We start from the raw sequence: 108,344 nt of genomic DNA on the forward strand, positions 1-108,344 counted from the left end.
CATCGCAGGATACAGCTCTTATGAATAAGATGGTTTTGCATGGACTTGGAAAGAACACTCAATATGCTTCTGTGATAACAATTTTATTCTAACAAACACGTGACATTCTATCATGCAGGTCAAACATGCGTCAATAATTCATGGGCAAGATTATGCAATTAACTAAATTGAATGACTAAAAATACTTCTTCATTGGCGAAATTATGCAGTTAACGAAAATGAATGACTAAAACATTTCTTATTCATGCAACTCGACGGTGTCGCTCGTTGTCGCTCGATGGCGCGCGGTGGCGCACGGAGGCGCACGGTGGCGCAAGGTGGCGCACGGTGGCGCAAGGTGGCGCACGGTCAGCGCTCGTTCAGCGATCTCCGCCTTTCTTGCGGGTTGTTCGCTGGTCGTCACTCTGACGAGGAGCGATGCTTCGTTCGTGGCAGGGTGGACGTTGGCGTCTTTGTTGGCTTCACTCGCAGCTCTGCGACTCAGGGTAGCGATTCTTCTCAGGTGGTGCAGACCTCGGCTTGTAGCTACGCGTCGCTACTCCGCAAACCTCGTCATTCTGAATGACAGGAGCTTCTTCGTTGGCGGCGACGAGGAGAGATGGAGCCACAGCCCTGGAGATCTGTGATGGGGGCCAGAGCCCCTGTCGATCTGAGTTGTATGGATTTTCCTTCGGTTTATATCGGAAAATTCCACTCGGCTTCCCGAGTTGTTCAAAAGCTGTGTCATAAAACCTTCCTGTGGGGGTGGACCATCTGCGTCCGTGTGTGTGTCCGTCCGTGTGTTTCGCGTGCGTGTTTGTCCGTGTGTTTATTAGCTTTGAAGACACAGCTGTGTGTGTCGTTCTGGAAGAAAGGGGGTGGGGGTGGGGGCCTCGTGTCGGCTGCTTCAGAAGTTATCCATTAGCCAGACCGATGATTCGCGTTGAGTTAAAAAAAAACATTCGAATCCATGTTTTGTTACTGAATAATATTTGTCGCGAAAACCTACGCGTTAAGCGAGCTTAACTATTCACTCCCTTGCTCTGGGATCACATCCATTGTCTCACACAGCTTAAGTTGGTTTGGTTTGGAAGTTGAAATGCGACTTATTTGCTGCTTGGTTATGCCGAAACCGTGTTCACGATGTTTCATCGTGACCCGATCTCCCATGGAAATGTCATTTCCTGGCTTGTGCAATTTTTGTTGTCCGTGTTGTGGGAAGACAAAGGCGGTTGTTTCCACGGTGGGAGCACCCGGCGTATGCTTATTTATTCGAAGGCGTGTGTTAATTTCCTTTGAGCCCTTGCCCCAACTTTTATGGATGTCATTTCCTGGCTTGGTGCCTGTGTGTCGTGATCCTCTCGGAAAGACAAAGGCGGCCGTGTTGCTCGCTTCCCATGGGTGTTGTGTTTGGTTAATTTTGAGAGCCTTCTCCGCCCTTGATTTCTCTTCTACTTTAATTCCGTACTTATTATTTGACTTCTTGTGATTATTTGATCTGATATCCCGGCTAGGAATTTTGTTTTGGAGCGAAATCGATGCCATAATTATTCTTTGATGCTTCGGCCCGGCCGTGTAGATATTCTTTAAAGGTAAATAATGTCAGTATTTATTAACAATGATGGGTCGCGATTCTGGTTCAGATTGTCGTCTGGTTTTCAATTGGAGTGAGGATGGATACTGTTTGCTTAATCTTTATGGTTAAGTTGGTAACTTGTGTATTTAACATGGTTCAAAGACCCATCTGTGCTTTTTGTCGTCGATGCTGTTTCTTTGTTAAGAATATAATTATCTCTTCCTCCGTGTCTCCTGGTTCTGCAACCCCCCGCCTGCAATTCCCCCCCTCCCTTGTTCCTCTTGTGTGAATTTAGGGGAGTTTTTTTTTATTACCTTATTGCCCCCCCTTTCATGTCCTCTTTCCTTTGAAATGAGGTATGCGCGCATCTGTGGAAGTGTGGGGGCCTCTGTGGAAGTGTGGGGGCGTGTTCGTTCCCAAGTGGCCCCGTGTCTATTAAAAAAACAATATTATATATGATGGCAGAATAATCCTTAAAAAAAATAATATAAAAAAAAATAAAAAGGGGGTACATACACAACAAGTGTATCGATGTTGAACTTCTCTCACGCCGTACGTGGCCAACCGTACTAATCAGAGTTGCGGGGGAAGGGCAAAAAAAACTAAAAACTAAAAGCAGTTCTAAAGCAATGCATTTTCATTCTCGATTTTAAAAGTGCAGAGCTCCAGTAGTTTCCTAATATCGGAAGGAAGAACGTTCCAGACGGCCGCAGAAGCACGTCTACCCCACATCTACCCCCCCCCCAATAGTTCATAACTGGGGGGGGGGGGTATTTGATGGGGGGGGGAAGAAGTGGAGAAGTGGTGGCGTAATGGTCCGTACGGCGTCATCGGACACCGGCGGTGTGGGTTTGACCATCTTTGTTCGATATGTCGCCAAAATCCGCTGCAAGGATGACCGTAGTTCTCCCTGCTTTTCTGCAACGCCGTCTCTCCTCGTCCCGCTCAGCGTGCGATGTCACTTCATTTGGGTCCATCGTCGAAGTCCTTCCCGTCTCTAACGTCGTCACTGCCCGCCGCATTCGCAGTCGCGACGCAGTCAGCTCCATCTCCTCCTGCCGACTTCGCCTGTTTCGTCTGGTTCGTCTCTTGCCGGCTGGTAGTCAGGATTTTCCAATTTATTGTCGAAGTATGTAAAGATGGACTGAAGCGCACACCAAGAGGTCATGCCGTGCTTCGTTGTGCCTGCGGTGATAAGATACATTTTGAGTTGAAATAAGATGATGTGCAATTACAATTTTATTGGGGGGGGGGATTCATAATGACCATATCAGAGTCCCTAGGCTGGCACTGCTGAGATCCTTTGCTCAATACCTCGGTCTGGGTCTCTCTTACTCTTAAGGCGTTCAAAATGGCTTTGTCATATTCACCAATGGCCGTGTCAGCCCCCCATAATTAAACTTGTTTCTCGAGTGTAGCGAGTTGATGGTACCGACCCAGTCCAGCTCACGGGTCGGCAATCCAAAATGACAAGAAGAGACTTTTTTTTCGAATTTGGTAAAACACTGAGCATTTCAAGAGCCGCAATACACATGAATACATGACGGTTCTTCATAAATAACATCACGAAGCAGTTGTTAAAGAACCACATACGGCTCTGGAGCTACAGGTTGCAGACCCCCGATCTAGCTTGAGTGAATAATTATACTGGTAGGAACGAAGTGAACCAGCCTACAATAGATTATATCGTCCGTCCGTCCGTCCGTCCGTGTAGCAACATCGCCCCCTACTGCAAACACTTGGCAGGACCCTACAAAAAACCTTTAGACTCAGTGACGCTTTCCTGGCTAAACAAGTGTAACATTCCCTTATAATTCCCTGAGATAGCTTTTAATTAAAACATTTTTCCTGGCTAAATAAGTGTAACATTCCCTTATAATTCCCTGAGATAGCTTTTAATTAAAACATTTAAATAAAAAATTAACTCACAGCGGCCTAAAGCCTACAGCTAGGCCTAAAGCCTAGAACTAGGCCTCAAACTCTCCCTTCGTATTTTACCCCCACGTGTGTGAAAGGGAGTTAATGTTTAACAATGTTACATTCCCTGATGTTTTTAAATAGAAACATTTTAATTTAAAGCTTTTACATAAATAATTTAAACATTTAAATTATAAATTAACTCACAGCGGCCTAAAGCCTACAGCTAGGCCTGAAGCCTAGAACTAGGCCTCAGACTCTCCCTTCGTATCGTCCGATTAGGTGTAGCAACATCGCCCCCTACTGCAAACACTTGGCAGGACCCTAAAAAACCTTTAGACTCAGTGAGGCTTTCCTGGCTAAACAATTGTAATAATACATTGTTTATATTCTTTGGTTATTCGTTCCTACCAGCCCACCCCGCAGGGTCCTGTTCACACGCGGATGACTGTACGATATTTCGATCTTACGATGGCGACAGCGATACGACAAAATTGTAAAATATTAACTAAGTTAATGTAGCAATCAACAATCTAACATCGTTCAAGTATGCAGATGACGAACAGAATCTTGGTGAGTACAGAACAATATGATACGTTACGATACGTTCAATGCATGTGTGATACGTAGCTTTAGCGATTTCATTTTAGGGTTACCACGATACGATACGTTCAATGCATGTAAAAAGTTTTTTTTTTATAGCAGATAGGATTGTTTTCTGAAAAAACTTTTTTTTAAATTGCAGTTCATATAGGTAGGCTAAGAATTTACCTTGGTTTTTTTTACTTTAAATTTTACTGTGCAATACAGTATTGTAATTAATAAATACATACAGTATATAGTTTATACACTACGGTACTGTAAATTGCTCTGTTTTGATAAATTATCACCATTCTTTAAGACTCCTGGGTAGGCTAGGCCATCTTCGCGATATTTTCGACTTACGATGGGGTCGTCGTAACACATCTCCGTCGTAAGTAGAGGACTACCTGTAATTGCCAATCATCATCCTATTTAATAAATCCGTGTACGTAAGTAGATTGTGTCGATTACTGACCAGCGGAGAGCTCGACATAGGCATCTCCATGCCCATGAATTCTGGTGTCCAAAGCTTCTGAACTAGTCACCCAGTTGACACTGTTCTGTACACACACACAAGCACACTTGAATTAAGCACAGACGCAAACAGCCACGCACATACATCCACACATACCACAGCAACATGTTAGCTAAGAAACAGTGGGAAGGTGCAACTCCCATCATGCCTTGCGTGTGTGTCATATGACCACGTTGCTCCTATAATGTTCGCATGCCCATATCGTTTAGAACGCCAACATAGAAGAGTTGCAAGCGTGGCTGTCCCTTCGGGCATCGGTGAAATAAAGAAACAACTGTAGGCTAATTTTGATTTAAAGCTTTCATGACTGGAGGGATTCATATTCTTGGTTCTTGGTTCTTTCGATAAAGTCACGTAGAAGGGAAATAATAAAATGTTTAATATTTTTTATTATTTTATTATTTCCCTTCTACGTAACTGTAGACCAGTTTCATTCTCATTAGGACTCATCAATGTTGTACAGCCATCGATCTTCACTGCTGGCTTTACACCCCTGGGAGCCCAAATATTGAGAGGGCTGTAACGTTTACACTTTCAGAACACTCATTCGCACTTGCCAAATCAGCCAAAGTCCAAACACAACACTCTAAATGTACATACTCTTAGGTTTTTTCGGTAAAGTCACGCAGGTAAAAAATAAAATTAATAAAAGTAAAATAAAAATGAAATAAAAATCGTGCTGTGATGGTTCTACCTGAAGACGGAAGCTTGTGTTGTCTCCGAAACGTCGTGATTTTTATTTTACTTTCATTAATATTAATTTTTTTTTTACCTACGTGACTTTACTGAAAAAACCTAAGAGTATGAATCCTTGCAGTCACGAAAGCTTCAAATCTCTAAATGTGCGTTGTTAACAGGATTGGCAGAAGCATTGCTATCAAGCCGTGAGTGTCATTCCCACCTTTTGAAACCATTCCAACATTGGTTTGTTCTTCTGAGGAAGACGGTGGGAGGAGGCAGTCAACGCCACGGCTGACAACCTGCCCAGCACAGCGGGACAACTGCTGGCCTGTTGCTCACACAAAGCGTACGCGTTATCATTAAACACTTGTGTTGAGGAGTTCCCACGGACGCACTCGGAGACGCAGGTAAGTTGAGAGGCTTCCGCCAAACGTTTATCAAGGATATAACAATAACACACACCAGGGTATACAACTTCCCAGGGGCTAGGGGTCCTACTCTGAGTCCGGGTCCCTGCCAGCTAGCTCCGGTCTCTCTCTCTCGTGTCGGATCGTGGACTCTGCCGACTCCACCGACCGGAGAGAGAAGCACCTCTACGGCTACCACCGGCTTCTCCCCAGACTCCCTATTCGATCCCTCTCTCTACCCCCTGGTTCCTTCTTCACCCTGCTTACTCTACCCGTTCCCACAGTGACCCCGCTTTCGTCACGGGGTCTCCCTTAAGTACTCTAGGAGACGTGACGTCATCACACTGTACGGCACACCTGACGTCACGTCCCCATTTCACTCCTCTACACATGCACAACCCCTTTGTCAAAACCACTGCCGGATAAGGGCCTCCCAATGCCGTGTGGGTAGCGAGGTGTTATTTGACCATACTTCACCATGCTGGTCAGTGTTGGTTGTGAAGGCCCGGGAGCGTCATTGCGGTACGGTATGAATGTGAGCGCATCTTTCTTAAGGCGGCTCACCTGACCATCGATTAACCTCACCACATTCGTTGGGCCGTTCGGTAAAGTCACGCAGATAGGTTTCTCTGAACTGATCTACTTTACCGACCCAAAGAATATGAATTCCTGCGGTCACGAAAGCTTCAAGTCAAGATTTGACCTCACCACGTTCACGAAGTCTTGGCCACCGCAGCTATGAGCCACCAGGAAGACTCTTGTTGCCCTGGACTGTTCCACGAAGTGCTGCCACACGTACTCGATGTGCTTCTCGGGGCTTTCGTTGTCCTGGGAGGGAAGACAACGGGAAGAGGACGCGTCGACGGGAAACCTCCGTTGCCATTGAACGCGGTGCGTCAGTTTGGACAACTTTACGTCAAAAGTATCTCGCTGCTCAGAGAAAGCTGAGTATTTCACGCGGGCAATGATGTCGATGACAACGATTATGATCAAGGACATCATTTGAGTCAATGTGACAAAAACTACTATCTTCTTGGTTCTTTCGGTAAAGTCACGTAGAAGGAAAAAAAATAATAAAATAATACAATTCTCACGACGTTTCGGCCACAACGCAAGCAGCCGTCCTGCGTTGTGGCCGAAACGTCGTGAGTTTTTTTTCTTTTTCCCTTCTACGTGACTTTACCGAAAGAACCAAGAAGATGAATCCCTGCAGTCACGACAGCTTTAAATCGAAAAACTATTACAAAGATGACAATTTTGCTGCTGATGTGGATAATAATCATGACAATCGTGCCAAAAAAAATCAGTGATCCGACAAATGCATTGCTCATTGCTTCTCACCCTGATGTAGTGATATCTCTGATGCCTCCTTCTCCCCCTCATCCTCAAACCGCTTGCAGCGTCGGCGTCCGTAGAATTGGGCTGCGGACCCTGAAATCGTGAACGACGGAACGACACGATCAGGGGGACTGCGTAATGTCAACTCCGTGGTAGTTGTAGAAGTAGTTGCGGTGATGGTAGAAGTTGTTGTCAGTGGCGGATCGTGACATGTCCACGATTTGGGGCTGTTGTGAGTGACCTTTGAAAATTTGGCGTTCTAATTATGAAACACCTCGTCGTGTTACTGTCCATCCCGTGAAAGTGGTATAACTGTATCATCTACCAACGGTAGGCATTTATAAAACAATACCAAACAAATCTACAAAGCACTCCAATGCTGTCCCCATGACCTTCAAGCTCCACAAGTCCACAACCCCTTTGACGCTGCCAAGAGCCGCGGGGCGCTCTGTTTGCGCGGCGCGACCTCGCGTCGTGACTTCGTCTCGTCACAGCCACGGGCACCTTCTTCGCCGCCCTCGATGGATGGGTCTCGGACGACGATGGCGACAACGCCAGAAGCTGATCGTGGCGAACGAAGAAGGGAAATCTCTCGCTCGGAGGACGCCTTCACAGCCGCCCCGAAGACCTCCCCGAGGCACAAATCAGACTGCGGTGATGCTGCATCGGTTTCTAATGCGAACAACTTAAAATGTTATCTTCATTCGGCAATTCACGTTGAACGAATCATTTCTATATTCTTAAAACACAACTAAACAATTTATAGAAAAAAATTTCATCTGAAAAATAATTTCTCATCTCGATGCGGCAGTGGCAGTGGTTGGTGATGGCAGTGGTGGTGATGGCGGTGATGGTAGTGGTGGTGGTGGTGGCGTTGGCGGTGGTGGCGTTGGCGGTGGTGGCGATGACGGTGGTGGCAGTTGTGGCGATGGCGGTTGTGGTGTTGGCGGTGGTGGTGATGGCGGTGATGGCGATGGTAGTGGTGGTGATGGTAGTGGTGGTGATGGCGGTGGTGGTGATGGCGGTGGTGGTGATGGCAGTGGTGGCGATGGCGGCGTTGGCGATGGTGGTGATGACGGTGGTGGCGTTGGCGATGGTGGCGATGACGGTGGTGGTGATGGCAGTGGTTGTCGTCTCTCTGCCGTAACGAGCAGGAGCGTCGTGCGGGTGAGACTCCGTGAGGGTTCCAGCTTCGCGAGCATCGCCCGTTGGCTCCAGGTCACACAGCCCACACCTTCTTGGAGGCCTCCATCCTCGTTCTCTCCCGCTCCAGTCTCTCTCCGTCAACGCGGTTGTCGTTGGGGTTCAGAACCACGACACCGTACCCTTCCTGCGGAAGGCAAGTCAAGTCGTCGCGCTATGTTACGGACGATCGCGAGCTGTGATCTCTACCCATTGATGGACGAAGGGCTGACCAAGTGGTCACCAACCCGCATTGTGTTGTGATGTGCCAATGCATCGAGGACCTGCACACGAGCTGATTTCATCGCTCCATCTCCGCAATGGGCGTTACATCTCAAAAGCGTTAACTCATTTGGCTGCTAGTCGCTCAGTAGTCTTGGTCACAAATGTGTTTCTTCACATCACGAAAGACCTCCGTGCATCCAAGAGATGGACCTTGACACAGGAACTTGGAAAAGAGGCTTCTGGCTGATGAGCAGTTGCATTCCGAGCATGCTCGGAATTTGATCGCAGGATTGGGTTAAAGCAGCTTGCAAGTTCTCAACGGAATGTGGCAGGAAGATGTAGGAGATATAATCAGGAAGAGGAGGTTGTGAAAGGTGGGACGGTGGTTGCGGGGTTGAGGAGGGCAGGTCACCGAGACAGGCATTTATCTGTTAATCTTGACTTAAAGCTTTCGTGACTGCAGGAATTAATATTCTTTTGGTCTTTCGACGTTTCGATCGCAACACAAGCGTTCGTCATCCGTGTGTTGCGATCGAAACGTCGCAAGTTTTTTTTGTTCTTTTCTTTGAACCTATCGACGTGACTTTACCGAAAGACCCAAAGAATATCTGTTAATCATCATCACGGCTGAAGTGCGCAACGGTCCCGGCTGCAGTTACCTCCATGGCTTGCTTGATGTAGGGGATCTGAGTGCCGGAGTCGAGGCAGTCGTTGATGATGAGTCTCCGAGCCCACTGGCCGGCTCGAACCACTCCGCTCCCCTGAACGAGCAGCAGCAGCCTCTCCTTCTGCAGCGCCCCGGGGCTCATGAAGATGAAGCTGAAGGGTTCATTCCTTTTGATGGCTTCGACCTGCAAACCCCGAGCACCCGCCGGAGAAATGTCCGTCTATTGTTTGTATACGCCAATAGAAACTAGCCTGTCTCTCTACTTGTCCAGAGACCCCCCCCCCCATCAGAGACCAGCCTGTTGGGCTATTGTCCAGGACTGATCTAACGACTCGACAGCAATTTAACAATGAATCAGAACCAAGAATATTGATGTATACTTGAGGATTCCGATAAGCTATGAAGGTCTTTTTCACGGATGTCCAATGAAGCAGAAGATACAGTGGTACATTACGCATCAATGTAGAGGATACATAAACTGTGTGTCTTTTACACTCACAGGGACGTAATGCTTTTCCAGTCCACATTCGTTCACCAGAAGTTCGTACACGTACTCGGTTATAACCTAGAAAAATGGCGCAAGACAACATCACAAGAGTGTTGGGCAGTGCTCAACTCCACTGTGGTTCCAAGAAACAGGTGGGAATTCCACATTACCATGGCGGATGCCAGTCTATTCTTAATGTAACCACCACTGTTGGCTTCCCTGTACATGTCGAGCTCACTGTCGTGTTAAAACAATTTAAAGCTTTTTGTCAATCCACTTCTGGATGACGGCCTGCCCACACCCCGTCAGCCTGGAGGTTGTTTGACCATACTTCACCACGCTGGTCAGTGCGGGTTGGTGAAGAGGGGTGCCCAGGACCAGTGGCGGCTCCTGCAAAATCTCTCAGGGGGGGCAAATGTCTGGATGATTGATAAGGATAAGGTCCACCCATGCCATGGATAAATTAACAGCTTAAGCATGTAAAGGCAACTTCACTTCTTTAATATTAATGAAAAATAAAGTGACTCTTACAATACATCTTGTTTGTTTCTATACTCACTATTAAAACAAACCACTCAAGTTTATTTTATTAAAGATTCCACTAGGTAGCGATAAATTATATTGTTGGATGAAACGTGCTTACGTATGATGACGTTAGCACGTATGATGACGTAAGCACGTTAGGGCTTGCCCTCCCAGAAGCCATAGAGAATGCATTGGAGCGCCCCCGTTCGAAAAAAAACATCTTTGAATGTAAGTCTATGGGGCCACTCGGGGCGATTCTCAGCCGGAGTGAAATCGCCCAAAAAGAGGCGGTACTCCACAGAACGTGACATGATGCTGATTGGACTATATCGAGAGGCTGACAGTGACGGCTAGCGTGACTCTGTGGTTCAATGACATTGGTGGTGCGTCGCCCAATCGCCCTAATGAAGAAACCGCCCCTGCCCAGGACGGGTTCAGAGATCACTCCCCAATGATGTTGGGCGCAGACCGGAATGGAACTCGTGTCGCCGGGTTCAGAGCACGGCGCAAACTCCTCGACCGCCGCTCCACCATCAATGCATTGTTCATCGTCACTCACGATGAATCTACTGCTGGATGTAGCCAGTGTTATGGCAGTCTACTTTGGCTCGAGATCAGTTATTTGTTTTTGTAAAATCGGTGAAGATTCCATCCCCGGTTCGCGTCTAACCTCTCCCAGTGCCTCGTAACGCCGCTGGTCACGAGCCTTGTTGTTATAGAAGTTGAACTGGAAGCGTTTCCCATCCTCAATGTTTCTGAGCTGCCCATCTAGAGACACGCACACACACAGACACGCAGACACACACAGACACGCAGACACACACAGACACGCAGACACACAGACACACAGACGCACAGACACACAGACACACAGACACGCAGACACACACAAACACGCAGACACACAGACACGCAGACACGCAGACACACAGACACACAGACACGCAGACACACACACACGCAGACACACAGGCACGCAGACACACACAAACACGCAGACACACAGACACACACAAACACGCACACACACAGACACGCAGACACACACAAACACGCAGACACACACAGACACGCAGACACACACAGACACGCAGACACACACAGACACGCAGACACGCAGACACACAGACACGCAGACGCACACAGAGCGCTGTTCAGTGACTTTTACGCAGAGACTTCATCCTTCTTCTGAACCCATTTGACATGCAGGTGAATATCATTGCATGGCCTGAGTCAGAGAGTGCAATGTCAGGTCTCTTCAGCAATGAAGAGCTGATAATCCTGCACACACTTGCAGTCACGTCCACTTTCATGGATGTGCTGCAGCACGATGTGTCACGTTACAACACGACACCAGTTTTCACGATGTCACATTTACTGTGATATCAGTTTCCCGTAACTTTGTAATTGTATTTGTAGTTTCACTGTTTTGTTTCCTTTGCTGTACTGCAGCGATATTTAAAAATTACTTCAAAGTTCTACACCTGCCATAGCGTCTTTTAACTATTGCAACTTTGCAATACAGTATATCATGCTTAGAATGCACAAGCTGTCATCTCCATGGCTTGCCAATTATGTTAACCGTGGTTGGAGAATGAAACTCAGGTCGCTGAGTGCGTAGTGCAGTGTGCTCACGACTGCGCCACCATTCCCCGAATAACAAACACATCACGTGTATTCTACAAACACCTCCGATTATCACAGTTGGTGCAAAAGAAGTTCAACATACATACAAACACATGTTGTGACACAGCACTGAATGTTGTACAGCAGCTGCAACTGCAGGTAGACACTTAGCGCACACGCCGTTGAGCATGTACACGGCTGTGTGTGTGTGCCGGCAGGGCGGAGGAACTGGGGCAAGGGTCACGGTAGACCTCGTGGGGAGGCCCCTGGAACCAGAGGTCGCAACCGGGTAACCGATACCCGTACCCTACCCGATACCCGGCTACCCGTACCCGGCCGGGTACGGGTACCCGTTTGCGACCCTGGTGCGGCCGGGTACGGGTACGGGTAGGCCGTGAGTCACTGGTGAGTCACCGTTTGTCACTCATTTCCCAACGTCTTGTCACTTCTCACAATTCAAGTTCCTAGAATCAACCCACCCACGCCTGCAACATGGCTTCATCCCAGAGGTCACAATCGGGTACCCGTACCCTACCCGATACCCGGCCGGGTACGGGTAGCCGGGTATCGGGTAGGGTATGGGTACCCGTTTGCGACCCTGGTGCGGCCCGGTATGGGTACGGGTAAGGAATCAAAACCCGTTTGCGACCTCTGCCTGGAACCCTCTGGAGGGTTCGAGAAGGGAGGCGTGGCCAGGGCGGAGCCAGGGGTGGAGCCAAGCCGCGCCGAAGGGAATAAAAGCGGCGGAGAGCGAGAGCTCTGGGCTACCGGTTCTGGGAGTGGAGTCGTCTCGTCGTCGCTGTCGTCGCTGTCGTCGCTGCCGACTTCGCCCGATGATTGTGCGGCCGGACAGTTGTTGGCGGTCTCGGTCGACGCCGTGGGTGCAACGCGGACAGGGTCGTGTCTGGGCCGGGTCGTGCGGCAGCGTGGTCGTGAGAGAGGGGGCCGGAGTTGGTGGCGTGATCACAACAATAAAAGGCGAGGACGGTTCCTCCTGCGACTACCTCGTCTCCGACTGAGTGTGTGCACGCCGCCCGCACACACACACAAGCCTCGAGTAGAAGGAAGAAGAGACCTACGACACTACACATACATAGTACGTGATATACATGACCCAGTTCTTACCTTTATTGAATTCGTATCCAAATTCCGTTGTGGTCCGATAATTCTCAAACTCATCATCCGTCCAGCCTGGAGAGCGGGAGTGATAACAACACACAGAAACAACAACAACAGTTTTAATTAATAGTATATAAATACCACCGCATCTAAAGACGCTTCATGATTAGATCAGCGATAGTCTATCCACTGCTAAATGAATGTCACCCAACACTGACGTCAAGCCTCAGTAGTCCGACAATCCCACGACTCATCTTGCTCCTGCACATGAAACTTTTTCATGAAATACGAGATTTTTTTTCTTTTACCAGGTAAGGTCCACTGAGCTATCTCGCTCTTTTTCAGAAGCGATCTGGCCGCAAATGAAAGCTTAATGAAGTGGCTTATCATGTGGAAATGTATAGTGGCAACCAAATACCCTAAAGGCATATTTCTAAATGTGGAGGGAAACCCCGGAGGACCCTGAGAAAAATCCAGGCGACCACGAAAAAAAACCCCCTGCAAATCCAAATATACAGCAGGGGTCAAGGGTGGGGTCAAACCCACGACCTCCTGTATACCAGGTTGAGAAAAAATCGGAACTAAATTGTGTAAAGTCAACTCTGTTTGATCTCTGCGGGACAAAGCCCTGGCCGTCGGAATTTGGAATTTCCACCACAGGGTGGAAACGCGCCTGCCCGCTCATTTGAGCAGGGTGGCGCATTGCCTTGGATGCAGTAAACCGTGATAGGAAAATATGTACCCAATAACCTCCAGACAAAGTTTGCAAAAGCCATGAAATCGATGTTCTTGGTCTCTTCTTCCACTGCAAAATAAACACACACACACACCAAAGGTCACGCTCCGTTTTTAAATGAACAGTTGTGTTTATTCCGTGGAAATCCGTCACGCGTACTCCGACCAGAAGTCGCGGCCTCACGCGGAATATATTTGATACGGTGTTCAATAACTCACCTTAAGTTTTCAAAACGTGTCTCCCTGTTCAAACAAAGTGCTGGGTGAACCTCGGGTCGGGGGCAGAAATTCCACATTCCTCTGATGGTAACCAGTCTATCTATATTCTTAGGTTTTTTCGGTAAAGTCACGTAGGTAAAAAAAATTAAATTAATAAAAGTAAAATAAAAATAAAATAAAAATCACGACGTTTCGGAGACAACACAAGCTTCCGAAACGGCGTCATGATACTGAGAAAAAGAGACGCAAACTTCAAATATACAGCAGGCGTCAGGTCGGATCGAACCTACAACCTCCTGTATATCAGGCGAGGTAGTTAACATCTCCTAAGCCACCGTGATGATTAGAGAGAGAGAGACGCAAACTCCAAATATACAGCAGGCGTCAAGGTCGGGATCGAACCCACAACCCTCCTGTATACCTGGCGAGGTAGTTAACATCTCCTAGTCACCGGTGGCGCCCATTAACATCGCCCATCCGTCCCCGACTGTGAATAACCTGGCAAGACAACTCTTGATAAAGAGTTTGGAGACCTGTCTTGGTAAATAATAATAATACTCCTCTTCTTGGTTCTTTCGGTAAAGTCACGTAGAAGGGAAATAATAAAATAATAAAGATAAAACATAATAAAATACAATTCTCACGACGTTTCGGCCACAACGCAAGCAGCCGTCCTCAGGTGAAGAAAACAGAGCTGTCGGAAAGACAGCGTCTTTAAATCGAAATAATAATACTGTACCGCAGTATGTGCAAGCCTCCTCTACTCCATTGCAGAGGACACGTGGCAGAGTCTGGTTACCATTGCCCTAACAACGTTTTAATTTTATTTTTAAATAAAGTTTTATTCCGATAAAGTGATGATAATTAAAACATGTACTGCACGTATAGTGCGCGTGTGCATGCGCGAGCCAGTGTTGTCGCTCCACTGCTAGATGCGTCAGTCTGTGTGCCGTGTGGCACCGCGGGGCTATTCAAGTTCAAGTTCATGTATTTGGTATGGCCTTGTGAGCCATTCGGCTCTTGAATCGGGTGCAACCGCAACAAACAAAAAAGATGAACAAAAAAATCTTAAAGTGAATATGTGACTAAGTGCAAACAGAAATCCAAGACAGCAAAATATTGCAGAAAAAAATCACCGATCATACTTCACCACATGGGTTCTCCCCATACGGCGCTGTAATCCCCACGTAAAACAGCTAAGCAACAAAGTCGTCCACAGTTCAACTTCACAACGGATAAGTTCAACTTTCACGGGACACTTTAAAGTCAGCAACTCCATTGTAAAGTATATTTTATATATCTACTGCACTGCGGCGGCTTTAAATAACAATTTTTTTTTAAACAACGTGGAACACATTTTTTACCTGCAACGGCAGGGTCTTCTTCTCGTGGAGAAATCTGGACTTGTGTTCAGAAGAGTTCCACTGCAAACTCTTTGGTTTTGTCGGTGAAGTCACGTAGGTTAAAAAATAAAAAATAAATTAAATCACGACGTTTCGGAGGCAACACTGTTATTTTGCTGTGACGGTTCCACCTGAAGACGGAAGCTTGTGTTGCCTCCGAAACGTCGTGATTTAATTTAGTTGTTTTCTTTTTTTCACCTACGTGACTTTACCGAAAAAACGAAAAGAGTATGGACCATTGCAGTCACGAAAACTTCAAATCTAAAGTTTTACTGCACTTTATTATCACGTTACTGAACCCGATAGTTTAGTAGTGTGTGTGTGTGGGTTATGTGCGTGTGTGTGTGTATATATAGATCAGAATCCCCCTTGCCTGGTCACAAGACACAACCGAAACTCAAAATGTGGATGTGACCTCAACGACATTTTTTCTGTCAAGTTTGCGCACATTCCAGAGGGAAACGTAGGCCAATGCTCTTTCAGCCTTATCCGGACTAAGAACATCAACTGCCATACCTACAACCGGACCTACCACCAGATCTACTGCCGTACCGATAGCTATGGGGCCGTCCATAAATGACGTCACGCGATTTTGGACGATTTTTGACCCCCCCCCCTTCGTCACACGGTGTCACAAAAAGTCAGACCCCCCCTCAAAAATGACGTCACAAAGCTCTGCCCCCCCCACCAAATAAAGCATGCTTCAAATCGCTTTAAACTATTGTCATTGTAGTGCGTGTTTAATGTGGCGCTCCACTCTGATGTTGTAGGATACTTTTTATTATTTAAAAGTCTATTTAATTAAGTAGAACGTGTTGTCTATATTTATTTAAAGTAGCGCATTTTGATGTGACGTCAAATTTCTCAACCCTCCCCCGTCACACATCGTCACAAATGTCTGACTCCCCCTAGATGCGTGACGTCATTTATGGACGGCCCCTTAGAGCTACCACCAGATCCACTGCCATACCTACAACCGGACCTGCCACCAGATCTACAGTTACGCCTGCAGACAGTAGCCTGCTCGATTTGAATGTTTCACTGAAGCAGACTGCGTGCGTCCCGTATTTAATACACTCGAAGTGTTAACCAGTGTCAAAGCCACACGCTACTACGAGTTGATGGGCGAATTGGCTTCGCGAAGGATGCGTTTAGAGCTGTTTGTCTGCTATAAATGTCCACTCGATGACGTTTAGCCGCTTTGTTGAGCTATAATTTGTGATTGCCAGGTCGCTCCTGCAAAAATGAGATATCCAGCTCAGTGGACCTTACCTGGTGAGATGAAGAACAGTAATCGTAGGCAGGGGATTGGCAACACATTCCTGCGGAGGGAGCTGGTAGGAACGTTGGGTTGCTCGGTCAATGCCTGCAGGGTCAACGGCGGCGTGGTGTATTCCGCAAATATGCCCGACTGTGAGGGCGGGCACAAGCAGGCGTGAGTAGGTTAAACGTTGAGTTTTATAAGGGCACCACGGGGTGACCAGCCCCTCCCCACCCAGCCCCACCCCTCCCACCCCCACCCAGCCCCTCCCCACTCAGTCCCTCCCCACCCAGCCCCTCCCCACCCTTCCCGCCCAGCCCCTCCCCACCCTCCCCTCCCCACCCAGCCCCTCCCTCCCCACCCAGCCCCTCCCTGCACGACGGACGGACGGACACAATAATCCCCTGTGGGCTGGTGGAACCAGTGGGTTCCTACCAGTATAACATCACGTTCGTTAGTGAGGTTACCTTCGATAAAAACACAAACTAATATGGGTCGATAGTGTAATAAATACGTTATCCTTTGTGCGGAGAGACAGATATTCTAGATTTGAAGTTTTCGTGACTGCAAGGATTCATACTCTATGGTTTTTTCGGTAAAGTCACGTAGGGAAAAATAAATAAATAAAATCACGACGTTTCGGGCGCAACACAAGCGCCCTTCTTCAGGTGGGGACAACTTAGCGAAAGGACAACCACTTAAGTGTGTGTTGCGCCCGAAACGTCGTGATTTAATTTATTTTAATATTTTACCTACGTGACTTTACCGAACCAAAAAGAGTATGAGAGACAGATACTGTATATGAATGAAACATTGTTGTATGCATTGTGCTACCGTTGACAATGTTTGAGTGGAATGTTTTATTTGAAACAATAAACTCAATTTAATGACAAACTTTAAAATAAAACATGAAAACGCACATTTAGAAATAACATGAATGTCAAAACATTATACAGCTGAATCAATGTGTATATTACGAATCCAACACTCACGAAATACCAAACATATTTATCAAGCAATAAAAACAAATCTATGTCAAACTGAAAACATTAAAACTCAGAAATTCCAAAACCAAACATGACTCGCTCATCAAAGAGCACACCATTGTATAACCACGTCGCTTGCATACGGATGACATGCATCATACACACAACTAGGCCTCGGCAAGATAAGGTAATTTACCCTTTTTAAATCCTTTATATTAAGTTCGCTTGCTTGCTTACGACCATGCAAATATTTCGGTCGTTTTTTAACCCACTTCCCGTGATCCAATCGAGCTGACATTTTCCACATAATTAATGTTCGTGAAATTTTTTTTCCAAAATTTTACACTTTTTAGGACAAAAATATTATATTTAATTACCAATTTCTTAATGGTGCAATGCAATCATCTGACCCATAGGTGGCAGCCATCTCAAGCCAGATGACGAGAGGACTCTAGCCGCCACGCATATAAAGGATTTATAGTGAAAAACTTTGTTTTTACGGGTTATACTTGTTACCGGGTAAAAGGGTAAAGGTAAAGGTGTCGACATGCCGAGGGGTAAGGGTAAAGGGTAGGGTAAAGGTAGGCTCGTTGCTTTTTACTTTTTACCTTACCTGCTAAAGGGTAAAAGGTAGGGTAGAGTGATTGTATTGTGGTAAGGTGAAAGGTAGGGTAAATGTAGGCTCGTTGTTTTTACACTTTTACCTTACCTTGCTGAGACCTAAACACAACCTTGTTCAGTCCACTGCGGGGTGGGTGGAGATCACACCGGTCAATCCGGGGTTGCTGAAACTGTTGGTGCTATTGGTGAGCACCTATCAAGAAGGCTGGAACTCCTGCACGAGTTGGGAGTGGTGGTGAGGCCATCACAGCACGCCCGCCCGCCCGGCTGATCTTTGTCTGCCCAACACTTGGGATCGCCAAAGCAAAATAATACTGGTAGGAACCTCCTGGTTACACCAGCCCACAGGGGATTATTGTGTCAGTCGTGCAGGGAGGGGCTGGGTGGGGAGGGAGGGGCTGGGTGGGGAGGGGAGGGTGGAGAGGGGCTGGATGGGGAGGGTGGGGAGGGGAGGGTGGGGAGGGGCTGGGTGGGGAGGGTGGGGAAGGGCTGGGTGGGGAGGGTGGGGCTGGGTGGGGAGGGGAGGGTGGGGAGGGGCTGGGTGAGGAGGGTGGGGAGGGGAGGGTGGGGAGGGGCTGGGTGGGGAGGGTGGGGAAGGGCTGGGTGGGGAGGGTGGGGAGGAGCTGGGTGGGGAGGGTGGGGCTGGGTGGGGGGTGGAGGGGAGGGGCTGGGTGGGGAAGGGGCTGGTCACCCCGTGGTGCCCTTATAAAACTCAACGTTAAACCTACTCACGCCGGCTTGTGCCCACCCTCACAGTCGGCCATATTTGCGGAATACACCACGCCGCCGTTGACCCTGGCCATTGACCGAGCAACCGAACGTTCCTACCAGCTCCCTCCGCAGGAATGTGTTAAGAAGAGGCATTTTTTTTGTTCGGTAAAAAGCTCAAGAGGTGCAAGGCACGTGATTGCGAGACGGTCATTAATAAATAACGTCACGAAGGCAGCCCTTACAGAGCCAACCCCACGTACACACCGCAAGGCACTCGTTTTAAGGCTGAGTCGACCTTGGTGAGGCCCAGGACCGGTTTATATATTCACCACTGAGCAGTGCACTAACCACAACTGCATCCCCATTATAAACACACACACTCTCTCTACCAAAGAAAGACAAAGATTCCCCGTCTAGCCTGAACAGGCTGTTGGGGCAAGTGCTGTTAGCGAGAAGCACCTATGAATGCCCGCCTGGCACACGAGGGGGTGGGTGGCCAACATCACGCCCGGCCGCCTTTGTCACCCCAGTGGGGATGTTTACATCACCGCACCAGGAACTAATTTGAGGCCGAGTCGACCTAGAGTAGGCCCAGGACCGGTTCATATAATCGTCGCTGGTGTTTAGCCGTGAGCGGGAATCGAACTCGGGTCGCCGGGTTCGTAGCGCAGTGCCCTAAGTGTTGCACTATCGCTCCCCGCCACACACACACACACACTTTTGAAGACGCAAGCAGTACAAGTATGTAGTTGTAGGGTAAATTTGATGCCATTATATATTTACCCTCCAGGACCAACCCCAGCCACTAATGAAGACATCACGAAAGCAGAGCTCCGTCTAAAATAGGCAGCAGCATCGGCGCCAGAAAAGCCCCATCCATTATTCAGCAGCCCTGACAAGGGAGAGAGTGGAGAGATGAGATCAGAGCGGAGGGTTAGAGAGACACGGGAGGAGAGGCAATGTTTGAAGTCTCAGCCCAGTGAGATGCAATGCAGTAGGGAAATGTGGTTTGACTTTAGGCCATTAATATAATTAAGGAAACCCGCTATGAAATAATAGCAATTGCCGATTTCGTCAACTCCCAATGCAGACTCCATTCCCAGTGCGTTTGTTTGACTGTTATAGGATTAGATGAAATATACAAGTATTCCTGTATATGCGCGTGAGTATGCATAGGCCGATATAAATTTTGAATGAGCGTCTGAGCTGTATGTAAATATTGCATACACCATGACTTTAAATGATATGCTGCACATGCAGAATGCATATTTATTTACCAGTAGCCGGCAGCAGCATATTCTTCTGGCTTTCGAACTCTCGTCTTCGTCATTTGCCATGACCCATCCACTGCTGGATGAAGGCAAATTTAGCAGTAACCGGTAGCATATTATTCTGGCTTTCGACTCTCATCTTCATCATCAGCCATGATCCATCCACTGCTGGATGAAGGCCTCCACAAACCGCCGCCACCTGTCACGGCCCTGCGATGTAGCGACACATCAGGGCACACAAACATTCAAATGACAAGAAACTCCATCACAATGACAAGAAACTCATCACAACAGAGAAAAAAATCATCAGTGCACACCGGAAAACCGTACGTTTCAAACAACAAGCGGAAACGTGTGTATGCTGAACTTCTTTCGCACCGTACGTAGCCAACCGCGCTAATCGGAGGTGCCAGACCAGAGAGGAAACGACCACTTAAGCCTTTCAGCATCATGCCAAAAAAATAAATAACTCATCAACATATTCTTGGTTCTTTCGGTAAAGTAAAATAAAATAAAAAAATGTTATTTTCAACTTAGAATTTAAAATTTTATTTCATTTATTTTTCTTATTTTATATTTCATATTCTATCTACGTGACTTTACCGAAAGAACCAATAATATTAATTCCTGCAGTCACGAAACTTTTAAGTCAAAACCCATCAACAGTTCCTGAATATCTTCTTGGTTCTTTCGTTAAAGTCACGTAGAAGGGAAGTAATAAAATAATAAAAATTAAACATAATTAAAAATAAAACATAATTTAAAACATAATTTATTATTTTATTACTTCCCTTCTACGTGACTTTACCGAAAGAACCAAGAAGATGAATCCCTGCAGTCACGAAAGCTTTAAACGAAAGTTCCTGAAGAACTTTTCACTTGCCCCGCCGTTCCTCCATCTCGTGTCGTTCGGACCCCAATGAGCGGTTCGTTCCCCCTTCTTCGTGTGTCTCGATGTCACGTTCAGTCGTCCACCTCGCATCGCTCCACCCTCTCGCTTGTCCACAGAGTGCCTGCGATGTCACAGGCGCCGTCCATAAATGACGTCACGCGATTTTGGACGATTTTTGACCCCCCCTCCCTTCGTCACAAAAAGTCAGACCCCCCATAAAAAATGACGTCACAAAGCTCTGCCCCCCCCCCCAAAATAAAACATGCTTCAAATCGCTTTAAACTTTGTCATTGTCGTGCGTATTTAATGTGGCGCTGCACTCTGATGTTGTAGGAGAAAACATTTACTAAAAAGTCTATTTAATTAAGTAGAACGTGTTGTCTATATTCATTTAAAGTTGCGCATTTTGATGTGACGTCATATTTCTCACCCCCCCCCCATCCTCGTCACAAATGTCTGACCCCCCCCTCCCCTAGGTGCGTGACGTCATTTATGGACGGCCCTACATTCTGGCATCGGTGGCCCTGACGATGTTCCAGGTAACAAACCTTCGCGAGCCTGGGCTTCACTTATCATACATCTCGCCTAAACTCATAGCCAACATTGAAATGTTTGTGTTTTCTCGTGTTTAGAGGGACAAGCTTATAGGATAAACCATATTCGTGCAACATTTGAGCGTTATAGACCTTTAAGTGGGAGCTTTGCGGGGGGGGAGGGGAGTTGTACTAGTTTGGGGGGCCAGACTTGAAGTTTTAAGTTTTAGGATTTTAAAAGTTGTGTCATATATCTCGAGTGTCAGACCAGAGGTTTTACCTCTGGACCTCCAGTGTCAGGTCAGAGGTTTTACCTCTAGATTTCCAGTGCAGGTCAGAGGTTTTACCTCTAGATTTCCAGTGTCAGGTCAGAGGTTTTACCTCTGAATCTCCAGTGTCAGGTCAGAGGTTTTACCTCTAGATTTCCAGTGTCAGGTCAGAGGTTTTACCTCTGGACGTCCGGTGTCAGGTCAAAGGTTTTACCTCTAGATTTCGATCATGTCAGAGGTTTTACCCCTAGATTTCCAGTGGCAGGTCAGAGGTTTTATCTCTGGATCTCCAGTGTCAGGTCAGAGGTTTTACCTCTAGATTTCGATCACGTCAGAGGTTTTTTACCTCGAGATCTCATGTCAAAGGCTTTACCTCTCGACCTCCAATGTCAGACTAGAGGTTTTACCTCAAGATCAACGGTCCGCAACTTGTGGTCCGCGGACCCCTGCTGGTCAGTGAGAGGCAACTGCAAGGGTCCGCGGAAAATAAAAATCTTTACCAAATAAATTTTTAATTTCAATTAAACCATAATTTCACCGAATTTCCAAAATCTACTACTGTTATTTATTTTACAAATATGCTTACATAGTATTATTTTTATTGCCTTTTTTTTTGCTGCGAAACATTTCCACTTGATGATAAGCAACTTTTGTTGAGCCATCATTTGTGGGCAGGTTGCTTCTGAAAAAATAGCTTTTAGTTTTTATTTTGCGCCAATTGCCAATAAATAAATGTCCTGCACTCTCGTACGTCGATAATGTAAGCAGCGTAAAGTATTTCAATTGTTCGATATGCAGGATAATGTGCGCCTTCAAAGCTAAGTTTTGCTGAAGATTCCACGTGCACTTTTAGATTCAAAAATTCGGAAAAACTTTTAAAATGTCTATGAAAGTTTTAACAATGCGAATTTATTGATTTACAGCGGCACAGCTGTTGCCGCGTTAACCGTGTTTCCATATACAATTGTAATGTTATTTTCCATTTAAAGTCTGTAAATGTACACATTTTACACAATTTTATTTAATTACAATTAATGCAGTCGTGCAAATTCTGTGATTTAATCTTATGTAGAGCTGTCACCATCATCAACCATGATCAACCACGATCAATACATGCAACAAGCCATTGATCATGGTTGATCATGGTGACAGCTCTACATAAGATTAAATCACAGAGTTTGCACGACTGCATTAATTGTTAAAATATGCTGGAAAGTATTGTGGAAAGCCCGCCTATATAGTTGGGATATGTATTTAATTACCATTAAATCACGCAACTTTTATTTCAAACGCCAATTTCATCGGCAGGTCCAATACATCGCTACGGGATTTGGAAAAAAATCTATTTTTAAAGTGAGAAAGCCACGCACAGCCGATCGCCACTCATGCTGCATCGTATCCCTCCTACTCCGTGTGTGTGTCAGCCGGCAGAGATTTCCATCACCATCCAATCCTAGATTTACCAATTTGTTACGGGGGGAAGAGCAGTGTAGCTCTTTTTCAGAAGCGACTTGGCCACAAATGAAAGCTCAACAAAGTGGCTTGGCACGTGGAAATGTACAGCAGCCAAATAATCGAAACGCACGTTTCTAAACGTGGATGGGGAAAACCGGAGCACCCGGAAAAAAAATCCACGCAACCACGGGGAGAACACGCAAACTCCAAATATACGACAGGCGTCAAGGTCGGGATCGAACCCATGACCTTCTGTACACCAGGCGAGGTATTTAACATCTTACCCCGAATGCCAGTACACCTCCATTCCCTTGATATAGACAAACTCTGCGAGCGACATTATTAAACCTGCGGGAAAAGAGAAAAAAAAATCGAAAACCAAGCCAATAACTCTCACCGCAACGCTATTTCGCGCGCGAATAAATGAAAAATTGAAGGTCATCGATGTCATCTGTTGGACAGTCGAAATGGCACCATCGAGCGAAATGTCATCTGCGTCGTCGGAGGTCAGAGTCTAACCCGAGCGCGCCGACCTCTGGGAACGGGCGCGCGTGTAATAAAACACGACGTTATTTCTTGTAAAATGTCAGCAAGACGCGATGAAAAGAAAAACAAACGTCGGGCAGGCCGGACGGTCCGCTCGTAATCAAGACGTCAAACAGAGGGGGAATCGCTGCTGGGTGCAGCAAACGCGTTCTGGGTGCAGCAGATGGTCTGAGAAAATGTATCGTGACATACTCAAGGTCAAGAGGTCAATCACGGCTGATGCGTTATCTTGGGTGTGGTCTGGGACTTGATGAATCTGACTTATATGATGAATTTATTTATTAGTCATTTAATTATACTCTTTGGTTCTTTCGGTAAAGTCACGTAGGTGAAATAAATAAATAAATAGAATTAAAAAATCACGACGTTTCGTAGGCAACACAAGCATCATGATGACTGAAGCTTGTGTTGCCTCCAAAACGTCGTGATTTAGTTATTTTTATTTTATTTTCACCTACGTGCCTTTACCGAAAGAACCAGAGTATGGATCCCTGCAGTCACGAAAACTTAAAATCTACATTTAATTATATTTTGTGACTTGCTTTTTCTCTTGGCTCTATTGTTCACTCCTATTGTTTGTGCGCGTATTCTTTGCTGGTGTACCTTGCCGATCCGCCCTTATTGTGCATCTGTGAAAAGAGCTTCATGGCTCATTGGATTCCACCAGTCGAAATAAAGATTCTGATTCTCATGGCGATGCAAACATAACTCGCCATTGCTTCAATCTTTTTTGCCCGTGAAAGGTCCGAGCTGAACATCATCATCACCACCACCTGGCCTCAAGTTTTCCTTCCCTCTTGCCAGCGACACAAAGCTCGTGACAGTGACTTGCCCTCCCCATCCGTGATCGATTCTAAATGTGGTTATTCTATGAATGGAATGGTCGACACCAAGGAAACCTGTGGTACTGTGTGATATCTCTAGGATTTGCGAGACAAATCACGTAACAGCGGTGGACACGCTTGGAATGGACAGTGGTTTAGGCAGCAGTGTTTCTTTGTATCTGTGCACAAGCGATTCTAGAGCCCATTAGAAAGGTTTTAGGGTTAGATCGTGTTAACATGTCGTTAACCCAACAGCACCCGACACAATTAGTAAGGTTTGTCACGTGAAAAGTTTCAATTAGCTATTACTTCAGGACATCGGTGTGATGACGAATACATCCACATTTACAATCGACTACCGTGACATTTCGCTGGTGATTACGTGCTTCATCTGGTCTTAAATAGAGCGAGATGAGGTCATCACGGTGAGCTTATCAGGTGCAAAGATCAGAGGGGGGTTATGCACAACGAATTGCTGTCTGTGGGTTAACGACACATTTATATTAACGCGATCTAACCCAAACATCTTTATATTGGCCGTGAAAGTCTCCGTGTTAAATTGCTTCTCAAGCAATATGGAATTTAGTAATAGTTTTTTACCCTTTCAACTGGTACAAAAACTGACACCTTTATACAAGGCATCATGTTTGCAATAACCACAACACAAGCAGTCAAAATGCCAACAAAAATAAACTCTGATGATGATATGCACTGTCCTTGAAGTTGATTGGTCCACACTCGAGACAGCTTTTCTTAGAGCCTAGTCTCCATTGTAAATAATACTGGTAGGAACCCCCTGGTTACACCAGACCACAGGGGATTATTGTGTCCGTCCGTCGTGCAGGGAGGGGCTGCGTGGGGAAGGGCTGGGTGGGGCGTGGGAGGGGTGGGGCTGGGTGGGGAGGGGCTGGTCACCCCGTGGTGCCCTTATAAAACTCAACGTTTAACCTACTCACGCCGGCTTGTGCCCGCCCTCACAGTCGGGCATATTTGCGGAATACACCACGCCGCCGTTGACCCTGGCCATTGACCGAGCAACCCAACGTTCCTACCAGCTCCCTCCGCAGGAATGTGTTTCAAGCCTTCCAACCACCTCTGCTTCATGGCGATGGTGACTTGGGCTGAAACTGCTCCAAACATTTTTTGTCTCATAAAAATGTCAATATTGTAAACATTTAGTTACTAGAGTAGTGTTAAGACTTTGTTAAATGGATTGGTGTGAATTGTTGCACTCAAAAACACTTGCGCTTAAGAACGACGATGGAGAACCACGTTTGTGAAGTTTATACTTTAATTGTAAAACGTAACCTGACACAAATTCTACTTAAACGGAATCCTACGACATGAGTACATTCTTAATGATGTTACTACTCAAGACTCGTCACCAAATTTGTGGTTTAACACCAGGCATGTTTTACACGGGTAACCTTGAGATCTTCCGAAGAAAATGAAAATATGCATTTTTTTGGAAAAACAAAACCAGACGCAACTACCAGGTGTTTCAATCCATGGGCATTTTTTTAAACGTTTCGACTAAATTATTAAGGAGTCTGAATAAAGTTGATGGGGGGTGGGTTTCGTGTAACCCCAGTGTGAAGCAACTAAAAAGAACATTTAACTTGTCATCAGCAAGCTTTATCTCAACAACGCAAAAGAGAACACCAATTATATTTTACCTTAGGCGCTCTCTCGCCGAGCACAGGACCATATTTACACTGACGCAAATCTGGCGATTGGAACTGATACTGAAAAAAGGGGGAGGGGGGGGTGGGAGTTCAATTTTGGAAAAAGGCGGGAGGAGCTCATATTTGTCAGACACCACTTTAAGAAAAAGAATTATGCATCCAGGCTGCTGCTAGCTCGCAAAGTCACAAAAAACCAAATCGAAACGGTTTGTACAATGCCAAGGGTGACTTGCTGCAGGCAAGCAGTCTTAACGAAAACAAAATATGAATTCCCCAAGCGAATATACAGCTGTTACTTTGGGCAACTGCACACCGGTGGCTAAGTCTTAACTGTAAAAATTGTGGGTATTAAAAAAAACAATTTAAAACCATTGGGACATCGGTACGACACAATTGGCCCTCCACAACACACACAAAAAAATCTTACCCCACTATCTTTCATTGACGCTGCTGTCACCATTTGTGATTGTTATTTTAATCATGTGTTCAAGCTTCAATTTAATATTTTAACAAAAAACCGCTGCCCCCTTCTCGACAAGCCAAGGCTGGTAGCGCCTTTTTTTTTATCGTTTACAAAGATATCTAAGCACATTAGCAAGCACCCTATCAAAACGATGGATACCTTTCAGATGTAGATTCCCGCTCCCGTAGACACCGAATCTTTCGCCGGCGCAGAAGACGTCGCGACATTTTCCACGTATTTCGCCGTGTCGAGCACGACACTACCCGTCACGCAGCATCCTCATGGTTTGGATCAAATCACCTATCAGCATGACCTCTCTCCCCCCCGCTCCCTCGCCCGAGACCGGTCCACACGTACATTTTCAGAGTGGAGCGATTCAGGGAGCGTGCCAACACACGATGCTTTCAAATCCTGTTTGGGGGCGATGGGTGTTCCACTCAGTCCATAATCATCTCTGGGTTCGGACGTCCAGTATGGACAAACCACTGTTAAAAACTTGCTGTGCTTAGAGAAGACCAGGACGGACACAGGGAGGAGCACCACAGCCAGTCCGTAGTTAACGAGTCCTGATCTCTCAAGCCCGTACGTCACGCGGATTTCACGCCAATGTCACTAGTGGGGAGCTCCACAATTTTTGGACGTAACGTATCCGACACTTTACAGATGTGGATAATCATTTGTACAATCATAAGACAGCGGGTTTTTTGTTGTTATTGATCAATCGTCAAACCTGTTGGTACCGATTCAGATTTTTCTCAACATCCACGATTTGTTCACCTTTCTTGACAAAAATTTCCCTCGTTAAGGACACTCAAGACTTATAACACCCGCTGGGATGGATGGCAATGATGCATTCAGTTGTCAAAGCATTACTTTAATTCACCGCATTTTCTAAAACTACAGAAAATTACCTTCAGAAGGACTCCCCCATAAATGTGATTACGGTATGAGGAAGGTTTTGAGATATTCCTTGTGGGGTTGCTAACATTGTGGGACTGCACGTGTAGATCTCCCCCCCCCCCCACCACTAAAACTGTTTGGGCAAAGCATCCTCAATTTTCACATTCGGAAAAAAATTACAACTCAATGTGAACTAGACAGGAGTGTGTGGGGGGGGGGGGCAAGTGGGGAGACAAACAACAAATCTGTTTGCTGACAAGAGAGCAATGAGGGGGGGCCTTGATAAAGGCCGTGTTATTTCTCTACCAAGGTTCCCTTTCACTTGCAGGGGAACCTGGGGTCCGCCACCATCATCCAACCATATTCCAAGGATGTAATTTCCACCGAGGACAACTCGTTCCGCTCCTCAAAGCCCCTCTTGTCGCTCACGCCACTTCATCGTCACGCTCGAATCTCTTTCCCCCGGTCCCGCCGATTCTCTCGCTATGCACGCGCACACACGTGGAAGGCACTGGAAGCCAGGGATTGCTTAGTGTGTGGGGGGGGTTTTTTTCTCTCCAAATTCCTGAGGATTTTCTCGAAATTTTCTACACGTTTCTCACATTTATTTTTGTTTAAGATGCATCAATTTCTTAGATAAAGCGCAACCCAAACATTATTTCAAATACCTGCTAGAAAATTTGGTAAGCGTTCTTAAATGTTATTTTGACTCAACATTAACCCGCTGTTGTAGCACCGCTTCTCCAATGTCAGGCAATGGATTTTCTATCACCCCACTGAATATGAAGGCTAAGGGGGGGCAAACCACCTCAACAAATCCGTGATCTCACCACATTCACAACATGCGTGCTGTTACGACCCCAAATTCTCACCAAGACTACTTGCACATTTTCTTTAGATCCCTTCATGAGATTTCAAAATGCAATAGAAAATAATCCTAACAATAATAATCACTCTGAACTTAGTGGAAGAAGCCTCACTCAGAATCACCTTGTTTCCATGAGGCTCCTGGGCGTGGGAAGATTTGTATTATTTCCCGCATTCATTTCTCTAAAACGTCGATTGAAACTGGCATGACGGCCCATTATTAACCTACTTGATGTACTGCCTCCAATGGGCACTTAACAGACCTCGTGACCTCCATCTGTGTGATACACCAACTCCAATAACCCAGGCATCCTCTCACTCATTACAGCGTGCACGCAACTAAAAACGTTTCCGAAGCAGAATTAATTGGCGACGGGGAAATGTCTCTTGAGAAGACGACCCTCATTCTGGCATCTACCCCAAAATGTCTTGAGGCTCCGAATCATTTCATCCATGAACAGAAACTGTTTCGTTGAGACTTGTCTAATTCAGGCTGTTCCTTCAACGGGGGAATCTATGTATTCTAATCTACGCTTCGCCATCGTTTTACACGTTTATGCTTTACTCAAAATTGGCTAATCGAGACTTGTGTTCTACACTACGAAGCTCCGTTGCTTTAATTGATGCCATGTGGTCCAATTGAGGCTCAACCGTTGCCCGATGGGATATGCTGGCCTCGACACGTGCGACCTGCCGCACGCACGCGAGACGCGGTCGCCTCTCCGGTGACAAGAATTTGACCGAATTAAAAATCGCTACACACACGCCTTCGGACTCCCACGCGTGCAACTCGATTACAAGAATGAGCACGGACAGCAAAGGGTAAAAATTAAGCTTCCCGCAGCCGACTGGACTCGCTCACCTGTGCAACCGACTCGCTCGCTTTTAGCAGTCGACAACAATTCCAACACCCACCACCCGATTTTAAACACCAAAACTAGTTCGTTTAAAGGAAGACGCAAACCAAAAAAAGCAAACGGCTGTTGGTTTTGTGAAGCTACATCCGAGCTAGGCCATCTGTCCACAGGCTGCTTGGACTCGATGTTAAAATGCAACGTTTACGTGGTTGCCTTTGTACCGCCCCCCCCACCTCCTTTTCCGATGGCGCACAACCGAGCCGTCCCAGCATGGAGCACTCAACGGTTTTTCCCCTGTAACGTGTCGGAACCAAAACTGCGATTTTGCTGGCCAAGGCATTTTAATCTGGCTCGGGCCAAGCAGGGCCAGGGGGTGGGGTGGGGTGGGGTGGGGTGGGCCCCCCCCCCCCCACCCACATGACGCGCCCACCCCCCCGCCCACATGACGCGTCGGTTGCGGGACGTCGGGTCAATACAGCGATGGACACGGCGACAACCGCTCAACACCATCGGCACGTTCAACGCACGCGGCATAAGAGGTATTCGTGCCACCTAGTGATGTCAGAGGGATATAACCCCACAGCAGAACGCTGGAGCCGACCATTCAAACAGCCTCAACACCCAACCCCACTTGGCCTGCACGACTAAACCCAACGCTTTCAACACCAACTCGGGGCCTGCCTCGACACGAATTCTACGTCAAAGCGATATTTTAAAGCAACACCGAGTTCACACCCCTCCAATCCCAAGAGGAGCGTCCCAGTGACCCCCAAATGGGCCAGGGTATGTGGTACATTGGGATGGGAGCTGTGGAAGGTTCGAGAACATGGGCCCTTAACACAGGGATGGGGGGGGGGGGGTTTAAAACCTGTAATTACAGTACATGGTGATATAGCAAAGATATGAGAATTGGAAAGCATGTCGTTTTTATTTGTTTATAAAGATTTCACCCGTCACACTGCAATGAATCTAAGCGTTTTCAAATGGCATAAACTAGTGGTGGCTTAGCGATTTAGTGTCATCTAAGAACGCCGAGCCAACACCAATGAGAGCCGAGGTTGGGAGTCCAGGAGTGACCCACCCAAGATGAAATCGGCTTTACAAATATCCGAGTTGAAGTCTAAACGAGTTCCAGGATAACCGTCGCAAAACAAACGGCCGTGATTTTATTTGGTTTGTCACTTGGCTTAGCTTATTTCAGTTCTGAAGATTACAATGCTCAGTTTGATTGGCGTGCGACAAACTCTGTCTGTGTGGGGAATTTAAGACGGTGCCACCTTGTGTGGATGAGGCCTACTAAAGGAACACAAGTACAAATCAAAGACCGTCACCAATCACGCCTGAATAGAACTAAGCGATTTGCCTCCATCATATTTATGTGATTAACGTTTCCGTTAACAGGCAGTGTGGATGACTAACGTAGGTAAAGGTTTTTGATAAGCGTTTGTTCAACCACATTGGCAACAGTCACTCTGACTTACAGCCCTTTGTTAATCTAATTGATAATGAAGGCCTCCCCATGCCGTGTCGGCAATGGAGGGTTACGTGACCGTACTTCACCACGCTGGTCAGTGCGGGTTGGTCAAAGGGTGAGGGAGGGTGGTCCCAGGACCGGTTCAGATATAACTCGCCGCTGAAGCTAGCCTTGGCTGAGATTCGGACTCAAGTTTCCGGGCTCATAGCGCAGCGCACTAACCACTGCACCACCGCTCTGAGACCCTTACTCAGAATCGACCAAATGGGAGACGCCCTCCTCCGGGGGGGGGGTGAGGGGGGGGGGTCTGTCCTCGCACACGGAGAGTGACATCACGCCGCCCGTCACGAGACCCCCTCAACACGAACCTGCGACTCACGACAACAAACACCGACAGCAGCGCCATCGCAATACAAAACCTTATTAAATGTTTTAACTGCGTCTTCCTTTAAATTCAGGAAGGGGCGGGGGGGGGGGGGCCAAGGTGCGGAAGGGGGGGGGGACGAGAGCGGTGGAACCGAGGGAAGTGGGCAAGGTAAGGGGGGGTGGAGCGAGGGGAAGGGAGGTGGAGTAAGTATAAGGAGTGAGAAAAGGAATGGTCGGAGCAAGGGTGGAGGAGCTGATAAGGGGGTTGGGCCAGGAAGGGGGGGGGGGCGGAGCTAGGGGGGGGGAGGCGCGGCGCCCGCCGTCATCATGGCGAGCGCGAGCGCGATGTCGCGCGCGTGCCGTTGGCGCGCGGCGAGCGGCTCGCGGGCGAGCGGCTCGACCTTCGGCCTCCGCCGAACCCTCGCGGGGAGCTCGAGCGGCGTCTCGGCGCCGGCGACCTCCGGCTGGCGGCGCTGCGCGACCCCCGCGCGGGGGAGGGCGAGCGCAGGGCGCGGCGCGAGGACGAGGCGGCGGCCGCTAGCGGCGAGGGCGAGTAGGAGCCGCGGCGGTGGCGCGTCGGGGACGGGGAGCGGCTGGCCGAGCCGTCGCGGGGTCGCCGGGCCTCGGGGGGGATGGAGCGCCGCGGAGAGCGCGTCCCGCTGCGTCGCCGCCGTTGTGGGGAGCGCGAGCGGGAGCGGGAGCGAGAGCGCCGGCTCCCGCGGTCCTCGAACCTGGGGGGGCGGGGGGGGAGGGAGCACGGGAGAGTTCAGAGCACGAGGTTAGGGATTTATTCACAGAATGTTTTTTTTTATCAGGTAAGGCCCACTCTGAGCTATGTGGCTCTTTTTCAGAAGCAACCTGGCCACAAATGACAGCTCAACGAAGTGGCTTTCATCACGTGGACATTTACAGCAGCCAAATGTTCTAAAAGCGTTTTGATTCTAAAATGTGGAGGGAAAAACCGGTGGACCAGGAGAAAAATGAACGTGACCACAGGGAGAACATGCGAACGCCAAGTATAGAAGTGTTGGCTTGGAACCCACGACCTCCTGTATACCAGGCGAGGTAGTTAACGTCTCGCCACTGCAGCGCCCCTTGCGGAGCGCGAGAGTGCGTCGCGTAAAGTAGGATTCTTGCACTCGCAAGTATGCGGTGACACTTGCGCTCGCGATACAAGCATCGTATGTTGTGAAAAATGTTACGCGTACATTGATGAAGCAAGTAAAGCCGTGCACATAATACGGGGGGGGGGGGGGGGAGCACGAGACAAAGTTATTCTTGAATAAAATCGTGACGTCAAATAGAGGCAAAACGGCCAAAAACACAAAATGTTTCAATACAAAATTAAACCTTGCTCTGTGCTATGCATCTGTGTATTAATCAATCACCTTCAAAATGTTATTCCCATCCGATGCCACAGCTGGTGGATTCAGAGCTGCTAGTGACTGGGGGCTGTGGTTTAGCTGCATCGGTCATAGGGCGCTGTTTAACCATACTTCACCACGCTGGTCGGTGTACACTCGTTAAGATAGCCACCCCAACGGGGGTATCTACCTATGTGGGTACCGCACTCCCTACCTTGTCTGCCGCCACCCACACAAACAAACAGCGACATTAAGTGAACGCTGTGCTAAATCAAATGTGCTAGAATAGTTAACTCGGTCTGTGTGATAATGAATAAAAGTTGCACCCTATGCATTCAAATTAAGTCGAGAGAAGTTCCTTCAACACGTGAAAAAAATATTCACTGTGGTGCAGAATGTTTTGGAAGTAAAATCAATAAATAATTTTGTTACATTCTTTGCAACATTCTATAAGGCCATGTCATAATCAATTGCGTGCCATAGAATGTTCTGCAAGGTCGTGGTATATGAAAAATCGAATCTCGACTTTAAAATAAACTTACAGCGATTTGCATTTGTTTTTTTAAGTTGCAGGTGTATCCCATAATGAAGTAAGTGAAATCAGATTTGAATAACTTTATTGACATGGAGTACAACTTCCGGGTGCATCTTACTTTGTGGAGCACCATATAATCAAGATAATTGGGTACACACCTGTGACAGGTGTCCTCTCAAGTGCTTTGCCTTTGGGCACCATCAATGTCATAACCCAATATCAAAGCACAGCGCAGTACCATAGAATAGCCTAAGAACATAGGCTCGACAATAGCCCAGTACCAGAAACACATTGTGTGTTCTGCAATTTCCAATATGTGCAGAATGTTTTGATTCATTTGAAAAATTGGGAAAGCATCCACACAATATATCATATCCCATGATATACAATATACAACCTGAACAGATTAGTAGAGAACTACTACAACACCTAAAACACAACAGGTTTTACGTAACTGTATCAATGCCATTCCATAACAAATAAACACACGACTAGTTATGTTGCTAAAGCGTATGCGGCTGGGTCTTAATGATAATGTGCATTTGTGCAGGGTGGTGGTTGGGTGGCATTGACATTCGTGCGTTGTATGTTCGCTTTCGGGTGGTATTAATGACACTCTTAATGCCGTACCATAGCTTTCAGGATTATAAGGCCCTTTCAATTACTCGAAAGGAAAATTGTTGTTACATCTTGGGATTCGATGTCTCTTGAAATATGGCACATGCACGTGACATATGGCGCTCGGCGTCCAATAGATATGCCACTCCGACTATGCGCCACCTCGTACGCCAAATAGATGTTAGCAAGTGACTGGAAAGGAAAATGTACCAGTCCTGTACACCTCATTAATATATAATATAATATACATGTGCAGAAACAGAACAGAGTTCTGCTTAGACATGATTTAACAGGTCTTGTAACAGTTTTGTTGCACAAGCATAATCAACAAATTCACTCAACACATTTGTCAATAGCCTTAAAAGGACAGACAAATAAAATGGCAATATTTCGTGCAATGATCCTTTTCATAGCATTAAAGCCCATCGTCATAGCAGGAAGAGCCATTGCCTGAAATAATTCCGATCCTTTACGAATGTGTAGTAGCGTTTTAAGGTGTAAGACCATCACAGAGACATGCGTTTGTGCGCAAGCATTTATAGAGCCAAGTTATCTGTTGCATGCGCTTCGGTGAACCCGTGCACTTGGATGCATGCCTTGGTTGTCCAGGTGCTCTGCTAGGGATCTCCCATTTACTTTACAAAAACTCTAGAGGCACGTTAGAAAATAGACCCGACTTCCACATCCAGCTAACAACTTCGACCTTCAGGTACAATTCGCGGTGACGTAAAATGGCCCGGATTTAGCTTTAAAATGTTTAACGTCCCTCAATCTTGTACCATATTAGAAAAAAAGTGTGCTGGCCGAATTCCTCCCTGGCGCGAGTGCCCAAGTGCGTGTGGGGAGTGGTAGTGTAGCGGTTTGTGTGCTGCGCTACAAACCTGGAGACCCGAGTTCGATTCCCGCTCACGGCCAAAAGTGATGATTATCTGAACCTTCCTTAGGTCGACTCGGACTCAAATGAGTACCTGGTGCGGTGCGTAAAAACATCGCCACTAGGGAGATAAAGGCGGCCTGGTGTGGTGCTGGCCACCCACCCCCTCGTGTGCTATTTCTCGCCTTCATAGGCGCTCACTAACAGCACTTTCCCCAACAGTCTGTTAAGGCTATACGGTGGCTCTTTGTCTCTGTGCGTTACCGCGCTCACCTGCGTGATGACATCACCTGCATCCCACAGCGTTGAGGCGGGTTAGTGCGTACTGACGTTACACCTCTACCCACCCCACTCTCCATGAATGCGCGAAATAACCCTATTCGTAATACTGGATATACATTACCGTATCTGAAAAGAAAATGTTTGCTGGCTGGAGGGATGGCGGGTCACGTCCAGAAGGGCGTGCGAGCAGCTATACTGTAGGACGAAATGTTTTGCTGGCTGGAGGGGCAGATGGTCGGACACCTCCAAAGGACGAGAAGGCTGCTCGTAACGCTGAATTATAATTATAATATAAAAGACGCGACGTTTCGGGCAACGGACCTTCTTCACAGGGGCATAAACACGGGCACATTCATGAATGTTTACGTGGTATTCAATTGCATATGAAGATATGTTTCATAATTGTTAGGTGTAAATGAAATATTCGGCGTTAATTACGTGCAAACGTAACTTTACCTCTTGTTATTCATTATTTGTGTTTCGACATCATCGCGTAACCAGAGGCTCTCCCTGCAATGGGCCCGGTATCCAGAAAGGTTTAAAGAATAACTAAAATCATACTGTACGTATATTTTATCAGAACACGTGTTTGTTAGCATGTTCCCTACAAGCACGTGTAGTTAATGTAGACATGATTCCTTGCAAAAGGGTTCTATTTGGTGTTTGAACATATTAACACCCGTTTCATTTCCAGGAAGGGTAAAACCTATTCTTATTTTTTCATACTTTGATACTGGAAAAAAAGGTTCCACATTATGCCTGCTTACCTCGAGCTATAAATGCACTGATAGTGCATTGTCTTTGTACTCTTCGACTGTTGGTGTTCTCTGGTCCAACACTGGTAAGACGAGGCCCTACAGAAGGCCGTCTCTGATGTAGGCCAATCAGTTTCAAAGACAATGCGTTTCCTATCAGAGCATGTTTTAGTTTGCCTGTTGCCTAACAAGTACGTGTGGTTAATGCCGACTTGATTCATTGCAAAATGTTCCTACTCGATGTTTGAACATTTTAACACCTGTTAAATCGCCAGAAAGGGATAAAAAAAACTATTCTTATTTTTCATACCATACCGTGTAATCAAATACATACAACACCATACCATACAACTCCATTACCTTTTAACCGAATGATAACGCACTTTTAATGTGTACGTATTCTCTTAAAGTTAATGTCTTTGTGGGGCTTTGGCCTATTGCGGCCTAGCACCGGGCCTTGAGCCTTCGCAGGCTCCCGGTCTAGCACGAGCCCCTAGCGGCATCGCAATCTCCCTTAAGTTATAAAAAACAACAACCTTAAAAGCAATCCCAAACACAATACAAAAACCGGCACTAACCATGCTGTATAATGAACAAACTCGCTCGCACCATGACCCCACTGGAGCACCACACATCCTAAAAACCACGCCGTGGATGTAATCCAGCACTAAACTACATCGAACATAACAATCCTCTCTCGCCACGATCAATCGACATTCCGACATTCAAAGTAACAATCCACCTGCTAATTTAACCGATAAAGTCACCGCCTCAGGCCGCTTTCTCGGGCTTCTAAGTTCACTTCCCACTCTCTGTCGTCCATCAACCCATCCCTTCTTCCCCCCCCCCCTACTACCAAACTCACAGTTAACATCTCTCAACTTTGCAATTAAACCTACTAGCACGCGTCCACATTAATTCGCGTATACACACACACAAAAAATGCAAATTCGCGCGCGAGCAAAAATTGAGGCCTAGTTGCGGCCTAGCAATCGCTCACCGTCCTCGGGATGGTAGTGGTCCCCAGCGGGCTTTGGAGCGCTTCTCCCCGGTAGACATCTCCACGCGAGCCCGTATGCCGCAGATGTGCCGCCCGTCCATCTCGCTGCAGGCGTCGCGGGCATCGCGCGCGTCCTCGAACTCGACGAAGGCGAAACCGGGCGGGTTCCTCGCTACCCACACGTTCCGAAGCGGGCCGTACACGCGAAACAGCCGCTCGAGTTCGCCCTTGGTGGCCGAATCGCCCAAGTTTCCAACGTACACGCGGCAATCGATGGGTCCGCTGCTGCTGTACGCCATGATGCCTTCCTTCCTCGAGATGGCGGAAGGATCGATTCCGACTTCTCGGCACTGCGCGCGGTTGCGATTCTTGGAATCGAAGTCGTCGCACAAACGCGTTGGTGCGCCGTTGGAGGAATCGGAATCGTTTGTTTTTTTAACTAGAGAATCGGAATTGAACGCGTGGTGTTGCTGTGGTGGGGGGGGGGAGTTGTATTGGTTGGGAATCGATTCGCGGAGTGCTTCGATTGGTTTTGTAAGTGGAATCGATTGCGGTTGGGAGGGAATTCCAGTCGTTATGCCAGGTTAGAGGGTGATTTTTGTTGGTGGTGGTTCTTTTTTATAAACCTCCGCACTTTCTACAATGTAATGATTGAGATGGGTTTTTTTGAGTTGGCGAGGGTGTACGTGAACAAACAACAATAATTGTCATTTTAAAAACACGTTTAAACAACTATTGTACACAGCTTTGTAACACAAACTGTGTGGTGGGAAATGTCTCTTCTGCATAGTGAAGTTTCATATTTGCCTTGTCTTTGTGCCGTTCGCTTCTTGGCTCTCTCTGGGGTCTGACATTGGTGAGACGAGGCCACAAAGAAGAAGGTTGTCTCTGGTGTAGGCCGGTCCGTTTCAAATAAAATGCAAACGTTTATTATCGGAGCATGTTGGCATGTTCATCACAAAGCACGTGTGGGTTTAATGCAGACTGCAAAAAGGGTTCTGTTTGAACCATCTCAACACACGTTTTATTGCCAGAAAGTAAACACCTGTTCTTATTTTTGTTCATGCTATAAAGTTACCCTATCGGTGAAAGTATTTCATCAATAGCCACGACATCTCTACTGCTGGATGAAGGCTTCCCGACATCCAATTTGAAAACTTATTTCTTTTGAACCGAATTTACTTTTGGTGTTTGTGTCCTTCAATCATCCACCGCACCTCCGATTAGCACGATTTACTAAGAAGTTCAACTTGTTGCACAGTACACACAAACCTGTACTCATAGCTATCAAACCAAAGGGTTTACCCCCAAGTATTCTTGTACAGGGAAATTGAGTTTGCAGGTCCATACGGCGTACAGTCGTTTCAATGCGGGCAACACAAATTGATTAGTCGCTTTTTTTGGGTCTATTTGTGTTTCTGTCTTGTGATGGGGCTTTATAGGATGAGCGTTGAGATGTATAGGGTCACTGGGTGAGCAATAAGATCTGAATTGATCTGTGATGAGGTAGGGGGCACTGATAAGGGGTTGAGAGGTATGGAGTGGTGAGTGTAGTAGTGAGTGTAGTGGTGAGTGTACTAGTGGTGATTGTAGTGGTGAGTGTAGTAGTGATTGTAGTGGTGAGTGTACTAGTGGTGAGTGTACTAGTGGTGAGTGTAGTGGTGAGTGTACTAGTGGTGATTGTAGTGGTGAGTGTAGTAGTGATTGTAGTGGTGAGTGTACTAGTGGTGAGTGTACTAGTGGTGAGTGTAGTAGTGATTGTAGTGGTGAGTGTACTAGTGGTGAGTGTAGTGGTGAGTGTAGTAGTGAGTGTAGTGGTGATTGTAGTGGTGAGTGTACTAGTGGTGAGTGTACTAGTGGTGAGTGTAGTGGTGAGTGTAGTAGTGGTGAGTGTAGTAGTGAGTGTAGTGGTGATTGTAGTGGTGAGTGTAGTAGTGATTGTAGTGGTGAGTGTACTAGTGGTGAGTGTACTAGTGGTGAGTGTAGTAGTGATTGTAGTGGTGAGTGTACTAGTGGTGAGTGTAGTGGTGATTGTAGTGGTGAGTGTACTAGTGGTGAGTGTAGTGGTGATTGTAGTGGTGAGTGTACTAGTGGTGAGTGTAGTAGTGGTGAGTGTAGTGGTGAGTGTACTAGTGGTGAGTGTAGTGGTGAGTGTAGTAGTGAGTGTACTAGTGGTGAGTGTACTAGTGGTGAGTGTAGTGGTGAGTGTAGTAGTGAGTGTAGTGGTGATTGTAGTGGTGAGTGTACTAGTGGTGAGTGTACTAGTGGTGAGTGTAGTAGTGGTGAGTGTAGTAGTGAGTGTAGTGGTGATTGTAGTGGTGAGTGTACTAGTGGTGAGTATAGTGGTGAGTGTAGTGGTGAGTGTACTAGTGGTGAGTGTACTAGTGGTGAGTGTAGTGGTGAGTGTAGTAGTGGTGAGTGTAGTAGTGAGTGTAGTGGTGATTGTAGTGGTGAGTGTACTAGTGGTGAGTATAGTGGTGAGTGTAGTAGTGGTGAGTGTAGTAGTGAGTGTAGTGGTGATTGTACTAGTGAGTGTACTAGTGGTGAGTGTAGTGGTGATTGTAGTGGTGAGTGTACTAGTGGTGAGTGTACTAGTGGTGAGTGTAGTGGTGAGTGTACTAGTGGTGATTGTCTATTTGTGTTTCTGCCTTGTGATGGGACTGTAGGATAAACGTTGAGATTTATAAAGACACGGGGTGACCAATACGATCTGAATTGATCTGTAATCAGGTAGGGCACTGATAAGGGGTTGACAGTTATGTAGTGGTGAGTGTAGTGGTGAGTGTACTAGTGGTGAGTGTAGTGGTGTTTATTTGTTTTTATTGGTGTTCTCCCTTGTGATGGGGCTTTGTATGATAAACGTTGAGATGTATAGGGTCACGGGGTGATCAATACGATCTGAATTGATCTGTAATAAGGCAGGGCACTGCCAAGGGGTTGACAGGTTTGTCGTGGTGAGTGTAGTAGTGGTGAGTGTAGTGGTGGTGAGTGTACTAGTGGTGAGTGTACTAGTGGTGAGTGTAGTGGTGAGTGTAGTGGTGGTGAGTGTACTAGTGGTGAGTGTACTAGTGGTGAGTGTAGTAGTGGTGAGTGTAGTAGTGGTGAGTGTACTCGTGGTGAGTGTTGATTTGTTTTCATTTGTTTGTGTTTCTCCCTTGTGATGGGAATTTGTAGGATGAACGTTGAGATGTATAGGGTCACGGGGTGACCAATAACATCTGAATTCGTCTGTAATAAGGCAGGGGGCACTGATACTGGTTGACATGTGTACTTGAGCTTCCCAAAAGCCCACCTCTTCACTTTCCCCTGCAGGTTAAAATGACCTTCCCAGTTTGTATCTTATATTTTTGGTTCTTTTGGTAAAGTCACGTAGAAGGGAAACAATAAAATAATATAAATATAAAACAAGAAAATTCTCACGACGTTTCGACTGCAACACAAGCAATCATCATCAGGTGTGAAATCCACAGCAAGAAACAAAAGAAAAAAAATTGGTAATTTTTTTTCTTACTGTGGATTTCACACCTGAATATGATTGCTTGTGTTGCAGTCGAAACGTCGTGAGAATTTTATTGTTTTATATTTTTATTATTTTATTGTTTCCCTTCTACGTGACTTTACCGAAAGAACCAATAACATGAATCCCTGCAGTCACGAAAACTTTAAATCAAAAGTTTGTATCTTGTTCTTCTTTGTATCCCCCTCTAATTCCAAGCGTTCACTTTCCAAATGCCTCTTTGCGCACTTTTCAGCTGATGTTCCATTTAAATTGTGTGTTTGTGTGGATATTTCACGTTTCTTGTGTACAAGCTGTTATATAATTGCAGGTAATCTGCAATTATTAACAAAAACACTTTTTTTATATTTCTATTTGATTAATTATCACATTTTATATTTTTATTTACAAATTTATTGCAACATGCTCTTGTTCCCCCCTCTTTTTTTACAATCAAAGGAAACAAGAAGATGCTCGGTGTAGTCGGCACTTTGCTTCGTTCATCATTTAGTTTTTTTTCAATGTTTTGCTTTATGTGCCCCCCCTTTAAATGAAAGATTTCACGCTCTGCTCTCCTTACCCCCCCCCCCTCTTTTACTTAATCAATTTCACGAAGAAACTTATTTGGTGATGCTGCTGCTGTTGTTGTTATTGTTCGTGTCGCAAAGCACAAACAACAACAAAGACAAAGACCCCCCGTGTAGCCTTTAGCAGACTGTAGGGCCAAGTGCTGTTAGTGAGCAGCACCTATGAAGGCCGGCACGGTACACGAGGAGGGGGGGGGGGGGGGGTGATGTTTTAAACACCGCACCGGGTACTCATTTAAGGCTGAGTCGACCTAGGGGAGGCCCCACGACCAAGAATCGAACTCGTGTCGCCGGGTTCGTAGCTCAGCGTAGCGCTAACCGCTGCACCACCGCTCCCCACACAAACAACAATAACAAACACGATCGATCGTCAGTCACAACTGCGCAGCCTTAATACAAAACCCGGACGACGTTTCGGGCAACGGCCCTGATTAAGCGAGGCGACCCACAGTCGTACAGGCCTCGTGTAAACAAAAGAAACAACAACAACACACACACGTGGTGGTTAGTCACAACACGTGCGAGGCTTTAATTGAAAACAAAGGACGACGTTTCGGGCAAGGGCCCTGATGAAGCGAGGCGACCCACAGTGCCCCCCCCCCCCCCCGAGTTCGACTTTCGCGAGTTTCGTTTCCGTGTCGTGACGCGCATTTCCAGACAAGAAGCCAACGTCAGGAAATCGAAACTCCCCGTAAGAGACACCGCGCAGACACAGAGAGACACAGAGACATAGAGAGACACACAGAGACACGACACACAGAGAGACACAGAGACACACAGAGACACAGAGAGACACAGAGACACAGAGAGACACACAGACACAGAGAGACACACAGACACAGAGACACACGACGCAGAGAGAGAAACACAGACACACGACACACACACACAGAGACACACACAGAGACAGATAGAGACACACACAGACAGAGAGACACAAACACACACAAACACAGACACACAGACACACACAGAGAGACACAAACACACAGAGAGACACAAACACACAAAAACACAGACACACAGAGACACACACAGACACAGAGAGACACAAACACACACAGACACACACACAGAGACACACAGACAAACACACACACAGACACACACACACAGAGATACACAAACACACACAGAGAGACACAAACACACACAGAGACACAAACACAGACACAACCAAACGAGCTGCAGTCCTTGTAAGTTAACAAAATTCCGACTTTCAGCGACTCCCGCGATCACCGCCGCACAACAAGAACAAGAAGACGACCACCACCCTGTTGCTTTGGTAAATGACGAGGAGCGTTGCTGCTGCTGTTGTTGTTGTTTTAAACACCACAGCGTTGGTTATTTAACTCTAGGGGTTATCACACAGTAGTAGTGTACTGCATTGTTAATGTGAAGGATTGTAGGGGGACTTGGTGTGGTTGATGTAGGGTGCTTCTGGCTGAAGGTTGTCGCGTTTTAGTTGAACTCGTTGTTATTGTTGTTAAGTTGAACGTGTTTGTCTGCTGAAGGTGGTGGTGGTGGTGCTCGCTTTATACACGTGTGGTTGTTATCGATGTTGGGTTCGGTGTGGCTAAAGTTGTGGTGGTTAAAACCACACAAATATAAAACAAAATAACCTGCGATCCATCCCACAAACTGCGATGGGGGGGAAGAGAGACATTCATCCAGCAGTGGAGTCACGCACGTGGTGGGCAATAGGTGCTCGCAAACCATCGGGGGTTTTTTGTTTTGGTTCCTGAGCAGAAAAAGAAACTTTTTTTGGTCCCCGAGCAGAAAAAAAATTAACCCGTAAAAACAAAGTTTTTTTTTACTATAAATCCTTTATATGCGTGTTCAATGGGCCACAACCCAGCCCACATTGGTCTTTGAAACGGGCGGCTAGAGTCCTCTCGTCCTCTGGCTTGAGATGGCTGCCACCTATGGGTCAGATGATTGCCTGCCACCATTAAGCAATTGGTAATTAAATATAATTTTTTTTTACCTAAAAAGTGTAAAATTTTGGGAATTTTTTTTCACGAAAAGAAATTGTCACGCACAACGAGTCTGTGTGCAAAATGTCAGCTCGATTGGATCACGGAAAGTGGGTTAAAAAACGACCGAAAGATTTGCACGGTCGTAAGCGCGCAAGCAAGCAAGCAAGTGAACTTAATATAAAGGATTTAAAAACTGGCAGTGTCATCGATGTCAACCCATACTACAGCTTTACCCTGTATTCTTGTACAGGGAAACTGAGTTTTCAGATCCATAAGGGCAAAAAAAAAATGTGTTTTAGTGAAATTTTGTTGTGTGTAAGTTTGTGTTTCTCTCTTGGGATGATGGCACTTTGTAGGATGAACGTTGAGATTCATAGGGGCGCACACGGGGTGACACCAATGAGGTCTGAATTGGTCTGTAATTTGCAGTAACATTGTCGAAAACCCATTATTTGTAAATAACCTGCTACTTAAAATCAAGGATTGTTAACAAAAAGTTTATTTACTGAACAGTGGTGTATTAATGATGTTATACACTACAAATAACCTGCTACTTAAAATCAAGGATTGTTAACAAAAAGTTTATTTACTGAACAGTGGTGTATTAATGATGTTATACACTACAAATAACCTGCTACTTAAAATCAAGGATTGTTAACAAAAAGTTTATTTACTGAACAGTGGTGTATTAATGATGTTATACACTACAAATAACCTGCTACTTAAAATCAAGGATTGTTAACAAAAAGTTTATTTACTGAACAGTGGTGTATTAATGATGTTATACACTACAAATAACCTGCTACTTAAAATCAAGGATTGTTAACAAAAAGTGTATTTACTGAACAGTGGTGTGTTAATGATGTTATACACTACAAATAACCTGCTACTTAAAATCAAGGATTGTTAACAAAAAGTTTATTTACTGAACAGTGGTGTATTAATGATGTTATACACTACAAATAACGTGCTACTTAAAATCAAGTATTGTTAACAAAAAGTTTATTTACTGAACAGTGGTGTATTAATGATGTTATACACTACAAATAGCCTGATACTTAAAATCAAGGATTGTTAACAAAAAGTTTATTTTTGAACAGTGGTGTATTAATGTAATATTCCAGAGCAGAACGGTACTTTATTAGGCGCTCGCAAAACAATATTTGAGCAAGTGTGAGTGATAGCTATAGTTATTTAAGTATTCTATTATCTATCTAATAGTTTAAAGCGATTTGCAGCATATTTTATTTTCAAAATGGAAATATGTTTTTTTTGGGGGGGGGGGGGGCAGAGCTTTGTGACGTCATATTTGAGGGGGGGGGTCTGACTTTTTGTGACACCGTGTGACGAGGGGGGGGGGGGGTGTAAAAAATCGTCCAACATCGCGTGACGTCATTTATGGACGGCCCCATATATAACTATTGAAGTATTTTTTTATATCAATAGGTGCTCTCAAACAGTACAGCTTTTAAACTACGTACTTTGCAAAAAAAGAGATCCATCAGGCTGATCTCGGATAGTTTTGCAAATTAAATGTCATTATTTACCTTCAGTATCAGATTGAGTGCATACTATACGTACTGTGTGGAGTCTTTTATCGGTGGCTTAGGAGATGTTAACTACCTCGCCTGGTATACAGGAGGTCGTGGGTTCGATTCCGATCCCTGACGCCTGCTGCTGTATATTTGGAGTTTGCGGTGTCTCTCTCTCATCATCATCACGGTGGCTAGGAGATGTTAACTACCTCGCCTGGTACGCAGGAGGTCGTGGGTTCGACCCCGATTCTTACACCTGCTGCTGTATATTTGGAGTCTGCGTGTCTCTCTTTCTCATCATCATCACGGTGGCTTAGGAGATGTTAACTACCTCGCCTGGTACACAGGAGGTCGTGGGTTCGACCCCGATTCTTATGCCTGCTGCTGTATATTTGGAGTTTGCGTGTCTCTCTCATCATCAAGGTGGCTAGGAGATGTTAACTTCCTCGCCTGATACACAGGAGGTCGTGGGTTCGACCCCGATTCTTACGCCTGCTGCTGCATATTTGGAGTTTGCGGTGTCTCTCTCTCCCCGTGGCCACGTGGATTTCGGGTTTTCCCCCCATCCACATTTAGCTGCTGCTATAAATTCCCACACGATGATGAGATATATAGCTAAGTGGCCACGCCTTACCTGCTAAAACACAAACAATTGTTCAAATAGTTTAATTTTTCATTCCTCCACGCACAGCACTTGCCTAACAGGTCTTTTAAGCCGACTTTGGATTGTTTTGCAAATTAAATTTCACGATCTACCTGTAGTAACCACGGCGGCCTGTGGCAAAACATCAGCTGGAATTTTTCGATTTAAAGCTTTCGTGACTGCACGGATTCATCTTCTTGGTTCTTTCGGTAAAGTCACGTAGAATGGAAATAATAAAATAATAAAAATAGAACATAATAAAATAAATTCTCACGACGTTTCGGCCACAACGCAAGCAGCCGTCTTCAGGTGAAGAACAGGTCTGTCGAGAAGACACACTCCAGGCTTGGAGCGACTATTTAAATATACTATTTAAATAGTCGCTCCAAGCCTGGAGTGTGTCATTCAGACTCTGTCTTCTCGACAGACCTGTTCTTCACCTGAGGACGGCTGCTTGCATTGTGGCCGAAACGTCGTGAGAATGTTATCCTATTATGTTTTATTTTTATTATTTTATTATTTTCATTCTACGTGACTTTACCGAAAGAACCAAGAAGATCAGCCGGAATGCCACCTGATCTCGCCAGATCTCGCAGGCTCAACCGGTGCGAGCCTGGCACAGCGCTGGCGGTGGTCAGCAGCAGAGGACAGCACAGCAACATCCAATGTTGCACTGCACTTCTATGCTCCCATCGTCGATGCTCCCCTACTTTCTAGATTTGAAGTTTTCGTGACTGCAAGGATCTATACTCTTTGGCTCTTTGGGTAAAGTTACGTAGGTGAAAATAAAAAATAAAAATAAAAGATAAGAAAAAAAATAAAGAAAAAAAATAGAAATATTTTATTCCTATTTTAAAAATAGAAATATTTAAATTTTATTCCTTATTTTTATTCTTATCTTTTATTTTTTATTTTTTTATTTTCACCTACGTGACTTTACCGAAATAACCAAAGAGTAAGTTGAAGCATGCACCTGTAAAACATAATTGCGCGTCCTGCAGTTAAATTAATTTCCCTTTTATTTATCAGCGAGGTGAGCAAGTGTAGCCATTGCAGTCCAGCAAATGTTAATGGAAGCCAAGATTTTGAATCATGGAACTCCCGTTGTTGAAAATCAACATGCTTATGCATGAAACAGTATAACGTATCGATACCATGTTGACATGAATCAGTACGGAGTGTGACCCTGATTCGTGTGTGTCTGTGTGTTTATTTTGCAGTGAAAGAAAATACAAGAAAAGGGGTTGCATGTCTATCCGAGGCCTTTTTACAAACCTCATCTGGGGTTTATTTGGTACATCTTTGCCTAATTGTCGGTTTGCTGCATTTCTGTTTACATTGACCTGACATCGCTACCCCACTCAGAGCACAATAGCACGCTCCGGTTTCTCCCGTGGGATGACGTCTTAATACCATTCCTATTTTTTTCATTTGCAGGTTTTAGCTGGTGGGTTTGTCGAAGACTCATCCAACTTCCTAAATTTGTGGTTTGTTGGGTTTCAAGCCTTTTGTGTAAGACATACACCTTCATGTGCATTGACAGACTGTATGTATGTGTGTGGCACCTGCTGGGTCTGCCACGTGACCTCCTGCCAGCAGGTGCTCGACACTTCACGTGGCCTCAAGGTGCACATGGCCTGGCACAAGCGTCGTGGTGACGTCACCGCCACTTAGTGGCGAATGGCGGTTATTGTGAACTTCTTTTGCACCGTACGTAGCCAACCGTTTCACTGTGCCTTTAGGAGGCAGTACACCAAGTAGGTTGTTGACCTGTTTCGCGCAGTGCGTTCCACTTGCCTGCTGTACCCAACAAGCACCTACAACGCGGAAACTTTACAAACATCTCAGTGTAGTGGGACCCTCCTGCAAAAACGTCTTGGCACTCGGTGATACCTTTCTGGGAAACGGACGCATCATGAAAAATATCTCTCTGCTCAAAGACTCGCGTAAAAAATAACAACCAGTTATGGTTCAATGCGGCTTCGAGGTTGGCTTTTAGAATTAGAATCCAGTTGACTGATTGAAAAAACACGGTTCAATTTGCATAATGCACTTCATGCATATCCTGATAATGGTGATGTGTTTTAACGACCACAGAGGTATGATGGGCCATGTGAGTTGGGGGTTACATTTGTTATAGTAACTTAAAACTGTAACTGTTAACGGTTATGTCTGGTTAAGATTTACGGTTTTTGCTTTGGTTTAGTGTTTATCAGGAGTTTTCCTCTAGCAGTTTTTTCGTTATTTAACAAACATTCTACATGAATGTTGTTCTTTATAATTATCTTGAACCTGAATTTGCAACCACCTTAGTTAAGTTATTTAACCATTTCCTTGTTTAAAAAAAAATCAGTCAATGTTACCCGCTATGACATACAAATCAGAAACTTCAAAATAGACACTGACCATCACAGAGATGGAGCTAGGTCTCGGCGAGGTAAGATAAAAGGTAAACCGAGCCTACCTTTACCCTACCTTTTACCCTACACATGAGAAAGGTTTATAACAGGTAAATGCTAGGTAGAGCGCTTTATTCATATAGAATACTCTCGATTCCAATTTTAAATGGACGCCACGGACTGCGCCACGGAGCTTTTAGCGAGCGGTAAACAGGGTATTTACCGGGTAATACTTCGCGCTACCTTTACCCTACCCTTTACCTTACCCCTTGGCATGTCAACACTTTTACCCTTTTACCCAGTAAAAAGGGTAAATTACCTTACCTTGCTGAAGCCTAGATGGAGCCATGAAATGAGTAAAAAAGTTGCAGGAGCAAGATTAATTATAGCAATGCATGGATGATGGTGGATGTGGGGAGGCCTTCATCTAGACCATCTTTCTTCATTGCACGGCCCGCAGGCCACTGGCTGCCCCTGGTGGCCTTTAGTGCGGCCCCCAACAATACACAAATGTGAACACACCCCCATCATGCTGTCAAACCCAGTGGTTTCAAATGTGTGGCGAGCCTCACACTGACGATGTCTTGTCGGCGGAAGTGGCCCCCCTCAGAAAATGTGGTGAAGAACACTGATCTAGACCATGGCTGCTGCTACTGGTGATCGTTGAGAGTCTGGTTTATTTAGATGCTGTAACAATTGCTGTTTCTGCGTGTTATCTTTTCTGCTTTCCAGACTTGACGCAAGAGATGGGTGAACCATTTGAGAAGTATCAGACCATAGCGGATTTTGGATATGAATTTAATAAAGGTAACAACTGGGTTACGTTTATGACTAGTGCAATGTTTTGCAGAATACATGTAATGTGTTTGTTAAAGGGTTAACGCTGGCAGAGTCGTTCGCACACTGCAATATTAACTCGGTCGCCTGAGTTTGATTGCCAGCCACGGCTAATATTACATGTGATACACTTAAAAACTCACCTCTACAACCACGATTTCGAGCGAACTCTGAGCTTGGCTCCGCGCCTCTGAGTTGCGGCCGTTACGTCTGCAAATCTGCGCGCGTTATAAATTGCATTATAATTATACCTGAACTGGTCTTTGGCCCCTCTATACCAACTGTCGCCCAACCAGTGTGGTGAAGTATGATCAGACAACCCCCATGACAGATATAGCATGCGGAGGCTTTCATCCAGCAGTGGATGAAGAGGGTTGTAAATTCTAGATTTGAAGCTTTCGTGACTGCAAGGATTCATATTCTTAGGTTTTTTCGGTAAAGTCACGTAGGTAAAAAATTAAAATTAATAAAAGTAAAATAAAATAAAAATCACGACGTTTCAGAGGCAACACAAGCTTCCGTCTTCAGGTGGAACCGTCACAGCACGATTGCTGTATCACTTGATACAGCTATCATGCTGTGACGGTTCCAGCTATCGTGCTGTGACGGTTCCACCTGAAGACGGAAGCTTGTGTTGCCTCCGAAACGTCGTGATTTAATTTATTTTTATTTTACTTTTATTAATTTTAATTTTTTACCTACGTGACTTTACCGAAAAAAACCTAAGAATAGGGTTGTAAATGTATTGTTAAAGAGGTGTGTGACCACTCCTATGGAGAGTTTAGCTGCCTCCACAGTAATGTGAGGTGCCACTCCTGGCTCTGCACCAGCAATGGATGTGAGTCCCACTCACATCCATTGCTGAGCCCTTCTGTCAAGCCACAGGTGGATGAAAGCCTCCCAATTCTGTGCGAGTCATGGGGATTGTTTGATCCATGTTTCACCTCACTGGTCTGTGCGGTTTGTTGAGGGCAGGCAGCATAGAAGTGGGAGCATAGGAGTACAGTCTGACAGGATTTTACTTTGCTGTCCTCTGCTGCCCACAACTCGAATTAATATCAGTGTCAACAGTGTACGTGTATACATGCCAGAGGTCGCAACCGGGTACCCGATACCCGTACCCTACCCGATACCTGGCTACCCGTACCCGGCCGGGTACGGGTACGGGTAGCCGTTTGCGACCCTGGTGCGGCCGGGTACGGGTACGGGTAGGCCGTGAGTCACTGGTGAGTCACCGTTTGTCACTCATTTCGGGTAGGGTACGGGTAGGGTACGGGTACCCATTTGCGACCCTGGTGCGGCCGGGTACGGGTACGGGTAAGGAATCAAAACCCGTTTGTCACCTATGTGTTAAGTGAGTTGCTGTGATTATTTAAAGAGAAGATTGTAAGAACAAATGATTGAACGATGTCGTTTCTGTCCTAAGGTCACCAAACAGCGCGGCGTGTCTGTGTGTGTGCGCATCTCTAGATGGGCAGCTCAGAAAGATTGAGGGTGGGACATGTTTCCAGTTCAACTACTTTAACAACAGGGATCGTGACCAGCAGCGTTACGAGGCATTAGGAGAGGTAAGACACCATCCGGGGATGGAATCTTCGCTGATTTTACAAAAACAAAAAACCGAGTCACCGCCGCTGAGATCCTGGGTTCACATCCGTGCTCAGCCACTTGTGATTAAGCTGGATTCGCAAGTGTATAGAGTTGATGGTCTCAACGGGGTCACCATTGACTGCACAAAGATACATCATGCTAAGATTTGGTTCTGCAAGTAATTCCAGCTCTGATCATTCAAAATGTTGCTATTACTATCATGCAACGATAGCTATTCTCTGTATTTAACCCCCTTGTGTGGTTAAAGAGGTCAATTTAAGGGATCTCAGATGTAGTTCTGTGAGGTCTACAATAATAAGGGGGTAATGCGCTGCTGTGCGAGGAATTCCTAACGGTTTATCACCTTATGATATGCTGAAGACACAAAATATAAAATCAAGACAACCTGATTCATAATAGATTTTAGGATTAGGCCATGTAACGATCTGACCAGAATTGCGTTGTTAAACCTCCACTACCTGACACAGCCAAAACAATTTAAATTTTCATGTGGTGTACAAGAATATCATGCGACGACTGTTATTGTTTCAGCTCACCGATAAGTTGTATGTATGTTGAACTTATTTCACTCCGTACGTAGCCAACCGTGCTAATTGGAGGTGCGGGAAAGTTGAAACAAGTATCTATTCAGGTACAGTAAAACCTTGGATTGCGAGCATAGTTCGTTCCGGAAACATGTTCGTAATCCAAAGCACTCGTATATCAAAGCGAATTTCCCCATAAGAAATCATGGAAATTCGGATGATTCGTTCCACAACCCAAAAATACTGTATTCATATAAAAATGATTAATGCAAAATACCTTTTTGTATTTTTATTATTTAAATTTAATATAAAGTAATCAAATGTATTAATTAAATTTAATCGTGGCTGGTGTGAGGGAGACGAGAGAGAGGAGAGGAGGGTTATTGTGTAGTACGACTTTCACTTGCAGTACAGTTACTAAAGAACAGTCACTACACTTGGACACAAAATAAAAAAATGCTTTACGCACACACACGTGGTCACAACACGATAGTAAACAGTATACGCTCGCACGGATGTTGACTATACGAGTGAGGCACGCCGACTGAGACCGAGCATGGGAGACGATTACCCACAATCCCGCAGCGAGAGTGAGAGAAGAACCATCGGCTCAGTTGTGATCACGTGACGCTCGGCAGACAAAGCGTATACTGCACGTATTACAGTACTCGTATTGCAAGACCTCGCTCGTTTATCAAGTTAAAATTTATTACAAATTTTTGCTCGTCTTGCAAAACACTCGCAGACCAAGTTACTCGCAATCCAAGGTTTTACTGTACTTTCATCTAATTGCGAAACATTTTTCGTGAGAATTGTTGTTCAACTTACCGGTGAGCTGAACAACAATAACAATTGGCGCATCGCTAAAAACGCCTGTTCATTCGGCGATGTGACAATTTAATTTGTCTGGCTGTGTTGGGTGGTGAAGGGTCTTGACGACACAAATTTGGTCAGGTCGTTACGCGGCCCAAGGCCGTAGCCATGGAGTCAACATTGGGGGGGACCAAATCTTTCAGGGGGTCTGGGGGTCCCCCCCCCAGAAAAATAATCAAAATTTGAAAACTAATTTCCTGCCATTTCCTGCCTAAAATATTTAAAAACACATGGGATGGACTTTTTTTTACAAAAATGTCTAATAGTGTATTGTATTACATTGCTGTTTTTTTACCTTTTCTTGTTTCATTGTATGTAATGGCAGATATTAGGGATTAATAAAGTACAACCATAACCACAATCATATGAACAGAAATCTATGCATTGTTATATGAAGACAAGTCCAGATATTGGGGCCAAGGTTTAGCAAATTGTTTTTTTATTTACATAGCATAGACATTATTTTTTTTATAGCAATATATTGGGGGGGGGGACATTTTGAGCATATTTGAATATACGGCCTTGACGTGGCCTAATCCAAAAATCATATTTAGCTGCGAACATCCAACGTGTTAAGCAACGACAACCTTGTCAAATTTTAGTGACCGAAAAATCCCGTCTGCGTATTCTTAATTTTCTCGTGTTTTGTTTCGCCGAATGAACGCACGCCCTCGTGTGCAGGAGCCTATCCCAGGTCGATACAAACGTCCCCGTTGTATTTTGCTCTGTCGAAGCGAGCGTGACATGGGGTTGATGTGACATTTGGAAAAAATAAAAAAAATGGGTATGGGTGTTTACCCGTGCTCGGTGAAAATGGGGCGAGAATACATTTGCGGGAAAGTGTACGGATCAAAACTAAATCGGCACAAATATCGCACTTGCCCCAGTGACTCGTTTGTTTAAGGCCGCGGTTCGAGCACTCGACTCGCAATCATGAATTACGAGTTCAAATCCCAGTTGGGATTGTAAGATGTCAACAGTGTTTGTTCTGAGCTGCTAAGATCGGATGAGACCGGGCGCCTTCCAGGTGATTTGGTCGCTCGCTGGTCGTGGCGTGTGAGTTGGGCGGTAGTGTAGCGGTTAGCACGAACCTGGTGACCCGGGTTCAATTCCCGCTCACGGTCAACACCAGTGACGATTATCTGAACCGGTCCCAGGCCTTCCCTTGATCTACTCAGCCGAAAATCGAGTACCTGGTGTGGTGTGTAAACATCGCCACTAGGGAGACAAAGGAGGCCGGGTGTGATACTGGCCACCCACCCCCTCGTGTTCCGTTCCGGCCTTGATAGGTGATCGTTAACAGCACTTGCTCTTGCCGTCTGTTCAGGCTATACAGGGGATCTTTGTCTTTGTTGGGCCCCACGGTGGCTAGGAGACGTTAACTATCTCGCCTGGTATTCAGGAGGTTGTGGGTTCGATTCCGACCCTGGAGTATGCATGTTCTCCCCGTAGTTGTGTGGATTGTTCTCCAGTTCCTCCACTTTTTCCTTTCACATTTAGAAACATGCATTTGGAGTATTTGGCTGCTATACATTTCCATGTGATAATCCACTTCGTTGAGCTATCATTTGTGGCCAGGTAGCTTCTAAGAAAGAGCTAAAATAGTTCAGTGGGCCTTACCTGGTAAAATAAAAAATAGTTTAGTTTTCTAGCAGTGTATGAATTGTGTTACTTAATGCTGAGTTGTGCAAATTTTCGTGGAAACATTTAATTTTTATGTTTTTTTTGTGCAGTCATTGGTGACCAGGCTAAGACCCATCAACTATCCGGTTTCGAGAACCCAGTTTAATCAAGGATGTGTGGAACCTGGTTTAATCACATTTGTTTGGTTCTGGGTCTAGGAATTTCAGCAGTGTTTGATTAGCACCTCTGACACTGCCGTTATGAAACCCCAGGCACCTGTAATTTATATTCGATTAAGTTTAAATCTTGACTGAAAGCTTTCGTGACTGCAGGAAATCATATTCTTTGGGTATTTCGGTAAAGCCATGTAGATAGAAAAATAAAAAAAAATCACGACGTTTCGATCGCAACACGAGCAATCGTTATCAGGTGCTGAGGCAGCCCTCCCGCTATATTTTTACGTGGCTTTACCGAAAGACCCAAAAAATATTGATTAAGTTTATTTATGATCCAGTTCACCTCCTGCACGAAATAGTTGAGTTCAAACTCATAATTCTTCCCTATTCTCTATTACTCACCATCATCTTACTTACTCTTCGCTCCCTGTGGAGCATAAGGCCGCAGTCAAGCCCACGCTATGCCGGACGGTCTTTAGCAGAATTATCATCATTATCATGATCATATATATATGGGGTGGAGAAAATGAGTACCACCTGATCAGGCTGCAACATTTGGTGCAGGGAAGTCAACAGTGGTTGTTGTCTTCTTGGTTCCTTCGGTAAAGTCACGTAGAAGGGAAATAATAAAATAATAAAAATAAAACATAATAAAATAATATAATAAAATAATGTAATATAATAATATTATTTTATTATGTTTTATTTTTATTATTTTATTATTTCCCTTCTACGTGACTTTACCGAAAGAACCAAGAAGATGAATCCCTGCAGTCACGAAAGCTTTAAATCGAAATTTAATGGTTGTTGTATTTAGAATAGACTGTCATCCACCATAGTAATGTGGAATTTCCACCTGTTGCTCAGAGCACACCGCCCAACACTGTTGTGATGTTGTCTTGTGTCAATTTCTAGGTCATAACCGAGCATGTTTACGAACTTCTGGTGAAGGAATGTGGACTGGAAAAGCATTACGTTCCTGTGAGTGTAAAACATTCACAGTTTATGTATCCTCTACATTGCTGTGTAATGTACCACGTTTATCTCATGCTCTCTGTGTCTCTCTCTTAGTTCTCCCGTGCTCACGTGTTCTTTGGATTGCACCCGTTGGGTTGCACTCCCTCGTCGAGGAGGCCGCTCTCCTTCTTTTCTACAGTTACATGCTAATTTCTCACACTAACATCATGCTAATCCCTCACATTAACATAGCCACGTCTGTGCCCTCTAATTTCTCACACTAACATCATGCTAATCCCTCACATTAACATAGCCACGTCTGTGCCCTCTAATTTCTCACACTAACATCATGCTAATCCCTCACATTAACATAGCCACTTCTGTGCCCTCTAATCCCTCACATTAACATCATGCTAATCTCTCACATTAACATAGCCACTTCCGTGCCCTCTAATTTCTTACATTAACATCATGCTAATTTCTCACACTAACATCATGCTAATCTCTCAATCTAACATAGCCACTGCCGTGCCCTCGTCTAGGAGGCCGCTCTCCTATCTTACAGTTACATGCTAATTTCTCACGTTAACATCACTAGCCCTGGCCACTTCTTTATAACCCTTGGGCTACACCCATTTCAAACCTTTTAAAACAGTCTGCATCAGCAGCAGACCATGCTTTCCCACCTGATGATGGACGCTTGTGTTGCGCCCGAAACGTCGTGATTTATTTTATTTTATACTTACGTGACTTTACCGAAAGAGCCTTTAGACCGACTGGCAATAGACCAATAGTCCAACAGACCAGTCTATGACGGGTCTCTACACCAGTGGTTCCCAAACTTTTCTTAACCCGCTGACCGCTGTCAACACACACAACTATTTCGCAGAGCACCATCCACCAGTAAGACATTTTTAAAATGTAAAACTACTCCGAAGCTTAGTGTCTTGCAACAGTTCCATGGACGGCTTCCTATGGCCTTGCGGGACCGCAGGTTGCGAACCACTGCTCGAGACAATAGATGTGTAATTAAGAGCCTATGTCCGGCTCACGTGGTGATCGGCTCTGCCGGTCCTGCTTTACAGCCAATGGGGGGAGAGCCTGGGAGCATGGCCCTGGCGTGATCGAGGGGTGCCAGCTAGGGTGATTGGTTCTGCTGGTCTTGGCCTCAGCCAATGGGAAGACAAGTCAGGGGCGTGGTCCCGGGATATGATGGGGAATCTAGAAGATTCGGCGCAGGCTACCAAGGATTGGCTGGAGCGTACCACGTGACCCGGGCATTAAATAAGGGGAGAGATGAACGACACGTGGTCAGACGAGGGACGAAGGAAGAGAGGGGTCACGCGCGAGCGGGGCTCCGAGTGCCACGTGGCTGTGCGTCTCTCGTGGTCTGTCTGTCCACTTCCCGTTGCCTACCAGCAGCGGGGAGTAATTGTGAACTGGATTAAATAAAAGGACCGATTCCGAAAGTCGTCTCCAAGACTATTATTACAGATGCACAAGTTAGCCTCTAATGAAGCGTGTAAACATTAGACGGGCGGACCGACCTCTGACGGAACTTTCTCCCGCGGGTGCTTGGGTTTGCAGGTCGACGCCATCAATGACGATGAACCCTTCAGCTTCATCTTCATGAGCCCCGGGGCGCTGCAGCAGGAGAAGCTGCTGCTGCTCGTTCACGGAAGCGGAGTGGTGCGGGCTGGCCAGTGGGCTCGGAGACTCATCATCAACGACTGCCTCGACTCCGGCACTCAGATCCCCTACATCAAGCGAGCCATGGAGGTAACTGGAGCCGGGACTTTACGGCTCTTAGGCCGTGACGATGATTAAGAGATAATACTGGTCAACAAAAAAAAAACTATGAATGCTGTATAGCCGGCTGGCTATGCAGCGACAATGATGACACAGAGATGGCAGCGATGACAGCCAGGACCCGAATCACCACGACAGCCCCAAACCCCCGTTTGCCTCACCCTTATATCACTCCAGCGTGGCCAAGCCCCGTTCTATAACACTGGTCAACAAAAAAAAATTCTGGCCTGGACTTTTGCAGCTGTTTTAGACTAATTTCAGGGTGCTGATTCCAAATCTGATCTCAGATTTGCTCTATCACATCTCATTTTTATGCTATCGGCATACCCCGTTTTCATTGATTTTACCCGAAATTAACTCTGTCACTTATGATTTCAAGTTGTTGCGAGTCAGTGACTGCTTTAGTATTAAAATATGGTGCTGTATTTTTAGGATAGTGTGTTTATAATATAATTTTATGTAGATATCCACATTTATTTAATACTTTTCTTCTGCAGTTTTTATTGAAAATGCAATATTTAATATCTCAAAAACCTGATGTGATGGACAAAAACTGATGCCAGATTTGGAATCAGCACCCCAAAATTACCTTAAAACCGTTGGAATACCTTATGCCAGAAAAAAGTGTGTTGACCAGTGTTAATTGTTGGATCACCATCCGTGGAGGGTGCAACTCCAATGCCTGTCTCGATAACCTGCCCCCCTCAACCCCGCAAGCACCTTCCCACCCATCACAACCTGCCTTAACATTGTCATCAGCTGATTTTTTGTGATAATTGTTTTTTTACCCTTCTCTCTGGCAACAAAACTGACACCTTTTTTTATAAGGAGTCATGTTTACATAGACCACAATACCTGCAGTCATAATGCAAACAAAAAACATAACTCTGATAATGTGCACTGTCCTTGAAGTTGATTGGTTCACACCCGAGACAGCTTTCCTTAGAGTCTAGTCTCACATGGGTTGGACCAGATGACGCCAAAAGGCGCACAACTCAAAGACAATGCAGCATCAGAGTATGAGAGCTCGGGGTAAGCATTTACACCATTGGAACCTCATTTGCCAGTAAAATCAATGAAATGGGGTTTTTTTTTTTTTGCATTATGACTGCAGGTATTGTGGTCTATGTAAGCATGACTCCTTGTAAAAAAGGTGTCAGTTTTGTTGCCAGATAGAACGGTAAAAAAACAATTATATTTTTACTGGCAAATGATGTTTCAATGTTTTTTTTTGTGGTCGATTACTCGGGTCCCCTTTAAAACTGGTGGCCGACTTCATATCCCGTCTCCTGAAGGTGGGACGCAGACGATAATGGCACTGGTAACGTTACCAAGCCCCACCTTTAACCTCCCATCCAGCGGCACACATGGGACAGGTGACCAAAACTATTTCCCCCCGACTGCTTTCGTGTTATCTGATTAGTTGAGTGATGAAACCGATACTCGGTAGAGTAATCAATTATGTAAATAATCGGACAGCCCAGCTGGTGTAGGTAATGCTTCCCCCCTCAGCTTTTCTAGGACAGGGGTGGGTAGGATATTAAAATACCTTTGCCAATGGTATATGAATTTGATTGCCAGCCGAGTTGCCTTGGAAAAATTGCATTTTTAGCTCAAAAGGTTTTAACTCGAAGAGGCTACACATTAACACACACACCTTGGTCACATCTGTCACTGCAAGAGGCCCTTATGGACCACAAAGCCAAGTGTTATCGAGCACATATTCATACCGGCACGGCACCACACCCCTGCCGCATTTATAGTGGCGGAAGTGACTCGGCACGCTAAAAGTAGAAACGGGAGTTTCCAGGTTGGAAATATTCCCCCCTAGCATTCGAATAACGCGGCTAAAATGCTTGCAGTGAGGGATAATTGTTGGGGCTGTTTCAAAGCGATAGGTCTCGTGTGGCTCCAGGCCTTTTGAAATGGAAACGCGCGGATCAAAGATTCCCTGCCTCTGGCCTCAGAGCTGGTAACCATATGTTCGTTTCACCACTCATATCCACGCCGGTTAAATGTTGTGAAAGATGAGCCCGTTACCACCGCGATTGTTTGCGTGCAACGATCAATCAATCGATCATCGCGCATAGTCAGCAAAGGGCCGTTGCTCCAGCCGTGCGACCTCTTGCGACAGCATTCACAAAAACCAGTCCTTGCTGCTGTTCCCGTGTCACGAGTAATTTCTCTTACCCGGGGGAGGGGGGGGGGGGCGGGAGTGATCACGTGGACGGCGCCATTCGTTTGAGGGTCGCAGTCTGCTTTGAACATCGACTGCCAGCAGCCGAAGTGCGCAGTTTGGCGGAGTTTGCGCACCAAGGCGGGGCGACGCGTCCGCGGAGTGACAGCCGTCTCTCTGGCACTAATAAGCTCTCTAACACGTCATAGGCTTTCGCGACCAATATCATCCATAATAGAGGTTTTTTTTTGGGTTAGATCATGTAAATATATAAATGTGTCGTTGAAACCTGCCACCGCTCGCCTGATGAAGCTAGTTGTAATTACTGGCAATACGTCGTACTCAGATTGTAAATGTGGCACTCCAACAGACCGGTTAGTGCTGTACTAGTACACTACACTATACACTACTATACACTATACTATACACTACACTATACACTACACTATACACTAGTGCAGTACTAGTACACTACACTATACACTACTATACACTACACTATACACTACACTATACACTAGTGCTGTACTAGTACACTACACTATACACTAGTGCTGTACTAGTGACGAATTGGCCACGTTCTGTTTACGTGACAACCCTTACTAGTTGGCTGTGTCGGGTGGCGGCTGGTTTTCACGACACTTTCATTTATTTACGCGATCTAACAAAAAAAAACTCTTACGGATAATAAGCTCTCGATCGCGAGGAGACCGGCTCGATCGTGAGGAGACCGGCTCGTACATGGAGGCATTCCATCAAAGACACAACGAAGTCGAACAGTCGGACGCCAAGAGGGCTTGCTTGGCATCGCATGTGGAAGGACTGTAGCCGATCCAAATCAGCAATTGATCAACTAGAATACTTCCACAGCAATGTCACGCTCCGATTTGCGCACCCATCTGCAGCAAATACATGTTCACAAGATGCCAAGGCAGTCCATTCAGAGAGCCTCTGTTTTGTTAGGCGATTGGGCTTAATGACAAATTGTGCGCAGAGAAACGGGCAAACGCACGCACGCACAGACGCACGCACAGACGCACGCACGCATGTGTAAGGTGTGCAGGCTCACACCCTCATGCTCACGCTCCCAACGCACGTGAACTCACCGCACTGGGCATCATCTTCGTCGTTTGCTGTGGTCAATCCACTGCTGGATGAAGGCCTCTTTATGCCTGTCGCCACCTCTCACGATGCTTCAAAATCCAGTTCGATGCGATATTGATCCACGTTAACATTGTATTGTGATTATTATGCAAACACACCAAGTGCCCTCGCACACTGACAGATACGCAGACAGACGTAATAATCAGCATAGCAGTAATCGGCTCCCTAAAATAATGATCCTAATTCTGCGAAATGTCTCGTCCTGTCAAACGTTAGAACATTTCTCTGTCAACAGTGAACAGACAATGTTTTCGTCTGAGATGTAATGCCTACAAAATGAGATTGTTTATATTTTTATATTTAGTAAACGCTTTTTTTCTTCATTGTGACATATTGTGACAAATAAACTGATCAAAGGCAAAGATCCCGCGTGTAGCCTTGACAGACCTTTGGGGCAAATGTGCTGTTAGCGAGCGCCTATGAAGGCCGGAACAGCGTACGACAGAGGTGGGTGGCCAGCACCAAGCCCAGCCGCCTTTGTCTCCCCAGTGGTGATGTTTAAACGCCATACCAGGTACTCATTTGAGGCTGAGTCGACCTGGGGGAGGCACAGGACCGGTTCAGTTAATCGCCACTGGTGTTGGCCGTGAGTGGGAATTGGGTTCGTAGTGCAGTGCGCTAACCACTGCACTACCGCTCCATCCCAACTGATTAAACGCATGCACATATCCCTGATGATTTGAAGTCCATGGTGCAGCTGTCAATTACCGAATGCCCTCTTGACGATTACGCTCCGAGGGTGTCACGGGGTTTCACGTCTTTTTTCGCTGCACAAGCGCTGACACGTTGAGAGTTTGGGACTTTTCTCACCGCCTCTTGCGTGCCGCCTAACCTTTCACGATGATTGAGCGCGGGGCGACCAAGCGCACGAAGCACACGATCCCACACCTCTGTCCTTAATTGGTGGATCGATGTATGGTAGCGTGATTTTTGTTTCTTCGTTCTCTCTTTTTCTTTCCGTCAAATTTTATTCGGATTTTTGTAGTTTTTTTTTGCAATCGGCGTCGTGAGACGAAGAATCCGTTCGGAAATCTCACGGCAATGCAGCCCCCCCCCCCCGTCCACGCTAGAGAATGGCCCACGGAAGTGGATATCTCAGAGCGACCTCTGAAATCCATCCACAGAGTAGGGGGTGGCACCTTTCCACCAGAGGTCGCAAACGGGTTTTGATTCCTTACCCGTACCCGGCCGCACCAGGGTCGCAAACGGGTACCTGTACCCGTACCCTACCCGATACCCGGCTACCCGTACCCGGCCGGGTATCGGGTAGGGTACGGGTAACGGGTACCCGATTGCGACCTCTGGGATGAAGCCATGTTGTAGGTGCGGCTGGGTTGATTCTAGGAACTTGAATTGTGAGAAGAGACAAGACGTTGGGAAATGAGTGAGAAACGGTTACTCACCAGTGACTCACGGCCTACCCGTACCCGGCCGCACCAGGGTCGCAAACGGGTACCCGTACCCGGCCGGGTACGGGTAGCCAGGTATCGGGTAGGGTACGGGTATCGGGTACCCGATTGCGACCTTTGCTTTCCACCCACTGCATTTGAGACCAATGATCTGTGATTGACAGCCAAACCATAATTTAATTCTCGGAGGTGGAATTCAGCCATATTAATCACGGAACTAAATTTGACCAAATCCACTATAAAACTCGGTTACATCACAGGCGGCTGAAACCAGAATTGGGGCCCAGGATCTCAGCAGTGCTGACTCAGCGCTTTGACCTCTGAACTCTGAGCCACCCAGCCACCTCTGAGGGTATTTTGTTGTTAAAACATTGTAATCTAGATTGTAATACATTTGTGGAACATTTGAGTAAAACTAAATATCGCTTTAAAAAAACGCCAAAGTCAAGGAAGAAAGTGTATATTCGAACAAGTCTTGGAGTGGCACTCATCTCCACGTTGGATATTGCACATTTGCGTGGCTGGAACCGTGGCTTTTGGTTGCCGAACGAATACATTGTGAGGTCGCACTAATTACCTACAAAGGGCTTGCCACAAATTAACCACAATGCCTTGCTGATCTCGTCAAGGAGCATAAACCATCACGCGAACTCCGGTCATCCTTGCAGCTGCGGCTTTTTGGCTAGCCGTCGAACAAAGACGGTCACTGCATTGCGCGCTTTCAGATGTGCTTCCGCGGCCGTCTGGAATGCTCTTCCTTTCCAATATTAGGAAGTCAATGGAGCTATGCATTTTAAAATCTAGATTGAAAACTCATTTCTTTTGAACTGCTTTTTGTGTTTAGTTTGCTGTCCTCCCCGCGCACCTCTGATTAGCGCGGTTGGCTTTGTATGGCACGAACGAAGTTCCACATATTTCGATGGTCTTAAAGACAGGGCGGAATCAAAATTACGAGATAAAGAGGCATACTAGCGCAGTTTATTGTGTTTTTATAAAACTGATCTTAGTATTGAGAAACAACGTAGCCATCAATATGCCTAAATACGAACATTTGTAATCGGTGCACATTTACTGCTGTGACGTACGGATCAGAAACATTGACATGAATAAAGGAAATAGGACGAGAGTTCTTCACTCATTACCAGGCACGAAGCACTCACCGCACATCTCCTTGGCGACTTGATGAATTGTGGCAAAATCCGTTCAGGAGTCAATAATTATGTTATTGCCTTTTTTACCATCGCATTTGTCCTACCGTTCTGTTGCTGTAAAGTTTTGTTCTCGCCATCAGCCTAAATGTGGCATCACAGCATCTCATTTGCGTCGTATATTTGTGACACTTAAACCACCGAGTCTGATGCACGCACTGCGATACGCGTGGCTAGGGCCTTACGAATGTATTTTAATACAGATAGGAACAACAGGTTCCACACTGCCCACCAGGGATTATTTCTCTGTCTGTCGTGCATAATTGTCTGTCGTGCACGAATGCGCCGTACAACCAAGTTCCTACCTGCCCACTCCGAAGGAACGTGTTGGGAAACCGAGAGCCCTCGTCACATGCCTTGCTAATTGCCATCGTTACGTATTTCCGTTCCTCAGCAACTAGGGGGAGCTCATGACTAAGTAGTTCACATTTGCAAACGGCACGGCTCAGATGTGGCAGTCGTTTAAATCGGAGGGCAGCCGATCCCAGAGGTCGCAAACGGGTTTTGATTCCGTACCCGTACCCGGCCGCATCAGGGTAGCAAATGGATACCCGTACCCGTACCCGGCCGGGTACGGGTACCCGTTCCCTACCCGTACCCTACCCGAAATGAGTGACAAACGGTTACTCACCAGTGACTCACGGCCTACCCGTACCCGTACCCGGCCGCACCAGGGTCGCAAACGGCTACCCGTACCCGTACCCGACCGGGTATGGGTAGTCGGGTATCGAGTAGGGTACGGGTATCAGGTACCCCGTTGCGACCTCTGGCCTATCCCCAGGGACGAGGATGACATCACGCTCACCTGACCCAGGCATTTACCACTCGCCATAGACCATCACCAGTCACCATATCACTTGGCACTCTCCAACATAATCATTAGTTTTCGATTTAAAGCTTTTGTGACTGCAGGGATTCATCTTATTGGTTCTTTCGGTAAAGTCACGTAGAAGGGAAATAATAAAATAATAAAAATCTAACATAATAAAATAAAATTCTCACGACATTTCGGCCACAACACAAGCAGCCATCCTCAGGTGAAGAAACAGAGCTGTCGGAAAGACAGCGTCTTATTGACCACCGCTAAGCTTAGACGCTGTCTTTCCGACAGCTCTTGTTTCTTCACCTGAGGACAGCTGCTTGTGTTGTGGCGGAAACGTCGTGAGAATTTTATTTTATTATGTTTTATTTTTATTATTTTATTATTTCCCTTCTACGTGACTTTACCGAAATAACCAAAAAGATAGTCATTAGTATTGTGCAGAATATGAATGACAAAATATATAAGCGGGCTATTTCTTCATATATCGCTCCACAAAAAAATGTAGTATTCTTTACAAAACCCATTGGCCCCACGACCATGTCGGAGTGAGTCATTTCAGCAGCATTGATTCAGGACAAGCAAACACTGTCCTAGTTTCGACATACGGTGCCCCATCAGGCTTAATTGAATCGACGCTGGTAAACAAGCAAGGACTCCCCTCCCATTGAGGTATGGGTCCTAGTTTGATGCAACATTATGAAACATGAACAGAGTCCAATCAGCAACCATGGAGAGTATAATTAAACATGTAAGCGGACAATATTGTGTCCATAATATGTATTTGGGGAGGGGGGGTTGTGAGATACCGGTCACCACTGATGTTTATCATTGCCAGGAATGGAACTCGGGGTATGGAGACTAAACGGAATTATTTATTTTAATTTATTTTCACTGCGATTATTTTTCTTGTAATGTGTATTTTTTTTGTTCTCGTTATTTATGTATTCATTCAAGTAGTGGGGGTTTAGTTTTTTTTATGATCTGTGTACTGAATTGGATAATTGATGTACAGCATTGTTGGATGCAATTGCATGAATGACACGATATAAAATGTAATACTGGTAGGAACCTCCTGGTTACACCAGCCCACAGGGGATTATTGTGTCCGTCGTGCAGGGAGGGGCTGGGTGGGGAGGGAGGGGCTGGGTGGGGAGGGGAGGGTGGGGAGGGGCTGGGTGGGGAGGGTAGGGAAGGGCTGGGTGAGGAGGGTGGGGAGGGGCTGGGAGGGGAGGGTAGGGCTGGGTGGGGGGTGGGGCTGGGTGGGGAGGGGCTGGTCACCCCGTGGTGCCCTTATAAAACTCAACGTTTAACCTACTCACGCCGGCTTGTGTCCGCCCTCACAGTCGGCCATATTTGCGGAATACACCACGCCGCCGTTGACCCTGGCCATTGACCGAGCAACCCAACGTTCCTACCAGCTCCCTCCGCAGGACAATGTGTTATTATTATTATAAGGTCGCAGTGCAGTGCACTAGCTGCTGCTCTACTCGACTTCTCCCCACTGCAACCACAAAGACAAACATCCACCAGTATATTCTTGGACAGATGCTTGTGTTGGAGCAAGTGCTATTAGCGAGCATCTTGAGGCATTAGTGGAAGGTGGTGCCTTCCAAGTAAATTGTACTCATTGTTTTTTTTCGGTAAAGTCACGTATGTAGAAATAAAGTAAAATGTAACTAAATTAAATTAAAATAAATCACGACGTTTCGAACGCAACACACGCGATCATTATCAGGTGGAAATGTGGCAAACACACAGCAAGGGAACACACAGGGGGACACCAAGCACACAGCCCACACAGAGAACGGTAAACTGCACGGAGGCAAACAACAAGAAGAAGATGGGAGACGCGAACTCAACAAAGCTTAGAAACATAATGTGATGCAAAACCAGTCGGCCAACAACACAGTCAGACACTAACCTGGTTGACCACGTATTTCAAAAGACTGCTAAATTTCGTGTTCAACTTCTGGGTCATTGCAAATTATTATTATGACGGCCGGCACGTCCCACGAGTGGGTAGGCGGCCAACACCGCACCCGGCTGCCTTTGTCTCCCCACTGCTGATATTTGCACACCTACGCCAGGTACTCATTTAACGCCAAGTCGGCATACAGATGGCCAAGCACCGGTTTAGATAATCGTCACTGTTGTTGGCTGTGAGCGGGACTTGAACTGGGGTCGCCAGGTTCGTAGCGCAGTGTTCTAACTGCTACACTACTGCTCCCTGCTCAAACAGAGATACAGATCCACCGTTTAGCCGTAACAGACTGTCACGGCAAGTGCCATTAGCGCGTACCCATGAACTCTGGGTGCTAGGTTCATAGGGCAGTGCGCTAACCACCACACTTTGGCTCCGACACACCCACACAGATAGATTTTTTTCCCCCTCTATTACTGTTACAGTTGTGAAGTATGCACATAATGCGCAATGCCCTGTCTCCTTCATGAGCTAAATTGTGCCCTTATGCAGTTGAGCCCTGCGGGGTTCATGGCAGAGGTATCATTATTTGTCACTGGCATTTCCAACGGTGTGAGTGAAAACTCGTGACCTCCCTTCTTGCAAGACTGGTGTTCAAGTAAGCGTGAATTTAAAAAACCCGTAGAGAGATGGTTGGGAGGCTCAAGGGGGCATACTATTGCGCCAGATTTGTTGAGCGAGCACCCCCTGAGAATCTTGGTGCTGACCGCCTAACCTTGGTGAATCCGGGTTCTCAAGTGTGGAGAGTTTGTGGTCTTTGCCCGATCATCAATGACTCGCAGAGACCCATAGGGTCGCATAGAAGCCCCTAAACTCATGTGGAGACCCATAGACTCACGTAGATTGGTGTGATTAATATGGGTTCTCAATTGTAGCCCAATCACGAATAACACTAATTCTAATTGCTATAGTAATGGCTGCACAAAAACGCTTTTACATTTTTTTTCGTTTCTCTTTATAGCTAAGCTCCAGCTTTGAGAATTTAAACATATCAGTATGATGGACATGCAACAAACACTCCTTGCAGGGCATGTAAAAAGCTGCGCCTAGCGTGGAAAAAGAGGCCTACCGAAGTGACTTGAGAAACAGTTCCGTGACATCAACTTCCCAGGGCCGTTTCTTGACACACGGCAGTGTGCGCGCGCGTGTGAGCGCTGCTCCCTGCGAAGAGTCCTGGATGTAAATTCCCTTAATGACTACCGATACAGCGCAGATTGGAAACATAACCAGCGGACGAGAGAAAAAAAAAAATCCGTCGCACACACACAAAACATTTTGAGACCCGTAAACGTGACTGTGCGAGGCCCTAGAGCTTGGCTATAAGCCGCCCTGACCCGCGCTGACCTACGGTAACCCGTGCTAACTAAAGCACTTTGTCTTGAGCCCGCTCTCCCCATTCCGCTCCCACCCCTCCCCGTGCGTGCCGTGACCCCGGAGCGTGGGGAGGCAGTGTGATTGATGGTGGGTGACACCGTGAGTTATGGGCCTTGCGCGGTTAATAACAACATCGTTGCAACAGGTGGTCGAATGCTTTGGCAACCCGCGGTCTGTGGTTGGGGGGGGAGGTTTTTTTGTGTTTTTATATCAGAAATTTAATAACAATGCTTTATTGTAGCGCTCTCTTTTTTTTAGATTCGGCCATACTTCACCACTTTGGTCAGTGTGGGCTGGCGAAGGGCCCAGGAGAGGGGTCGCGTCGCAGCTGGTTTGAGATAATGCTCGCGCCACTGACCATGACGTCGGGAGGGCTTCATCCAGCAGCGGATCGACGGGGTTGTGAATAAATTGACATTATGTTGGTCATAGCCATAAGCCTATGGCCAAGCCACTCGAAATGCGCCTGATCTCGTCAGATTTTGGAAGCTCAGTAAGTAGTGCTGGGATGGGCGACTGCCATGCACAAACAGGTTGCTGTAGGCGGCTGCGGGGAACTAAATTCTGGGCAGCAGAGGGCGGTGTAGAAAAATCCATTGTTGCACTGTATTTCTATGCTCCCACCACTTTTCTCCCGGCCTTCACCAACCCGTACTGACCGGCGTGGAGTATGTCCAAATAACCCCCGTGACCTCCGTGGCGTGGGGCGGCTGTAATCCAACAGTGGATTGTGGACATCACGGGAAGAGATGGTGGTGAACAGCAGCAACGCGGTTTGTTACTCGGCTACAAAGTGAAATAATGTCCACGTTCAAACGAGCAATGCGGTGGAAATTCAGAGCCAGGAGTGGGAGCTCCACATTTCCATGGTGGGGGTCAGTCTCTCCATAGGATCGCCCCCCCCCACCCCAGACATGACAAAGACAAGAGCCCCCGTATAGCCCTAACATACTTTTTGGGACAAGTGCTGTTCGCAAGCACCTATGAAGGCTGGCACAGCACACGAGGGGGTGGGTGGCCAACGCCACTCCCGGCCGCCTTTGTCTCTCCATTAATGATGTTTACGCACTGTACTCATATGAGGCTGAGTCGACCTACAGGAGGCCAAGGAACGGTTCAGACAATTGTCACAGGTGATGGCCGTGAGCGGGAATCAAACTCGGGTCATAGGGTTCGCAGCACAGCGTGCTAACCATTACCCCCACCACTCCCGCACACACACTCACACGCACAGTGAACTCCTGCAAATGATTAGTCCACCGTTTGGCATCGCACCATTATATCTGCGCCTCTGTTTTCTTTTAATTAGGAACCACTCACTAAAACGGCAATTGGGTATTTGTGTTTAATTCACGGGTTAGGGCTTTCGCTGTGATTTTTTTTTTTAACGGTCGCTAGCGTGTACCGCCCGTGCCCAATTACGCCCTCAAGTCCACGCGAGGTCTCTCCTCGCCGGCGTCCATCGCCGCAGCCCCCGCAAAGTCACGAAGCCCAGGCCCCGCTCGCTCACCCGCTCGCTCGCTCGGATGGCCCTCCGGAATTTTACGTCTCAATGTGTCGTTCCTAATTGTCGAGTGCCCGGCCTCATGACCTCCCGAGTGCCAGGAACCTTTTCACCCCTCCGTGGTTTATTTCGAAGTGCCGCCCCTTTCGGCGAGGGTTTGGATTAACTCGGCTCTTATTCCGCTGTGACCCCCCCCCCCCGGTTGATCACGGAGGTCGGTTCACAATGGCCGAGTCGGACCACTGAGCTGAAACCTCTGGAGATGTTTGTGGCCAGCTGCCGCGGTGTCGTGGTTGCCACGCTGGACTTGCAACCCAGAGGCCACCGGTCGCGTGCGGTGGGATAAAGTTGTGGGTGGCTCCCACTTCTTCCGAGATGTTTGGCCAGCGTGGTAGAGTTGGGCAAATGCACAAATGTGGTTGCGTAGAACAAATCCGCTTGCGATTAGCACGATTGGTTACGTATGGTGCAAAATAAATTCAACATACAGTAAAACCTTGGATTGCGAGCATTATTCGTTCCGAAAACGTTTTTGTAATCTAAAGCACTAGTATATCAGTTGTGATCACGTGACGCTTGGCAGACAAAGCGTATACACGTACTACTCGTATTGCAAGACCTCGCTCGTTTATCAAATTGCTCGTCTTGCAAAACACTCGCAGACCAAGTTACTCGCAATCCAAGGTTTTACTGTTAATACAAATACACTTTCGGTGGAGTGTTGAATTCCCAGAGAGACCAAACACCCCACTCCCTCGCTTTATGCGGTTGTAGATGCGATCCACAAAAAGGGATCACAAAAAGCGAAACCGCACGAGACAGCTGCATGCCGAGTAGCGCACACAGTACACATGCAGTGTTGTGTTTCTATATGTATCTCTAAGTGTATGTATCTCTGTGTGTATCTCTGTCTTTGTATCACTGTGTACGAGACAGCTGCATGCCGAGTAGCGCACACAGTACACATGCAGTGTTGTGTTTCTGTATGTATCTCTAAGTGTATGTATCTCTGTGTGTATCTCTGTCTTTGTATCACTGTGTGTGAGACGGCTACCTCCCTAGTGGCGCACACAGTACACATGCAGTGTTGTGTTTCTGTATGTATCTCTAAGTGTATGTATCTCTGTGTGTATCTCTGTCTTTGTATCACTGTGTATGAGACGGCTGCCTCCCTAGTGGTGCACACAGTGTCAGTCATTGTTGTCTCATTGACGGACACCGTGCATAGCCACGCGCTGGTGAAATTAAAGCCGCATCGGTAAAGCGGATTTTGGCTAGAAGTCGGCGAGACGCACATTCATAGCGCGAAATCGCACAAAGCGAACCCGCACAGAGCGAGGGGAACCCACAAAGTCACCGCTCTTGTCTCTCTGTGCGATGGAAAATTCCCCCGTTGTCTTTTCGCCTCTCCGTGTGTAGCTACGTCCTAAATTCATTCTCTCGATTCCGTCTCCGGCAGAGGTCGCAACCGGGTACCCGATACCCGTACCCTACCCTATACCCGGCTACCCGTACCCGGCCGGGTACGGGTACGGGTACCCGTTTGCGACCCTGGTGCGGCCGGGTACGGGTACGGGTAGGCCGTGAGTCACTGGTGAGTAACTGTTTGTCACTCATTTCCCAACGTCTTGTCTCTTCTCACAATTCAAGTTCCTAGAACCAACCCACCCGCGCCTGCAACATGGCTTCATCCCAGAGGTCGCAACCGGGTACCCGATACCAGTACCCTACCCGATACCCGGCTACCCGTACCCGGCCGGGTACAGGTACCCGTTTGCGACCCTGGTGCGGCCGGGCACGGGTACGGGTAGACCGTGAGTCACTGGTGAGTAACTGTTTGTCACTCATTTCCCAACGTCTTGTCTCTTCTCACAATTCAAGTTCCTAGAATCAACCCACCTGCGCCTGCAACATGGCTTCATCCCAGAGGTCGCAATCAGGTACCCGATACCTGTACCTGTAACCTACCCGTACCCGGCCGGGTACGGGTAGGGTACGGGTACGGCCGGGTACGGGTACCCGTTTGCGACCCTGGTGCAGCCGGGTATGGGTAAGGAATCAAAACCCGTTTGCGACCTCTGGTCTCCGGCTTTCGTCCCGTCTTGTTTTGTGCGCGCAACACGCGCCGCTGGGCTGCCAGACGTTATTGGTGAGGGCGCTCCGTCATCACAGTGGGGCCCCGTTCAAGCACGACGTTGTGGAATGTCGAGGGTAATAAAATAAGTAGATGAGCTCGCATCGCTCTCCTTCCCTCCCCCCCAATGTCAACGTTAAATTATCGGTGAGCGTGAGCTCAGTGGGAGGTTGCTCATTCTCCTCTGCTGCGTCTATTGTCTGGAACTCGCCTTCCCCCGCCATCAGTGCTGTCATCTCTCTGCCCCTGTTCAAGTCCAGACTCAAGACCTTCCTCTGCCTATGACCGACTGCCCCTCTGTCTCTATAGACTAACCATGCCCACCGTGTCGGTACAGCATCTAGAGACAGATCGGTGAGTGATCAATATGCTGCTATATGAAGGCCGCCTCGCAGCCCATCAGATTAGATATCGCCTTCAAATGAGCGAACTTTAAAACCACACCGTCTGATTAGCAAGGTTGACTACGGTACTGCGAAAAAAGTTCGGCATAGATGCAGTTGCATTCAGATGCTCAGTAAATCCAAATTGTGTTGTTTAGTCTCACACACACGGAGACCAGCGTAGACTGAGTCGTGATTAACCCGAGTTGTCTAGTGGAGCGAGTTTATGGTCTCAGCCTGTTCACCAATGGCTTGCATAGAAACCCAACGACTCCGACAGAGACCCGTAGACTCGCATAGAGACATGACGGTTTAACAGTCTCGGCTCAATCTTATTCACACCCGCCTCCTGCCTTACTTGCCTTAGTCCACCCTCGGAGGTGCACGTGAAGCTAGCAGCAGTGAGATGTATTTATTTAAATCGATACGGGACCCACGCATTGCCTACGAGACCTCGGCCATTGAGATTAAATCTCAAGCGTTTTTGTCGGTATCCCAATTTCCAGTTGATTGCAATATGTGCCCTTACATGTAATGTTTTTTTTGTGTTTAGAGTTAACCCATTAACTATTAAACCGGCCTTTCACACGATCTTATCGTCACGCACACGCGCGCACGCACACGGTCAAAGATATCCTGTGTCGCCCGGAGGGACTGCTGCGGTGGCGAGCGATCGTTAGTGAGCACCCATTGAGGCTGGCGCCGCATCAGCAGCACCACTCTTGGCCATCTTTGTCTCTCCAATGCTCATGTTTACACGCCGCACCAGATACTCATTTAGGGTCCTCACCGATCCTGTTCAAATCCCTTCCAGGGCTCAACTCAGCCCATGATTATCTTCCTTTCATGGTCGATAAGATGAGCGTCGCTTTGCGGGAAGTCAACAATGATTGCCCTATGCAGGGACAAGTTCCTGCCATGGGTATGTTGCATTTCTACGACTGGCTCACGGGATGCCTACACGGACGAATGCTGCCCAGCTTGCCTTTGACATGGAGGCACTTTGACACTTCGAGCTGAACATATCATACCACCGCTGCAGCAAACTCGTCCAAAAGGTCGCGACAGCAAAAATTACATTGACGCCACCAGAGCGCTCTCCATCGCTTCCTTCTCTCTGCCAGGTTCCACAGCTTTTTTCGCAGTCAAAAACCACCTGACCTCCAGGGTTCGACCTCTCACAGTGCCATCACCACAAGCGGCCGGCTTCACGTCTTTGAAACCCCCCACCCCCCGCCCACCTCCTACGCATTTCACAAGTAGTAGTAATCCCATATCTGCATTTCCCATAAATATGCTAAATTCCTCTTGATATGCAAATTATTTTGTCAAGGCGCTCTTCCCCTTCCAACCCAGCTTAAATATACGCTCCAAGCATGGTGGTGTTTCATTCAGACGCTGTCTCCCCGACAGACCTGGTCTTCACCTGAGGTTGGCTGCTTGCGTTGTGGCCGAAAAGTCGTGAGAATTATTTTATGATGTTTTATTTTTATTAGTTTATTATTTCCCTTCTACGTGACTTTACCGAAAGAATCAAGAAGATTCACGACTTCCCTTTGGTCGCCGATCCCTGGTTGCCACTCCCACTGACCATCTCCGTGACCTGCCCTCGTCCCCCACTACACACCTCCCCTGCCCCCACCGATCACAACATTCTCTTGCCGAATCCATCCGTGAAACTCTCCTACCACGTTTTGTTCCCGACTACCGAGTTGCTTACTCTGCCCTGTTCCATCCCGTACACGTGGACCCCACCGATCACAACATCCTCTTGCCGAATCCATCCGCAACACTCTCCTACCACGTTCTGTTCCCGACCATCGAGTTGCTTATTCTGCCCTCCTCCATCCAGCGCACGTCCCCTGCCTCACCGATCACAACATCCTCTTGCCGAATCTATCCGCGAAACTTTCCTACCGTGTCTTATTCCCAACCACCGAGTTGCTTACTCTGCCCTGTTCCATCCCGTGCACGTGGACCCCACCCATCACAACCTCATCTTGCCGATAACGTCAACGTTGTTTGGTGCGGTGACCTCTTGACCGCACCTCCGACGAAGATGGTTGGCTACGTACAGTGCGAAAGACGTTCAACATACGTGCATGCATCCTGCACACTTGTTCCCAGCCATTGTAACCTCTTTTCCCCGGTTACATATGTAGTACCAATTCTACCACGTTCTATTCAGAACCTCCAGGTTGCTTACCCTATCCTGCCACTGAGTTCCTAGTGCTCTGCGAATGCTCCTCTATTCAATAGCCAGAAGCTTATTTCTGGTTCCTGTGCTAAGGTCCTGCCTATGGGACGCATGCAGCCAATGTAATCGTATTTAGAATGCAGGCGCTCGATGGATTATTCCATTGTTCCAGTAAATGAGCACCTGGTGTAGTGTGTGAACATTGTCACTGGGGAGACAAAGGCGGCCAGGCATGGTGCTGGCCACCCACCCCCTTGTGCACCGTGCCGGCCTTCATTGGTGCTCGCTAACAGCACTTGCCCCAACTGTCTGTTGAGGCTACACGGCAGAGGTCGCAAACGGGTTTTGATTCCTTACCCGTACCCGGCCGCACCAGGGTAGCAAACGGGTACCCGTACCCGGCCGGGTATCACTATATGGGGCCCATAGTTTGAGATGCATCGCCATAATCACACCCCTGTGACTCGTGTCTTTAATGTATCTCTCCGCACATACTCTGTGAATGGGAAGTTAAAGACGGGGGTCACTGTGTGCCCTCAGTTTTTTTTTTGTCGCCGTTAATGACCTCGGTGTATCGGGTAGGGTACGGGTATCGGGTACCCGATTGCGACCTCTGGGATGAAGCCATGTTGCAGGCGCGGGTGGGTTGATTCTAGGAACTTGAATTGTGAGAAGAGACAAGACGTTGGGAAATGAGTGACAAACGGTGACTCACCAGTGACTCACGGCCCACCCGTACCCGTACCCAGCCGCACCAGGGTCGCAAACGGCTACCCGTGCCCGGCCGGGTACGGGTAGCCGGGTATCGGGTAGGGTATCGGGTACTCGATTGCGACCTCTGCTATACGGGGGCTGTTTGTCCTCGTTACATTGCAGTACCGACACATACGGAGGTGGCTTTGGGAGGCCTTCATCCATCAGTGCCAATGATCATGCCTGGCGACGATAACGATGAACCATAAAATCACGTCGTGACTTCTTTCCGCAGGAAGGGTACGGTGTCGTGGTTCCGAACACCAACGACAACCGCATTGACGGAGAGAGACTGGAGCGGGAGAGAAAGAGGATGGAGGCCTCCAAGAAGGTGTGGGCTGTGTGACCTGGAGCCAACGGGCGATGCTCGCGAACCTGGAACCTCACACCGTCTCACCCGCACTGCCGCTCCTCGCTCCCGCTCGCTACGGCAGAGAGACGCCCCTGAGTTTGACTTCATTATCATTACCGCAACTTACAACAAAATGAACACCTCTGGGCTACCTGGCCATGGATAGTGATGATGATGATGATGATAACTTACAGCCACCACCATCACTACCAATCCCACTACTACCGCATCCACCATCACCATCACTACGGCCGGCTACCAAGACAAAGTTCCCCCGTATAGCCTGAATAGAGTAATGGAGCAAGTTCTGTTAGTGAGCATCTATGAAGGCCAGCACAGCACATCAGGAGGTTGCGTGTCCAGCAATCACGCGTTGCCGCTTTTGTCTCCCCAGTGGCAATGTTTACACATCGCACCAAGTACTCATTTGAGGCTGAGTCGATCTCGGGGAGGCCCTGGAATAGGTTAAGATCTTCGCCACTTTTATTGGTCACGAGTGCGAATTGAACTCGGGTCGCCAGGTTTGTATTGCACCGCGCTAACCACTCCACTACATCGCCCCACTACAACAATCTCACCCACACATACCACCACCATATAAAACCATCATCAGCACAACCACCACCACCACTGTCAACTACCACCATTACCATTGTAGTGACGGACTTGTTCTAAACGAAGGCTTTATTATTCACTGATGGCCTCAAAATGCACAAAAATCCTGAACACCTTTTGTAATTGCCCAAATTATTTTGAATCGACCGCCCCCTTCAAATTAAACAGGGGGATCGTAGCGGGCAAATGTGTAGCACACGATGAAACGTGTCGCTACAAATCGCCGAGCAGATCCAGTCAAAGCGGAGTTTGTCTCTGCCGCAAGCAACCCAGCGTGCAACTGCTCGCAACTGGTTGCAGAGATGTCCACATATAAGTGATTCAGTTGCATGCAACTGAGTTTCGCAACTGATCACTCGGGTGTGAAATGACACAATCTCCCTGATTCCCTGCACTGATCCCGTCGTTCTGTCTTGCACGATGCCAGGATCTGCAGGCCGAATCAACGCAGAGCGAGGAGGCTGTGAGTGACTCGGAGAAGCCGGAGAAGGACGAGCATGAGAGCGATGTGGAATCGGGGACTTGGAGACAGACGTCGCGTCGGAGATATCACTACGTTAGGGTGAGCCGCTCAAGTTTCAAGTTTCATTTATTGGGTATAGCCCTGTGGGCCATTCAGTTCTTGAATCGGGTGCAACCGTAACAAACAAAAAAACAAAAACATGAACAAGAAAACATCTTAAAGTGAACAAGTGACTATGTGCAAACAGAAAATCCAAGAAAAGACAGCAAAATATTGCAGAAAAAGCACCGTACACCAACACTGTGTGCAAAAATCCCAGTGGGATGCAAGTCAAACAACAACAACCACAAGACAACTTAGATTAAGACCATCAGTTTAACTCTGTACTACAACAAACAAACATGGCCAAACCGAAAAACTTTTCAAAAATCACCAAAATAAAGCCATAAAAGCAATGAAACAGTGATCACAGGAACTGTGACCGAATTTTCACAATAGGCGCAAAGACATTTGCGCTGGCCGGATCGCAAAATGATCGCGTCATCATCATCACGATTGTTATTTTCATCATCACGATCAGTGGCACTGTTATCTTTGTCATCGTCGTGGTGATCATGGGGTGCTGCCAAGGCGAGATGTTAACTACCTCGCTAAGGGGCCGTCCATAAATGACGTCACGCACCTGGGGGGGGGGGGGGGTCAGACATTTGTGACGATGTGTGACGAGGGGGGGGGGGTTTGAGAAATGTGACGTCACATCAAAATGCGCAACTTAAAATAAATATAGACAACACGTTCTACTTAATTAAATAGACTTTTTAATACATGTTTTCTCCTACAACATCAGAGTGCAGCGCCACATTAAATATGCACTACATGACAATAGTTTAAAGCGATTTTAAGCATGTTTTATTTTTTTGGGGAGGGGGGGGGCAGAGCTTTGTGACGTCATATTTGAGGGGGGGGGTCTGACTTTTTGTGACGCCGTGTGACGAAGGAGGGGGGTAAAACATTGTCCAAAATCGCGTGACGTCATTTATGGACGGGCCCAAAGTATGCAGGAGGTTATGGTTTCGATTCCGACCCTGATGCCCTGTATGTTGAAAATTTGCCTGGAATTTTCTCCAGGTCCTCCGGTTTTTCTCTCCAGATTTAGAAACGTGTGTTTAGATCATTTGGCTGCTATAAATTTACACATGATAAGCCACTTTGTAGAGCTATCATTTGTGCCCAGGTCACTTTTGAAAAGGAGCGATATAGCTGTGGGCCTTACTTAGTCAAATAAAAATAAAATGTTTTATTAATTTATAGATTATCATTGTCACTGTGCTTACAATCATGAAAATGTTTGTTATATTTAATAACTTATCCCCTCTCTCATCATCATCATCACCAGCATCATTGTGATTTTTATAAAAGCATTATCATCATCATCATCATCATCACTGTACAATCTGATTTGTGTTGGTAATCACATGTGTTCCTATGAACGTAACAAATTCAAATGTTATGAAAGCAAACATTTACAGTCCTCACTCTCGTCGCGGCAGGCAGATGCCAAAAGGGGTTAATCGTTTTCGCGAAAGCTGCCGCGGAAGATATTAAGAGTCGATATAATCAAACGATCTCGAAACAAAATGCGGCAGTATTTACCGTGAATGCATCTCATTCGCGGGAGTCTCGTTTATTTGATCTATGTCACCACCCACCCCCTCTTTCACGAGAGTGACAGCTTTCGTGATTTCATGTGGCGTCCGTATATCCGGGCTCGGCCAGAGTAGGAGAACTCTGTGTGCATCGCGATTAGGAAAATTCATCGCCACAAAGCGCAATATAATAATAATAATAATAATGGTGATCATCATTTTGTGTGTCACAAAAAATAACAAATATACAGTAGAAAGGATCTACATCCATTTTATTTACCAGGTAAAGCCCACTGAGCCATGTAGCTCTTTTGCAAAAGCGACCTGGACACAAATGATAGCTCAACGAAGTGGCTTGTCAAGTGGAAATTTATAGCAGCCAAATAATACTGGTAGGAACCACCTGGTTCCACCAGCCCACAGGGGATTATTGTGTCCGTCCGTCGTGCATCCAAAAATAGGAGGGGTCGGGCTGGGTGAGGAGGGGCTAGGTGGGGAGAGGAGGGTGGGGAAGGGCTGGGTGGGGAGGGTGGGGCTGGGTGGGGGGTGGGAGGGTTGGGGCTGGGTAGGGAGGGGCTGGTCACCCTGTGGTGCCCTTATAAAACTCAACGTTTAACCTACTCACGCCGGCTTGTGCCCGCTCTCACAGTCGGCCATATTTGCGGAATACACCACGCCGCCGTTGACCCTGGCCATTGACCGAGCAACTCAACGTTCCTACCAGCTCCCTCCGCAGGAATGTGTTCTGAATGCATGTTGATTATAAATGTGGAGGGGAAAAACCGGAGGACCCGGATAAAAATCCACGCGACCATGGGGACAACATGCAAAATCCAAATATACAGGCATTGTTAGGGTCAGGATCGAACCCACGACCTCCTGCATACAAAGCGAGGGAGATAACATCTCGCCACCACTGATGGATCAAGGCCTTCCCACGGTGTGTTAGCCATGGCGGTTATTTGGACATACTTCACCACGCTGGTCAATGCAGGTTGCTGAGGAGGGGCCAGGTATCGGATCAGATATCATGCGTCACTGACGTTAGCCACGGAAGGGGATCTAACTCAGGTAACCGAGTTCGTTAAGTTAAAAGCTTTCGTTTGTAGTGCGCTCATTATGGCGGCACCATGCCAAACTTGCAAAACGTGGTTTTAACTTTAAGCTTTACTTCAATAGAATCCACAATATTGGATTGCTTGGCACGCGACGAACACTCTTTGCAGGGCACATAGAGAGGTTTGTCCCGAGCGTGGATTAAAGATGCCAATTTAAAGCCATCTGCCGAGGTCATTCAATGACACAGGGTGATGCACTGCTCACTTGCGAGGCTTGTGAGTGGAAGTTTCTTGGCCCCTTGACATGACGCCCGTTGGACAGCTCAAATGCATTTGGGAGAAGCGTACAAAACAGTTTAGCGAAATCGAAATATTTGTGACCACACGCGGGAAAAATGTAAGTGTCTGTCTCTCTCTGCTCAAACGGGGTATTGGGAAATGGCCATCCTTGCTGGCAGCCCGTGGTGGAAATTGTACATTCCTATGGTGGTGACCATGTGCAGATAATAACAACAACAATATCTGGTACATTTCGAGAGCTCTATTGAGTTTCCGCAACATTTCTCTTTGCGGGAGCAATGGTGAAGTGGTTAGCGCAGTGGACAATGAACTTGGCAACCTGGGTGTAATTCTCGACCATGGCTGACATCAGTGGAGAATATCTGAACGGGGCCCGGGGCCTTCCCTAGGTCGACTCACTCTCTATATTAGTACCTGGTGCGGTGTGTAAACATCAGCACAATGTTTGGCCACAACACCTCCGCGTTTGTCGTGCCGGCCTCAGTAGGTGCTCGCGAAACAGCCGCTGGTCCCAACGGTCTGCTGAAGGCTACGCGTGCAAAATCTTCGTCTCTGTACGTGTGCCTGCGCGCATGATTTGGATTCAACGCCCTCCTCGGCGCGGCGACGCGTTAGGGAAGAAATTCACGTTGCGTCTGATTAATGTGTCTCGTTGCCGCGAATTAACCTGGCATTCGTGCCAATTTGCATATGCAAATCAGATTTCAATTTGTCGTTTTTTTTTTTTGCTACCAGCGTGCTGGAAATGTAATTATCTGGGCGGCGGGCGGTTAATTATGAAATAAATAATTAACCATGCTCGCTACCGTAATTACGCTAATATAGGCTGGGTGGAATACCAAGCGGGGTATGCATTTTGGTCATAGGTCTGTTTTTGCGGTCACCTGGTTGGCCCTGCCAGCCACCAAATTACATGGAATATGCCCGGTACCATCAGCTCTTTGAAGCTAAGCAGGTTTGAGCTTGGATGGTACTCGGATGAGCGACCATGCAGTTGTTGTACGGGCCGTGGAGTAGGCAATGCTGCGAACTCCATCATTCTATTGTACTTCGATGCTTCACCACTCGGCGATCAGCCAGACATGGAGTTTGGTGAAATCACCCCCGCAACACGCATTGCGTAGGGACGACATCGTTCAGTGGGAGACTGACAAAGAGGCTGTTCACGTGATATTGGTCCTATTTGTTGTAGTGCAGTGATAATACTCAATATCTGTACAGAATCGTTTTGTCATAGCATTGCAATCATTACGATCACTGTTATCACTGTCATCATCACCACCACCATTATATTCATCACCGCACACATCTTATTCATCAATATTTTTACAATTTATCAACACCGTCATCATCCCTCTCTGATCTGTAAGATTAACCCCCCAGTCTTTATTCTTTAATTATTTTGTTGGTATACAACTGTAATGATAAATTACGGTTTAATACTTGCAATAGGAATGTGGAATTTCCACCACGGGCTCAGGGCTGCCGGGGGAGATGAAATTCCAGCCCTCCTCCGAGCAGGGAGATGCATTTGACTTTGATGTTGGTGTTGAGGTGTATCCACCAGCACTTTCCCCAACAGTCTGTCAAGGCTACGTGGGGGATCTTTGTCTTTGTCAACCAGGTGCGGCGTTCAATGGGAATGGAGGTTTATTGTTGACGCGATCTGTTCCTGTTGTCTTCCCCTCCCAGGACAACGAAAACCCGGAGGACCACATGGAGTACGTATGGAAGAACTTCGTGGACAAGTCCGTAGCAAAAAAAGTCTTCATCGTGGCTCACAGCTACGGTGGCGTGGCCGTGGTGAACCTGGTGAGGTTATGATAATTGTTTTTTTTACCCTACTATCTGGCATAGATCACAATACCTGTAGTCATAATGCAAACAAAAAACATAACTCTGATAATGTATGCACTGTCCTTGAAGTTGATTGGTCCACACTGCCAGATAGAAGGGTAAAAAAACAATTATCATATTTTTTACTGGCAAATGAGGTTCCAATGGTCTGGTGAGGTTAATTCGATGCTCCCGTCTTCTGCTCGCGTTGGGACGCTTGATCAACTTTCACGAAAGCTTCTCTTTTCCTGTTAGTGCTTTGCTTCAATGCGTGAGCTCCGTCCATCCATTCATCAATCCGTACGTAACCAGGGGGGCGGGGGCACGATGACCCCCATGAAGATGGTCCGACCTGTATCAAACTTTGGTGCAGTGTTGTTCATTGCAAGGCCCGCGAGCCATTGGCGGCCCCTGGTGGCCTTTAGTGCATCCCCCTGACCTGCGGCCCCCCGACACAATACACCACGCGTGGAAACACCCCTTGCAGGCGGTGTTGGCGGCTCTCACACTGACGACGTCTTATCGGCGAAAGTTAGTGAAGAACGCTGATATCTCGACGGTGGCTGCTGCTACCGATGATCATTCAAAGTCTGGAGAGATTGTGTCGCTGTTAGCGAGCCGCCCGACTGAGCAGCGGCCACTTGGATCGAAGCCTCATTGTGCACAACGGGAGCAAAAAAGAACTGCAGTGCAGAGTTTTTGCAAACGCATTGTGTGCCCTGACAGCTCCCCACCACAGGCTTCCACGCGCCGATAATGAAATACTTAGGAGGGCAAAGACGCATGTTTGGAAAGCGTTACTTAATCCATGCGCACGCATGATCTAGCCCCCCTTGTTTTTCACGTTTACGTCATTATTGGCCTCGGGAACAAATGCACCCGGAATGCGCCCAGGTCTCGGAAGCTAAGCGGAGATAAAACACTGCTAGTGCCCGGATGGGCCAGCACCGTGCATAACAGGTTGCTATAGGTTGCGGGGCTTCGTTGTGGACAGCAGTGCATGGAAATCCATTGTTGTACTGTATTGCTAAGGCTCCCTTCACCAATCTGCACTGATCAGCGTGGTGAAGTATGTTTGAAGAACAACCACGACCCACAAAGCTCTCATCCAGCAGTGGATTGAAATGTAGAAATTCTAAGGCGGAGGTGAATGATAACGACTTTGCCTGCGATCAAACATTGGTGGACCTAAAAAATACTGGCTCCTGCCGGAGGAACGTGGAATTACTGATTCTGACCGAGTGTCTCAGGATCACCAGCAGCGGTGAGCACTGCCGCGTTGCTCGTTTGAGCGCGTAGACACTTTGAGTCTGGCTGCGATTGATGGACGGGGTAGTCGCAACTCTGACACATCGCTGCAGAGGGCTGCATTAATGCCATGTGTGTGTGCGCGCGTGTATTTGCACATACAGTGCACACTGTGTGTGTGTTTGTGGGGGTGTGTGGGTATTTATTTGTGTGTGTGCATCGACCCGAGTTCGATTGCAACTCGCGGCCAACACCGGTGACAATTATCAGAACCAGTCCTGGGCCTCCCCTAGGTCGACTGAGCCTCTAATAAGTACCTGGTGCGGTGCGTAAACATCACCACTGGGGAGCCAAAGGCGGCCGGGCGTGGTGTTGGCCACCCACCCCCTCGTGTGCTGTGCCGGACTTCATAGGTGCTCGCTAACAGCACTTACCCCAACAGTCTGTTACAGGCTACACGGGGGATCTTTGTCTTTTGTATGTGTGCATTTACGTACTGTGCGAGTGTCTTTGTTGTGTGTGAATAGGTGTGTGTGTGGCGGTAAAGGGTATATAGGGGATCTTTGTCTTTGTGGAGCGGTAGTGAAGTGGTCCTAAAGGGGAGCGGTAGTGTGGTGGTTAGCGCGTTGCGCTGTAAACCCAGTGATCCGAGTCGGGTTCTCAGTCACAACCACCAACACCGCTGACAATTATCTGAACTGGTCCTGGGTCTCCTCCAGGTCGTCTCAGCCACAATTGAGTACCTGGTGCGATGTGTCAACATCGCTACTAAGGAGACAAAGGCGGACAGGCGTGGTGTTGGCCACCCACCCCCTCGTGTGCCGTGTCGGCCTTCATAGGTGCTCGTTAACAGCACTTGCCCCAAAAGTATTTTAAGATTGGAAGGGGGATTTTTGTTCCTGTGGGAACGTACATCTTTATTGATAAGTCTGTGTATGTGTTGGAAGTGGCGACGGTAGTTTGCACAACGCAATACAAACTCAGTGACCGAACCAGTCCTGGACCTCCCCTAGCTCAACTCAGCCTTAAGTGAGTACCTGCTGCAGTGTGTAACCATCAGCCCCGGGGCACGGTGCTCACCTACATGGACCCGTCTTGCTCCCTGCGGGACCCTAACATGCGCTCGCTAAACAGCGCGGGCCCCCAAGCGGGGACACTTTTGTGTTTGTGCAATGGGGGTGGAGCGGGGGGGGCGGCACCTGCGTGTGCGTGCAGAGCCGCGTGTGGCTTCTTCGCCGCTCGCCGCTCGTCAACGCAACAACGCTTCACTTCCCCCCCAACCACTCGGCTCACTCAGCCAGCCCCTATCCACCGCCCGCACGCCCGCCCGTGCGTGTGGCCACGTTCCCAAGACCACCCGACCAGCGCCACTCCCTCCTGCGTCATTGCGTGCACCTGCGCTCGCTCCTCCGCACGTTCACGCGGCAGTGGTAGACTCACAACATCGTCCCTCCTGGGTGTGTAAAGTGAGTAACGGCGGGGTCATTGCGTGCACCTGCGCTCCTCCGCACGTGCGCGCGGCGGTGGTAGACTCACAACATCGTCCCTCCTGGGTGGGTAAAGTGAGTAACGGCGGGGAGGGGAGGGGGGTGTTGGGTGGGCGGGAGTGTAATGATTAATGTCGATTAATTTTCGCCATTCAGGGCCCACGATCCGAGTCAGGAGTTCACTCATGATTTTGGTTCGTCTGCACGTGTTGGGGGGAGCAGCGGCGTCAGCACGATGCTTAGCGCGCAAGTTTACAAACTCGGCCGACCTGGGTGCGTTGTCCTGCCACGGCTCACGTCTCTGGCGAGTGATACCTGAACCGGTAAAGGTGGGTTGGGGCTCACCACACCACCTACTGTTGCACCGTGCCAGCCTTCATTAGTTGCCCACTAACGCCACTTGCGGCAAGAATCAATGCAGGCTATCCAGGTGATCTCATGTAACACACAACACAACACCGGGAGCCGCCCCTTGAGTAGTGGGGAGCGGTGGCGCAGTGGTGAGTGAACTGACGGACCCCAGCGACCCGAGTTGAGTTCCCAGTCACAGATTGTTAGGAAGCCACTGGAGCTGTGGCAGAGGTCGCAAACGGGTTTTGATTCCTTACCTGTACCCGTACCCGGCCGCACCAGGGTTGCAAATGGGTACCCGTTCCCTACCCGTACCCGTACCCTACCCGAAATGAGTGACAAACGGTTACTCACCAGTGACTCACGGCCTACCCGTACCCGTACCCGGCCGCACCAGGGTCGCAAATGGGTACCCGTACCCGGCTGGGTACGGGTACCCGTTCCCTACCCGTACCTGTACCTTACCCGAAATGAGTGACAAACGGTTACTCACCAGTGAATCACGGCCTACCCGTACCCGGCCGCACCAGGGTCGCAAACGGGTACCCGTACCCGGCCGGGTACGGGTAGCCGGGTATCGGGTAGGGTACGGGTATCGGGTACCCGGTTGCGACCTCTGAGCTGTGGACTTTTACATCTCGATCGAAAACTAATTTCTTGAGAACTGCTTGTTGTTGTGCGTAGTTTGTTGTCCTTCCCCGCGCCTCCAGTTAGCAGCGTTGGCTACGTACGGCGCGAAAGAAGTTCAGCATACGTTAATTCTAGAATTGAAGCTTTCGTGACTGCAAGGATTCATACTCTTAGGTTTTTTTCGGGAAAGACACGTAGGTAAAAATAAAAAATAAAAATAGCAATAAAATAATAAATCACGACGTTTCGGAGGCAACACAAGTCTCCGTCATCAGGTGGGACCGTCACAGCTAAATTTACTGTATCCAAGAGCTTGTCTCTTGGATTTTTTTCTCACTTGATACAGTAAATTTAGCTGTGACGGTCCCACCTGATGAGGGAGACTTGTGTTGCCTCCGAAACGTCGTGATTTAATATTTTATTTCTTTTATTTTTTTTTTACCTACGTGACTTTACCGAAAAAAACCAGTGGCAAGTGGAGTCTAAGCTTGTGCTGGGTCTCCCCCAGCAATAAATGAGCTCGTGGTGGCATGTGTAAACATCATCGCTTTTGGAGACAAAGGCCACCAGACGTGATGCTGGCCACACCAAACGTTTTCGTGCCAGTGCTGGCCTTGAATAGGCGCTTGCTAACGACACTCTCCAAGCTCAGCAGGAGATCTTTAGTGATAGGTTTTTACCCTTTCAACTGGTACAAAAACTGACACTTTTATACAAGGCATCATGTTTGCAATAACCACAACACAAGCAGTCAAATGCAAACAAAAAGAAACAACTCTAATAATGATAATGATATGCACTGTCCTTGAAGTTGATTGGTCCACACCCGAGACAGCTTTTCTTAGAGCCTAGTCTCCATTGGTGTTGGACCAGATTGTTTGCATTTGACTGCCTGTGTTGTGGTTATTGCAAACATGATGCCTTGTATAAAGGTGTCAGTTTTTGTACTAGTTGAAAGGGTAAAACCCTATCACTATATTTTGCCACTGGTAAAGGAGGTCTCATAGTTGGGGCTTTTGGCGTCATCTGGTCCAACCCATGTGAGACTAGGCTCTAAGGAAAGCACTCTCGGGTGTGGACCAATCAACTTCAAGGACAGTGCATACATTATCAGAGTTATGTTTTTTTTTTTTGCATTATGACTGCAGGTATTGTGGTCTATGCAAACATGACTCCTTGTAAAAAAGGTGTCAGTTTTGTTGCCAGATAAAAGGGTAAAAAAACAATTATCAGGTCTCATAGTGTCAGGAGATCTTTGTCCCGTTATCGTGATGAGTGAGCACGCTGCCTTTCCCGGTCTGTTAGACTGCCCAGGTTCGATCGCTGCTCACGGTGCAACAGCATCACAAGTGGCCAGTTGCTATCTGAAAACTACTGGATTTCTGTGTAAAAAAAACACGAGCTTAATAGCTCATCGGATTCCTCCAGTGTGAATAAAAATCCGATTCTGATCCTGGATTTGCCCATCCTCCAGGTTACTTCTCTATGCTCTGTTGAGCACAGGGTTGGCCACGTGACACTCATCCAATACATTTACGATCTTGAACTCTCACCTGCCGGGGCGAGGCCACCAAAACTCCCGACCACCGGCTTAATCGTGGGTGGCCGGAGTCAGAATTCGAACGCAGGCTCCCAGCCGTGCAGCCATCACCATCTCTTGCCACAACCATTATGACCCCCACCCACCCCACCACCACCCCCCTGAGCCACCCCCCTCTCACTTGCGTGCACTTGCACACTTGCTTGGGCACATGGGGGGGGAGCGGTGGGGGACAAAGAGGGTTGCTGTGACGTACGGCTCGCTGGGTTAGTGACAGCCACGGCATTTTGTGCGATCGTAAGCAAGCGCCCTGAGCTGACAAGCGCGGGGAGAATTGATCGGCGAGCGCGAGCCAAATGTCAAATAAATATATGGGGTTGTGTGCGTGTGTGTGCGCGTGCGTGTGCGTGCATTGGGTTTGTGTGTGATGTATGTGTGGGTGATGCGTTTGTGTGCCTATGCGTATGTGATGTGTGTGGAATGTGTATGTGCGTGCGTGGTGTATATGTGTCTCCGCACGTGTGTGTGATGTATGTGTGCGGTGTGTGAACACTGTACACGCGCGCGTACATGTGCTTGCGTGTGCGCATGTGTGTGCGTGCACGATGTGTATGTGTGCGCGTGTGTGTGCGCGTGTCTGTGCGTGCACGATGTGTATGTGTGCGCGCGTGTGTGCGCGTGTGTGTGCGTGCACGATGTGTATGTGTGCGCGTGTGTGTGCGTGCACGATGTGTATGTGTGCGCGTGTGTGCGCGTGTGTGTGCGTGCTGATGTGTATGTGTGCGCGTGCGCGTGTGTGCACGATGTGTATGTGTGCGCGTGTGTGTGTGCGTGTGTGTGCGTGCACGATGTGTATGTGTGCGCGTGTGCGTGCACGATGTGTATGTGTGCGCATGTGTGTGCACAAAGTCTTGGGGCGCAGTGGTTATTGCGCTGAGCTACAAATCCGGTGACCCGAATTTGATTCCCACTCAAAGCCAACATCGAAAACGATGATCTGCAACGGTTTTGGGCTTCCCCTGAAGTCGGCTTAGCCTTAAATGAGTACCTGGCGTGCTGTGCAAGCATCGCCACTGGGGAGACAAAGGCGGCCGAGCTTGATGCTGGCCACCCAGCCCCTCGTGTACCGTGCCGGCCTTCATCAGCGCTCGCTAACAGCACTTGCCCCCATGAGTCTGTGACAGGCTCTATGGAGGGGATCTTTGTGTACGTGAAACGTGCATCCTCTGGTCAAACATGCAGTGCTCTCACATCACATGACATCAGGAACTTCCCTACTTGCTTACCCTATCCTGCCATGAAATTCCGAACAATAACATATGCACGGCGGTCAAAACAAACAACAAAAAAAACCCCACCACGCTCTCAAAGCGTTGCTGGCATCGCAGACGTGAATGTCGGATTCACGCTCGGCCTCACTGCGGTCGTTAGGAATTGGCTGCCAAGTGCCGTGCGGGGTGTGGGAATTGAGTGCTGCTGGTGCTTGGGATATGTGTGTGTGTGATGGGGGGGTGGGGGGGAGATGTGTGTGTGTGATGGGGGGTGGGGGGAGTTGTGTGTGTGTGTGTGTGTCTGATGGGGAGCGGTAGCGTAGCGGTTAGCGCGCTGCGCTACGAACCTGGCGAGCCGGGTTCGATTCCCGCTCACGGCTAACATTAGTTGACTTGGCCTCAAATGAGTAGCTGGTGCGGTGTGTAAACATCGCCACTCGGGAGACAAAGGCGGCTGGGCATGGTCCTGGTCACCCACTCCCTCGTGTGCTGTTCCGGCCTTCATAAGCGCTCGCTAACAGCACTTGCCTCAACAGTCTTTGAAGGCTAGAGGTTGATCTTTGTCTTTGGACAATAGGGGCTTGCTTTTAGCAAAGGGCTACTGAGGTCTGCCTAAGACCAAATCACCGGAATGCACCCAACGTCAACCCCAGTGCCTCTGATGTGTACACATCAGCATGAGGAATGACGTAAAGGCTGAGTCGACCTAGAGGATGCCCAGAATGGTTTCAGATTTCGCTTGCCACTTCGCGTGTGTGGCCGAGGATCAAACTTGCCATGGCCGAGGTTCGAACCCTCATCTTATCTGTTGCACACCCGCCATCTCACACCAGTCAGAACCCTCATCTCACGAGATGTTGAGATGTAGATCCCTCGCCTCTTGCAGCGCTCCGCCCTCATCTCATTTGAGACGCTCTCGTGAGGCTTGCGTCGTGCTGGCCTATTAGCTTCTCCATTGCACGTGGCGGAATTGCTGAACGCGACGTGAATGGGCTCCAGTTGCTAGCGGGCGTTTGTGAAGGCGCCATCTCTGGTGTCCGTCTCTCCGTTTCACCTGAGTGGGGAGGGGGGGCGGGGGGCAGCGTCGGTAACTTAGTGTGCGTGTCTGTCGTCAAGCTGACGCACCCAGACTCGCGTACACACGCCGGGACCAAGCGTCACACGTGCTAGCTCTGTTAGCGAGCACCTATGCAGGCCCGGCACGGCACGGCACACGAAGGAGTGGGTGGCCAGCATCACACCCGACTGCCTTTGTCTCCCCAGTGGCGATGTTTAAACACCCCACTGGATACTCATTTGAGGCTGAGTTGACATAGGGGAGGCCCATGACCGGTTCAGATACCCCCAAGCATGTGCACACTTACAAAGATGAAAGATCCCTTAATTTGGTCGAATGGACTCTCGCAATCGTTCGCGCTGTGTGCTGTGATCCCTGGGACTTGCGTTTGTTTCCTGGCCAGGGATGTCATCATTGGCGAGTATCTAAACCGGCCCCGTTTACTGCCCACCTTGGCTGACCCATTACTGCCCAGCGTGGTAAAGTATTTGATGAAGTATTCAGAGTATTTGGCTGCTATGCATTTCCACATGATAGTAAACCACTTCATTGGGCTATCAGTTGTGGCCAGGTCGCTTCTGAAAAGGAGCTATATAGCTCGGTGGGCCTTCGCTGGTGAAATAAAAATGTTTTTAATAGTTTTAGTATGATCCAATAACAGCCGTGACCGACACGGCTTAGAGCGGCAGTCATCCAGCAGCGGATCGACAAAGGGTCTGTGTACATGGACTGCTTGGGCGAGAGATGTTCGCGAGCACCTATTAATGCCGGCGCACACACACAGGGATGGTGTGTCCGGAAATTTAAAAAAAACCGCACTCGTATACACGCGCCGGCATGGACACGCGAACGTGATGCACACGCGTTCCACGCACACGTATTTTGGTTCGCCAAGATCCGGCGATGCGTCGCGCAAAACATACAGGCCGGAAAAAAATAGAATCTTTCTCAAACGGGGAAAAAAAAAAATGTCTCGCTGAGCGGAAGAGCATTGCTGCGGCGAGCCCTGATTAATTACCGCTCGTTACAAAAACACGCTCGGACTTTCTTCACCCGTGCTAAACTAATGAGTTTGGACGGCAAGGCTGTCTAAACAGCGTCTTGATTTACAATGCATGGCTTCTGCTGATGGTCCATTATAGAATGCCATTATAAAGATCCCCCGTATAGCCTTACCAGACTGTAGGGGCAAGTGCTGTTAGCGAGCACCTATGAAGGCCGGAACGGTACAACGAGGGGGTGGGTGGCCAGCACCACGCCCGACCGCCTTTATCTCCCCAGTGGCGATGTTTACACACCGCACCAGGTACTCATTTCAGGCTGAGTCGACCTAGGGGAGGCCCAGGACCGGTTCAGATAATCGTCACTGGTGTTGGCCGTGAGCGGGAATCGAACTCGTGTCTCCGGGTTCATAGCGCAGCGCGCTAACCGCTACACCACCGCTCCCCACAGACAACGTGTATACACACACACACCGACAACGTGACCCCACATATACAAGCAAAGATCTCCATTGTTATCTCGCTCATGGGGTGAGGCTCATGCTGGTTGTGAGCACCGGTTGGTACGTCCATTCGCAAGTCTCTTTGTGTGTGCGTCAAGTCGTTCGTAGGAGGTACTACCAACTGTCCACCCGTCTATCTGTTAGTCCATCTCTGTCGTTTTGTAGGTCAGTCAGACTCGGTGCCTTGCACGATAGAGATATATACGTGAAATGTGTTTTCTATTTGGTGTTTGAACATCTTAATAACTGTTTTATTGCCAGAAAGGGTAAAACCTATTCTTAGTTTTCATCCACGCCGTGCATGTTTACACAAAGCAACTAACATCTCGATTTAAAGCTTTCGTGACTGCAGGGATTCATCTTCTTGGTTCTTTAGGTAAAGTCACGTAGAAGGGAAATAATAAAATAAAAAAATAAAACATAATAAAATAATTCCCATGACGTTTCGGCCACAACACAAGCAGCCGTCCTCAGGTGAAGAACAGGGCTGTCGGAAAGACAGCGTCTGAATGAACAGGTCTGTCAGAAAGACAGTCGGAAAGACAGACCTGTTCATTCAGACGCTGTCTTTCCGACAGACCTGTTTCTTCACCTGAGGACGGCTGTTTGCGTTGTGGCCGAAACGTCGTGAGAATTATTTAATTATGTTTTATTTTTATTATTTTATTATTTCCCTTCTACGTGACTTTACCGAAAGAACCAAGAAGACAACTAACATCTCTGTATCAATCTCCGTACAAACGTGAGGCCCCATTAAGGGAACGGCTTAGCAGGTTAGCAATTCATTACTGCGCATGGCTGTGTGTACATATGTATGTTGAACTTCTTTCGCACCGTACGTAGCCAACCATGCTAATCGGAGGCTGGGCATCATGAGGCCTTTCGTAAGTTGCATGCAACTCCTCAGGTGGAAGGTTCCCTTCATTTGCACTTCAAATCAGCTCAAGTTATTTAGGGAAAATCCCTTCACGTGTTGTCAGCAAAATGGCCTCTGGTGTTTTATATCAGCGCGGAAAATAATTTTTTTTATCCGATTTATATCGCATGGCATTGGCATGATAGAGATGTATGTGAAATGTGTTTTTGTTGGTTATTTTTCGATGTAAAGCTTTCGTGACTGCAGGGATTCATCTTCTTGGTTCTTTCGGTAAAGTCGTCATGTAGAAGGCAAATAATAAAATAATAAAAAATAAAATATAATAACATAATACAATTCTCACGACGTTTCGGCCACAACGCAAGCAGCCGTCCTCAGGTGAAGAACAGGTCTGTCGGAAAGACAGCGTCTGAATGAATGGTTATTGTTTGTACAAATTGCTCATATATTTGTTTCTGCCCCGTGGCCAAATTGCCCCGAGTGCATCCCATCGCGTCGATGCCTGGTAAGCTAAGGAGGTCTGAGCCTGGTTAAAATGCCTGCATGGGTGAACCCCGGTGGTTGCCACAGCTTGTTGGCGGCACGGGGGTCACGTGGTGCTGTGAGGTGCCCGGAGATGGTAACTCGGCAATGGGTGTGGTCCATGGATAGACCTGGTCCACGGGATGGATTGAGTCTAGATTTGATGCTTTCGTGACTGCAAGGATTCATATTCTTAGGTTTTTTCGGTAAAGTCACGTAGGTAAAAAATTTTCATTAATAAAAGTAAAATAAAACAAAATAAAAAATCCGAAACGTCGTGATTTTTTATTTTGTTTTATTTTACTTTTATTAGTTTAATTTTTTTAGCTACGTGACTTTACCGAAAAAACCTAAGACTATGGGATGGATTGAGTCTGCGTATCAAATCCATTCGTGCCCGGAGGTTTGAGTGTCACCCCCCCCCGCCCACCTCGGATTCTCATTAATGGATTGGGCAAACATCCCAGTGTAGCAGCACCCTCCTGAAAAAAAACGTCTTCAGTGAGGCTATCCTAGATCAAGAATTGACTTGTATAACAATTCAATGTTATTTCTCACATGTGCTGAATTGTTTTTGCACAACTACATTTTCCTTTCGTGCAATGTGCCCCCTTTGTTTGCATTCCAGATAGAGACCCTCCTAGCATTCTGAGAGACGTGTTGAGCTAAAGGGCTTGCACCTTGTTAAAACATTTAGTTCCCGCGTGGATTTCTTTGTAACAACGCCTACGCCTCGACCACCCGCAACGCGCACGCTCACTCTTCAGGTCTCGCAAGTTAAGCAGGGCTGAGCCTGGACAACGCTTGGACGGGCAACCACCCTACGAACCAACAGGCTAACATAGGCTGCTGCGGGGCTACGTGGTGTGCGGCAGAGGGCAGTGCGGTAAATCGTACCGTACTTCTATGCTCCCTGCCTTCACTCACTGGGCGCTGATCAGCGTGGTGCGGTATGGTCAAATCATCTCCGCGACCTACGCGGCGATGGGTTGCCCTCATCCGGCAGTGGATTGACAGAAGTGCTATACGTGGCCAATTTAATATGTATGTAATAATAACATCTATGTTATGTGTGTGTGTGGGCAACAGGCCAAGAAACATCCATGTGTGCTGGACAGGTTATCAGCTGTGGCATTCACAGATTCTGTCCACGGGTTGTATGGCGGTAATCAAAGAGTCGTCGACTGGTTCAAAAAGGTGAGAACGACATTCTTACAGCACTGAGAACACTTCTGTTGCCTGTCCTGTTTACATCACGCACACATTGTTTGGGCAAGTGCTGTCAGCGAGCAGCTATTCAGGCTTGCACTTTGCACACAACGGAGGTGCAGCTAAGAGACATCATCTCATTGTCCTATTGATGATCCCGTGAACTTCACCCATTGATGTCTCCTGCTTTGTTGAGGACTCGGTCGACCAGATTGATTAATCGCATACACACTGTTCAACCACCACACTGCAGGTCACAACAATTCACTCACCTTCTCAACCACCATACTGCAGGTCACAACAATTCACTCACTCACACACTCGCCTACTCACTCACCACACTGCAGGTCACAACAACTCACTCACCACACTGCAGGTCACTTGCACATCCACCAACTCTCTCACCCACTCACCCACCCACTCACTCACCTTCTCAACCACCACACTGCAGGTCACAACAACTCACTCACTCACCTTCTTACTCACCACACTGCAGGTCACTTACACATCCACCCACTCACTCACCTTCTCACTCACCTTCTCACTCACCACACTGCAGGTCACCTCACTTCTCTCTGTGCTCCCTAGCACTGCTCCACCATGGAATTCCTTCCTCCCATCGTCTGTTTTCTCCAAGCTCTTACGATACGCACCTCGGTCAGGTCAAGAAACGCGTTGCACTCTTTTGTCTGACACAATTCTGACGGTGCTGTTTGTTGCTGGTCGCTTGGCGACCTTTTTGGGTCTGCACGCTGCAAATGTGTAAATAAGTCGTAGGAAACGTGGTGATTGAACCGTCGTCGCTTGGAGCTCGGGGGAGGGCTGGCGGAAGTGGTGGTGGCGGCGGTAGTGGTGGCGATGGTGGTGGTGGTGGCGTTGGGCAGTAGTGGTGGCAATGGTGGTGGTGGAGGTGGTGGAGGTGGTGGTGGAGGTGGTGGTTGAGGTGGAGGAGATGGTGGTAGAAGTGGTGGTGGAGGTGGTGGTGGTGGAGGTGGTGGTTGAGGTGGAGGAGATGGTGGTAGAAGTGGTGGTGGAGGTGGTGGTGGTGGCATTGGGCGGTAGTGGTGGCGATGGTGGTGGTGCCGGCGGTGGTGTTAGTGGTAGCTGCACCTCCTCCAGCACGCTGGCTCTGCCATGCCCCCTCCGCCCAGAATCAAGCCGTGCCACCGCCACGACTTCTCGCGGTTGTGCCGCTGTGCGGCTCTCCCCGCGTGCGTTCGGGTCGAGCCGTACGCCATCAAGTCCGCTGTTTACTTTCCACAAAGTAGTACTCGTTTTCTTGACCCCAAAGACATTGATGGTGATGAGGACTGAATCGAGCCCCAACCAGGAATTGAACTCATCAGCCTTCTGAGTATGAGTCCACCGCTCTGTCCACATGGCCACCCGGCTAAACTAAGGGTGGCTTCTTTGTCTCTTTGTGTGTGTGTTGTCTCCAGGAACTCGGGTTTCCTCCCACATGCAAATTGTCATTAAAAAGGCATTGGTCGGTGTGGCTCAGAGCAGTGAGCCGTCACCACTGAATTCCGGGTTCTAATCCGGGTTTCTGTGCGGCCCTAGAGAGATCTTTGTTTTTACGATGTGTACAATTCCCTGCGAGTACGTATGTGTGTGTGTGTGTGTTCGGAGCGGTGGCGCAGTGGTTAGCATGCTGCGCTATGAACACAGAGACCTTAAGATTCCTGCTCACGGCCAATATGAGTGGTGATTATCTGAACTGGTCCTGGGCCTTCCCTAGGTAGACTCGGCCTCAAATGAGTACCTGGTGCGGTGTGTAAACATCGCCACTAGGGAGACACGTGGTGTTGGCCACCCACCCCCTCGTGTGCCATGCTGGCCTTCATAGGTGCTTGCTAACAGCACTTGCCCCAACTGTCTGTTAAGGCTATATGGGGGATCTTTGTTTGTGTGTGTTTACAGAACTGTGTCAACTGGGTGAGTAGTCAAGAGCAATTGAACACCAGAATTATGGGCTATAGAGATGAAGACTGCATTTTGCTGTCTGCTGGTGAGTAATGGACACACTTCTTTATAATAAACTAGCTGTACTACCCGGCTTCGCCCGGGACTTGGATCCACCACGCCCGGCCGCCTTTGTCTCCCCAGTGGCGATCTTCACACACCACTGCAGTTACTCGTTTGAGGCTGAGTCGACCTAGGGGAGGCCCAGGACCAGTTCAAATAATCATCACTGGTGGTGGCCATGAGCGGGAATCGAACTCGGGTCGCCGGGTTCGTAGTACGGCGTAGCGCTAACCGCTACGCTACAATGCGTTACGCTTCCACATGTGCGGGTCACGTGACAGATGTGACGTCACAGCTCATTTGCTGTGCAAAAAATAAATGCATTATTGAGCTCCCCCCCCCACCCCCCCCAAAAAAAGTATATTTTTATAATTTTAGCATGGTGTACAATCTGAAAAGTACCCACATGGCAAATTTCCAGTGTGTTGCGTGTCGGGAAGTACGCTAAACATTTTGAACAGACACACATAGTCACAGCTTTGCCTTTTCTATATATGTGTGGAGATGTTTGGGTTAGGCCGCGTAATAATCTGGCTACATTTTTGGCCGCGCAATTCTCCCCCCCCCCCCCCCCCCCACCTGTTACGGCAAAAACAAATTAAGTCGTCACATGGTGTACTCGCGTTCAGCAATCCGCAAATCGTGGTTGTTTCAGCTCGGCGGAAAGTTAAAGAACAATTCTAACAACAACATATGACGGTTTGATAGGCGTCGTTTCGCGCGTGGTAAGCGTGACCAACTTCGTTTGACGCATCATCATGTCATGAAACCAGGAAGTCATACATTTGGCCAAGTACATTTCCAAGCACACAGACCAAGTACATTGAACACCAGAATTATTGGATATTTTTAAGTTGCCGTAACGTTAAACACTATTTGTGTTACTGCGCTATATTCACTGTTGCGCACTCAACAATAAAGTTGCAGGTTGTACATTGGGTTTCATGGAAGGAATGGGCTTTGTTTAAGACAATGGATATACCGGGGTGCACCACGCCGCTGAATTAGCCCGGTGTTATTCGAGGAAACACAGTTTACCTGATCTCAACTGTCCGCTCACATTTTCTTACATCGCCACAGGCACCATGCAGCACGAATTGACCTCTTATTCTGCATACGGATCCGTCTTTACATACTTCGACGATAAATTGAAAAATCCCAACTGCCAGCCTCGATGGCAAGAACGAGATCAACAGCCGGAGGTGATGGAAGCGTCCACGCCGGACATTTATGATGTTGATGACAGGATGAGCGTCGGGAGAAACGATGACGCAGGGAAGAACGAACACGAGGAACTGGGGGGGGGCACGGAGGCAGAGTGTGCGGCGCCAGTGACGGAGGACGAGAAGAGGTCCGGGTCACACAAGGATGACAAGGAGGGGGAAACTGGAACCAAGCTGAAGGAGTTGGAGGATGGGATGGACCGGAAGAGAGATTCGCAATCCACGAAGCCAGAGAAGCCAGATGTTAAAAACGAGAGTGAGCACGAGGTCAGCCAGACGGCAGCGTCGGGCACTAACGACGACGGGGGTAGCGCCACGATCCCAGACGCAGCCCCGACACAAACGGCGGGCGGCGGCGAGGACGACTCCATGGAGATACAAACTGAGGCGGCGGCGGCGGCGGTGAACGAAGAAAGCGTCAGGGCAAAGCAAAAGGGAGTCAGCGACCCCGAGGCAAACGGCACCGAGGGAGGAGCGGCGAAGGCCGCCGACGTGGAGATGCCGGTGCGCGGCTCAGCTCCCGCCTCGGCCGCAGAGCACGGGAACGCCGAGAGGGCGGAGCAGCCAAAGGTGCAGCAGGAGGCCCGCGGCCAGCCGGGGATGATGCCGCAGTGGGATGGCACGGCCATGGAGACCAACGGGGTCGAGAAGGGCGGTGAGCATCGCGACGACACCGGGAGACCGCCGGCCGCGGCCGGAAAAGAAGGGAACGAGAAGACGGGGGACGAGGAGACGGGGAACGAGAAGGCGGGGGACGAGGAGACGGGGAACGTCGACGCGGAGGAGACAGCCGCCGCTGACGGAAGCAATGGCGAGGGCGAGGCCTCGATGATCGACCTTGGCGGCGCGACCAAAGACGAGACGGACGCAGCTTCGGAGCCCGAGAGCCGGCAAGAGGAGACGGGCAGAACGGAGAAGGCAGAACTGCCGCTCCATGAAGATCTGTGAAGAGAGCGAGAGAGAGGAGGCCCTTCTGACACGATTCGTCATGAAAGTAAGAGTTCAAACGAACATCAGGCAATGCTCATCTCTATTGGCCACCCCAGACCAGTGGAGGAATTGCCACATTCTGATGGCAAAGATTCAATTTATTTCATAGTATCACCACTATTGCCTGCTCACAAAGTGTCGTTCGCTTTTATCAGGGCCGAGATTGGAGTTGATTATTGATAACGGCCAAGGCCGCACCTCTGATCCGCACGGTTGGCTACGTATGGTGCGAGAGAAGTTCAACATACATACAGTACATACACAGGCCTGTATCACGGGTTTTTTTGTTTAATTGAGGAGTTTCAAAACTCCTCTTTCAGAGCACCATGAATTCATGCCGCCATAGCGGTGCGATGGCCCAGCAGCAGACTCGTGATCCAGAGGTCACCGGCTGAATTTGACCTCCCGGCGCGAAGGTTTAACCAACGGGGGCACGCTTTTTAAAATAAATCCATCCCCTTCCCTCGCGCCTCTGTCCACCCAGCGTGTGGCGCGTGGTAGAGCAGGCCAAACATGCCCTCCAGAGGTGTGCGTCTCCCTTGAGGGGCATCTCGCAGAGGCTCTTTCGCAAGCAAGGGGGCGCGTGGGCGAGCAGTTACAGGGCTGCGCCTTTGCTTGTACCTGAGTCGTGATGCGTGGAGCTGTTCAGCGCGATAACGGTATGTAAACTAACTTCATTCTAGATTTGAAGCTTTCGTGACTGCAAGGATTCATATTCTTAGGTTTTTTCGGTAAAGTCACGTAGGTAAAAAATTTAAATTAATAAAAGTAAAATAAAATAAAAATCACGACGTTTCGGAGGCAACACAAGCTTCCGTCTTTAGGTGGAACCGTCACAGCCACGACAGCTGTATCAAGTAAATGAGAGATTCCACCTGAAGACGGAAGCTTGTGTTGCCTCCGAAACGTCGTGATTTTTATTTTATTTTACTTTTATTAATTAAAAATTTTTACCTACGTGACTTTACCGAAAAAACCTAAGAATATAAACTAACTTCTTGACACCGATTCGTCTTCTCCCACTTGTTGCCTTCTAGGGATCAAACAGCCTATCCGGAGGACTCTTACTACTTCGGGTTTTTTTTGTCCGGTATGATGCCTGAGATTGGATAATTGGTGTTTTTGGTGGGTAGGGTTAATGCGATTCCGATCACCGATTGATTGCAAGGTATTTGTTCTAAATGTAACTTTTGATCGATGTCCCAGTGTAGAATGTGTATAAAGTTTTATTCGGTATGAGCCATTGTAATTTGCGGTGTAAATTGGTGAACATATATAAGCGTGACCATTCACTTCTTAAAGCCAGTGCGGCTGTTCTGGGTAAAATACTCTTCATCGTTGACACTGCAAGTAAAACAATTTCAGGGGGGTAGGTTTAATATTGAATGTTAACTTACAGGGCATGCATTAACTAGAGCCTTACTTTTTTAACTGCAATGTTATTGTACAAAAATGTGGTCTTACGATGACGAGAAAAACAAAGATGACAACTGAAGGGCGGAAGAAAGAAATCCACGTTTATCATCGAGAATCTTCCCAAAATTCCCGCTTTTTCAAGAAACGAAAATGAAACGCTCAGCATTGAACAGTGGTTCAGATCAGAGGTCGCAAACGGGTTTTGATTCCTTACCCGTACCCGGCCGCACCAGGGTCGCAAACGGGTACCCGTACCCTACCCGATACCCGGCTACCCGTACCCGGCTGGGTACGGGTAGCCGGGTATTGCGACCTCTGGGATGAAGCCATGTTGCAGGCGCGGGTGGGTTGATTCTAGGAACTTGAATTGTGAGAAGAGACAAGACGTTGGGAAATGAGTGACAAACGGTGACTCACCAGTGACTCACGGCCCACCCGTACCCGGCCGGGTACGGGTAGTCGGGTATCGGGTAGGGTACGGGTACTCGATTGCGACCTCTGGTTCAGATGTATTGTGACCCCCCCCCCCCCCCCCCCCCCCCAATTTACTTACCATTAACATTTGTTTCTATTTTTCTTCTTATTCATGTATGTGTTCACACCCATTGTCATGCAAAAATATTATGCTTTGGAGAATTAAATGGGGGGGTCACAAGGCATATGGACCAGCGGCGAACACGTTACCAAATTAACTGTTAAACTATTTTTATTCTACACAGCTCAATTTTAGCAGCGACCTGGCCACATGTGCTCGTTCATCGAAGTGGCTTACCATGTGGAAATGTATAGCAGCAGCCAAATATTCCAACACCCCCCCCCCCCACGGGTCACGTGACCACGCCCTCACCACGTGTCACGCAAACTCGAGCTGGGCAGTAAACCTGTGATGGGGTTTTTATATCGCTCATTACATGGACAGTTTTTATCTCATGGAGATTGATATAGCGCCTTAATCCGAGACGCCGCTTTACAATTGTTAAAATTGTACGTGGCATGATAGTGGTTAAAATAAAGTGATAGGCGTTGGGGTAGTGATAGGGGTAGGGGTGGTGATAGGCGTAGGGGTGGTGATAGGGGTTGGGGTAGTGATAGGGGTTGGGGTAGTGATAGGGGTTGTGGTAATGATAGGGGTTGGGGTAGTGATAGGGGTAGTGATAGGGGTAGTGATAGGGGTTGGGGTAGTGATAGGGGTTGGGGTTGGGGTAGTGATAGGGGTTGGGGTAGTGATAGGGGCTGGGGTAGTGATAGGGGCTGGGGTAGTGATAGGGGTAGTGATAGGGGTAGGGGTAGTGATAGGGGTTACGGTAGTGATAGGGGTAGTGATCGGGGTTGGAGTAGTGATAGGGGTTGGGATAGTGATCGGAGTAGTGAAAGGGATAGGGGTAGTGATAGGCATTGGGGTAACGATAGGGGTAATGATCGGGGTTGGAGTAGTGATCGGAGTCGTGAAAGGGATAGGGGTAGTGATAGGGGTTGGGATAGGCCTGGTCATAGCTGAGGGGGGGGGGGGGGGCAGGGAGTATCAGTAGGATGAGGTAGGGAACAAGAGAATAGTTATTTTGATAATTGTATGTGCAGTGGGAATTTGTTCATTTCCTATGGGTAAAAAAAAAACCTCCAGTTCGCTGCCTGATACCTCAAAAAATCCCCCAATACACTGCCCGACGCCCCAACCAATCGCCTTGCGGACTGTACTTGTCCATGCCTCGTTAAAAACTCCTCTGCTGGTGCAGAGTCGCATTGGCTTGGCATGGCCGGTGCCCATCATGCGCCGTCGAGAAGTGAGCTTTCGCGTTCGCACAGCTTGGCAGTTCCACTCCGACCACGCGCGAGTGGATGACTGTGAATAATGACTTTTAAGTTTTTGTGTCATTAACGAAGCTTCTCTGTAGGTCCTGATGTTGGATATAGCCCGGAACATCTGGAACGTAAGAGCTGCTTGAGGTTTTTTTTTGTGTGTATGTTGTCTTTTTAAAAAAATGTCACGAATGTTAAACACTCTTTTAAAAATGTCTTCACCTGTTTTACGGATTTGGTGTTGCTATTGAATTAATCTTAAATAAATAAAAATAAATCTTTTATGATTTTTTTTTAAGTTTGGACTTCTAATCACTATAATGCATTCCGTCACATGAGGGGTGCATTCATCATCAGCCTTGGTCAATCCACTGCTGGATGAAGGCCCTCCCCAAGCCACCGCCACATCTCACGAACACGCGATGTAACAATCCACCCAGCACCTGCACACAAATTATTTTCTTTGCTCCATCTCCGCGGCAGACGTACCTCTATCACGAACACGTTCCATTCCTTGGCTGCCATTCCGTTATTATCCTTGACCACTTTGGCTGTCGTACACATCGTCCCTTCTAGCCATGAGGTGCCCTGTCCAAGCCCGCTTGTTTTTTTCTGAACGCTCATGCCTACCTGCGTATGTTCTACAATCTGTGTGCTGTCTATCCCACAATGCAATGTGTTGGTGCATTGGCCATTATATATCCAGTTTTTTGTAAGGTAGATTTGGTGGATCTCAATAATAATAATAATGAGACTCATTGTATCTGAGATACACCAAGACCAACGAAGACACTAAATTTCGATTTAAAGCTTTCGTGATTGCAGGGATTCATCTTACTTGGTTCTTTCGGTAAAGTCATGTAGAAGGGAAATAATAAAATAATAAAACATAATAAAATACAATTCTCACGACGTTTCGGCCACAACGCAAGCAGCCGTCCTCAGGTGAAGAACAGGGCTGTCAGACGCTGTCTTTCCGACAGACCTGTTCTTCACCTGAGGACGGCTGCTTGCGTTGTGGCCGAAACGTCGTGAGAATTATTTTATTGTTTTATTTTTATTATTTGATTATTTCCCTTCTACGTGACTTTACCGAAAGAACCAAGAAGAAAGACACACTAAGTCCATGCATACATACACACGTACAAAATGTTACAAAGATCCCCCATATAACTGTTAGCAAGCAACTGTTAAGGTTGGCACAGCGTATGAGAGGGTGGTTTAGTTAGGACCACACCTGTCCGACTTTTCACTCAGAACTGATGCATACACGTTGCAACCAGGTGCTAATTAAAGGCTGAGTTGATCTAGAGGAGGTCCAGGACTGGTTCACCATCGTTCCACTTTTGTTCGACGTCACCGTGAATAGAACTCGGCTTGGCCGGTTTAGAGCACAGTTACGATAACCTCTGCACCACCACTCAACCCCAACTGGAACATGTGTAGTGACATAGCACGTCACTACTGTGTCGGCCCGTACGAGGGCTGGGGGCCCCAAGGGGGTGCCTGGGGGGTCACGTGGTGGAGGGATCCGGACCTTCCCAGAGGTGGGGGAAGTGAGGCGTGGCCTGGAGAGAGCCAGCCACGCCGGGGCAGAGCCGGCCACGCCAAAGCAGATATAAGCGTGGTGTGAACGCAGAGCGAGGCTGTTGTACTGTACTCCGAAGTGAAGACATCATCGGTCGTCAAGTCCCGAGTCGTCGTCCTGGGCCAGGCAGGCCATTGCCTGCCTGGTCCAGTCTGTGTCGCGTTCCAGAGTGTTAGTGAGTTGAGGGAGGTGGTCACCACCTCATGTACAGCGTTATGTTACTTACCGTTTAATACATAGTGTTGCCTCCAAGCTGCGTGTGTGTGCACCTAATTCGAACCTACTACACATGCACAAATACATACACAGTATGTATATGGTGACATGTGCTTGGTGGAGTGGTGGTGCAATGGTTAGCACTCGGGGTGCTCAGGTCCCCGGGGTCACTGGTCCGGATGACGGAGCACAGCTTGCTTTGTTGTGCCTGAGCACGAGTGTCGTGGGTGTTGTGAGCGTGAGTGCAGACGAGTGAGACGACACGAGTGTTGCGGATGCTGTGAGAGTGTTGGCATGAGTGTTGCGAGCGTGAATAAATGTGTGAGAAGGGATGAGTTGTTTTGACTAATGCCCCCGTCCTGCGAGAGTGAGATACAGCGATGGAATGAGTGCGTGATGTGAGAAAGTGGGGTGACACTGCGTTGTCGTGCCGGCCTTCGCAGGTGCTCGCTCAACAGCACTTGCCCCAGAAAGCCTGTTGGGGCTATACGGGGAATCTTTGCCTCTGCGTGATCGAGTGAGTGTGTGCGAGTGTGTACGCAAGCGTGCGAGACAAAGTGGTGACGATTTCGATTTAAAGCTTTCGTGACTGCAGGGATTCATCTTCTTGGTTTTTTCGGTAAAGTCACGTAGAATGGAAATAATAAAATAATAATAAAACAAGAAGAGGAAAAAGGGTGACGATGTTCTGCCTCCTGCCGTGCGTTCGTGCGAGTTGCGGCTCACGGATGACGTTCGATTTCTCGTCGCGTTGAAGCGTTTCACTCCTGGGGGGGAGGGGGGGGGGGGCTCTCAATGAATGGGACAGTGGGGGGCGGGAGGTGAATGATGATGGGTAGGGGGGGGGGGGTATGACAGCATTGCTCTTGTGCAATCACCGCGCTCATATCTGTCCCGGTTAAGAGCGAGAGCCCCCCCCCCCCGGGGGAGGCACTGCAACTCCCGGGCCAAGCACGGATCTCGGTTGCCTCTTGCCGAGGTGCTGCTCGCTCACGCAACACAGCGAGACACGTGCGTTCTCCCCATAGAGCACGCAATTCGTACGTAAGACGTCAAGATCCACCCCACACTCCGCATAGCCCACCGCGTGCGGGTAGGGGCAAGTGCTGTGAGTGAACATCTTATTAGAGGCCGGTTACGGAATTGTGTGTCTTCGTCCAGTGATGATGTTTACACACACACACCACGCCTAGGTAGTCATTTAAGGCTAAGTCGACCTGGGAAAGACCCAGGACCGGGTCAAATATTCGCCACTTATCGGCGGTGAGCGGGAATGGAACTCGGGTCGCCAGGGGGGGGTCGTGGTGCAGTTTAGTAGCGCGCTAACCACTACACGACCGCTCCCCATCCAATCACACGCACATGTGCACCTGTGAAGGTGAGCACCTGTGAAGGTGAGCACCTGTGAAGGTGAGCACCTGTGAAGGTGAGCACCTGTGAAGGTGAGCACCTGTGAAGGTGAGCACCTGTGAAGGTGAGCACCTGTGAAGGTGAGCACCTGTGAAGGTGAGCACCTGTGAAGGTGAGCACCTGTGGAGGTCGACACAGCGCACAAAGGAGCGGGGTGGCCAGCACAACGCCCGGTCGCCTTTGTCTCCCCAGTGGCGGCGATGTCTACACACCGCTTCAGGTACTCATTTGAGGCTGAGTCGACATAGGGGAGGTCCCAGGACCGGTTCAGATAATCGTCACCGGTGTTGGCCGTGAGCAGGAATCGAACTCGTGTCGTCAGGTTCGTAGCTCAGCGTAGCGCTAACCGCTGCACCACCGCTCCCCACACAAACAACAACACATGATCGTTCGTCAGTCACAACTGCGCGGACGACATTTCGGTCAATGATCCTTATTAAACGAGGCGGCCACACTTGTGCAGGGCTCATGCAAACAAAAGAAACAACAACACACGTGTTGGTCAGTCACAACACGTGCGCGCAAACACACAGACGATGACGGCTGATTTAATAGGTGCTCACAAACAACACTTGTCCTGTGGCTTACGCACCCACGGCACACTTTGAGAGCTGGGCTCGTGAAGTGCACAAAATGTAGCCACGCCAGGATTGTTAAGGGCAACTCTTCACAAGGCACTGCCCTGGAATGTTAAACACGTAATTTAAGCCTTTAATGTGGAGCATTACGCCAATATAGCTCCATGCCTTTCATTATATATTGACGTATGTGTTGGACGGACCACACACACACACACACTTAAACATTTATTGCCGACATTAACCAACGTGTAAAGATGAATTATACCTTCTTGGTTCTTTCGGTAAAGTCACGTAGGAGGGAAATAATAAAATTATAAAAATAAAACATAAAATACAATTCTCACGACGTTTTCGGCCACAACGCAAGCAGCCGTCCTTATCTTCAGACGCTGTCTTTCCGACAGACCCGTTCTTCACCTGAGGACGGCTGCTTGCGTTGTGGCCAAAACGTCGTGACATTTGTATTTTATTATGTTTTATTTTTATTATTTTATTATTTCCCTTCTACGTGACTTTACCAAAAGAACCAAGAAGATGAATCCCTGCAGTCACGAAAGCTTTAAATCGAAAAATGAATTATACCATTTCATCTTCGTCATCATCATCAGCTGTGGTTAATCCACTGCTGGATGAAGACCTTTCCAAGTCACCGCCACGTCTCACGAGTCTGTGATGTCATAATCCACCAAGCACTTGAACACACACTGATGTCATCGTTCCATCTCATCGGTGGAAGTTTAAAACTAGAAACTTTAATTATTTTTTTTAAACTATAAACGACTTTTATTTTACCAGGTAAGGCCCTCTGAGCTGTGTAGCTCTTTTTCAGAAGCGGCCTGGACACACATTATAGCTCAACGACGTGGCTTATCGCGTGGAAATTTATAACAGCCAAAAACTTTAAACGCAGATTTCTAAATGTGGAAGGAAAAACCCGGATGACCCGGAGATAAAGCCGCGCGGCCATGCAAGCTACAAATACTCTTAGTTTTTTCGGTGAAGTCACGTAGGTAAAAAATGAAATTAAAATTAATAAAAAAATCACGACGTTTCGGAGGAAACACAAGTTAGAGGCCTCACTTGATACAGCAAATCTGGCTGTGACGGTCCCACCTGATGACAGAGACTTGTGTTGCCTCCGAAAAGACTTGTGTTGCCTCCAAAACGTCGAGATTTTTTATCAGTATTTAATATTTTTTTATTTCATTAATTTTAATTACATTTTTTACCTACGTGACTTTACCGAAAAAACTGAGTCCTTGCAGTCACGAAAGCTTCAAATCTAGAACAAGCTACAAATATACAGCAGGCGTCAGGGTCGGGAGCGGGATCGAACCCACGGCCTCCTACCCTTTGGTTCCTTCGGTAAAGTCACGTAAGTAGAAAATAATAGATCACGACGTTTCGAGCGCAACACAAGCGACAATAATCAGGTGAGACAATCACAGCAGGGAAACTGCTGAAACCAAAGAGTATGGATTCCTGCAGTCACGAAAGCTTCAAAATCCACGGCCTCCTGTAAAATGAGTACAGTACCATTTTATGGAAAGTGACGAGTAGTTTTGGAGAGAATGACCCACAACATTGGAATGTGGAATCTCCACCGCACTGACAGCAAACAATATCATGGCGCTTCCCCTATCACCGAAACAACGCTGGCCCCCAACAATCCTTCGAATGTGGTGTGCGTGGTTGCGCCCAGCCACCACGTGGCCAATCAAAGACAGGGTTAGACAGGGTTAAACAGGCACAGCGCAGGCTAGAGATAGCAGGGATGATACGGGATGATTTAAAGCTGATTAGACTTGCTGATCACTGGTACCAGCAGAGACTCAAGGTCGCTACTGGGCAGTTGGAGGAAGTCGTCCTCCAGCAACAACGGAGGGCGGTGGAGCGACGCTCACAATGACCTGAACGCCGGGTGACTAAAATGCAGCAAGGTGGCTCATCTACCAGTCATCCAAGTCAGACAACTCATAGCACCTGGGTCTGTCCCGTGACATCCTGCCAGCGAGCGTTCCGAAACTCCACGTGGCCTCAAAGTGAACCTAGCCTGAGACAATGAGTGACGTTACTTTGTGGAGTATTGTGGCATAGTGGTTAGTGCAATGTACTACGAACCCAGAAACCCGAGTTCAATTTACAGCCACGGTTCACATCAGTGGTGGTTATCTAAACTGGCTCTGGGGCTTTCCGGAAGTCAACTCGGCCTTAAATTAGTGGATTGTGTATAAAAGATGCGGTGCTGGTCACACAACGTAGTCATGCAACATGCCGGCTTAAATTTGTGTTTGCTCCTGACACAACTTTCCCCAGCAGTCTGAACAGATATAAAAGCCACCTTTGTCTATACGTCTCTTCCATTATTGTTCAACCGTAAGTTTAAAAAAAACCACTCGCAATTTTGGAGTTGCCAATTTTGTTACCATTATATATATATTTTTTATCCCCACCGTCCAATTGTGAACGAGGTCAGGAAAAAATAACCTTGAGCCGTCCCCTCTACTCAGATGAGCATCAGGAATATTATCTCAATTACAAGTTAAACGTCTCGCTTGTCCACCGGCAGGCTTTTTCATTTTCGCAGAGCTAACGACTCGCAACGGCTTTCCAATCGCCGTCTGTCATCGCCGACTGCCCACTCCACAAAGCCCCTTTCTGTTCTAAATACTCCCCTTGCCCCCCCCTCCTCTCCTCACTAATCCCATAATCCTCGCCCCCTACCCCCCCCCCCCTTTGCCTCCAGGTCTCCACAGCTTCAAATGAGTACCCTGCGATGGCCCGCCCTTAGGTCGGCTGAGTCGCAAATTGCCGAAAGTGTTTTTTTATTGAAGGCGTTCATGTTGGTTTTTAATGAGTATTTTTTTTTGTTCAGTGTTTCGCTGCTTTGCCATTGGTTGCACGAGCCTAAATAACGAAAACTTTACACAGTCGCCAATAGCATTGACTCTTCAAGGAAATATACACGTGGCAACGTTTTGGGATAAAAGAGACTATTGGTAGATCTTCCGCCAGCATTGGTGCGGGCACAACACCTGTGATAATAATAGCCACAGCCATCAGCTGTCAATAGCTGCCACCGAAACATCGGGACAACAAATATCGGGTTTTAAAAGTTGATCTGGATTTGATGAGGGAAAAATCCACCCAACTTTAACGAATCCCTGCAGTTAATCCCGACTGAGTCTCAATCCAGAAGCAAATCTAATCTGGAGTTGAATGGGTCAGCTTTGTACGACTGGACAGAGTGGGCCGAAGATCAAATCTGCGTAATTTGATAACTGATACATATTATGTTCGAATTTGAAACTCGCCGTGGGTTTAAGGACATGTTTACGAGAGACAAATATAATGTCAGTCATCAGCGGCCATGGTCTATCTACTGCTGGATGCAAGCCTCCCCCAATTCATAAACTAAACTAATAAAACATTTAATTTTTATTTTACCAGGTAATGCTCACTGAGATATATAGCTCTTTTTCAGAAGCAACCTGGCCACAAATGATAGCTCAACGAAGTGGCTTATCACGTGAAAATTTATATCAGCTGCATACTCTAAACGCATGATTTTACATGTGGAGGGGAAAATCTGAGAACACGGAAAAAATCCACGCGACCACGGGGAAAGAAACCAGCAAACTCCAAATATACAGCAGGCGTCAGGGTTGGGATCGAACCTACGGCCTCCTGCATACCAAGCAAGGTAGTTAACATTTCGCCACCACGGCGGCCCTATCTGGCTCCTGTACACAAGCTAATTTCGTGGCTCCGTCTCTCTGGTGGATGTCCTCTTGCGAGCGTTACGTATAATCGCGACAATTTACAGCCCTTTTGAAATCCACTGCGGAATGAAAGCCGACGGCACCTGCCAGAGGAATGTGGAATTCTCACCAATGATCACGTGCTCTGAGCCTCCAGCAGAGATGAGTGAACACCTCTCCACATGCATTTGAGCAGAAAAACACATTGGCTTTTGACCTTGTATAGTATTTTCTTTTTTTAAATACTGTGTCATGCCTTGTTTAAACATGGCCATGAATAGAAGAAAAAAAACTGAAAAGTGTGCAAAGGGACATAGGGAGATGATTATTTGGAATAACACCGAGAGACAGAAAGAGAAACACGTGGCACATAGAACATATTTAGAATAAAGATATCATTCAAACTTAAGAAAGGTAAGCGGGCTTAGGCAGGACGCGTCACCGACAGGGTTGAGCCAGGTTTGTTAAACTATTTAAACTTTTTATTTATTTTGCCAGGTAAGGCCCACAGCTCTATAGCTTCTACACTATGGGGACCTCATTTGCCAGTAAAAATATGATAATTGGTTCTTTACCCTTCTATCTGGCAACAAAACTGACACCTTTTTGCAAGGAGTCATGTTTGCATATGAGACTAGGCTCGAAGGAAAGCTGTCTCGGGTGTGGACCAATCAACTTCAGGGACAGTGCACATTATCAGAGTTATGTCTTTTGTTTGTATTTATGACTGCAGGTATTGCGGTCTATGCAAACATGACTCCTTGCAAAAAGGTGTCAGTTTTGTTGCCAGATAGAAGGGTAAAGAACCAATTATCAGCTCTATAGCTCTTTTTCAAAAGCGATCTGGTCACAGATAGGTTAACGAAATGGCTTATCACGTGGAAATTCTTAGCAGCCTAATACTCGAAACGCATGCTTCTTAACGTGGAGGGGAAAACCCGGAGGACCCGGAGAAAAATTCACGCGACCACGCAGAGAGAGAGAGACACGCAAACTCCAAATATACAGCAGGCATCAGGGTAGGAATCGAACCCACGACCTCCTGTATACCAGGCGAGGTAGTTAACATCTCATGTTATTGACACAAGGATCCCATATAAACTATGGGACCCCGGTTCAACCAGTAGCGTTGTTTTGTTTGTGGGGGAAGGCGGGGGGCACCATAACGATGGTAACTTGGGTGGGCCACTGCGATATGTGATGCTGTAGGGCCTACACTTAGCATCGTCTTCCTAACGCCCGGGCTTTCAACTCAAAACTCATTACCGGATTATGACGAACCCGCCCACTCTCAAATGCGTTTTTTTTTCTTTCTCTGAAATGCATGCATGCAAAAAAAAGATGTGTGTGTGTGTTGTCTTATAATCCGGAGAGTACGGTAATCATTGCCTGCCACGGACGGGGGTTCATCCCAGGTGGCACGGCCAGATAATAAACCACAGCAGGCGGAAAGGGATCAAGAATCCAGACTAAGGCTCCCTCCTCCCCCCAAAGCATTGGCCCAGTTAGGTGCCGGCTAAGACTCACAGCCTCGTCCTGATCAACCGATGTGCGTGATACATGCTGCCTTGTTCAACTCTGAGGATCGGTTATATTAGAGGCGACGTTTCAGGCAAAGCCCCCCTTTTTTCAGAGCGGAGTGTGTGTTGTGTGTTGATGCATGTTGATGTGTGTGGATCGTATGTGTTAGCGTGTGTCATTCTAGATTTGAAGCTTTCGTGACTGCAAGGATTCATACTCTTAGGTTTTTTCGGTAAAGTCACGTAGGTAAAAAAAAAATTAAAAGTTAATAAAAGTAATAATGGAAATAAAATAAAATAATAAATCATATCTGTCAACCCCTTATCAGTGCCCCCTAACTTATTGCAGACCAATTCAGACCTTGCTGGTCACCCCGTGGCCCCTATACATCTCAACGTTCATCCTATAAAGTCCAATCACAAGGGAGAAACACAAACACAGGGAGAAAAACACAAATAAAGGGATAACAAAGACATTTTTGGGGCGGGTATTGAAACGGCTGTCTGCCGTATGGACCTGAAAACTCAATTTATCTGTACAAGAATACGGGGTAAACCGTCTGGGTTTACAGCTACGACTGGGTTCACGTTACAAGTGTGTATTCATGTTAGCATGCATGTGTGTGTGGTATGTGTGGTCATTTTTAGGGGGCTAAACCGGCGCGGCACGGGCTAGAGAAGAGATGGAGTGATGTGGTACAGGAGGACGTGGAGCTGAGTGGACTTGCCGATGACTGGTACCAGCGGTGTCAAGATCGGCCTCTGTGGAGGAGGCTCGTGAAGGACGCTACTGGGCAGTTGGAGGCAGTCGCCCTCCAACAACAACGGAGGGCGGAGGAGCGACGCTCACAACAACGAGCGGAGCGCCGGGTGGCTAAAGCACAGCAAGTTGGCAAAGTAGGGGGCACAGGTGGTGCATCAGCCAGTCATCTCGGTCATCTCAGTCAGTCGACCCGTGGCACCTGCTGGGTCTGCCCCGTGACCTCCTGCCAGCGGGCGTTCGACACTTCACGTGGCCTCAATGTGCACATGCCCTGGCACAAGCATCGTGGTTGTTGTGTGTTCATGAGTATGGGTGAGGATG

At 47.6% G+C, this 108,344-nt stretch overlaps 3 protein-coding genes across 5 annotated transcripts; 1 reads left to right on the top strand and 2 right to left on the bottom strand.

Annotated features, from left to right (window-relative positions):
- Nucleotides 1-2,315: 2,315 nt before the first annotated feature.
- Nucleotides 2,316-24,395, bottom strand: LOC133355019 (cotranscriptional regulator FAM172A homolog). Its single transcript, XM_061572274.1, has 13 exons — nucleotides 24,357-24,395; nucleotides 15,165-15,198; nucleotides 13,589-13,651; nucleotides 12,853-12,918; nucleotides 10,772-10,869; nucleotides 9,589-9,654; nucleotides 9,082-9,273; nucleotides 8,250-8,345; nucleotides 7,019-7,108; nucleotides 6,386-6,505; nucleotides 5,491-5,598; nucleotides 4,530-4,614; nucleotides 2,316-2,740 (listed from the first exon to the last, which is right to left on the bottom strand). Exons 1-13 carry the CDS (start codon nucleotides 24,393-24,395, stop codon nucleotides 2,595-2,597), a joined length of 1,203 nt encoding a protein of 400 aa, XP_061428258.1. The 3' UTR covers nucleotides 2,316-2,594.
- A 1,450-nt stretch (nucleotides 24,396-25,845) lies between these two features.
- LOC133355252 (serine/arginine-rich splicing factor 3-like) lies at nucleotides 25,846-36,950 on the bottom strand. Its single transcript, XM_061572636.1, has 2 exons — nucleotides 36,613-36,950; nucleotides 25,846-31,915 (listed from the first exon to the last, which is right to left on the bottom strand). Exons 1-2 carry the CDS (start codon nucleotides 36,909-36,911, stop codon nucleotides 31,510-31,512), a joined length of 705 nt encoding a protein of 234 aa, XP_061428620.1. The 5' UTR covers nucleotides 36,912-36,950; the 3' UTR covers nucleotides 25,846-31,509.
- Nucleotides 36,951-37,168: 218 nt separating this feature from the next.
- Nucleotides 37,169-96,864, top strand: LOC133354995 (cotranscriptional regulator FAM172A homolog). Of its 3 annotated transcripts, XM_061572243.1 has the most exons (15): nucleotides 41,337-41,386; nucleotides 41,919-41,980; nucleotides 46,073-46,146; nucleotides 46,290-46,364; nucleotides 47,984-48,058; nucleotides 49,559-49,656; nucleotides 53,811-53,876; nucleotides 55,440-55,631; nucleotides 73,003-73,098; nucleotides 74,162-74,296; nucleotides 78,894-79,013; nucleotides 90,614-90,721; nucleotides 92,654-92,741; nucleotides 93,839-94,975; nucleotides 96,009-96,864. In XM_061572243.1, the coding sequence occupies exons 3-14, from the start codon at nucleotides 46,101-46,103 to the stop codon at nucleotides 94,927-94,929; spliced, it is 2,190 nt and encodes a 729-aa protein (XP_061428227.1). In that variant the 5' UTR covers nucleotides 41,337-41,386; nucleotides 41,919-41,980; nucleotides 46,073-46,100; the 3' UTR covers nucleotides 94,930-94,975; nucleotides 96,009-96,864. The 3 variants fall into 3 exon arrangements, with proteins under 3 accessions (XP_061428229.1, XP_061428227.1, XP_061428228.1); XM_061572245.1 differs by lacking the exons at nucleotides 41,337-41,386; nucleotides 41,919-41,980 and adding an exon at nucleotides 37,169-37,195; XM_061572244.1 differs by lacking the exon at nucleotides 41,919-41,980 and having other exon boundaries at nucleotides 41,346-41,386.
- The last annotated feature ends 11,480 nt before the right edge of the window (nucleotides 96,865-108,344 follow it).

This window comes from Lethenteron reissneri, chromosome 50 (assembly GCF_015708825.2).
Source record: "Lethenteron reissneri isolate LAM-NWPU_2019-01 chromosome 50, ASM1570882v1, whole genome shotgun sequence".
NCBI classification, from domain to species: Eukaryota; Metazoa; Chordata; class Hyperoartia; order Petromyzontiformes; family Petromyzontidae; genus Lethenteron; species Lethenteron reissneri.

Excerpts from the sequence above, each read along its gene's own strand:
- LOC133354995 (XM_061572245.1), top strand. The coding sequence starts at position 46,101 with ATGTCTATCCGAGGCCTTTTTACAAACCTCATCTGGGGTTTATTTG. Across the intron at positions 48,059-49,558 it reads TGGATATGAATTTAATAAAG|ATGGGCAGCTCAGAAAGATT; the intron begins GTAACAACTGGG and ends GCGCATCTCTAG. Across the intron at positions 90,722-92,653 it reads TCGTCGACTGGTTCAAAAAG|AACTGTGTCAACTGGGTGAG; the intron begins GTGAGAACGACA and ends GTGTGTTTACAG.
- LOC133355019 (XM_061572274.1), bottom strand. The coding sequence starts at position 24,395 with ATGAAGCTCTTTTCACAGATGCACAATAAGGGCGGATCG. Across the intron at positions 9,655-10,771 it reads GTTACGAGGCACTGGGAGAG|GTTATAACCGAGTACGTGTA; the intron begins GTTAGACGCGAA and ends CCATTTTTCTAG. Across the intron at positions 2,741-4,529 it reads CTATGTCGAGCTCTCCGCTG|GCACAACGAAGCACGGCATG; the intron begins GTCAGTAATCGA and ends TTATCACCGCAG.
- LOC133355252 (XM_061572636.1), bottom strand. The coding sequence starts at position 36,911 with ATGGCGTACAGCAGCAGCGGACCCATCGATTGCCGCGTGTACGTTGGA. Across the intron at positions 31,916-36,612 it reads CCACTACCATCCCGAGGACG|GTTCGAGGACCGCGGGAGCC; the intron begins GTGAGCGATTGC and ends CCGCCCCCCCAG.